This window comes from Alosa sapidissima, chromosome 13 (assembly GCF_018492685.1).
Source record: "Alosa sapidissima isolate fAloSap1 chromosome 13, fAloSap1.pri, whole genome shotgun sequence".
Lineage (NCBI taxonomy): Eukaryota > Metazoa > Chordata > Actinopteri > Clupeiformes > Clupeidae > Alosa > Alosa sapidissima.
In genome coordinates, this window is record NC_055969.1 from 8,930,316 (window position 1) to 9,035,013 (window position 104,698).

The following is a 104,698-nucleotide window of genomic DNA, read 5'->3' on the forward strand; positions in this document are numbered from 1 at the left end:
ATCTTGTGTCAGATAAGGTCTGATCTTCCTAATGTTGTAAAGCATAAACCGACATGATTTTGCAATAGAAGCTATATGCTCAGAGAAGTTAAGTCGGTCATCAATTGCAACGCCCAAGTTTCGTGCCGATCTAGTTGGGGTCAGTGAAGTTGAGTCAAGCTGGATGTTAATCTGTTGGGGAATAGCTTTTTTAGCTGGAAACACCAAAAACTCTGTTTTTGAGAGATTAAGCTGAAGGTGCTGATCTTTCATCCAGGCTGAAATATCCTTAAGGCATGCAGAAATCCGGTGGGAAACACTAGAGTCATCAGGTGGAAAAGACAGGTAAAGTTGAGTGTCGTCTGCATAACAGTGATAGTCAAATCCATGGGAGCGAATGGTATCACCTAAGGAAGTGGTGTAAATAGAGAAAAGCAAGGGTCCTAATACTGATCCCTGAGGCACACCTGTGGTGAGGTCATGAGACTTAGATACCTGTCCCTGCCAAGACACGTTGAAAGAACGCCCTTTAAGGTAAGATTCAAACCAGTCAAGAGCTTTTCCAGAAATGCTTCAGTCACAGACAGAAGAGCAGTTTCAGTAGAATGACCACTCTTGAAACCAGACTGCATAGGGTCTAGTAGATTATTCTGATGAAGAAAGTCACAAACTTGCTTGAAGACCACTTTCTCCAAAACCTTTGACAAGAAAGGAAGAAGGGAGACAGGTCTGTAGTTCTTCACCTCAGTTGGATTAAGTGTACTTTTCTTTAGCAGAGGTGTAACCCTAGCCTGTTTAAAAGAATAAGGAACTATTCCAGAACTGAGTGAAGCATTAAATACATGTATATAAAGAAATAAATATACATCAGGGGCTGTATCCACAAAGCCTTTTATCTTACCACTAGGAGTACTCCTAAATCGCACTAAAAGATTTTAGCTAGGAGTTTTGTCTTAAAAGTTATTCACAAAGCCTTTCAGACCTATTTAGTAAGGAAAAATGGCAACTCCTAAACTAAGAGTGAGTCTTCGTTGCTATGGATGACGTCATTACTCATGCACGAGCTTGACTGAAGTGACCACCTTGATTGGCTGATGATTGCAACGCGGGAATGATTCCAAACACCTCTCTTACGATGATGAGTGACAGGTGACAGGTCTGAGAATGCGTGCGCTACACAAGTAGTGCGAAGGACGGAAGATGATGAATAACTGAATAAAAAGGCCTAGCCTAAATGAATAAAGAGTAAGGCAAAACAAATAGTCTAGCCTAATGAAACATAGGCCTACGGATTGATGCAGTATCTTTGCAACATTATTAAATTAATCTGTCACCATATGCCTATGTTTGCAAAGAGGAGAACATTTTAATTTGACTCACAATGAAACGTTACATTTAATTTACATGTTGACAATGAGTCGTTTTGGTTGTTGTTGGTGGCGTTATTGCATCCCTTTTATGCCTACAATGCAAAATTGTTCCCTCGCGATTGGAAGCTCCTGTTGCCGCATACGCATTTCAAAACATCGCGACGTGAAATGCCGCAAAAAGCTGTTTGTGAATAGGTTTGTGAATTAGTGAGTTAGGAGTCCTCTTGACTTCTTTTAAGCTGTCCCAGACTTAGGTGCTACTTTTAGGTCTAAAATGCTTCGTGAATTACTTTTAGTGAAAAAAATTAGGAGTCCTAAAGTTAGGAGTGACACGCCCATTATTTTTAGGAGTTGCTCCTAAATTCGCCACTTATAGGAGCTACTTTTAGCCTTAAAATTCTTTGTGAATACGGCCCCAGGTCTATGTGTGTTTTGAGTTCAAAGATTTACAAACCTCAGTTGCCTAAAAACAAGCTATAAAGCACAAAGTAGGATACGTTCACAACTCCAGTTTGATTTTCAGTCATCATAAAAAAAAATACTGTCTAAAAATAGCGCTAGTTAGATTTTCTGCTAAATTTTACAACGCCAAAGCTGAGCACATCTCCTCAATTTTGTTTGAGATGGTCTTCCTTCCTTCAGCCTCACGGGGGCTTCAATCTGTGCTCACTGATTGATTTCTGAAGTTTACAGAGATCAAACACCCCCATCTAGTGGAGAATATAATTCACGGCATTTCAATGCTGAACATTGTTGGTGCTTTGATGTGTGTTCAAGGAAGATATTATGCAGAGGATAGATAATAAGCTATGACCGAAATCTTACTAAGACTAAGGCTAAAACTATTCATTATCTTGACCTAGGCCTAAATGTCGAGCAACTTACTATGTGGATATGTTTTATCTGGACTTTGTTGACTAAAACACTACTCTCAAAAGACCACAATCTAAATATGGCTATGACATAAAAAATGTTGCCTGATAGCGACATTACGCGATTACCATAACAAACATCCATAACACTACTGCACAAAGACTGCAGCACCGCCACTCTTTTGGACTCAAAGCACCTCCACTTCTTTGGACTCAAAGTCCAAGTTTGTGAGTTCTCTGACTACAGAGTTCTCTAACTGTACAACTGACATTTATGCCAACGCATTACATTTACTTTACATTTATTAATTTAGCAGGCGCTTTTATCCAAAGCGACTTACAGCAAGATAATAACATTCAAGCTTACAGTGCAGAGCAGACCTTACCTGGGAATTACTGCATCTGTGATACTATTGCCTACATTATAGATAAGTATAGTTAAAGTGTGGTAGGAGGATAAAGTGGTAGACGAATGGAGGTAGATGAGGGAAGTGGAGAGGAAGGAGGTAGAGGAGGGAAGAGAGAGCATGGTGCACATCAGGTGTGCAGGTTGTCAAAAGCGCTAGGGGAGCCTGTAAGCGCTAGGTAACGCATACCGTTGCATCATACTGTTAATTCAGTTGCAGACAACGGTATTATTAATCATGTGATTTTTAATTATTGCTAATTGTAAAAATAAAAAATCATCCTCATTTTTAATCTGAAATCTCTTTCGCAAATATAAACCTTTGCAGAACTACATTCGTCTACACAAATTACACTTCTGAGCAAACATTACTGTGCAAACAAGACTTAGCATCGAAAGACTGGTTTGGTGTGTATTCTCAAAGCTAACATGCTTGTTTAATTTACTTTTTCCTACTGTAAGTATGAAATGGTAAAAGAAGCGTTTGCAGTCTAACTTTTCGATAGTAGGCCAGGCTAGTCTAAATTGAGAGACAACGGCTGTCTTTCTGGAGCATAAGAAACAAAGTTAAACTAAATGTTCAAAACTTCGATTTATTTTTGTGCAATTGCCGTTGTGATAACCATAAAACATGTCAAGAAAAAAAAATAATAAATCGTAAACGAAAGCCTATTCAGCGGGAATCAAATGTCAGCAGTTACCAAGACATTATTTTGCACCCTGTGTTTGTACGCAAATATTCACCCAGCACGCTGCTCTCTCATTGGCTGTCAAACCACTGTCAGATTCCGACAAATTTATCTGATTGAAAATCAGGGAGGGGAGCAACAGGGACTTGGCAAGTGTCAAGCAATGCGCTACATATACCTTTCGAGCCGTTAAGCTTTGCTTCTCACACATTTAGGGAAATATAGCTTATTTCAAGGGCCAACAGGAAATAATCTCCTTAACTGCAGGTATGTTTTGTGTAGCCTAAACTACGCAACTTTTAAACTGTGTTCTTAGCCGTGATAAAAACTTTTAGGCTGCAACACACAATTATACGTTTACAAATCCAAATCTATTTAATTACTAACTCATGTTTAAAAACGTCAGACATAACAGACAAAAACGTTCGCTTTCTTCATTTGTTATTGGCTAATGGTAGGTTTTTTGTTTTGTTTTTGTTTTTTTCAAATTTTAGATTTTAGATTCATATATTCATTAATTTATCTATCTGGTTTGACATCTATAATGTATGCCTATGATATGGCCTTTCAAAATGGTCATTTTTATTACATTACATTTAACTCATCCATGACAGCTGGGCCTTTATGTTCTTTAACAGTGTATTTTTGCATGTTTTCCAAATGGTTGTTTTAAGTCATAGCCTGACATCCAAAAACAAAATTATGTTTTTAACAGATTCACCATGCCTCGCTCATTTCTTGTAAAGAGCAAAAGATGTGCATCGTACAACGTGCACCGTGTTTGTGAGGATGTCCCGGCTGAACCAAGACACCCGTCATACACGGTCCCGGTCTCAAGTAAGTGGTAGATACATTCTTAGGTCTGTTTGTTCAACTTTTGCGATAAAAAATAATAGCGTCGCTTCAATTAATCACCTATTTGATTTCACTCTTTTATGAAAAAGTCACATTTTACAGCGTAAGATGGTCTCCAAACTAACATGTTACTTTTACGCATGTCTCCTGATAGGATATGAATTCCCCTATTTAGCCTATACTATTTGAAACAGACATATTTTGTTGTTCAGGTAACAGAACTGGCATAAAAGCTTAAGATACGGACTAAGAGCGATAGACTATAACGCAAATTCACAGCACTGTAATGGTCTATAATAAAACGCAAGGCATAATCATTTCAACGCCACGTTTCTGCCATCGCCGTTAAAGCGATGGTTAATCTCAAAGTGGCTTCTCTATTATGTCATATCTTGGTCACTAATCAACTTGTTTTCTTATTGAAAAAAAAATAATTTAACAGAAAACAAAGTTATAGATGGTCTGTTGGAGCGGTTTGCAAATATTTGCAAGTAAGGCTAAAACTTTAGATGGCTTACACAGCCCCAGGGTGGTGGTGTGGGCTTGCTTTAGCGACAGTTACAAGTTGGATCCTTGACGCTCAAGTTGAAGTCTCCTCATCATTGATCCTGCCACAGCCAGGCGGTTAGGGTGGATTATACGGATATGCAAATTGAAAGACGCTATAAGAAAAATCCTTCATTGTTTTTATCTTTGAGGGAATTTATCAACTTTTATTGCCTTTGACGGAGAACATGGTAAACAGATTTGACGTGCACCATGTTTGTCGCCAAACAATCAATTAATTTTAAACCACAGTGTAGTGAAAATAGAAGAAATGTTGAATGAATTCCATGTTGCCTAAAGAAAAAAAACTCTAATTAGCAGCTGAGCGTTTTTCAATCACACTTCACTTTCATGAAAAAGTAATTTATCTAACTAAACCCATTCATTTTGAATCAGTCTGAACCTAGTCTGAAACCTCATCAGTATATTTGACAGTGCCTAATATTTGATTCATCATCTACTCTTATAGCACTTGAACCCCTGGAACTTTCCAGGACTTTGTCCCAGGAAGAAGAATCACGGTCAGGTGGTATCCCCTCACACTTGGACTCCTTCAACAACATCAAGTTTGAGCAGGAGCCAGAGTGCCCAGTGCCATCACTCCCAGAGCCCACCCTGCCCCCAGTGACCCCAGGGAGGCCATTTTATATGTCAGGTAAGGACATGCTCTGTGACAATATCTGAGTAAGGCTACTTCCCTTCTTATCTTTCATGAAATATCTTTCAAGGAGAAATCAGGATGACAAATTCATATTCATATTCATATGCCAAGGATGAAAGTCTTCATAACTTGACAGGTGTTTCCTTCATCTTTTTGATATAACAGATCAGATCACTTTATCTATATATTCTATTCCTTGGTACCCGCATAAGGGGTTTGCATTTAGTTTGGTTATGTTGCTGATTGGATCAGAAACGGCCACAGCAATGAAGGGAAATGACTGAAAATGTTGTTGACATTTGTGGGTGTTCGCCTCAGGGTTTTTCTGGTCTAGTTGCTGATCAGATCATAAATGGGCAATAAATAAACTCGCCAAAACACTGACGAAGGAAGGTTGATAACACAAGTGAAATGTTCTCCTTAAATGATAGCAGAAGAATTAAGACTTTTGTATAATTTCTTCCAAATGCATTTTTTTATATAAAGTGTAAAAATGGTTGGTTGTAATCTAAAATCATGACTTGGACAATTATAATGACCACATCTGTCTGTCCCTCCATGTGCAGAACCTCAGCTGGCTGAGTTCCCTCCATACTACAAGCACTCCTATGGCTGGGAGCCTCTGCCCACACCCTTTGACTTCCCCCCGATGGGCTTTCCCTCCTCCCTGCTCCAGCACACTGCCAGCCTGTACGGGGCCCATCTGAAGCAGAGTCCCCCAGACACACCACAGCCCCTGGACTGCAGCACCCACTATTCACCTACCTCTGACACCTACCACTGCATTACCTGTGAGAAGGTCAGGCTTTATTTTGTCAACCCCCACCCCAGACAGACACACACACACACACACACACACACACACACACACACACGCACACACACACACACACACACATTCTCCCACCATCATCATCTGCCTAACGTATCCACAGAGAGATAGGGATTTGAAATATTGTCTCATATGGTCAGACCTGAATGATTTTAGAGACAATGCTGTGATTTAGTTTTTTTATTGTTTTGATATCCTTTGCAGCAGGCAGTTTTTAAGCACCATTTAATTCTGGTCCTTCAACAGACATTGCTTTCATTACAGTACAGTTCAGATATAAATTGTCTCCATCAGTGTGTGGCCTCCTCACCCAGGCATCAAACCCATGACCTGATGTTGTTAGAACGTTTTATTTACTTGTTTATCTATTTAATCCATGCACTGAGAACGGAGTACTCATGTGATGTGTTCTCTCAGGTGTTCTCCACTCCTCACGGACTCGAGGTGCATGTGCGACGCTCACACAGCGGCACCCGGCCATTCGGCTGCAGCATCTGCAGGAAGACCTTCGGCCACGCCGTCAGCCTGGAGCAACACATGAATGTCCACTCCCAGGTACGTATTTCTTGGAGCTCACATACAGTGTAGTGTGCAGACTATCTCCCTCCCAGGTACAGTCAATGACGAGCCAGGCTAGCTATCCGTATTGCCCCCCAGCATATCCAGTTTTCCTATGAAAAACAGGGAGGGAATCCAATTTGAAAATGAGATGAATGACTCTTGTGTTTCACCTGTGTTTGGTTAGGTCATGATTGTTGAAGGGATTTGGGTGGATAATGCACTATGCCACTGAAAAACAGTGATACTACTGTAAACATTTCCTCTTTATAAATCCTGCCTGAGACAAGATAACGAAAGGCCAGCAACAGGGAAAAAGCTAAGCTAGCATACAGTAGCCTGAAAAAGTTGTGGGATCAATACCCAGCTTCCACTGAGCAAGGCACTTAACCCTGAATTGCTCCAGGGACAATGACCCTTATAATATAATTGACATAGCCTATGTAAGTCGTTTTGGATAGAAACGTCTGCTAAATGAATAAATGTTTTCATTTTTGCAACCAGCGTGCACACACACACACACACACACTGTACAGTTAAAGCAGTAGTTGATGTAGTATTTGCACTGAACTGTTGATGCCATGTGTTTTTTTCTATTCTAAGGAGAGGACGTTTGAGTGCAAGATGTGCGGGAAGACGTTCAAGCGCTCCTCCACCCTCTCCACCCATCTGCTCATCCACTCAGACACGCGGCCCTATCCCTGTCAGTACTGCGGCAAGCGCTTCCACCAGAAATCTGACATGAAGAAGCACACCTACATCCACACAGGTCTGTCTGTGTGTGCGTGTGTGTGTGTGTGTGTGCGTGTGTGTGTGCGCTGGTGAACCTGGGAAGAGATGGTGGAAGGGACAGACATGTATCTGATGTGTGGATGTATATTTATTTTTTTCATCTAGGTTCAACCAGCCAAACAAAACAAAAAAAAAACCTGTGACCTAAGTGCTTACATAAGACATTATTGAGGGTGAATAGTTACAGATTATAAAATGAATGTATTCTACCATGTGCCGGGAAAGTTTTGGTTCATCTTATTTACATTTGGCTTTGATGGTGCCAGCATCTTTTGGTGGCAACCAAAGGTGTTTTGGTTTCAAGTCCTTTAAAGTGCTTCCAAGACTATAACGCAAATTCACAGCACTGTAATGGTCTATAATAAAACGCAATAATCATTTCAACGCCACGTTTCTGCCATCGCCGTTAAAGCGATGGTTAATCTCAAAGTGGCTTCTCTATTATGTCATATCTTGGTCACTAATCAACTTGTTTTCTTATTGAAAAAAAAAACTAATTTAACAACTAATTTAACAACATATTATAGATGGTCTGTTGGAGCGATTTGCAAACATTTGCAATTAAGGCTAAAACTTTAGATGGCTTCCACAGCCCCAGGGTGGTGTGTGTGTGTGTGTGTGCGTGTGTGTGTGTGTGTGTGTGTGTGTGTGTGTGTGTGTGTGTGTGCTGGTGAACCTGGGAAGAGATGGATATTTATTTTTTTCATCTAGGTTCAACCAGCCAAACAAAACAAAAATAATAAATATAAAAAAAGTAAAATAATAAAAAAAATTAAACAAATACATGACTGATTTGCATATTTTCCTGGTTGGAGGAGAGCATAGCTTGGTGAGTCAGAGATCACTGGAAATATGCAGACAGTTTTTGTGCAAATCTGTTCGACCTCAGCTCTTTGCCTGGAGACATTGTTGGTGTTTTGTGCTCAGAAGAGTAACTGATCGACAGAATCACTGCCCCTAACATGCAACATGTGTATGCGCTCCCACAGGAGAAAAACCTCACAAGTGCCAGGTGTGCGGCAAAGCCTTCAGCCAGAGCTCCAACCTGATCACACACAGCCGCAAACACACCGGCTTCAAACCGTTCGGCTGCGACATCTGCGCCAAGGGCTTCCAAAGGAAGGTGGACCTTCGCAGGCACCATGAGAGCCAGCATAGCCTGAAGTAGGCTGCAGCCAAGTGGGAGGGACGCAGAACAGACAAACGAAGTCCGGGTGGGACAGCGGGACACACCTGATCCTGGATCAGCCATCACCCTCTCTCCACTCAGGCCAGCGGGAGAGGCACTTTGACTCAGGGGTGGTGCATACAGTGTGGGTGCAATGTAATGATGCCAGTGGTTTACGCCTTCAAACTTTCAGGGACTGGAATCTACTGGGCTGGGCCCATGAGTCAATTTGGAGAAAAAAATTGAGCTAAATTTGTGAATGTAAATATATACACAAATTACTACTTTGTAATTGCTCCCTCCCTTCTTCCCACACAGAGAAGCCTAAAGTACAGATATTTATACATTCTTTGGTTTTGGAAACATTTATAGGGACAACAAAAGGAAGCATGCAACAATGACATCAGCACCCTTTCAAAATCATTTAGGTAATGAAAGTGTACAATCAGTGCTCTATTGTAATGCATATGAGTTTCCAATGAACTTCTGTAGTCTTCAGGAAATTTAGGGAAGATACAGAGAGGCTTCCGGCCACATCCACCTAGTTTCCCAGACCTTATCTTCACCTGAATGGAAGGTCATCACACTACAGTTTTCCAGGAAGAGGATTCCTTTCAACTCATCTAAAATGTCAGCCTCAATTTTATCAAGCCAAGCCAATTGTACAGAAAAAGCCTTGGCATCTGAAATAGAAAAGCTAAGCATATAGGTTACAGAGAATATCCTGGCATGAACCAATATCTCATTGTAGAGCTTTTATAGAATCTACCTGAAGCAAGTATCACAAAGGGCCAAAATCATGGTGTTTTTTATCAGTAATTATGGCTTCAAGTAAAAATCTGAAGTGAGAATGATATTTGTTTGAAGTTGTGGTGTTTGGGCTTATGTTTGCTTTTTTGCCTTTGCTGAGGTGACTTCACAGATGATATTTTTTTTGTGTATTTTGTAAATTGTGCCATATTACAGCAAAACTATTTAAAGTAAGTATTGTATGAATGGATGTCCACCTGCCAGTGGTGTTTATGTGACCACATGAAGAGATTAAGCATTATATTGTTTGTGTGTACACTGAATAAATGTAATTTTTCAAAGTATTTTACTTTTATCTAAGAGTATCCATCCTATTATTTCTTTTCTCCATCTTTCTCTGACCTTTTTCTCGAAAACAAATATATTCAAATGGCACAGTATAACTTTGCCCTGATAAAGTACTTGGAATACATTCTGCTTAACAAATAATCTAGGCTGCATTTAAATAATATAGTCAATACAATCAGAGTTATGCAATGTTCAGAATAACAATACAAGCAATAGCTCTATAGAAACAGGAAATCTATCTTAATCCTACCTGACACTGTCTTTAAAAGCCATGACACACAGAAAAAAACTCAATTCGAACAGGCCTCTGGTCTCAATTATTTTCTGTGTCACGGAACTATATTTGCCTTTCTCTCTCTCTCTCTCTCTCTCTCTCTCTCTCTCTCTGTCTGTGTATTCGTGTGAGTGTTCAAAAGGATCCGGATGCTAAAATTCCTGTCACCTACTGTGAAATGGCTCTCCTGTGAGCTGAGCCAAAGGCTCTGTGAAATCTCTGGTGAAATTGCAGATAGCAGCTCATTCAAATTTTTACCTGGAGCTCCATGCAAATATCCTGTCAACCAAGTTTATGTACTTCAAGGGTCTTTCAGAAGAGTGTATCATACAATACACCATATTATAATTACATTTTGGAAAACTATATGTCATCATAAATTAAATATGCCATCTTCTGGTTTTTAGTAGAAGACATTTTGTAACGCATCACAAAATAATTTTATGACAGACTTCCCAATGTGTAGGCTTGTGTAGTTGTTATGATGTACAACATTTGACTCAGGACTCCTCCACAGTGATATTCCTGGACAATGGGGTGTTGTGGACATATCTGTCCATGTAAATATTCTGCTCTATAGACCAGATTTGCCTACACCTATGATAGAAAAAAAAGATAAATATGTCTGTGCACACATGAGATCCAGAGAAACCATAGTTATTCTGTCCTGTGCATCCTGGTCAAAAGAAAGCAACTCCCATTGTTCTGAGTAGTTATTACCTTGAACATCAGCCACTACACCAGTAACTTAGTTTACTGGGAACAGGACAATTAATGGAGTTTAATTCTCTCTTGAGTTCTTGAACTAAATTTGTTTTGGGTAGGGTGGGTTGTTATGGTTCTACTCCTCAGCATGGCTTTGTGATGTGGTTTAAAAAACACCCTCTACATTTTACCTGCAAAAGACAATAACCACAGAGTGTGTAGTGAACACTGATGCATCCAGGAGCTAAACAGATGCATTCATGCCCGCAGCACTAAGAGATTCCTATTTAACTGTCTCTCGACGTGTTGACTAACTGTAACTTTTTACGCAGGTCATGCACCGCTTCATGCCATCACTTGGAAATAAGCACACAGGGAAATAGGAGAAGTGCACTGTGACAAAGCCGGTTACTGGGAGTTCCAGAGAAGCCCTTAATGCAAACACGGAGAAGGAACTCAGGTACAGATTCCTGGTGGACAGACAAGAGGGCGTTTCACACGAGTGGAGGGATGAGGTTCAAGTGATTCCTGGCAAACAAGTGGATTATTTTGCCCTCTAATGTCAACGACCAGTGTCACACCCGCAAAAACTGCAAACAACAGAGGAAGAGGAGGGGGGAGGAGAAAGGTGGGAGAAAAACATTACTGCCACGTCGCACTTTATGACCGGTGACAGCTGGTGGTGCTCCATGGACCTATCAAGAAATCAATAAAAGCTCTTTAAAAGTTAATATTGTTAAAGTTTATTGTTGTCTCTACTCACTTCCCTCGACTCCCAAGATGAGATTTTTCTCAATGGTATCACAAGAGAAATAAAAAATAGTCTTGATTTCTTTGCATGTAGAATCTCCCACATCACACATAAGCTGATATTTTTAATTGGTAAGCACCATGGTAGTGGTCAGAAGTTACAAGGACCACTTTTAGTCTGCGTGAGAAAGGCTGTACTGTTGCCAGCTGTGACTACTGACAACACATTATTGTTTAAACTTCCGTGTGCCATATGCATGAACATTTTGCACCTGTGGATAATTGTTTTTACAGTTAAAACCTAGAAGTGCGTAACACAACTGAACTAAACAAAGTCAAACTTGTTTAAACTAGGGTCAGCGGGTGGTGGGATTTAAGAGGAAATCAGTGTCCAAACAGAAGGCAAGGCTCCCAGCGCTGTCCTTGCACAGGTACAGTTGGTAAACAAATCTGTGGTGGCAATGCAAATAGCCATGTATATTACGACAGCAATGGGGTCTGCCACGGAACAGTTAGGGCTGCATCCTGTTGTGGGGAAACCGAGCAAATCAGAATCCTGCACAGCCCAGCCAATCAGAGCGAGCAGAGCGGGAAGGGCGATGGCCTTGAACAGGTTTTTGTTCCCGTGGGTTGGCTCTGGGTTAAAGGAAATGGGAATGCGTGTTCATACACACACACACACACACACACAAACACACACACACACACACACACACACACACACACATTTCTGTACCCAACTATCTTCCTCCCCACGTTGTCTATGATGTCTATGAGCACAATTAAGACTGACCTGACATTACAAACCAGCCTAAAATAGCTTTGTGAAACTGGCCCCTGGAAGACAGTGACTGTCTCACTGGGGCCAGTTCCTGTGAACATGCAAAGGGTTGGGAGGTAGAGTTACTATGGCAACATAACTGTAAAAACAACTGAAAGACTGTACAACTTTGATCTCCGATTGACTTTGGCGGAGTCATTTAACTTACAGTTATTGTGCACACAAACAGCGTAATATCAGCCCTCATACACCCATATGCTGATCTTCTTTAGGAAATACACAAACTTTTTATATTAATGTGTAGTGCAACTGAATTTATTATACAACTGCTTACAAACACACACACACACGCACACACACACACACACACACGCACACACACACACACACACACACACAGTTTAGGTGAGGAAGGAGTGAGAGAAGGGAGAAGGGAGATTTGGCTTGCAAATTTTATGTATGCAAAGCAACCTGGCTCAGGTCTGGTGGATGTCTATGCCGGGTGCCAGAGGCTAAATCCTCAGAAAGACCAGCATTAGAGGGGGAGCTGTCTTATCTGTGCAGGGACTCTCCCAGTCTTCTCTCTTCTGTTTATTTTCTTTTCATTTGTTTCCTTTTTATACCAGGTATTTTCACACTGTGTTGTTTTAGGTGGTATTCAAACTGTTGTGAACCAATTGAACTTTCCTTTAACTGTGTTAAGGACCTAATGAATCAAGAAATCATAAGATGAGCTGAGCAGAAGCATAGGCCCTTAACTCAGCCATTTCCTCTTTTTGGCAATACAAACATCAGAAGAAACATCAGGAGAATGAAAATTCAGGAATGTCAAGTTAATTATTGCAACAAATCCATGCTACTGCATGTTCATATATCTTCTCCACCTCAAATGTAAACATAATGGCAAAACAAACAGCCAGCTTAGCCAAGAATTTGCCTAGGCAAGTGTTACTGTGCATAGGAGCCTGACAGACCGAAGGAGTTAGAAATCTGACACAGGATTACGTCTGCCCAAAACAACAGTCATAAGCTTTGTCTGTTACAATAACTTCACAGTTCATTAGTGTTTTTGTTTGTGTAAAAAAAATGACAAATGATTCCTATAAGAGTGCATCTGAAAAAAAAAATTAAAATGCTGAAAACAAACTAAAAGTAGAAAAAATATAAATATTATAAGAGTAAACATGAAATTATATATTAAATCTGTACTGTATATTTGCATGCATAATTATATGTTTTTTCACAACAATGATGGCTTTTAATGCCTGTTTTTAAGTGGACGGTCTAATACGTCTCAATAATACTAGTTTACTGACTCTTACAGATAAGCTCTTATAGTAGACTACACATGATGGCCTATGCTCATGTACCAGGAGGAAAAGATTAGTGTAACTTACAATGGCTTTGTTAGTTCTGCAGGCTTTATTGAGTTCGACACTCTAAACGGCCTGAGATAAGAACAGACGAAGAAGATACAGCAGTTAATTTGACTCAGCACCATCCCAAAGCACACAGATTACTGGAGACAGACAGATAAGAGCCAATCATTATTTAAATCCAAAGGAGGCGAGTATTTACTTGTGCAAAGTTCCTCATAATTAGGAATAGAGAGCCAACCAGAGGTGAGTTGGGCCAAATGATGAGAGGGGAGTGAGAGGGGGAAAAGAGGAAACCGAAGTGTATCACCTCTGATTTCCCTATCAGGATGTGACATCTGCTGTTGAGCCATTGCTGCTTTCCAAGGTGCGGCACGGTGACACATTTCCCACTCAATCAAAGCAGTGTGTTGTGAACTTAAATTATGATCACAGCTGTCCATTCTACTGGTCTCTTTTACTGGGGTCAGCTAAGCTTAATAATGTGAAGGCCCTGTTTACTATTCAGGCTTCAGGCACTGAGCTGCACTAAACTGAAACAGACACAGCCGTATGAAATATGACATGTCAAATGAATTCTGAATTAACGCCCAAGTGAAGGAGAGCACAGAAAATGTCATATTGGCTATAAGTTAGTGGAAAACAGTGCATGCTAAAACAATATGGAGGCCTTAAAGGGCAGCAATAACAACTGGAGAAGTCAGAGAGGGATGATTTGTCTTTTTGCCTGGATACAGGAAACATGTCCCTGGTCACGTGACCTGAGTGGCTGGCAGGAGATACGGAGTGATTGACAGTTACTGGACAGCAGAGTAGGAAGAGCCTTCCCAGCATGTGAGGCATGAAGAGCATTTTTCACAGAGAAGCTTTCTATACAACAACCAAATATGGCATTGTGTGTTATCAGGAAGAGAGACCGGGGAAAAGTGTGTGCGAGACTGAGAGACATATGTCGTTAAGAGAGGGAAGAGGGAGGTGAAGAGAAATAGGATTAGAGCAATAGGGGGAAAAAAGGAAGAAGTGTGTCAAAAAAAAAGATAGTGTCTTGAACGAAAAGGAAACAAATGTTGAGGACCTCACATAGAACGGGAGTGAAATCTGAGGTCAGCAGAGGCCCGAGCAGCAGGCCGGGTTGTGATGCATGGGTGATAGGCGTTATCACATACGGCGCAGGCCATAACGGTCAAAACACGCAAGTGGTGCTGAAGGGAGGATCCAACAGCCGCAGTGCGCAGATAGAGATATACGCACCAGTAATCAGAAACACACAGAAACTACAGCAGCACTATAGTCAGCTAGCAAGACAGACCCCGTTCCACAAGACAAACACATTATGGACCAATGAGCAAATTAATTCATGCACACAAACACAAATTAATTCATGCACACAAACACACACAACATATACAACATAATGATCAACCTGCATGTTGTTTACAGTCCAAGTATACAAATTGCAATAAATGTATAGGATACTGTTTGACGTGTCTCTCCTGTTCTAAATAAAAATCAACAGATATGAAATTGATTGATTGCTTTATTTAGAGCCAAAAGCATTGAGATACTAGCCTGGCTAACGTCAGACCTCATCTCATTGAGATAGGGTCAGGGAACTAGACATTCATTTTCTCGTATTTGAAACGTGGTTTACGAATGCCCAGAGCCATTTATTGGGCGATACGAATGTCTATCAAATGCGTCTGTACGTAGCTCGTAACGGCTTCGGTGTGTCGTCACCGTCTTGCTGCCCTACCTCCGTTCTGTGATTGGTTCCTTCGTTGAGGTGAAAACGAAGTGCATAGAATCCAGGCTGCCTAGCAGCGTGAATAAAATCGCACGCGTAAGGCACCATGGGAAAACCCAGGCTATCGAGATACAGGACTCCCAGGGTGAAGACACTTTCATTTCAATAGACACAGGATAAATAAGATCAATGTTAACCTTACATCAGTGCACTGTTCACAAGTAAACTGAAACACACACACACACACACACACACACACACACAAGTCTGTGTGGCTGTGTGTGTGTGTGTGTGTGTGTGTGTGTGTGTGTGTGTGTGTGTGTGTGTGTAAGCAACATCACTGCCAAACACACACACCCTGACCGATTGTGACTGTCTTGTCTTACCCTCCTCTTCTACAAAGCAGCAATATCACTACACACACAAACACACACACACACCCTGCCAGCCTCCTTTAGCCCTCCTCTTCTACAAAGCTCAGAGTTTCATAAGACAGTATAGGAAGCCTTATCAGAGCGCTGGGAGTGGGTGACTCGGCAGTCAGGCTACAACAGCTGACACACGCCAAAAATAAATCCTTTAGTTGCTTTAGTTTAGTTTCTCTGTATCACACCACCAAAGACACAAACATCTGAAAAAGTTGGTAATTCGATGTGCCATCACTACAGTAGCAAATGTGGGGAAGAAATGAGTTCAGTGCTATTGATGGTTTTGGTCTGGACAGGCCATTTCATGCCACATTGAGTGGATTAGAGGTCCAGTTTAATGGCCTTATAAGAATCCAAATTAGATAGGTAGAGAAGAAATATAACGAGATATAAAGTAAACCTTGACAACCTATGCTCAAACACAGTGATACTAAGCTATATGCACATATTTGATTCAGTGAGCTGTGTGTTTAAACACGGTCACTGACATGGTTTGGTTTAAACATCTGTTATTTGGCAGTAATTCATCATGTCACACAGAACAGAGTAGGGACATGGTTTCATGTTTGGGACAATGGGCACTTTGGCACCAACTTACAAAGCTTCCAACTTCCTGGACCTTGTTGTCATTAATATCTTCTCCCCATATGAGGCCATTTCACTATGAATGCTCCAAGTTAGCATCCAAACATAATTATAAGCTAATCCTGGACTCTTTTCTGTAGCAAATGAGCTCATGCTATTAGTTAGATGCAGCCAGAACAGGAAAATAAGTACTTTAAAAATCAACAGCATGTTCAGAGGGATCATCATTTAGACAAAGACCCATAAAATAAGCTCCTATGCAAATAATTCTGTGGACAAATGTTTTGTAATCATTAAAAATCAAGGTTAGAACTATCAACATTTTCATGACGTATTCTACAAAACATACTACCATGTACACAACAGATACAGTAGGGAAGTGGCAAAAGCCAAATGGTTTGAACCGAGTGTAGCCATTTAGCATTATTAATGCAATATATCTGTGAGTAAGAAGGCAAATGTATGTGAGCAGTGGTTGATATGACTGCTTTAGAAGGCTGCTCTAACTGAAATGTCAGGGTAAAGATTTAAAGAAAGAACCCTGTGGGGAGAAAAGACCTTTGTTTTTTAGGCTTGGAACCTAGGTTATGCAAAATAAAGCAGATACTTCTCCTTTTTCAAATATGCATTAACCTCAACAAAGCACAAATCAAAGTAGTCCTATTATACATTTCCCCTTCCCATCCCTAGCATTCTTGAGGTCAGCTCTAAATGACAAGCTCTCCAACAAACAGACTAGCCTACATTGCATAACTTTATTAAGGGAATGGGTGCTTGCATGGCCATCCGGACATAAATTGTTTTTTTTTTCTGACCTGTGTGTCCTCGCAAATGGAAAGACATAAATATTTGGGTCAAGCATGGATTACCTCTGAAATCCTTGTCCAAACTAGGAGTGGCGAGGTAGGGATTTTGCCTTCAGATTCAACACCTCGGCCACTTTTCAAGCAAGAAAGAAAGAAAGAAAGAAAGAAAGAAAGAAAGAAAGAAAGAAAGAACAAGTGATTGGTTGCTTACAGGATTGAGGGAGCAAAAACAAGCTTCAAGGACAGAACAGGTGTGGCTACCCAGGGACATAAAGCCTAGATAACTTAAGAAGAGCAAACATATACAGTACCCTCCAGAATTATTGGCACCTTTAGTAAAGTTGACTAAAAACAGGTATAAAAATAATCTTTTGGTGATTTATTCTAATGTCACAATGACAAGAATGAGGAAAAATACAACCTTGAGGGGAAGCCAATTTATTCTGAGAAAACTCGTAATATTCTCCAATGAGTTGGAGAAGTTGGAGAATACAAACTAAGGGATTTAAGACCATTCGTCTTTACAAAATATCCCCAGATCGTCCAGATTCACACTTGTGCATTCTACTCTTTGACTCACCCCACTGTTTTTCTATGGATCAGGGGACTGAGATGGCAATGGCAGAAGCTTGATTTTGTGTTCAGTAAACCATTTTTGTTTTAATCTGGACATTTATTTTGGTTCATTGACCTGATGAATGATCCAAACATGATCCATGTTTAGTGTCTTGGCAGACACATTTTCATTGAAAATGTTCAGATTTTTTGGGGGTTCATGATACCACGCACCTTTATAAGGTTCCCAAGGACTTTGGGAACAAAAACTGTCCTACAATATCACAGCCCCTCCACCATAGTTCTCATTAGGCATGATTTTTTTTTTTCAGTATAGTCATTCTTATATGTATGCCAAATTCACCTAAAGTGTTTTTTGCCAAAGAGAACAATTTTCATTTCATCTGACAATACCACAATTCCAGACAAAGTCACGGTACCATTCAATAACTCCTGCCGTTTACATTTGTAATTAAATGACTGAAAAGGCTTTTACCTGGCATGCCCTCTAAATAATCTATAAGCAGAGAGGTCACTTTTGAAGACTTTTTGGGGAATTTGGTTATCCAAGATTATACCTTTTTCTGTAACTCTCTAACAGTGATTCTTATGGAATTTGTTGCCTCTCTTGCCATCCCCCTGTGAGTGGGGGCAAGATAACCATTGGGTCTTTGTACAAGCATGTTTGCCACATTTCCAGTTGATTTGAACCTTTTAATTATTGTTCTAAACATGGGCATTTTCAACAAAGTAATTTGTTTGTTATAGCCATTCCCTGACTTACAAATGCTGACACACTTTCTTTTTATTTAAATTTAGTGTAGGCTTTCCCATGTTGAAAAATGACAAGGCTATTTAGACTCTCTGTCACTTTATTTTCATACCTTAGTGAAAAAGAAAGTCATGAACTACTTCTGAAAGTTAACAGACACTCTGATTAACTTAAAGAAGTTAAATATGAATAGGAAAATGCTTCTGTTACATTTTGGATATAAGATTTTCTAGGGGTGCCAATAATTGTGGGCAACATGTTTTTGTTAAAACTATTTATTTATTTAAGAATTTCCTTTTTTTTAGGATAATTTTACTTCCCTTCAAAGTTGGATATTTCCTCATTGTTTTCATTGTGTGATTACAATAAATCACCAAAATATTATTGTTATACCTGTTTTTAGTCAACTTTACCAAAGGTGCCAATAATTCTGGGGGGGGGGCATTATCAACTAAATGTTACTAACTATTTGGAAAATCCAATGTGAAAACATATAGCCTAGCACACAACAATAAAAAGCAAGACTTAGGCCTAATCTATTTCAATTTTCATAAATGAGTGAGAACTAGATTTTAAGTGGAACAAAATAGCAGTAGGCTACTGTTTCCATCCGGTTCTTCTGGACAGACGGACCTCCTGTGTTTAGGGAAGTGGCATGAAGAGAGCTGCAATGTCTCTCTTTTGTTAATCAGTTCCACCAATATCTCACCTAACAACATTTTTTTGAAGTATGGCTTTTGCCAAGTCTTTACCCACAACGTTAACTCAAGACGACGAACTAAAAGGTGCTAACGTTACGTACACAAATGTTCCTGTTGTACCTGGCAACTCCGCCACTGTCAGTCTCCCACATACCAAATTGGTGTGCGTGGAATATCCAGGAGTTGTTATCAATGTCGACAAAATGTTGGATACAATTGGGGGTGAAAAGGGAGTTTCAAAGGTAAATGTCACGGACACTTGTACCGCACATGTGTTTCTCATGTAGGTACGTTAACGTTAAGCGCCAGACCTTGCTATGACGCACCATTAGGCAATTGTGATAATGTAGCCTAATAAAGGTGCTAAACGTTATTTGATATTTTGGTGTTGTTCTACTATACATCTATACTTAAAGAAATATGCCCATTTTTTTAACAGACATATTCAGACTCAACTAAACGTCTAGAACTTCGGTATCGCCCTAAAGACCCATACTGCCATCCAGTGTATGGAAACCGCTATCCCTCCACCAACCTTCTGCTTCGGATTCGTCGAAGAGTTCGGAAAGGAAACAGTCAAGACGTGCAAATCAGCATGGAAATTCTGGGTGTGATTGAGACGACGTACAAGTTTCAAGGTAGCAATTAAAATCCCAAAGTTGTAATTTGCTGTCTCTAGGTCTCAGATGCGTCATTTATCCCTGATAATTGTAGGCTACTGACATTCTGTTGTGGTCAAAGTGGTAACAATTCCGAGAATGTTAGAAAAAGAATAACATATTTTAGGTGATACTCCGGCTAAAATTAGCTAAATTTAATGTTGGTTATTATACAACTTCTGTATTGTGTTGGTGGTTTTGTTTTTACAGCAATGGCAGACATCCAGTATCTGGCTGCACACTCAGAATCAGACAAGTCATGGACCTCATTGTACAACAAAGTGATTCTGCGCCAACCAGAGAAAAAGGAGTTCTTTGACCAGGATGTGCCTCTCTTTCTCCCCCCACCAATCTTCTCTCGCCTGGACAGCACCGTGGACTACTATTACCGCCCAGACACACAGCACAAGTCAGTGTAGGCCAGGGCTGTACTCATTTTTTTGTTTGTTAGCTTCAGTCTGGAGTACACTGCTTTCACTGTCTTATCATGTTCTGAATGACACTCCCTTATTTACAATGAACGGCGCAGAATGCAAAAGGGTTTTTTGTGTAATGTTGGTCTAATGCAATTGCATTTTACTTTAGTCATCCTTTGCTTTACTGAGAGGTAGAAGTCATTTGAAAGTTTACTACATGAGCATTTTGCAGAGTTAGGCTGGTTTTGGTCACGTGATTGTTACAGTTAAGCCATTCCATAACACCTAACAGGATGTGAAGGCTTGCCTCAGTGCTCAGAACTAGTGTGTTTAGAAGGGTTACGTCAAGATCAGGATAGACTGTTGTTTCTTTCTTTCTTGAGTCTTTTTTGAGTTTCTTCAAATGCTTCAACATGATCTCATAAGCTGCACTGTTTCTTGTGTTTGATTCTGCAGAGAGGGTTATGGTCCTCCTCTGGCCTCCAGCGACAACCTAATTGGCCTGAGTCGGGCGCGGCGGCCACACAATGCCATCTTTGTCAATTTTGATGACAAGGAAGTGCCCTCCGAACCACTGGAGGCAGCCAAGGTCAACTGGAAGAAAGTCAGCATCCATCCCAGTGAGAAAAGGGCAGAAGAAGAGATTCTAAAGGTGTGTGTGTGTGTGTGTGACCGAGAGAGAGAGTGCGAGCGAGCAAGCGAGAGTAGCATACTTATCTTCTACCCCACCTGTTTTCTCTCTCTCTCTCCCTCCCCCTACCACAGTTGTTTGAGAGAAGGCCCATTTGGTCCCGCAATGCGGTCAAGGCCAACATGGACGTGCATCCAGAAAAGCTCAAGTTGCTTCTGCCCTACGTGGCATATTACATGGTGAGTGTGTGAATGGGCCAGGCTATCATCATGCCCAGTTATCATCATGCTACAGTTGGCCTCTGCCTGGGTTTAGGACAAGAGAGAGGTCAACCTCCACCCCTGTCCCTCCCTCACCCAATACATGGTTACGGTAGAATATGTCTGTTTGCATTTCTGACACAAAAAGTGGGAATAAGTCATGGTTGAGTTAGAGTGTGTTTTCACTGTTTATGGTTTTGTCTTGGAACGTAAATGGTGTACACACAGTAAATAAATAGTCTTGTGCATCCGAGTTCTGATGGTTTGTATTATCACATCAGAACTTTGTGTGTGTGTGTGTGTGTGTGTGTGTTCATGTTTGTGCTGTCTCATTCAGTTGACCGGTCCATGGAGAAGCATGTGGGTGAGGTTTGGCTATGACCCGCGGAAGACTCCAGAAGCAAAGATTTATCAAGTGCTGGACTTCCGAATCCGCTGTGGGATGAGGCATGGTGAGGGCTCCAAAGTCCGGTGCTAATCTGAACTAATGCAATTTACAAACACAATATTAAGGGTCACCATCTGGTGAGCATGTGGTATACATATGCTGCCTGCAAACATTAGCCCAAGCGTTTGTTCCTCCTGTCCCCCATAAAGGATATGGTGTTGGTGATATGCCAGTGAAGGCCAAGAGAAGTGCATACCATCACAGTCTGTACACCACACTCAACAAATCAGGTCAGTAAGACAACAATGGCATGTATCCATGAATAACACATTTAATCACATGACTTTACAAGTTTTGCTTCCTTGTCTTGCATGTAGAGAAAATACATGGCTCTTTTGGTAAATGAAACAATGTTCAAGACATCTAATGTGCAATAATGCTGTATTGTCACTTTTATTTTAAATCCTCATTTTACATGCATGTGTGTAGTGTTATGGCATTTTCTCCATCTTGATTATTTCATTTCATTTCATTACTTAATGATACTTTGCCCTATTCATTCTTTACTAGTGTTCTAGTTGCTATGCCAACCTGCTGTTTTTCCTCATCCAACACATTTCATTGTAATGTTGACTTTGTGTTGATGTGCTGGCCATTTATTACTGGTAATAAACTGAAAGTGAACTGAACTGTTTTGTTCTGTTCTGTTCTAGGTCCCCAGCCGGCCAGCCTGAAAGACATCACGGAGGAGAGCAGCCCCAGTGCTTCCCGCCTGCCTGCGGAGCCCCGCTACATGCTCAAGGTACAGCCACCGCATCTCACACAGGGCAGGTCTATATTCATAATATTCAATATGCATTATATTCATCAAGATTCATTCACACACAGAAGTGTCATGGCACTATCTCAATTGTCCAGCTGTTCCACTTGGCCTTGCAAAAGTGTGGTTAAACTATAAACAGAAATTATTGGATTAAAGGACATGGTAGTTGAACCTCTGCGAAATGCTCTCAATTCCATAATAGTACTGAAATGTCCATTAAAGTCAATCAGCTCTGAGGACATGAGCACTAAAAAAGGGGTTATAAATAGATTATTATAGGGTAATTGTTTTTCTTTTGCCTGAGGCTTGGCATGATTGACAGGCCATTAGGAGTCTGTCTTTTTAAAGATGACCCAGTGGGCCTTTCCATCGTTTTGTAATGATGGCCCAGATATCAACAGTAGTACAGTGGCAGTTCTGATGGGTCTTTGTATGGTAGTCCATCAGTTTATATAATGCTCCATCATTTATTATGATACTGTGTACTTCCATTTTCAGGAGTCTGCATACAGGTTTCATGACGGGATGCTACCACCATATAGGCAGATGTTCTACCAACTCTGTGACCTGGAAGTGGAGCAGTAAGCACCCCACTTTCAAACCGTTACAATTGCATTATGTTTTTGTTTCCATTATTATTTATATTGATAGTTTCTGTATGTTCTGCCTTCCTAGATGAAGCTGTACAATAAGAGATGCACACAATGCATTTAGTTTAATCTTTTTGTTTTCTCTAAAGTGGTCATGAATTTATGGTTCAATGTTTGCAAAGAGTTTGGAAATTAAAGGAAGCAATATTTTTTGATTTATAGCATTATTAGTTGTTATACTAGTTATAAATATAGTATGAACACTTGGATGTTTGACATGTGTTTCTTTTCATCAATTTGACATGCTGATAATAATTTTCTATCAGCATTAAGTCTTAGCAGAATCTCTTTATCTCTGGCATTCATATGTAAAGGTCTGTTTTAACATGCACTCCATTACTAGACTATTGGTAAGTTCTGCTTCTCCTCCTCTCTGCACCTCATTCAGATCATTGTGACATCATCAACATGAGCCCCTGCTTCTCTCCCTCCTCATAGGTTACAGAAAATCATCCATCAGAACGATGGACAGGAGGAGGTCTGTGATGAGCGGGACGGCTGGTGTGTGACCCGCACGCCCGACGAGCTCCGAGACATCATGTCCACCATGATCAAGAATACCATCCGAGAGTCCAAATCTGGTAAGGCCACCAACCGGCCGACAGGTCAATGCCAGCTTCTTGCTCAGTTTCCTCCTCGCCTCCCTCTAGGAAATGCCCACTTCTCTTTATCAAACTGCCACCTGTGCCTGTGCCTGTTCATTTTTATTCACTGTGGTGAATTCCACTGTTGACAGGGTTCCCACGGGTCATGGAATTTCTGGAATATCATGGAATTTCAGAAAGTCTATTCCAGACATAGAAAGTCAGGGAATTTTATCATTTTTGGGGGAAAGTCATGGAATATCAGGGATTTTTGTTGTTAGCAGTTTAACATTTACTTGCCAAAATACATTAATACAAATATTTCCACAGAGAATTGGTGTATATGTGGTTATTAGCTTTACTGCTTGCTTGAGTAGCCCAGCTTTGGTTATTTAATGCCCCTTTATTCATCTCCCACTCTACAAAAGTAAAAGATTCCTGAACGCTACACGGCTGCTCTGAAATCATTGGTCGGTATATTGTATTATTCATTATATAGTAAGTCATGGAAATTCAGTTTTTTGTCAGGGGAAAGTCATGGAATTTTACATTTGACTAGAGTGGGAACCCTGTGTTGATTATCTGTTAGTTTGGCCCCTGTCTCATGTTTTCCACACGCAACACAGTCTCTCTGTTTGAGTTGGTGATGTCTTCAGTAGGGATCACAACTCTCACAGGAGGGCCACACCGGGCATGTAACTGAATCGCTCCATTCGCGTTGTGTCTGCTGCAACAGTTAGCTAGCAGTCCTCTAAAACAGTCCTCTTTTTGTGTGTTGCGAACGAAGCGCTTCAGTTATGCGCCTGGTGTAGCCTCCCTGTCATTCACAGTGCACCACCAGAATGGTATGGGAGATGGAAGGTTTGATTGCAAACATGCTTTTGTGTTTATACGATCCATGGTTAATTTGCATTATTGAGTAGTTTTTAGTGCAGTGGTTCTAAAATACCAGGCCCCCCCCTTTGACCATTATAAAAATGTATTTAATGCTGTGAGAATTTGACCAGTAGTTGGTTGTTGCGGGTTCTCGTCTCGTTTTTTCTCACTCAACCAATGTCACCCACAAAAAGTTAGTGGAAAAACACTGGCCAGCTAATGTAGTGGATGCCCCTATTCCAAGAGGTAGCCAAGGCTGATCAGATGAGAAGACTACCCTCCCAGTGAACCAATGCCACCTGTGAGATTTTCAAGGACTACAGTCACACATTAACTAACAGCACAGTGACTGCTGTTCTTTCAATCATGACTGGGCATAAATTTGACTAAAACTTGGTTAAAGCATGAGATGCATGTGATATCGTCCGTAGGATATGGCAAGCATTTACATGAGGAAAGTGGGAGTGTACACACAACATTCCTTTTCATTGGTTATAACAATATTCACTTTGAGCCTCAGCAGATCTCTCATGTTAGTTTCACAACACAGAGTTTCCATGGGGTCGTAAAAAGTCTCAAATTTAATCGTATGAATTTTGGGCCTTAAAAAGACTAAAATACATTACATGAAACACCAGGTCTTAAATGCATCTAGGTCTTAATTACGTTAACAGTCATTTAGCAGAAGTTCTACAGTGGTCATTTGAGTATTTTGGTGGCATAGATTGTAGTTGTTAGGTATTGTAGTTATTTTTCTCTATAGTACAGATGTATCACGTGTAATAAAACTGTATTTGTAACTTTAACAGATTAATGTGCAATTGGTAACTGACACAAGTATTGCAGCCTATATTTATTTACTTTGTGACTTGATAGTAATTCTGTAACTCCAATTTAACATCGTAACATTGAACTTGCATTGAAAAATTAAAACCCTGCCACATGGTTATGGCTATTCTCCATATGACTAGTTTTTTTTTTTTATCTCTAGCTGGACTACACCAAAAAAAGCAAAAAGGAGGCTCCGATCCAAGTGGTACCAGCAAAGGAGATGTAGATGAGGATGAAGAGGATGAAGAGGAGACTGAAGAGTTTCCGCCATCTGATGGCAGTGAGAATGAAATGGAGACAGAGATCCTTGACTACATGTAGACCTAGACCATTGAAAAATACTTTGTTGTTTATGTTTTTTGGTAAGAAATAAATTATGTTTTCTAAAAATGTAAGTGTTTAACTGTGTGTTTGTAAGCACTTGTCAGCACTACTTCTTCTCACAATTGCATAGTAAGATGTGGGCATGACTTTTGATTGTTCGAAAAGGGAGGTTTGAGGTTAAAAGCTTACATCAGAACAGGAATAGGGCTCAGTAGTGTTAATTTTGTCACCTATTTTTAATTTAGTCTTAGTCTTAGTCTTGTGACGAAATGTCCTTTTTAGTCTTTGTCATATTTAGTCATTCAAATATCATTTTTGTTAGTCAAGTTTTAGTTGACTAAAAGTCTCGTCATTTTAGTCTAGTTTTAGTCAAAAGAAAACTAAAAGTATCTTAGTCTTAGTCAGTTTTAGTCAACACATTTTAGTCTTTTTTTTATAACAAATTATTTCTGATTACCATTTGAGTCAAATAGTGTTTCACACATCTCAATTTTCCAACAATATTGTGTGTCCACAGGGCTACTTGTCTGTTATAATTACTCATTCTGATTTTTTGTCAGTCAGTATGTTTACATGCACAGGTAAGTCGAGCTACAGTTATAGCTCGGCTGGGATTTGACCATAGACAGTAAAAGATTTGACTGGACCACTGTCATATTCGTAAACCAGTGTTTCTCAAAGTGTGGTCCGGGGATCACTGGTGGTCCGCAAGGTCTCCCAAGTAGTCCGCGAGCAGACGTGGTAAAATATAATATAGATGAGTTGTTTGCAATATTGAACCAACTTGTATGTAAAAACAGTTCTGCAACTAAGATATGCCAGTTTAAATCATACAGTATGAATCCACACAATAAGCAAAGTACAAAGACAATAAGCAAGGTGGTTCAGTAGGCCTATTGTGTAGACTAATTATAGGCTACTGTTGAAGTAGGTCTAATCTTTTTTTTTTTTTAGATAGGGTTAGTTAAGTGGTCCTGAAACTGAAAAGGTTTGAGAAACACTGTCATAGGCCAAAGTATTAATGTTTTACTCCGCCTCGCTAGATGGCGATATGCGCCCAAACACAACACATTCCCCAAACAGACTCTCCGTCTTAGCCATAGCTAACTTGCTAGCGAACTTTCCATATTAGCTTACTTGCTAGCAAACTTTGCATCATCAGTCTAACTAGTTAAATAGTTGACATTACATGATGAACATTTTTGTATGGACATTCTGGGGGATGTTAATTTGTATGAGAGAAGCTTCAACTTCTGGGTATGTAGCATTGTGGCATAAAGCTTAGGTAGTTAGCTTGCTAACTCTGGCAGAAATCTCCAGTGTTCTTGTTCCATGTAGTTTCGTGTTGCAGCCACAGGGTTGCAGCAACAGCACGTAGACTAGCCTACAGGAAAGCTGCGTATGAACTCATTCGGAAGTTTTTGAAAACGTAACAGCTAGATATTCTGTCTTCTCATTTTGTAGACGAAAATGAAGAGAGATTTTATCTTAGTTTTTATTTCATGCAAAACATTTTAGTCTAGTCTTTTTTCGTCAACAATAATGCATCTTAAGATAGTCTTAGTCAGTGTTTCAGGACATTACTGCCGTCTCGTCATCGTCTCGTCTTAGTCATGAAAAAAAAGGTTGTTGACAAACATATTTCCTCTCGTCTCGTCTGACGAAATTAACACTAGGGCTCAGGTTAGGAGATGATGCTTCAATGGGGCTGCCTCTGCGGTTCCTCGAGTCAGTCGTAGTCTTTAGATTTGAATTAAGAGGTCAAGCTTTAAAGATTAAGTTAGATTTGAGTTAAGACATCAGTCAATATGTTGTCTGTAAGGCAAGTTTTACTGGCAAAATGTATATAATTATGAATATGAATTGAAATTCATAAATTACAACCTGGTGTATATATGAATGACATTGTTTCAGTGCCCTAAGGTCTTTTAAGGTCACCTCCTTACTTAAAGATGAAAAGGAACTAATGCTCTACGAACTAAGCACTCTGGCAATTAATGTGTTCTGATTGTAAGAAATGTGAGTTTGTTGCTATGACATTGTTCAACTGTCACATTTGAACTGACTATTTGAATGTGAATCTCAGAGGGGCTCATTGAGTGAATGGAGAAGGAGCAGTTAACTTGTTACTTTCCCACCATATAGGGAAGGTTTCACATACATAGCCTAGCCCTGGACTCAAAGAACTGCAATGGACATTTTCATAGAGAAAAAGCTTTTAGTCTAGGAGTAAACTACTAGAAACTGACCAGTAGTATTTGTTTATCTCTCTAAGAGATAGAGGGAAATATGGTGTGATTATGCAACACTGACCAAAACAGACTGTGATAGGGAGAGGAGATGGGGAGGTCAGGAGGGGATATATATATTTGTGGCCGGAGAAACAGCCCTTCAGTTCTGCTGGTGTTGGTCACCATGGCTATTCTGGGATTTCTGCTGGCCGCAGCTCTTTGTCTGGGCTCCGTCTCTGGTGCCTCTGTGAGCTTTATTGACTTTGGTTACCTTTACTGAGTAATTTGAAGTAGTAGATGACCATGTACAGTATACACAGGATGCATGCTATTATAGTGTACTAGAAATGACAAACCCATCCGAAGCTTAACAGTTATTGTAACAGGTGTAACACTATTGTTTTCACCTGTTCAGATGAGTTTCACATACGTTCACGATCTGATATACAGTATATATATGTTTTGTTTTGTTTTGAGTTGGGAACTGTGCTGACTGAAGGTGGCATGGTCTCTGGAAACAACTATGCTGTTTCTGGACTCTTCCACTACATCAGTGGTCCCCAAACGTTTTCTTCCGAGGGCCAGCTCACTATGCCTGGCTCTAAGAGAGGGCCAGAGAGTATATTAGTAAACATAAATAGCTTAGTGCTGTGAACAACAGCAGTCTACCTTAGTTGAATATTCCATTACATTTAATCATAGGCTACTGCAATTTAATACCATTAATAGCTGTGTTTATATTGCCATCATGCCATATCAGTGTAAAATGTAGCTCAAATGAAATAATACTAATAAAAAGACTTTAACATTCCCAAAAGTATTAGCAGGGAGTCCCAAAAGTGTATTTTATCCAAAATGTGTGAACTCTGAACTCTGTGTATTTGCATACACAGCTCAAGTTGTGAACAAGCAATATCCTACAAATAATTTGAAGTTCTCAAACTATGAGAGTTTTATGAAGTGCAGGCAAAAACATCTGAAATGACCACTTTCACTCACCTGATGAGAACTTGATGAATTTGTATGAACATTTAAACGAGTGAATAAAAAATAGAAATAATTATCCCAGAAAGTCCCAGAAATATGATTTGACTTAGTTAGTTATTAAAAATTAATTGATACACTTCTAGAATACTTTGAGCACTGATGCAGTCAGCCTCTTGCAGTGTTTGCAGGTACAGTAGGCCTACGTTTCATTCCGTTTTCGATGGCAAACGCAAAACAGCGCCAAAAACAGCGCACACCAGTGGACAAAAAGAGTATTACATGAATGAATGGGGGAAATTACGGAAGTTATAGTTTGACGATGTCGTACTCCCATGCGGGCCAGATGCTATATACCGCGGACATGTTTTGGGGGGCCACCCAAAATGAGGTGGCGGGCCGTAGTTTGGGGACCACTGCACTACATGGACGTCTTCAAGGGAATCCCCTTCGCCGCTCCTCCTGGTCGCTTTGAGAAGCCCAAACCCCACCCTGGCTGGGATGGTGGGTCTCACTAAGATTCATGCAAGAAGCATTATTTAGTGTATATGCATGGTCAGTGTGGTAGCCTCTTTCCTGAGGAGTTTTTCAAGTAATCACAGTGAATGTGAAATGACAGTTACTATTGGTACCATGGCACATTGATAATACTGGACATCAGGAAGTATACAGCACTTGTCTTGACAGGTTTGTTAGGGGTCTAAGCAGAGAGCCTAACCCTAGCTCCCAACTCTATCACACTCATTCCCACCCATTTCTGCCTGCCGCATTTCCTCCATCATTACTTTTAAAAATGTAATATAAGAAAAAACAGTTGGGGGGTCATTCTCATTAGATGTAGTATACCTGGTATACCATGCTAACAAAAAAGTATTTTCAGATTCAAGGTCCAAGTCAATCTAATTTGAAGGTGTGTCCTGTAATCACTCTATGGTCAAAATCTTTTGTTTTAAAGATGGTCATTTGACATAAGATGGACATTTTATACACACCATCACTACAAACATACATTGGACACAGCCCAAATGTATGCTGAAGAACCAATGACTTAAACTTAGTTTTTATACTTTTTTCTATACATTTTAACACATCTCATAAAGTTTATTTGGCCATATTGGCTCACTCAACAAAATTACAGCAGTCAATAGAAGCCTGTGGGGGGGGGGGGGGGGGGGGGGGCAATCTTAATTAAATGTAGGCTAAAATATAATGCCATGTAGAAGCTGTTTACCCAGTTTATAGTTATGGTAAGGTATGACACAAACATAAATAGTCACCAAACAAGCAAGACAACTGTTGCAGGGCTCAGAAGTTAATTTCATTTTAAAAGTGCAATATGCAAGCATGATATTGTAACGTTTGAAGGTTTCAGGACGCCAAGAGTTGTTCAATGCAAGCTTTATTGGCTGAGAACGAGGGCAGGGACACAGACACAGATCAAGATACAGAACACTATACACACGGGGCAGGTCAAGCAGACACACACACTACACATACAGGGGAGGACGCAGCCCCCCACACAAAAAGGATCACACACGAGGGAGAACTAAAAGGGAAACATGTTACACTAAAGCAGTAGTACATGTAAACTTTACACTTATAACTTAAGAGAATAACGACATAAACCCCCCAAATGTTCGCTCTCGTATCCCAGCATGCCTTTCGCGGGAGAACGCTAACACTGTCTTTTTGCGCCGACGCTACAATATATATAATGCATATTTTATGTGCATACTGAAGCAAGAGCATTTAGTTTACATCTATGCATGTGCTTATATGGACAAAATGCTATCATATTTTTTCAAAGAGCTTTTAAGCATTGCAGACTGGTACTCTGATGTAAGAGTGACCCATATAATTATTTACACGACTGTATAAATGTCAACTTTGGTCGAAACCTTTAATTACACAATAACATACTCACAGACATGGACGTGTATTTGCATCACCGGTACTGCCGTTGCTGTCTGCACTCTGCAGGTGTCCTGAAAGCCAAAGACTACAGGAGTAGGTGTCTGCAGCTCAACCTCCTTCAGACAGGCACAATGGGTGATGAGGACTCTGTCTCTACCTCAACATCTGGGTACCCCAGGGACTCAGAGGTACTCCAACCCCCAAACCTTATGCAAAGGCTCATTTTCTCTTGAATACGCACAAAAGAACCCATCACTGAACCCGTCACTCCTGCTCCATAGGCTACCACTTCACATAGAGACTTAACTGTTGGTAAAACCATAATCATGGCCTCAGTATCCTGTGTGTTCACATTCTGATAGGGTACATGTTGCCATTGAACAACCACCACACACAATGTTTAGTTTCTTTACTTCTAACTCCATGGTTCATGCTTATTACATGATTTTAAAGCAGCACGCCTTACCCTGGTAACTTTTTAAAGATTGTATAATGTTGTATATCAGATTTTTTCCCCCAGCCAATTTTAAACATTAAGTGTTTCTTGTCAATGTTAAACATTTCTTCTCCTAACCAACATCTTCACTCCTGCAGCGGTTTCTACCAACCTCCCTGTCATGGTGTGGATCTATGGAGGTGCCTTCCTAGTCGAGGATGCCATGGGAGCCAACTTCCTTGACAACTATCTGTACGATGGAGAGGAGATCGCCAACAGAGGAAATGTCATTGTGGTGACAGTGAACTACCGTGTGGGAACTCTGGGCTTCCTCAGCACTGGAGATGGCGGCGTCCCTGGTAAACAAACAGCAGCAGAAACTCTTCAGGAGCCAAGAGAATCTGTAGCCATTTACTTAGTTACTGAGCTGGATTAAATGATATAAAATTGAACCGAATAGAATGAATTGGATCTGAAAATTACCTGAATTAAACTAAGAAGACACATTATATATAGATTAAATAGAATTCAGACTGACCTGACCTAAAAGTAGTGACCCGTACCACTGATAGGTAACTACGGCTTGTGGGATCAGCATGCTGGGATTGCCTGGGTGCACAGGAACATCAAAGCTTTTGGTGGAGATCCCGACAACATCACCGTCTTCGGAGAGTCTGCTGGAGGCGCCTGTGTCAACTTCCAGGTAAATGTCATCTCTCTCTCTCTTTCTCGTTCTCTCCTTCCCTCTCTCTCGTTCTCTCTCTCCCTCCCTCTCTCTCTCCCTCGTTCTCTCTATCTCCCTCTCTCTCTCCCAATTCAATTCAATTGAGCTTTTTGGCAGGACAAAAAATACAATTTGTAATGCCAAAACATTTCTTATTGTACAGGTAATTAGTAGTAGTATGTAAAGAAAGAAAACAAAACATCATGCATCATGCATCATGCACCATGGTACTGCAATGGTGTGTGTGTGTGTGTGTGTGTGTGTGTGTGTGTGTGTCTTAGTCTCTTACTGGTCAAGGTTTTTCTCTGCCTGGTATCAGTGACTGTGGATAGGTAGTTTGCCACAGTGTACTCTCTGTTTAGGGACAAGTAATATTGAAGCTTATTTTGTCTTTTTGTTGTTTCAGTCAAGTATCAAGTAACACCCCCAATTATCACCACTTTTGTTCGGAAATTCTAAAACAACTATGTTTTTTAACACTTCAAAATAACATTTGCTAAATGAACCTTACATTTTTCAGTAGCCATAGGTGTGTAGATTTAAACAAAATCTGTTTTGGTTATTAACGGGAGCATTTACTGCCTGAAATATCCGATTTTGTTTACCACGCTCAGAGTTATAGTGCTGGCCTGATGGGTCGCTTATTTACATCAGATGACTGATGCTTCTGCTCTGACCCTTGCTGGCACTTTGGAAATGAATGGGTCTGCAGCTGGTAAGTTGAGGCAGCAGGGATTGTTGTGGGTAGTGTAGATGGGTGAGAGTGTTTATCCTTTTTCCTCTCTTCATTGATGCTAACTTCTGATTGGCGTCTCTCTCCCTTAGCTCCCATTGTCAACAACCTGGTCCTCTCTCCTGTCATCGATGGAGACTTCCTGCCGCCGACATGGACTACATTGCTGGTGTCAACGACATGGACGGCCACATCTTCACTGGTTTTGATGTGCCTTCTATCAATCAACCTCTTCAGTCGACACACGCGTAAGTGACTGCCAACTGTTTTAACACTATGGACATAAATTTGATCTGTAACTAAATACGACTACCGTGTTGCAGAAACCATGCAAAAGTACAGGCGGTAATACCAATATCTGCTCATTCATTGACACACGGCATAGCACAATGTAGCAGAGACCATTGTGTTATTTTTTGCATTGTATCTAACATCTATAGATGCCTGATGTAGGTTGACTTTAAATGAGAGTTTGTCATCTATGATTTTCAGAAGCTTCATGGCAACAGTGTCTCTTTCAACAATTTAATGTACTGACATTGTATCTAACATCTATAGATGCCTGATGTAGGTTGACTTTAAATGAGAGTTTGTCATCTATGATTTTCAGAAGCTTCATGGCAACAGTGTCTCTTTCAACAATTTAATGTACTGTTTCTTCATCTGTGTGTTGGCTGCTTGTGTGTAATGTGGTGTTGTGTGGTATTAAATCAACAATATGTTTTGCCCAGTTCCTTAAATAAGCATTAGTTTGTATAGGTCGGTAAAAACACATTGCATTGCACATTGCATGTCATACAAACTAGAGCCTTGTGTTTTTATCTCATGTATGCTTATGATACATCGCCAGGTAGATCATTCATTAAAGTCACTGGATAGCATCAGCATCCAGCACCAACAATTTCATTTCTGTACTTATTCTGTTATTTTTGCTGCCTCTTAGTGAGGATTTGAAGACCCTCCTGACTGCCTTGACCAGAGAGAAGGGACAGCGGGCTGCTGACATGGCCTACAGCGAGTACACCTGCACTTGGGGGGACAAGCCTACCAGGGAGGAGGTGAAGAGGGCTGTTGGGGAGGCAGAGACTGACTACATCTTCCTGGTGCCTACTCAGGCTGCTCTCTACCAACATGCCAGCGTTGCCACGTAAGCCTCTCTGATAGAGATAGACCTGTAAGCCTCTCTGATAGACCCAGTTTAGGAAAGAAAAGGTCAAAGGTCGGGAAGCAAAGGGACACACTAATACTCTCCCTTACACACACACACACACCCACCCACATAAGTACAAGCACAAACTCGATATTTTCCAATTGTCTTGCTATATGAAGAAGATCTTAGACTTGTACAACCTTACTGGTTAATGTATCATCACTGATTTTGATAACTAACCAAAGCAAGCACACACTGATAGAATGGAGTATACTCCACACTGTCTTGGTTGTTGGGTTTGGGCTACTGTCACAACACTTCCTTATTGTGGACTTTATATGAATGCTGCACTCTTATGCATTGCTCTCTCCCTCCCTCTCTCTCTCTTGCTCGCTCTTTCTCTCCTCAGGACTGGCCGTACCTACTCCTACCTGTTCACTCAACCTTCTAGAATGTCCATATACCCCAGCTGGACGGGGGCTGACCATGCTGACGACTTGCAGTATGTCTTCAGCAAGCCCTTCGCCACACCTCTGGGATACTGGCCCAAGTACCGTGATGTCTCTAGATACATGATCAACTACTGGACCAACTTTGCCAAGACCGGGTATGACAGAAAATTAGATCAATATGCCTCCAACTATGATGTTATAATGGGAAAAATTGGTTTATTTAGACTGAATGATAAAAGTCAATATAAATTGAGTCATGTGCATGTTATATTAATTGCTCTGTTTTTCGGCCTCTCTGTCTTTTAATTCTTATCCATCAACAGAGATCCTAACGTAGGTGAGAAGGTTCCTGTCACATGGCCTGCATTTACCATGGATAACCACCAGTATGTGGACATCAACCACAATATGGGCATGATGTCATTTCTTGTTTGTAATATGACATAATATTTTAACCCTTCATCAGCCAGGCAAAAATTTTATTGGTAACAGGGTTGCATGCACATTCGGGGACACAACTTCATGGCACAATAGATAGTATTCAATATATGTTATAAGCAAAGAAATTATTTTTTACAGATACAATAGATGCATATCCACAAAATACTGCAAAAGATAATATATTAAAGACTTATTTTAGCCGTTCAATTTGGTTTAAAAGTTGGTCATCAGGAGCCGGGGACAGGATAAAAACCCCATTTTAAGGGGTGTTCCAGAACTAATCGGTATTTTTAATCATGTAAAGAAACCACTTTTCCCCAGCAGATTATTATGTTTTGCTTTATGACAGTTTCACTTGCAGGTTATCTGAACATTTATGTTATTTTGGACTTGAGTATTTGAAATATCAGGTGGGGGACACCAAATGTCCTCTAATTCTGGAATGTCCCATATAGTATAGCAGTGGCGCCGGCAGGCGTAATCCTGTACGCACTGTGCGTACAATTTTTTCACGGCTTTATTTGTGAAATCGTTCAATATTAGCCCACAACAATAAAAAAAAACTTGTGTGACAACTATCTTATATTTTTTGACTCATGTGCAATCTGAATATTGGCATTATTCCGAATAAAACCGGAATATGGTGTGAATGGAAACAATAGACTATGAAAATGTCATGACATGATAACGTTTGGCTGTGGCAGTTTTCGGGTGTGACTTTGGATGGGTCAATTCTGGCACTTAAAAACACAACGTCCCATTCACTCATAGGATAATAGCCTAAATCATTCAGTCATGAAAAGAAAACAACAGCAGCAGCTTATTATTTTTCAGGCGTTTAACCGTAACGTTAAAAGACGTGCTGTTCTTAGCAGTGATGCTGACACTAACAGCAGTGAGAGATTGTCCTCGGTCACGGTCTACACATGTTTAAAATGTTGAATTGTTTGCTTTCCTCTGTAGGCTTATTTAAAAAAATAAAGCACTGTTTGGAACAGGGATTCAGTTAATGCGTGCAGAGGTGCTCAACCTTTTTGGGGTTAAGGCACGTCATGACGAGTCAAATTGGTGCGCATGTTAAAAGTCCTTGACTGCATAGGCCTATCATCTAAAAGTTTGGGACAACCAAAACACAGTGCAATGTATTTAGATTGTTGTATGCAAATCCTTATTGTTAGTAGGTTACCATAATTGTGTTTTTCTCTATCGAAAATTGCGACATAAACTTGGTTTATTTTTTCTTTTCTTTCCCTTTTTCGCGGGTTGGGCAGTAAAGTTATAATGCGCCTAAGGTATGTTCACCTAATTTGAGCCAGAGCTGCTTGCTCTGTAAAGGTATTCCTGTCCTTCCCAAACTGTGTTAAAATAGTTTGTTTACCAACCAGAATTTTAAAAAATTCCCGGGGGAGATTTCCCTCATCCCAGAACTTTTAAAAAGCTTGAAACACCCCTATAGCCCACATAGCCAGTGTTGTAAAAGTTAGACGCTTCATGTGGTAGGCTATTTGATAAAAGATGACATGGGTAGGTTGACATGATTAAGAGGGGCTTTCTGTTCCAGTTTATGTAAAGGTTTAGCCTACATTTACCATGTAAATAGGGTCGGGTATCTTTTTTTTTGGGGGGGGGGGGGGGAATTTGGTCTCTGCCTTTATCCCAATCCGTGAATTAGTGAAACACACACTGCACACAGTGTAGGCTACACACAGTGAGGTGAAGCACACACTAATCCCAGCGCAGTGAGCTGCCTGCATCAACAGCGGCGCTCGGGGAACAGTGAGGGGTTAGGTGCCAGGTTCCTTGCTCAAGGGCACTTCAGCCATGCCTACTGGTCGGGGTTCGAACCGGCAACCCTCCGGTTACAGGTCCAAAGAGCTAACCAGTAGGCCACGGCTGCCCCTTTCAATAAAAACAGTTTAGAGAGAGGCTAAAACATGAAAGATGTGATCAACATCTCTTGGCCTTGGTTAGAAGCCTGGCATATGACTTCTGTATAGCCTCTGTTCCTTTAAAAGTTACAGTAAGATAGGTCTTATTTATGAAATATCTCTAAGGTAAAAACAGGCTTGCACAAGCTTTGTGGTGTGCTGCTCAACACTTTGGTTCAGTATGATCCAACAGGGAACCAGCAGATAGTTTTCATTGGGACCCAATGACAATGATCTCTGTTTTGTCTTAGTTTTGCTGAGAAAAAATCTTTGAAAGGTAATAATTAAGTAAATTTAACATACTAGGATCTGAGGATATAACGGGTTGTTGAATCTGTACTGTTAACGTGTTTGTGCTGCATATTGTCTGTGTAAAAATGGAAAGTCTATGAATAGTGGGGAAACATGTAAGAAAATAAAATTGGTCCCAAAACCGTCTTTTGTAGCACACCATACCTAACATAAACTGTTAATAATAAAATATAATTCGGTAACACTAATAATAACTAACACTAATAATAACTACACACAATTCATAATTTGTTAAGTGTTTGTATTAGTAAATGGTTTCTATTAGGAAATCTTTCATGTGTCAATGTTGAATATAGAGACAGTGGAAAGATATTTGTACTGGAACCAAGGCTCATATCGCACATGTAATAACTAGACTACCAATGTATCAGTACTATTTGTTTTTCAAGGACTCCAGTTACATATTAAACAGCGGCAGAGTCACTGACAAAGCTGTTCCAGCTTGTCCACCAAAGATTGGGTTAGAACAGGTGTGTCAAACTAATTTTCATCCCGGGCCACATCAGCACTATTCTTGTCCTCAAAGGGCTGGTGGTAACTGAAAGACTATGTAAATGTATCATAAGATTTATAATATTATTGCACAATTTCCTCTCCACTCTATTATTATTGTTTACCAACAAATTAAAGGTGTGATTTGTAGGATTGTTACCGAACGTTCTGTAGGCCAAAATCAAAACACTGGTGAACGTTCTCAAGACTACCAGACGTGAGCCTCTTCTGGGTTGCCAGATGTAATGAAGACTTAGCTAACGTTAGTTGACCTGGGGGATATTCCATCAACCTCGCTAATGAAGGCGGCGCTTATAGTCAGTTTCCTTGTGTAATTTCGTTACATTTTTGGGGGGATTATGAAAACTATATATTTTTGGAAACCTTAGAGTATGAAGAATCAGAAAATGTTTGGTTGACAATTTTCCAAGGTCAATATGGCGGCCATCTTGGATTTTCAAAATGGCCGCCTTCAAATACTAATTTCTCAATCTTACATCTCCAGGATTACCTAGAATTTAATTTCTAGCTGTCAAAATGTCAAGTTAAATGGCAAGAAATCATGTCAAATAGATTTAGATGATCATTGACCCATATTAGAGTTTTTGTTTTATATTTTACTGCCAAATAGCTGCCTTAATGTTATGTTTTTGTTGTTTGTTTTTTTACCCACCACCACCCCCCTCATTGGAGGACATCTTTATTTTATTATATGTTGTGTTTTGTTTTAGTGTGTTCTTTTTATTTATTTATTTATTTTTTCCTATTGTATATGGGATATTGTCATTCTGGACCCCCTTTTGGTAAGTATGCAGCACATACAAACTTAGCCAAAGTAGATAGCTGATCCTCTGTTACTTCACTTTTTGGTGAACGCATATGTAGAGCATTGAGGACACAATCATCTGCTTTCAAGTAGATGTTGAACCAAGTCTATTCCAGACTTTCCTATTCCAGAAAAACGCCCGGTGTTGTCTGCTCCTGTGAATGCATGAAAAGACTTGGAACAATCTGCACCTAAAGCTGTCCAAATTTGTTCCACTTGCAGAATCCCAGATGTCATTGAAATACAAGTATCTTTCAACAGACTCTTATAGTTTGCTATGACTAATAGAACATCAGTGTCAGGACAGAAGAACATCAGCTTTGCATCAGAGGGGTTGCGATGTGATGCCAAAACTGCATGATTAATCAACAAGGTGTCTGCTTCTTCATGGTTGGTTGTTTCAAAGTGCAGTTGGACATTGCTATTTGAGTGTCCTGCAGCAGAGGATATGATGAGCTTGGGGTTGTTATTACTGCATTCAATGGTCTTTGATGCCAGATACTCTGTGACATCTGCCTTTGTCTGGTCATGGGAGAGTAAACGGCTCATCAGAATGTTCTTGATGTTTGTATCATCTCTAATTTTGTACTGGATAGGGATTCCTCGTCTTCTTTTCTGCGTTGTGATATGCTTGAAAGAATCAGCCTTGTATGTTGATTTTCATACAATTTCTGTTCAGTTGCATCAACACTCAAGATTTGTGTTACAAATTCTTGTGGGACATAGGCATGTGTGATCATGTTGTACAACCGGTCACCTTCAGCAGTAACTGGATTGCCATGACTGAGTATGGCAGCCTTTATCTTGTTTATTGCCTGATGCTTTCTATTTATCTCACTAGGTCCTAGTTGAGATGTTTGCATGCATGGTCTGCACCGATTGACACAAACGGAATGCCACTCCTTGTGACTGAGAGACTACCCTCTTGATGTTCCTTCCAGGTCTTAGGATGCTTAGCTTTGAGGTCATGCATGTCAGCAATGTATCTTGGCTACAGTCGCTTGTATCTGATTTTGTCAAATGCAAAGAAAAGTTTGCTAAGTCCTTCTGCAGCCTGAAAATGGAGTGCAAGATCAGCAGTGCGAGAAGCTGCCACAAAATGAGGATTGTCTCCACTCGATGCAAGTAGTTCATGATGGATCTGAAAATTGCATTTTTAGCTTTCTTTGCTTCCCACTCATTTAATGATTTCACAAATTCTGCATTAGTCAAACCTTCAAGGAAGGTACCGTTAGCCTGCATTTGTGCACTCAACCTTGGTGGATTTGTCCTTCTCAGAGCAGGCCGATTCAACTTGCTCTGTTGCCCGCCAGCAAACATCTCTCAGTTGTGGGTTTTCCATTAAGAAATCCTCCAGAACTAATTTGTACAGAGCCACATATGAGTCGATGGGCACACAAAGAATGCTTGTAGTGTGTACACTTGAGGATTTGCCTCGTTGCTGCTGCACCAGACTCCACTTCCGGATATTCGCCCACTGCCTTGCTGAAAACAGTTGGCACAGATGGCCATGTTGACAAATGGCTGCCACGGCCACCATGTTGAAAATTCACGATGGTTCAATACATTTTTGAACATACTTTCTGAACATGCATACTGAAGTACACAATTTTTCAGCTTAGCATCTCCATTATGACAATAAAACAAAATATCCAGGATTCCCGAAGCTAAGTTAAAACTCATGATTGTTAACATTCTAGCATGCTGCCTAACACCTCTATGGCGTTTAGAGGGACCTTCTTTACTTGCTGGCTACTATTATATCATTAAACAGCAATGCTAATTTTTAAGGCTTCATCCAATATGTACCGTATCAAGTTTGGAAATTTGTGCACATTAGTGCATATTTCAGTAGATTAAGCCTTATTTGCACATTTAAACATTACATTTCAGAAAACTTGTAATGCAAAACATACTTGTCTTAATGTAAGTGAAAAACTGGGAAAGTTTTGTGGTGATACATAAAAGTTTAAATTTTTACCCTATACCAGTATTTTCTCGCCTGAGAGCAAGGCATCCATTTTTGAATGAAACTTCAGAGACACTGGGGACCTGATTTAAATGTTATACAGTGGATTTGTATTAAGGACCTATCTAAAAATGCTGTATAACAACTTTTCCTCAATTTTTTTACAGCAGATTTGCTTTAATTTCAACTCTGCAAGATATCAGCAAATTAGCCTATGGCATTGTTAGTGTAATAGTACACCGTTTTCAGGTCCTAAAATGACTGCAGTAATGACTTCTAAAAATTGTCAACCAAAGATTTTCTGATTCTTCAATTTGTAAGGATTCCAAAAATATATAGTTTTACAAATCCCCCAAAAAATTGAACGAACAAATTGGTCTGAACAAAGTGTCCTTCACTATTAACAGAAATAGCCTGGCTTGAACTAGCGTAGACTTTCACTTGGGGCTGAAGCCGTTCCATTAACTCAAGTTAGCGGCATCTTGGCCTCGTTTATTCAAGCGAGGTTTAGTTCAGCTTCATCTCTGCTCGTGCACGAGGTAGAACAGTAGACCAAAACAGTAGATTGACGAAAAGAGGATATATGTCGTAAAATTAAGACAATACTAGACGATTTCTGTTCGATTTGGCAAGCGCCATCTACAGGATTTTCATCGAAAGTCATCAAAGTTAACATCGAGAGAAGAAAATAGATTGCCTACAGAAATTGGAGAATAATGGAAGCATACATTTAAAACAGCAATGGTATGGTTTGAAATCAATTGCGAGTTTGATTGGCTTCACTCTTGAACACATAGACTATACAGTCTATGCTTGAACAAAACGAGTGAATGAATAAATAGTATAAACTCAAAAACAACTTATGGATATGCATATGGCTATTCAAAACTATCTATAGCTTACGTTCTTAGATTAAAAGTGTTCACTCCAAATTATTGTATAGGTGTAGGTGGTCATAAAATAAGTATCAACATAATAGCCTATAGCCACATGAAGCAGTTTTAATTATTAGCTACCTAGGCTACAGAATAATTATCCTTGGGCTTGCATCAGATATAATATAGCCCACTGGCAAAGCTGTCACTGAACAGCCTACCAAATGTGCATGACCCTTTATCAGCAGTAGACATATGTCTTTCATCAAAGATTAAAACTAAAAATGACATTATCAAGGTGATAAACAATGTAGCCTTAATACTTCGTATGGGAAACGAACCAGCGAACACGCAAGAATGTATCCTTTCTTATGCCGTCTAGCTGCACGTTACACCACCACAGAGTAGCACGATTCCTAGACACGGAGTAGCACGATTCCTAGAACCACACGCATGTGAAGTTAAAACATTTTTAATCGCATAATCTTCATACATTCTTTGGAGCTAGTGAATGTGTAAATCCACGCTTGGTGCACTGTCGGAAAAAAACATTTCTAGGCCTACTTCTGTTTTTTAAGTTGTAGGCTACAGGTGACGAGAGCACAGGTTGACGGAATCATCTTTTTGGACTCGTTTTCCGACTGATTGTTTTTTTTTTTTGCAACACAGCTTAATTTAGCTTGAAAGTTAACCTGCTACGGAGCAGGTTAGTTCTGTGGCATACATTCCCATGGTTACCAAGCTGGGATTCACATTAACCTCATTAATGGAACGGAATTCTCACTAAAATTAGCGAGACTTATCGAAATAAGCCAGGGTTGGCCTTTAGCGAGGTTGATGGAATACCCCCCTGCAGCTGCTTTAACGTTTCTCCAACCATGACCCAACTACACATTACGGAAACAGTGAAAACAAAAAAATACCTCTCCAATCAACGTAACATATTTAGCTGAAGTTAGCGATGCAGATGAAGTTTAGCCTAGGCTACCTGTTGTTGAGAAATATGGCCAGCTCTGCGTCAGACTTGATATTCTTCGTTTGACGAAGACGTCACCATCTCAGGAAGCTCCTCCGATGTCCACTTAATTTGTTTCTTGTTTTAATTTTGGAAATTTGCCTGCCTCTTGTAGGCGTTCATGACTACAACTGACAGCTGTTGACAGTTGGCCTTTTCTAATTTGGCAACCCAAATAGGAGGACGCGCTAGCCCATTATTAATACGCTATTCTAGAATTAATCGTTCAAAACATAAACGAAAATTCCAAGAGATTCCGCCCCGTAACTCATTTTTTTCATGGGTTTTACGGTGTTTTACGGGTTAGAGTAATGTCGTCAAATAAGCCATTACTTCAATTCATCGTGTTTCCTTACTCTCTGACAACATATGGTGATCATTGGTTACAGTTTGGTTACATTGGAATGGTTACAGCGAAGCGGCGGTCATATAGGTTTAGTCAGATTTTTCTTTTTTTTCTTTTTCGCATGTCCAAATTTCCGTCAAGGATTCCCGGGACACTGAAAGACCGGGGTAGACGAAACTTGGTGGGCATGTAACCCCATATGGATAGCATGAAACCATCGTTTTTCGTTTTGATCTGTAGGCTAGGGGTGGGGTTGTATAAAATGAATTTTACATGTGAAATCTATGAATTAATCATGTTTTGGTACTTGTTGTCTAGCAGATACCAGTGAGAATTGAGTGTGGATAATGCAATTTAGTGAGACAGTTAGAATCATATAGGCCTTTCAGCATGATTTATTTTTGTGGAAAAAATGTGCTGGACTGGGCAGCGGTCATATTTTGTACCGCTCTGTCTGTTTCCTACAGTACATACTGGACCTTTAACTAGCTTTGAACCATTACCATTATGGTGTAACGTGACTGAAACCCGGACATAGTCATTTCAGTTACGCCAGCTTATTTTTTGTATGTGAGAAAGGAGACTCGGTTTCACTCTGAACTTTTAAATGAATGAATGTATTGAAAGTTCTCAACAGTATTTCAGACCGTGGCATATTAACAACTTCAGGCCTAGCTGTAGGTAAGCCGCGGTCAAGGCGCAGTTGAACAAAGGAATCGCCCCAAACAATAAAAAAAACTCCATTCAAACCAAACTCAAAATGTTCAATACACAGTTGTTCGTTAACCCACTTTCTTACAATAGCATACATATAAATAGCAGTCAGCTTCAACAATCCTCTATTGAGCTCAGGAACATTAAAGAAATGTAGGCTACCAGTTTTCCGACAAGGTCGGTCTTAACATAGGCCGACAACACAAAGTGAATCGTTCTCCTAGAGCATACGATGTCTAATCAAAAGAAAGAAAATGAAAGAAAGAAAATGTATGAAACGAAATCAAAAGTTAGAGTAGGTCAAAATATCAACTGAAGGAGTCAGGGGTGAAAGAAGTGAGATGTTTTGTTGTGTGGGTGCCGCCACGGAAAAGTAGGCTATAGTTTGTTGTAACAAAGAATTTAAATGGGATTGGGGCAGCGGTAGGTATGGAAGGCAGGTGAAAGGGGTTTTGGAGGCTACAAACAGGCTTAGGGAAACCGGTCACAGCAGAAAAAGTTTGGATCAAACCCAGCACCCAGCGCTGTTTGTCGTAGAAAGCTCCAATGTACTCCCTGCTGAATTCTCGGGGTCCAAAAGCGCTCCCAGGGTTTAGAATAATCCACATAGAAGTATCCTCATAGAATCCACACTATCTTTTCCCGTTCTCAGTAAACTTCTCTCTTGCCGCAACTCATCCGCCATCGGCCCACACTCTCTTCACCACAGACTTCATTCAAATAATGACAGGCCTACCCTCAGCTTCATGCAAGGGCGCAGGAGGCATGGGGGACGTGGGGGATATGTCCCTTGCAGTGATGAAGAGACGGCCGTCATCCCACTAACTATGTAAAACTCCCCATTAACAGCATCACATCACTAACCACAGCCATCTACAGTGTAAGACGGCACAATCTCATATTCACTCTGTTGGATATCTGAAGCCAGTTTGTCTACTAACAACCATCATAAAATAATCCAGGCTACTTGCTTAGTGTAAATCCTCAAATTATGGCTGGGGTCTTTTGCAAAGCACAGCATCTTTATTTGAGGCAAGCTGGTAGGCTATTCAAGGGATACAAGGGATACAAGGAAGTTTATTGTCACATGCATATAGTTACTGGAAGTAAGAAATGCAGTGAAATTATGTCTGGTGTTGCACCCAAGAGCAACAGGGGCAAGGAAAAACTCCCTTACCAAGGAAGAAACCTTGGGCAGATCCACAGCTCAAGGGGCTAACCCAACTGCCAGGGGTCTTGGTGTGTGTGTTGGGGGGATGACAGGGGAGATGGGATAGTGTGCTGTGTATGTGGGGAGAGGGCAGTGTGCAATATGTGTGTTGGAGAAGCTTCCTCATGAGACAATGTGCTGTGTATTGGGGGGGGGGGTCAATGTGCTGAAAGTATGTTGGGGATGTGTGTTGGAGAAGCTTCCTGATGAAATAATGTGCGGTGTATGTAGGGGAGGGGGGGGGGGTGGAGTGTACTGCAAGTATGGTGAAGGGACTTACTATTGCAAGCAGAGTACTGTATGATGTATGTGAGTGATGACAGTGAAGATGTGTGTGTGGGCGGGAGGGGAGTGACTTGTGTGTGTAGTGTGTGTGTGGGTAGGTGGGGACAGTGTGCTGTAAGTATGTAGAGGATGTGTGTTGGAGAAGATCCTGAAGACAATGTGCTGTGTATGTAGGGAGGGGGGGGGGGGCAGTGTGCAGCAAGTATGTAGAGGAGGCTTACTGTAGCAAGCAGTGTGCTGTATGTATGTGAGGTGATGACAGTGATGATGTAAGTGTGTGTGTTTTTTGTGTGTGTGTTGGGGATGGGGGTGGGGGCAGAAAGGCTAGGCAATCAAGGACATGGGTAGATAGATGGAGGAGAAATCAAAAATAATAAATTAAAAGTTCTATGGAGATGTGCAAAAGTTGGAGAAAGTCAGATGTGTGTGTGTGTGTGTGTGTGTGTGTGTGTGTGTGTGTGTGTGTGTGTGTGTGTGTTTTGACGTGTGATGAAATAAGAAAATAAATAAAAGGTCTGTAGCATAGGGAGAGGGATGTAAAAGTGCTATGGTCATGTAGGTGTGTGTGTGTGTGGGGGGGGGGGGGGTCATGAGTGCTGAGGAGTGAATGAGTGCAAAGTCAGTATAGTGTGAGTTCAGAGTTGGGAAATGTTTGAGAGTGCTGAGGAGTGAATGTGTGCAAAGTCAGTATAGTGTGAGTTCAGAGTTCAGATGGCCTGGGGATAAAAACTTCTCCTGAGTCTCTCAGTTCTGGCTTTGTGACTACATAGGCGTCTTCTTGATTTCAGCGGTAGGAATAATCCATTGTTAGGATGAGAAGAGTCCTTCAGAATCTTTTGGGCTCTTAGGAGTACTCTTCTGGAATAGATATCTTGTAGAGCAGGGAGTTGAGTTCTTATAGTACGTTCAGCTGATCATTAGTGGGGTGTAACTGTAGTTCTGCTGCTGCCTTCTGTAATCCACTACCATTTCCTTGGTTTTAGTGATATTCAGTGTCAAGCTGTTAGATTGACACCACTGTGCCACCTCATCAACCTGATCCAAGTAGAGCTGTTCATTGTTATACTAATCAGGCCCAAGATCACTGTCATCTGCAAACTTGATGATGGAGGTATGACTACTGTTGGCTTTGCAGTCATGTGTGTAGATGTTGTACAGCAGTGGACTCAAAACACAGCCTTGGGGAGCACCAGTGCTGATGGTTAATGAGTCAGATGTCAGACCCCCCACTCTAAACACTTGTGAACGGTTGGTGAGGAAGTCAAATATCCAGTGACACAGGGTGGTGTTCAGTCCTAAGGCCTTCATCTTTGTGACCAAGGTGAGAGGTACTATCGTGTTGAATGCTGAACTAAAGTCAATGAACAGCATCCTCACATAATTCCCATTCCCCTCCTCCAGGTGAGTTAAGGTGGTGTGCATGAGGTTTGAGATGGCATCCTCTGTAGACCTGTTGGCTCTGTAAGCAAATTGGAGGGGGTCGAAGGAGGCAGGGAGGGATGAGCAGATAATGTTTTTCACAAGCTTCTCAAAACACTTCATCACTGTAGACGTCAGGGCTACTGGGCGGTAGTCATTCAGACATGATGGATATTTGTTTTTCGGTACTGGAACAATAACAGACTGCTTGAGGCAAGTTGGAACTGTCTCTTGAGCCAATGATGTGTTAAAGATATAAGTGAACACAGGAGCTAACTGAGCAGCGCAGGATTTCAAAACCCTGTTAGAAATTCCATCTGGTCCAGCAGCTTTTCTACAATTAACCCTCCTAAAGGCATTGCTCACATCGACCTCAGAGACACAGAAAGGCAGGCTTTTTTTAATTTCTAACCTGCATTTAGACATGCGTTTCGTTTGGAGCGGCATACCGGTAGGCTATCAAAAGCATAACATTTTCAGTTTGGTTTGGGATTTAATTTACTTTTGGACTGTTTGATTATATTGCTAAATGTTAAGACTGATGGGCACTGAAATCTGGGAGATATTTAATGGTTCACTGTTATGTTTCATGCAGTTGAAAAAGTGTCGGGATTGTGACATTGAAGTGAAACAAGCGCCGCTGTTTATTGCGAGACAAGGCAGCCATTCATTGAATAGGGGTTGTGCTGTAGCCTAATAGAAACCTTTTTGCGTAGCCAAGTAGTCTAAATTGAGTTATTGTTTAATTATGCATGATTTATTACTTTTTATTAAATTCGTAAGCGCGAATTACTTTTTATTAAATTCGTAGAAGTCGCGCAACAATTGTGTTTAAATGTAGTAGCCTAGGCTTCAGTCTGGCAACTAGGGAATTACGAGTGCATGAAAATGAAGCTAGGATAGACATAGCATAGCTTAATAAAAAGTTGATAGTTTAGACGTAGACAGTTTAAATGTTGAATGTAGATAGTTTAACAGTTGTTAATAGACAGATAGTTTAAAAGACAGATAATTTAATGAATGTTGAAAGTTTAAAAGTTATATGTAGATAGTTTAAAAGTTGTTGACATACTGATAGTTTAATGCGTGTTGATAGACAAATAGTTTAAAGGCTCTATATAGGTAGATAGTTGATGATAACTGACAGTTGGAATGTCTCTAATGTTTGTTAGCAGTTATGCTAACATAGCTAATTATTTTGACCAAGTTACTTAGTTAATTTAGCTCATGTTTTCTAGTAGTTTTGGAAAAAATGCTAACAATGCTAACCATGTGACTTAGCTAATCATTTTTAGCAGTTTTTACTAAAAATGCTAACTATGCTAACTAGCTAGTGAGGACTTTTATTTTGAAACAGTTGAAGGCAGAGGATACAGTTGATGGGAGTCATAGTTGGCAAACAGTTACAGTAACAGTTGAACAGTTGATAACAGTTGAACAGTTAAAAAGTTGGATAGTTTAAAGGGACTTTTATTTTGAAACAGTTGTGGGCACAGGAAGCAGTTGAACATGATCTGTAGTCTTAATACAGCCATATTGTATGCTTAAAGCCTGAGAAAGTTTCTGCCAGGTGGCCTAAACACCTGGCATAGGGTTCTAATTGCTCTATTGTGTTGTCATAATCTAATGTTAAGTCAATGGGGAAATTTTTGTAGTTTTTAATTAAAGTTACAAAGTTGAAAAATACATAGCTGAAGTCACATAAGTAAGACCTACGCAACGCAGTTTGAATGAAGTTTCTAAGTTAAATGGTTGAAGCTGTATTAAACGCACAAAAAGTGTCAGCGGAGTGTCACGAAGTGCGGTGTAAGTTTAAATGTTACTAACGAAGGTATTATAGCAATATTATAAATGTGGCGACGGAATAGCCTAGAACTTGGGTAGGCCTAGCATTCAGTAGCCTATGCACTTGCGGTGATAGCCAAAACTAATGTGAATCGCGGACTATCCTACAACCAAAGAAAGTAAAGCAGATTATTTGTACCTGCGTTAGCCAAATAAAGGACGGGACTGCACCCTTCACAAACCGTAAAAATGAAGTTTAATAGTTTTACAGTTGACTACAGTTGACAGTTCACTATCAGTCCACACAAACAATTCTGGTTTCCTTGCACTAGCCATTTTCGTCGTAGCCTATTCTGTCTGTTTGTATAGCCTACAGCACGCAAGCTTTGGTCAATTTCTGTAACAGAAACAGTGCCACCTCTAGGCCTGGTATATTAAGTAACGTGTTGAGTCGTGTTGAGATGGATACGTTTGGACGCAAATATTCTTGATACGGTTCCAGGGAAGACGGAGGAAAAAAAGATCGGTTTGGTACGTGTGGACTAGCCCTGAAAGGAGAAAGCAGGCAAAGGCTAGCCTGGAAAATCCACACCCTGATAATCTAGAAAGATTAAGGGTCTGGCCACGAACAATCATGTAATGGCCCAACTCGAGGGGTGGCACCAAGCATGCATTTGAAAATCTCACTTCACGCAATTGGATAACACCAGACCAATGTTTACTCTGAATGATTCCGGACTTCGACGCAATTGGATAACACTACGATCAATGTTTCCAACATTGCAGCGCTGTCGTCATCAGTTTAGCGCGCCTCTGGCCCGCCTATGTCAGATACGATTTGATTGGTTCCACGGGATGCAAGGGGAAAAAGTAACGTGCATCATTGCTCATTGTCAGAGTGTCTCGCAGAGACAATTCCATTGTGCTCTTGTGAGAACTCTGGATTTTTAGGGTAGGCGAAGGCTAGAATGAAGGCTTTTGACACCCCTCCTGAGAGTACTTGTACCCAATTTTATGATCATATTTCAAAAATGAATGTACTCAATCTTCTGAAATCTATCCATGTTGAATGTACCCAGTATTTCATGACATAAATTTGCATTTTAAACTTAATATCAATAAATATGTTTATATATACTTTGGATCTTGCCTTATTACGACATTAACAGTCCACACATATGTCCAGAACTAATCAAATTATTGTTAAATTATGGAAACAAACAAAATTAACCACCCCGTAATTCAATTTATGCATTATGTCTAAATGGAGCGCATCTTGTCCGTTACGGGGTGGTAAAAAAAAAGACACCTGGGCTACAATAAAAAGGAAAATATGAATAGGGATTTAAGCCTGAGGTGGGAAAATGTTTTTTTATGCAGGTCATATATGTCTTATATCATGTGGATGTCTTAAAATATGGCTTGTCCTACATGATTTTTTAAAAAAATGTCAAAGTGAAAAGGCACCGGTTTCGTAGAATGACCCAGTTACTATTTAATTATTATATTATTATCATTTAAGTAGGCAGGCATAGCTAACCGCTACAATGGCAAGCAGATATGTTTATATTTTGTTAACACAATATATGGTTGTTCATCAATATATGCATTTTCATGTGGGTACCCACTCACATTTCTCTGTGTTATTGAAACACATACAGAATGCAGTATTAATTTATCAGATAAAGAAACCCTCATCACTACTTCCATCCATCAAAGACAACACATTTCAAGTGAATAATTGTAGGCTACTCTAAAAAGCAAACTCTAGGCTGCAGGCAAATCTAACTTAAACTGGGATAGAGCTCATGAGCCAAAGGGAACCTAGTGTATTGTGTGTGTGTGTGTGTGTGTGTGAGAGTGAGTTATTTAAAAAATATGTTATGACAACCAAATTTGTAGCTCTTGAAAGTGTTATATCAGGTATAGGAATGTCAGTGAATGCACAACATTCCTGTTTGTGTAACCTGCGCGATTCAGCCCTGCACACGCCCGGACTCTAGCCTGGCTAGCGCCACCACTTCTCAATGAGACGTGGTCTGGGAACCAAACGTTCATTTTCTCGTATTTGAAAAAAATGCCCAGATCCGTTTATTGGGTGCCACGGATGTCTATCAAATGCGTCTGTGCATAGCTCATCATCGTCTTGCTTTCCCCCCTGTTCTGTGATTGGTTCCCTATCTCAGGCGAAAATTTGCTCCATGGTCTCCAGGCTGCCTTAGCAGCGTGAATCAAATCACGCGCAAGGCAGCATGGGAACACCCAGGCTACCCGGACTCGAACCCGCAAACAGCAGCACCTCGGATCGGGAGGCGAGCGCGCTAAAAATTGAGCCAATAGCCCAGGCTACTGGCTTGCATGCCAGCAGCACTCTTGAGGCGTCGGGGAGTGAGGTTTACCAACGTTCCACAAGCAAGTTCTGACCTGAGTCATTGGATGTGTTGTCTGTGAAACACTTTGTGATGGTTTTAATAGCAAAATTACTTCCCATAATTTCAATATTTTACAACAAATGCTTGACTGGTTGAATGGTCATACATGTCATCAGAATATCGCTACCTGTAGCCTAGATGCGACGAGTGTTTAGTCAGTAGGCCTAAGCTTGATGAACTATAAATGAAAAGTTTTCTTAACATTACATTAGGACATTATTGCGATTAAACACTTTTACAAAAGTATAGGCCTAGCCTACAGTTAACACTTAATGACCTATCAAATGTCGGCGACTTAAGTGTGTGATTAGATAAATAGGCACTGGCAGATGCAATAGGTAAATAGATATCTTTGCGTGTTAGCACAAGCAGTAGCCTGTAGACCAATAAAGGCAATCGTGTTTGACACTTCTGACGTCTGATACTTCAAACTGCTGCAAATGCATCATGAAAGGTCCTGCCTTAGACCATGTTAATGTTCCAATCGTAGACTAAGATTTGGGGGTGGCACCTGGGGTGGCCAATCGAATCTCAAGGGTGGCCTGTGCCACCTGGAGCCACCCCTCTGGCTCCGCCCCTGCCAAACTGATCACCAAACTCAGTGAACTGGGCATCAATACCTCCCTCTGTAACTGGATTCTGGACTACTTGTATTGCATTCATTGTGTCTACACTTGAGATAAATAGGTTTGTTTTTTCTTTTATCACATACACATATATTGGTAGATGTTTTTTCTTTACCTTGACATGTTTTGACGTATACTTCCATCTTCATCAGAAGGTCACGCGATGTAGTGTGACGCGTTTTTATCAGCTGATGTTGTTACGGAGGTGTGATCCACCTGTCAGTTTTTTGACAGGTGGACCACACCTCCTGCTGTCAGTCAGCCGCCCACCAGGACGGCACTCCAGGTATGGGAGAGCATATATGCTCCCTCATCTCTGTTATCGTCTTTGGGCTCCGCTTTTATTATTTCAATCGCCTCCTTTATCCAGCGGTGGTATCGGTTGTTCTCCTGCTTAATGACTCTGGCATGCAGGAGGTGTGGTCCACCTGTCAAAAAACTGACAGGTGGATCACACCTCCGTAACAACATCAGCTGATAAAAACGCGTCACACTACTCCACAGTGTGACCTTCTGATGAAGACGGAAGTATACGTCGAAACATGTCAAGGTAAAGAACAAACATCTACCAATATATGTATCTGTGATAAAAGAAAAATCAAACTTATGGATTCTGGACTTCCTAACCAACAGACCTCAGTCTGTTAGGTTAGATAATCGCACCTCCTCAACCATCGAACACCAGTGTACCACAGGGATGTGTGCAGGGATGTGTCTACTCCCTCTTCATCTACGACTGCACACCTGTACATGGCTCTAACACCATTGTCAAGTTTGCAGATGACACTACGGTGATTGGGCTCATCAGCAATAACGATGAGACCGCCTACAGGGAGGAGGTCCAGCACCTAACATCGTGGTGCACTGATAACAACCTGGCTCTCAACACCAAGAAGACCAAAGAGCTCATTGTGGACTTCAGGAAGTCTAAAGCTAGCACACACACACCCATTCTCATCAACAGGACTGAGGTGGAGCATGTCACCAGCTTCAAGTTTCTGGGTGTCCACATCTCTGAGGACCTCTCTTGGACCCTCAACACCTCTACCCTGATCAAAAAGGCTCACCAGCTCCCCTCCGGGGGGCATTACAGGTCTCTCCGCATCCGAACCAGCAGGTTCAGAGGAAGCTTCTTTCCTGCGGCTGTCACCCTACTGAACTCTAGCTCTGCATCCCGGTGACATCCAACAAACTAAGCCCCCATCACCCCCTTCCCCGCCCCCGCCTGGTGCCTCCTTGCCTGTGCCTGTTGAGGTGTCCACGACCATGGAAACCTTGACAGGGACAACAAGGAGGCGGACATCCCCTAGCCCCCCCCCCCCCCCCCACCCCCACCCCACAACTGCACTACCCTATCCCACCCATATAACCCATCCATCTATTTATTTACAAATGTACATACTGTAATTATTCTTATACTGTACATAGCCATATTCTACTGCTTTTCATCCTGCACATACACTTATTATTAATACTATTGTAGTAATGTTACTGTTTCTGCACTACAATGGTACTGTTACCACACTGCACATAGTTGTACATACTGTACATATCTGTCTATATGGTTCATACTAAATATCCATATTTATTCAGTTTTTCTGTAATATATTCTGTTAATACACTGCATATATCTATATTGTTCTTACTACTACTATAATGGTACCGCCATTACATTGCACATACCTGTACATGTTGTTCATACATTGTTCATATTACAGTACATAGCCATATTTATTCTGCTCTAATAAGGTAACTGCTAATATACTGCACATATTTATATTTAATTTATGCTACTAGTATAAGTATAGTAAGTATAAGTATATATACTCTTTTGATCCTGTGAGGGAAATTTGGTCTCTGCATTTATCCCAATCTGTGAATTAGTGAAACACACTCAGCACACAGTGAGGTGAAGCACGCACTAATCCCAGCGCAGTGAGCTGCCTGCATCAACAGCGGCGCTCGGGGAACAGTGAGGGGTTAGGTGCCAGGTTCCTTGCTCAATGGCACGTCAGCCGTGCCTACTGGTCGGGTTCGAACCGGCAACCCTCCGGTTACAAGTCCAAAGCGCTAACCAGTAGGCCACGGCTGCCCCAAACTCTACTCTAAACCACCTTCTGCAAAACAACTGTATACTACTGTCTACTGTGCACTATATTTCTTGTCCTGTCTATGCACCACCTGCCTATACTGTGTATATCACATTGCACTTTTCTGGTTTTTTGCACTTCTGGTTAGACGCAAACTGCATTTCGTTGTCTCTGTCTCTGCACAATGACAATAAAGTTAAATCTAATCTAATTTAATCTAAAAAATGATCTGCCTCTGCTTTCCCTCTTAACGGATCATGCTATGAATAGCAGCAGCAATGTCTGCATAAGTTGAGACATTGTTATTGACCTTCTGGACCAGAGACATTCCATCAATGATTGTTGCTGTATTATATTCATCTGGAAGATTATCTGATAGTGATGCAAGTTTCTGCAAATGCTTTGCAAGTACTGCTTTAGAGGTTTTCCTTGGGGTCCCCTCAGGTGTCGCCAATGACCATGGTTAAGGTCCAAGAGGGTGACAAAAGACTTCTCTCATGTCCAGTCTTTAACATGATGGTCTTGCCATGTGCCTGTGTTTTCTTTTTTGACTCATGCTCGTAAATGTCTTTGTCAATGTATCATGGAATTTGTGCTTAGGTGTATCTGACTCCAGCTTCTATGTCATGATCTTTGCCTGTAGTATGAGCCTGAATCAGATCATCCCTAACCTCTTGTGTTGCTTTGCCTGCTGTAGATATGCAAATGAACTCCTGTTCCTCTGAAAATGGATTGATCCAATTTCAGTTTCTGTCTCATCAGATCTAACTGTGTAGAATTTTTTAAACTGTTGTAAATGTATGTACTTGTAGATCAAGTCTTGGAAAATAGTTATTATTTCTTTTCAATGGAAATTATTTTAACATCAGATGAAAGACAATTTTAAGTATGATAATAATAATAATAATTGTACATAATTATAACTGTGTAAAGTATGAATATTTTCACCAACCAGTTCATCTACATCTCATTCCCACATTCTTACTAGTCAAAAGTACAACTAAAATGTATAATGTAGATCATTTTAGCACCTGTGATGCAATTACCATAATTCCCCAACTATTAGCTGCAGCTTATACATTGATTTTGCAAAATTTCTTCAGCTATGAGGTTAATACACGGGGGCAGTTAATATGGTATATGGTTTTGTTTCTTTTAACTTGCATAAAACACTGTCCTGTGGCTTATACACACTACGGCTAATACACAGGAAATTACTGTATGTATTTCATGTGCCCTGGACATTATAAAATTATAATATTTATGTTAAGCTGGGTACATGTGGTGATGTGAACAATTTTCATATGGTATTCCTTGAATGTAAAGGTAATATGTGATTGGTAATCATGATGTTTTGATCTCTTGGAATATCTCTTATGGGTAGTTTCAATAAAATACTAATTTACTGAATTTTGGGGTGTTTCCGAATAGTACATTTACAAATAGTAAATAGCATAGCAATGCAGACCTATGTAATCATTTGTATTTCAAGTCTCTACTGGGAAGTAGGAAGGTATAAATACATTGAGATAATACATAAATACATTAATGAGGTAGTGGGCATTTCAATTAGTGTTGCAACACATTGTGTCTCTGAAAACGTAGATTTGTTCATTATTACAAATAAATCTTGAATTTTATCAACCAAAATGAAGGGCAAAATCACATAATGATTCAAAATATGTATGCCAACATCAAACACTACATATGCATCAGTAATAATGAGGTTTGGATTATTTTCTGGGCTCTTATGAGCGGTTTAACAAAAAAAAGCCAATAGGCGGAATTTCCTTTTTTCAAATCAGAGGTCAACTTTGAAGGCCTATACAGCCACAAAGCTACAAGATCCAACTTATCATACCATTTTATACTCCAGAGATATGTAGCTTTCAGAAAGATATAGTGAGAATTTGCCCCCCCCCCCCCCCCCCCCCCCCCAAGTGGTAGTGACACGCCCCTTTTTGGGCCTGTGGCTCATGGACTATAAAGCAGGGTCATTTCATTAAATGAAATCTAGGCATTAAAAACTCTTGAATATGTATTCAAATATTGCACTAGATATTTCCTTTACTGTGGATGTCAGTTGAGAAAGGGCCCCTTCACTTGACAACAGTTGACTTCACTTCATGAGAAAGATGTACAAATTCACAGGTTATCTTAAAGCTGAAGGGCAATTATGTAACAGTGGCAAAAATAGACGGCTTTAGAGAGAGGGAGATAGAGATGGGTATATATGGCCTGAGAAAAGGCCCCTCAGTCCAGTCTGTGTTGCTGTTGTGTTCACCATGGCCAGGCTAGGACTTTTGCTGGTAGCAGCCCTTTATCTGGGCTCTGCCTCTGCTGCTTCTGTGAGCTCTACTGATTTTGATTACCTTCGTTTAATACATTTTTAAACAATTGAATCGATTTTAATGTGTACACAGGATGACATTAAAATTCAGCATGTGAAGTATACTATAATTATGAGCCAGACATAGACTTTACAGGCTTTAGAGGCTTTACAGTTATTGTTGTGGTGTAATTGCTCACATGACTGTTTCACCTTTTCTACTTATTTTTTGCTGATTTATACATCTTCAGGACCTGATTTACTTTATTGAGTTTTTGTTTTCAGTTGGGAACTGTGTTGACTGAAGGTGGCATGGTCTCGGGAGACAACTATGGTGTTTCTGGACTCTTCCACTACATGGACGTCTTCAGGGGAATCCCCTTTGCTGCTCCACCTGGTCGCTTCGAGAAGCCCAAACCCCACCCTGGCTGGGATGGTGGGTCTCTCTAAAATGTTCCTATGGGGAATTATTGTTCAGTGAAGCAGTGTGGTCAATGTGACAGCCCCCCTCTTGATGATACTTTCAAGTAGTCATCACAGTCAACATGCAATGACAGTTACTATTATTAGTACCCTAACACATTGATGAAACTGGACAATGAATCAAGAAATGTGATGACAGTCGCTTGCCTTGTCATTTAGGATATGGTTATGTCGATTATGGTTATGAGGTTTTATATCAGGTTGTATCACTGGTGAACATTTTCAAGTGAGACACAACCAGCAAGAAAAGTGAGGCAAAGCTTTAAAAATTAATAATGATTTATTTTTTAAAATGCAGGCAGAAATGTGCAATAGGTAAAGCAAGAACAACTATTTTACAACCACTGACTTATTTATGTTAGGCTGCATTAATGACACCTCCCATTTCTTCTCCTGTCTGCAGGTGTTCTGAAAGCCAAAGACTTCAGGAAGAGATGTATTCAGCTCAACCTCCTCCAGACAGACACTCGTGGTGATGAGGACTGTCTCTACCTCAACATCTGGGTACCCCAGGGACGCAAAGGTATTCCGTCTTTATCCTCATGCAAAGACTAATTTAACTGAACATACATCAAAGAACACCAACACTTGACGACAGTGGGGAAGGAGGTAGAGCAACCGGAAGGTTGCCGGTTCAAGCCTGGCTCCTTCTTACCCTGTCGAAGTGTCCTTGAGCAAGCAACTGAACCCCAAACTGTTCCTGATGCACTGTGTGTGTGTGTGTGTGTGCATGTGCGTGTGTGTGTGTGAATGGGTGAATGTGAGGCGGGAAATTATAAAGTTTTGAGTGCTTGGATCCATCATTTATCATCTCACACTAACTCTACCCTTCTGTGTCATAGGCTACCACTTCACATAGATGCTTTCCTGCTTGCATATCCATAGTAATGGCTTCAGTATCTTCTCTCTGACTCTCTGCAGAGGTTTCTACCAACCTCCCTGTCATGGTCTGGCTCTTTGGGGGTGGCTTCCTTGTTGGTGCTTCCAACGGAGCAAACTTCCTTGACAACTATCTGTACGATGGAGAGGAGATCGCCAACAGGGGAAAGGTCATTGTGGTGACACTGAGCTACCGTGTGGGAACTCTGGGCTTCCTCAGCACTGGAGATGACGGCATCCCTGGTAAACAAACAGCAGCACAAACTCTTCAAGAGTCAAGAGAATCTGTAGTCATTTATTGTAGTTACTGAACTGAATAGAATGACATAGAATTTAACCAAGTAGAATGAACGGGAGCTAAAAATAAACTGAATTTGTATTAAACTAAGAAAAGCCATTATGCTGTATAGAATAATTAATCTAAAGTGCAATTCAGACTGACCTGAACTAAAAGGAGTGACCCACTGATAGGTAACTACGGCTTGTGGGATCAGCATGCTGGGATTGCCTGGGTGCACAGGAACATCAAAGCTTTTGGTGGAGATCCCGACAACATCACCGTCTTCGGAGAGTCTGCTGGAGGCGCCAGTGTCAACTTCCAGGTAGAAATCCCAACTCACCCCTCTCTCTCTCACTCACTCTGTAGCACTGTAGTTTTCTATCACTGGCCTTAGTTATCCAGTTAAAACACACATCTATAGTGTTAACCCTCTCACCCATCTTCTCTATGTTCCCCACAGCTCATTACTCCCATGAATAAGGGGCTCATCCGCAGAGGCATCTCCCAGAGTGGTGTGGCTCTCTGCCCTTGGGGCATCAACAGGAACCCCAGACAGTTTGCTGAGCTGGTAAACACAACACCTGTTGTCAGATTGCTATTACATTATCCTCATGTCTATGTCTTACATATCCAAATATCCATCCCTATTGGACGTATGGAGACGTTCAATCAGTCTTCTTTTTGCCACTAGTTTAATGAGATCAATCCTTCACAGGTTGCCACAAGGGTGGGCTGCCCAACTGATGATAAGATGGTGGCTTGTCTGAAGATGACTGATGCTAGTGCTCTGATTCTTGCTGGCACTTTGGAAATGCATGGGTCTCCAGAAGGTGGGTTCAGAATGTGTTCCATATTACAAAGTGTATTGTGTGTGTGTGTGTGCGTGTGTGCGTGTGTGTGTGTGGTTGGAAAGTTGTGGGTTGTGTAGATGGGGGTGTTTGTTTTTTTCTTTTTTTTTTCCTCTCTTCACTGATGCTAACTTCTGATTGGGGGTCTCTCTCCATCAGCTCCCATTGTCAACAACCTGATCCTCTCTCCTGTCATCGATGGAGACTTCCTGCCTGATGAGCCTGCTAACCTGTTTGTCAATGCTGCAGAGAGGGACTATATTATTGGTGTCAATGACATGGACGGCCACCTCTTCACTGGTATTGACGTGCCGTCCATCAACCGGCCTCTTCCCACTACAGCTGTGTGAGTGGCGAGCTACTGTCCTAACACTGTCCTAACCTCCTGATACATATCCATGAGGACCATTCACTAAACTCCATGCTGTCAGTTTAGACCTAACCACTTATGATTATTCTTTTATCTTAGTGAGGATTTGAAGACCCTCATAGCTGCCTTAACCAAAGAGAAGGGACAACAGGCTGCTGACCTGGCCTACAATGAGTACACCTCCACTTGGGGGAGCAAGCCTAGCAAGGAAGAGGTGAAGAGGGCTATTGTGGAAGTGGAGACCGACTACATCTTCCTGATTCCCACTCAGGCCGCTCTCTACCTGCATAACAGCGTTGCCACGTAAGGCTGTTTATCTATAGGTGACAAAGTCAAAGTCTAGGCAGCAAAGGGCTTCGTTTGCACGGCACCTGTGCTCATAACATTATTCACTGTTATTTGTCATTTAGCTGAAATTCTTATCTTATTAAGTGACATACAGTGAACTAAGAACGTGGACAGTCCCTCTGGACCAACATGGGGTTAAATGGGGAAATCTGTCCCTGTTGCTCAAGGTCACTGAGTACTGTTGGTGGGAAATAAGATTTGCTACATAGCTCAAGTTATCCTGCTAATGGATAGCGCAGCCAGGTGGCAACAAAGCTATGTTATGGGGACAGATTTTAGACTGTGTTTGTGCCTCTTAACAGACTCAAAATGTCATTACAAGTACTGTACAACATGAACAGGATCCTTACAAGACTGACTGTACGTAAACACTGGATTTATACTCTTTCTACAATGAATGCATTATGTTCCTATACCATATTGTCTACTTTCCAACAGTTCAAGGCTTGGACAAATATAATTTATGACCACTGCTGTTAAATCCTTCTCACCTTCTCATTAGAACATTTATGGCATCATCCACTTGGCCTTGTAAAATCAGAACCTGGTAAAAGGGTCTGGCATTGTGACGCCCGTAGACTTTGCGTTAACTTTGAAATCATCGGTCCAGCCTAATCAATCACATTGATCAGGAATTCTTGGCATTACTTCCTACTTCTCCAACTTTACAAACTGACAATGAACAGCATTGGCAGTCAGAAAACAATGTACAGTATGTAGGCCTTCTCTTGCTGTACATAAATACACATTCTATAGCGTGATCCCCTCTCATCACTGATTGGCCTGTCCTCTGTGATGTTTGATGTAAACGTGATGGAAAGGTGGCCGTGACCAAGCGAATCATCACTGACTCAATGCACAGACTATGCAATATATTTTTGAATTCTCTTTACATTTTGGAAGCTATTTCTGGGACCACACAGTCTTTACAATTTTCCAAACCTATAACCAAGAGACAAAGAGAGACATTTCTAACAATCATTTTGTTTACTAACCAAAGCAGTTTGCATATGGGGTGGGTTTTTCAAGGAAACATTTGTACTATTTCAGATTTTGAGCTACTCTCAGTCTCAACACTTACTTACAGTGGAGTAAATATCACTGGTCTTTGAGTCATCATTCTCTCCATCGGCGGAGCGAGGGGGTGGCTTTGGGGGCTCAATCTTTTTTCAAAAGCCCCGAATCTTTTTTTTTTGTATGTGTTTTCAATTTCCAACGATTCTAATTTATAATTTCAGCACATGTTCCAGTACCGGGTCATTTACCCCCCTCCCCCCAACATTCTAAATCAATTGTATGCACCATATTGCTATGTAGCATAGTAATGTTATACACCATTTGAAAGCTTTGACTCTTGGGAATCCAGCTTTTTTCATGTACAATCTGTATAGTGCTTTACATTCTCAGATTAATCTTATTATGTCTCAATTAAATTTGATCCAAAATGCCCCCCTCCCCCTCCTCCGCTTTTGGTGCTACCCTGACCTCTGGCTGCAGTGTAGCTGCAGCACAATTACTACTAGATGCAACATATTGGGCACTGAAATATTCACAAGAATCCATAGAAATTGAATCTTCATGTTGTATTATCCAATATTAGTTAATTAAATTACATGCACAAACAAATTAAATGCAAAAATAGAGACTTTTTTGTAATTATTCCATATTTTATGTAGTCAGTCTATATCAGAACATACAATCTAAATAGTCCACAAGAAACCTCAAAGTGTTACCTTTCATTTGAGACCTTCTACACAAAGGGGTTCAAAGCATTTGATTGTCAGTATGCATTTTGGATAACCAAAGGTCCTATGGGGAGTTTCCATAGGGCATTTTACAAAACGCATGAGCATACCTTGGAAAATAATGGTCTAAAGTAAGTAGTTTTCATTCTATATTGATCTACTTTTGCACACAGCTTCACAAGACCTGATGCTAGGGCTCAGTTGTGTTTCTAGGTCATCTCAAGTGACCTACTGTAGAGGGCTGAAATGTGGTCAGTTCAGAGATGCTTGTTATCCAGGCAGAATGAGAAAATAATATTCTAGCCTCTGTAACTCTGTGTCAGTACATCACACAGTTTTCTCTGAGTGTTGTCCAAGAAACTACAGTGTCTAAGCTTTCCAAAGAGGTCAAGCATTTGATTATAGGCCAAAGTAAGTAGGAGCAATGATCTCCTAAGTAGATGATGTATGTCGGGCAAAATACTCAAAATGGGGCGTATGCATAATTAACTTCCCCTCGGTTTCTCTATAAATGTTACAAAATGTACTATTACTGAGCAAATATTCCTTATTTTCAAAGCCCAATATTGACAGATAGCCTAATCTGATTTCACACACGATGAGTTTAGGCAATGCCAGAGCCGTGTTGAGATGTAGCAATTTACGTCATAAACCTGGCAGGAAACAAGTTCAGAGTGGCGCAGTCAGTTCAAACACCAAGCCGGTAAGAAAAACTATTAGACATTAGGCTATTAGGCTACTGTACCCCGGAATACGAAAATAAACTTCAGAAAGACAAAATTTGTTGTACTGTATTCATAGAGTCTCAATGACCGAATCATTAGATTTACCTGTTGTCAGCTGAGTTCGTTCAATTCATTTATTGTAGGCTAGTAGCCTAGGCAAATATGAAACGGAGATGTAACGTGGCTACCGGCGGGATTTTGAACTTGCATGTTTCATGCATTTTAGGGCAAAAAATACCTTCCTCGACATCAAAAGATGTTACCCAACACCCCACTACTCCACTCCAGCATGAGCCCAGCACATCCAACGTTAATTATTGGCACAGCAGTCAACCAATCAGCAAGATAACTAGGCCTACAGCAAAATAAAATATAGCCTATAGGCCTAGGCCTACTGATTACAGGGTCTACATTTCAGCGGTGGATATGATTTTCCCGCAACTCTAGCCATCATAATGCGAGAAATTCCTGCACACGTTACAGCGCTGTCTGGTAACGTTAATCTATTAATGGAGCGGCGTGAATGCCTGACCGGACGGACCAACTTCTGACTTGAATCGAAAGTAACCCCATGCTGAGACACACACACACGCGCAGAGAACCACCTTGCAGGTGCGCTCTTTTACTAGATCTCGCAGCAGGACTTGTCACCGCTAAATTATTGGCCATAATCTGCCGGGGGTGTGTGCCCCTGGACCCCTCTAGCCTTCCCATGTTCTTCTCTTTCTCCCTCTCTCCTTCATTTTCTTTCTTTGTTTCTCTGTCTTTCTCCAGGACGGGACGTACCTACTCCTACCTGTTCACTCAACCTTCTAGAATGCCCGTTTACCCCAGCTGGATGGGGGCTGACCACGCTGACGACTTGCAATATGTCTTCGGCAAGCCCTTCGCCACTCCTCTGGGATACTGGCCCAAGCACCGTGATGTCTCTAGATACATGATCGCCTACTGGACCAACTTTGCCAGGACAGGGTATGAGAGAGAAATTCATTAAAATCAGATCAATCTGCCAGATCAACTGTAATCCTATAGTGAGACACATTGGTCAAAATAGATATTTATTTTAAGTTCTATTTTATTATTTTAAATGCTCCATTAAATCTCTTCTCTCTCTCTCTCTCTCTCTCTCTCTCTCTCTCTCTCTCTCTCTCTGTCTCTCTTTCCAACAGAGACCCTAACAAAGGTGAGTCTGATGTTCCCGTCAACTGGCCTCCTTTCGACAGTCAGACTCACAAGTATGTGGACATCAACCACAGGATGGGTAGAAACTCTGTCAAGCAGAAGTTGAGGATGCGCTTTGTCAACTACTGGACCAACACTTTCGCCAGCTTGCCCACCATCTCTGAGTAGACTGGCCTAGAATATTTCTGGATTTCCTCAATCCTGTGAAATAGATGATTTTTTTAGACAATGAAACAGAACAATGCAATAAAAATGTTAATAGCTTTAATTATGGTAGTCGTGCTTTTATACAACTCCAAACTATACTTGGAAGTATAATACGGACACAGGCTATTCAACCATTTAACTTTAGATTTTCTAAACCTGTATAGACTGATTTAAGAAATTCTGTCTTACCAAACCCATGATGAGTAATTCAGATACTAGTATATGCTGTTTACTGATAATTGTTGCTCATTTCAAATAAAAATATAACCGCAAGTGGCAGTGGCGATTCTGGACATTTTTAACAAGGGTGGCACTGGTGAGGCACTGATTAATTCAAGGGTGGCATGAGGCAAAACATCCAGATAAACAGAAACAGGCTCAAGATGTGAAAATAGCACAAATACATTAGGGAAACCAGACACAAACACCATACTCATAAATTGAAAGGAAAACAAACACAAATACCTTACTCTTACATAAAATTTCTTTGTATTTGAATAAAATAATACAAACATATTAAAGTTAATTATCTAAGTTGTCTGTCCATGGGCTATGCTGTGCTAAAACAAGTTCCATCATGGGGACATAGAATATAATCCATTTTATTCTATTCTATTAAATGAAGATATACAAATATACTCATCCAAGACGTTTTCCCCCACAATAACTTACAGTATATCTATGCGCATCTATTTTTGTAGCTGTTAAAATAATTTGACCTGCTTTTTTGTCTATTTGTTTATTTTCTTTAAAATTCTCAAAAAACTTGAGGGTGGTATGAAGGAGTGTATTGTGTATGTGAGCAATTTCATCTTCCTAAATCTCAATATTATGATCACAACAAGTGTGGGCAAATTATTAATTAAATTTTCACGTGGGGTAACTTGTTGCAGGGCAACCACATAACCGGTTCCATGTCTTCCGATTGGATGATTAATGATCAGTTTCTTGAGAACTTTAAAGTAGTGCAGTAAAGTGAAGGAGTGTATTGTGTATGTGAGCAAACATTGTTCACGTTGCACATGGGGCAACTTGTTGCAGGTCCAACCACATAACTGGTTCCATGTGTTCGAATTGGATGACTAAAGTTCCCAAGAAACTTGAGGTTGGTATGAGGGAGTGTATTGTGTGTGTGAGCAACCTACATGTTACTTATCTGCCTGAATCTCAATATTCTGATCACAACAACTCTGGGCAAATTACAAGTCAGCACCAGTGCTGCATGCATTGTTTTGCACTTTTATAATCACATCACCAAAAGTAGGTTATTGGTTTTACCAAAAGTATTTGCCAGTATGTTTAAACTGCAAACCTATAAAGTATTTTGATACAAAATATGATGCCATTTTTTTCCAACTAAATAAAATACAAATGACAACAAAGTATTTTGTATTTCAAATACATGTATCAGACATGCCTATCCCTGGCTTTTGGCTGCAGCAACTCAAGCTAGGTAGTACTGATTGTTTTGTGTTTGTTTTGTGTTTATGTTAGTTTTGATCCAATTTGACAGCTTTGCTATGTTGCCCACCCAAAATTTCTACCAGCCCACCCAAATATAGTAGCCTAGCCTAGGTTAGAACCAGCCCTGCCCTGCATGGAGACATATTTTACGATAATAATCGAGAAAATGTTAGCAAAACTTTAGGTTTTTGTTAATGGAATCTCCCTCCCTCATTCATCTATTTGCGCAACAGACCACATTCTGCGTTCAATCCAGCGAGACAAGTGAAATAAATGTTTTTTTTTTTTTATTAAAGCAGAAATCGCCATAGGCACGATATTTAGGCTACCTCTGTTAGGCCTACAAAAAGTTGCGAATTAAGGAGTATTTCCTGATCGGGGAAACCTTTCGGTCCGCGGTTCTATAATATCATTCAATTGTGCCGCAAATTAACAGACAGAAGTGGGGCGTAATTTTAATTAATGGCTCCGTAGACCAGCAATCTACTCGTCGAGGAGGCTCATAATTTGAGAAACGCTGCAGATCATAGACAGAGAAAGCTCTGGGAACAGAATGCAGGCATATGATTTTGTTGTCACACGCTACTATGGAAAATGAACTTTATAAAGCCCGGCTCGGCCAAAAAAAAAAAAAAGGCCGGCAAATTTTCACCTCATTTTCAGACACACGTTGCAGCAAAAAGACGTCTCCTCTTCCCGCAAATTTAAACGTAATCTCTGTGTGAAAAGGCCTTATAATTCAAGAGACTAGTGAAAAGGAAAAATTTCAGAATTTTCATTTAATTGGAAATCAAGTTGAATTACACATGCAACATTAGTCAGAGGGCTAAGTACTTTCTTAGCTAGGGAAAGTAGTTTCTACAACTAACTTAGGGGTGAAGTAAGCAGTGTAGGCTCTACTGTCCACTGCTGGTCTGGACAGACAAAAGCTAACAATATTATTTTCCATTATTCAGTAATGACTTGACCAAAACAAAATTCAAGTGAATGTAAATATTTTAATAAAGGTGTTCCATTCCAGTGTTAACCTGATTCAATTGAATCTGTGTTTAATATGAAATGTATCATTATTAAATGTAAATATAGATCAGCACTTGCCTTGCAGTAACAATGAATTTATCAACATTCTTCTCACATTTGGACTTGAGAATGTATTTTGCTAGTGTTCTGTTTTCTTTCATTTTGGACACCTCATACATTGAGTGACAGAACACCCTAACTTGTCATACTATATTTACATATTTGGTATTGTTGGATTCAGTACAACCCCACCTTTCCCATAAGCCATCATATGTGTTTCTATGATAATCCCTGGTAAAGCAGCTACAAAGTAAATGAAAACATTCTGCATAGATATTCATTTTTTGCATGTCCGCTTATTTTAGGTGTATGTTTACATGTCTCTATTCATTCCATACATCAAGATATTCACATCCAGTCTTTTCTAGTAGGTAAAGCAACTTCCTGACTATAAACATGCCAAGTTTCAAAGCTCTCAGAGCTTGTGTGATTGATCTGCACTAGTTTATATGCCTTAACTCCCATACGGACAGGCTATATTTTAGTCCTTTTTTTGGTTTTTCGGGTGTATAACAATATCTGTTAATTTAACAATCGTAGCAGTAAAATATTTTTAGCTAAGAATCCATTTCATATATGGGAGACCTTAGAGATAAGGAAAAACATTGTTGCGTTTAGTTCTACCTCCGGTAGGGGTATCTGAAAAATGTGGGGCCATTGTCACTAGCCTATTAAAGAATATGATATAGGTAATAGAATTGTTATAGGCCACGTCACACTGGGATCATTGGTTCGTTGGATGTAGGAGATAAATAGAAAGAAGAATTTGTCAGAAAATTCCATACAGTTCTGGAGATATCAGCAAAAATCTAAAATGCTTATTATAGCTCCCCCTATGGAAAGAAATGGGTATTTTCTGTTTTGTGAGATCTGTTTTGTGTGCCTCCAAAGAATGCCTTATTGATTGTATGTATCACTGAGCACCACTGAGCACTGAACATGGGTAATAGAATCATTATAGGCCACATCCTAAAAGTTGATTGATGCATAATTTTCAAATGGAGCGACGAATCAAAAATCAGATAAAGTCAATCTGTTAGGCTTGGTCTGTTGATGAAGTGTACCGAATTCTGTGAGAATCGGATCAACGGTCTAGGAGATTAGTTTCACTTTTGAGATTTTTGAAAATGCCGAGACAATTTACCATGGTCAGTTGGCATTGCTGACTTCATTTGATGCAGGAGGAACAAGAGGAAATAAAAGTTTGCTTTTTCTTCTTGGACCCCTAATAATAATAATAATAATAATAATAATAATAATAATAATAATAATAATAGAATAATCAGAACAAAAACAATAGGATTCCCACAGCTTTTCTGCTTGGACCCCTAACAACAGGAGTCCTACAGCTTTGCTGCTTGGATCTCTAAAAATCTCTCTGGGCTTCACTGGGTCTTAACAGGGTCAAACTGTATTGATTAGTGATTAGTTAAATTCCCGGCTTCCACCATTGAGCAAGGCACTTAACCCCAAGTTGTTTCCGGGGACAATGTCCCTTGTAATTAAATTGACATATGTAAGTCACTTTGGATGAATGAAAAGTGTCTGCTAAATTAATAAATGCAAATATAAATGTGATCATGCAACAAGCACAGGGGAAGTTAAATGGAAAATGTCATAATGACCGTGTTTTTAGCCTGGAAGCCAGCCCGAATTTAACCTGCCCACAAAATTTGAAGTCGGGAAATTCAGTCTAGACTGGCTCTATTGAGAAGTCTCCATGCTTGCACCAGACCGGTTCACATCAATCAAATTGTCTGGACGGGCTTTATACAATGATGGACAGATTAGCAACAGTGCCCAGTCATTCATGTCACCTGAGCACACTTGAGTTGATATTGCATCGCTAGAGAAGCTAAATCTTTATATTCAGCTATCTCATTTGTTGTACAAGATATGGACTGCACAATAACTTGGAAAAAAAAACAGAAAACTGTGATCAAGGCATTTGCCTGTATCAGTTGAAACACACCCCATAATCACATCTCAATGGTGCGGTACCAGACTCAAATTCTGAATAGAAATTAGTCTGGCTACGTCAGGCTAGTGCATTATAGTTTGAAAGCATACAATTTTGCAGACAGTAGATGAAAGGGATTCTAATGAGATTTAGATATGTTGGTCGCAAGAGGCCACTGCAGCCCATTTCATCTAAAAAATGCCTTTGTCCACCAGATGAGATTTTGTCCCATATTATATGCTTTAATTAAATGATTAGGCTGTCTAAAAGTTTCGTTTTGTGTTTTTAAGTATTTGTTTAGCACTAGCAGAGACTAGGAGACAAATCACTAATGGGAAAATGAATGGGGGTTTATGAAGCCACTTTGTAACGCTGAGTTGAGAGTGGGAGCTGCCATGTAATGTAACCAATTGCATTGTTGGAATTGGCCTTATTGAGGCCATGCTGATGCTTGATTATGGCCATGCTGTGAAAGTTGATGCATGGAGTGAGCAAGTTAACACAAAGAATAACATCATTTTTAGCTTAATTTGAGCAACTGGAGGAGCTATTTACAATGTTCAATTCAGATTTAAACAAGGATTCACCTGATGTACTTTTAATGTAGATAAAACATTCCTATTTGGAGTTACAGATTTCCCTATTTGAGTAGAAGCCTGACCTGTTAGTCCAAAAAAAACTTCAGGGAGGGATCACTAAGATGGCCACTGAGATGCAAGACTTGCCTAAACAGACTTTACAGTCCTCATGGATGCATCCTAATGCATTTGCTTATTGTAGTTGCATCATATCATGTGGTGATGAGTTGAGAGTTGAATAGAGTTGAGTAGTATGAGATCATCCTAAAAGAGAGGTTTGAAACTGCAAATTTACATCCGATTGGTTGAGACAGAGATACAGTAACACCATGGTTTGTGAAATTCCAAATTATGATTACAAGAGTAGGGTCGGGTTAAAGGATCACACCACCTTTTTGGAAAATTTGCTTATTTTCCGCCTACCCCAGAGTTAGATAAGAGATTACATTCAACTTTACTGTCATTGTGCAGAGTAAGTACAAAGACAACAAAATACAGTTTGTGTCTAATCTGCAGTGCAAAATATCAGAAAAGTGCAATGTGATATACAAAGTATAGGCAGGTGGTGCATAAACAGTATAAGATATATAGTGCAGTGTAGACAGTAGTATACAGTTAAGAAGGTGGTATGGTTTACAGTAATATAAATTAAAAATAAATATGTGCAATGTATTAGCAGCCTTATAAGAGCAGAATAGATATGGCTACAGTATATAGTATGAACAACATGTACAGATATGTGCAGTGTAGTAGCAGTAACATTATAAGAATACTAAGAACAATATATGCAGTTTATTAACAGTAACATATTATAATAATTGTTGATTGGCAAAATGTTCGCTGTCAAGGTTGCCATGGTTGTGGATACCTCAACACGCACAGGCAAGGAGGGGCGGGGGGTGGGGGGGTGGGGGGTTAGGGGCTTAGTTGGTTGGTTGTCACTAGGATGCAGAGCGCTGCAGGGAAGAAGCTTCCTCTGAACCTGCTGGTTTAGGTGATGAGAGACCTGTAACGCCTCCCGGAGGGGAGTGGGGTGAACAGTCTGTGGTTGGGGTGAGATTAGTCTTTGATGATTCTGCATGCCTTGCGCAAGCATTGCTTGCCCTGGATGGCCTCGATGGAGGGTAGAGCAGAGCAGTTGCCATACCATACTGTGACACAGTTGGTGAGGATGCTGTCGATGGTGCAGCAGTAGAAGTTCACCAGAATCTAAGGGGACAGGTGGACCTTCCTTAGTCTCCTCAGGAAGAAGAAACGCTGGTGAGCCTTCTTGATCAGGGTAGAGGTGTTGAGGGCCCAAGATGTGGACACCCAGAAACTTGAAGCTGGTGACATGCTCCAGAACACAATTTGAATTTGCTCAGCGAGTGAGTCTGGCAATTAGCCTGACGTAGCCATACTCAATTCTAGCCAGAATATGAGTCTGATACTGCTCCATTGGGACGCAATTATGGGGAGTGTTTCAACCGATACAGGGGGGAATGCCTCTGCACTCAATTGGATAGACCTAACCAATCAGAGCAACGAAATAACTTTAACCGTGAGATGTAGGAAGAACACACAATCCATCCTTCTTCTCCACAAATGCCTTAACATTGTTTTCTGGTCTTTTGTAAAACTGCCTATAGCCTATATCCCCTCCGTTTTTAAAAATAATTCTGTTGAACACTGATATGCTACAAACATGTTATAAACAGCTGGGAAAGGCTGTCGCAAATCCCTCGAACAGGTGGTCAATCTGAGATTTCAAACGAACAAGGGAACAACATGTCACAATGCAACTCACTGTTTTCCCTTGATGAAAGTGAAACCATGAGCTAAAAAGTTGTCATGTTCTTCATGTTTATGTGATATCTGGGAATAGCCCCTCAGACTAGCCTAGAAATCTAGACGCACCCTAGTGGCAGCAAATTTAATTTGCTGCCCGGGCTAGTCTAGCAACTCTACGTTGGCTTGCAAGCTGGAAAAATTAAACTTCGATTGGGCCAATCACATTGTGTATAGAGTCGTTAGGCGGGCTTAACATAATGATTGATGGCAGAGTTGAAACGGTTCAGCGTGAATTCACTGCTACTTGAAAACAAAGAAGATGAATTTGCTGTTGGCGAACAGCGTGACACAAGTTAAGCTTTTTTTAAGTTGGCAAAAGTTTGAACTAGCCAACTAGCTCCGCTGGAGGGAAAATGCATGGGACTCATGAGTTGTAGCGCTATCCTATTGCGTGCAGAGGGAATTTGAAAGACAACCGATTATCCCGCCCCTCGGACTGAGCACTGCAAACGGTGAGTCCCCAGACCCTACATTTTAATGTGGGTCTGGCTCGTCAGGCTACCCTCAGACAGTTCTGATGGCAAAACAAATGACATTGAATGAAACAGACTGAATTGAAAAGCAAAAAATAAAATAAAAATACATTATGTACATTTGGATATATTTATTTTTCATTCAAACACAAGAGAACAAAATGAACAACTTGTAGTTTTGTTTGTATTTGTGAGTTGTACTGTAATACATAAATGACAACAAAAAAAACTCAATGATCTTTTGGGATAAATAAATACTAATTACTTGGCTTTGTCTCTTTTTTCAAGGTCAAGTTACCAGTTTTCAAGTTCCAAGACTTTAGGCATAGCCTTTCTAATTTTTTTGTTGAAGAAACTGACCCATACTTTTTCCAGGAATGGAAGACGCTATTAATTCTGTAATCCTAATTCAGTTCCTGTTGCTGATCTCAGTTGTTCTGTAGCTGTTCTCAGTGGTTTGGGTGACATTGCACGGACTTGAACTCCATTGTCTTGTCTCATATACTGTATCTTGAACCTTTGATCCACAACTCAAACCAGAACCTGTGAATGTATTGCTGTGATGTTATTGCTCTACTTTTGCAATTCACACCTGATGTGAATCCAAATTGGAGAAGGGCCCATTCCCTTGATGTCACCTGGCACAGAATGACCTACACATGCTTCCATGAGAGAGAGGCATAGATCCACACATGGTAGTCAAAAACTGGCATGAGATTTTGCAACACTGGCAAAAAATAGACTGCGATAGGGACATGGAGATAGCGGAGGCCAGACGGTATAAAGGGCTGAGAATAAAACACCCCATCTCTGTAGGTGTTGCTGATTGTTCACCATGGCCATGTTGGGACTCCTGCTGGCCGCGGCCCTTTGTCTGGGCTCTGCCTCTGCTGCTTCTGTGAGCTTGGTTGATTTTGATGACCTTTGGTTAAAACATTTCTTTAAAAGATTAAACAGATAATCATGTACAGACAGTATGCCATTAAAGTGTAACCTGTCATGTGTGCTATATAATGTTGTGTTAGACATATTACATTGCTATTTTCATCTGTTCTATTTTCTTTTTTGTTGATGTACATAAAGGTATTCAGGGTCTGATTTATTTATTGCACTTTTGTTTTCAGCTGGGAACTGTGATAACCGAAGGGGGGATGGTCTCTGGAGACAACTATGGTGTTTCTGGACTCTTCCGCTACATGGATGTTTTCAAGGGAATCCCCTTCGCCGCTCCCCCTGGTCGCTTTGAAAAACCTCAACCCCACCCTGGCTGGGATGGTAGGTGACCCAAGACTCCATGAAGCTGTAATGGCTGTGTGGTTACACTTCTCTTGATGAGTCAGACATTAAGTATCCTTACAGTCAATGTGCACTGCTGTGCCATGATGACCCATTGATGAATTTGAACATGAATCTGCCAGGAAGGCCTGTGGAAGTATGCATCACTTGTCATGACAAGTGTATATGGCTAAATGTAAAGCTGCGTCATTCGTGATCATTTTCAATAAGATTTCCAATAATGTCAATAAAAGTTTCTACAATCATTTTCAAGTAAGACTCCAAAATAAATGTATAGCTTCCAAAGCAACAGTAACTTTGATGCAGGGCTCTTAAAGTCTTTAACATATTATATAAAAAATGGGTATAAAAACACTTTATAATAACTACACACAATTTGTCATTTATTAAGCCTTTGTTACTTATTAGTTAATGGTTTGTTCATCATTAGTAATTTATTGTTCATACATAATTTATCATCAGTAAAGCATTTGTTCACACAGTTATAAATGGTTTGTTCATAGTAAAAAAGCCTATATCTAAAATATGTTAATACATTATTGTTAATACTTAATAAATGATGCAATAATATGTTTTTTATGTTAATATTTCCATTATTTAACCAATGTGACATGCACTAATGATTAGTTAGGGTGAGGATATATATTTTATAAACCACTTCCTAATACTATAATTCATGATTAATTCAGGAGTTACAAGTGGTTAGTTAATGATATTTTGTGAGCTCATCTAAAGTCTAAAAGAAATTACTAATGATGAACAAACCATTAACTAATAAGTAACAAAGGCTTAGTAAATTATGAATTGTAGTTATTATAAAGTGTTACCAAAAAATGCAATATGGATACTTGATATGTCTTATACATATGTTATGCATATAAAGCAAGAACAGCTATTTATTATACTATTAAACTCTTGTTGTTTTACATGGCCATCTGTCCCATTTCTTTTCCTGTTTGTAGGTGTTCTGAAAGCCAAAGACTTCAGGAAGAGATGTCTGCAGGTCAACCTTATCCAGACAATGACACGCGGTGATGAGGACTGTCTCTACCTCAACATCTGGGTACCCCAGGGACGTAAAGGTATTCAAACCCCCCCAACCTCATACAAAGGCTCATTTTCTTTTGAATATGCACAAAAGAACCCATCACTGAACCTATCACTCCTGCCCCATAGACTACCACTTCACATAGAGACTTAACTGCTGGGAAAAAAAAAATTATGGCCTCAGTATCCTGTATGTTCGTATTCTGACAGGGTACATGTTGCCATTGAACAATCAGTACACACACAATGTCAGTTTTCTTCATTTAGAACACCATCGTTCATGCTTATGACATGATTACAGAGTGCAACGTTTTGCCCTTGAGTATACACAAAACGTTTTGTCTTATACAATATGACATTTTTATTATATTATATGTAATGATGGTATTAGTATTGAATATTATGTTCTGTGTTTTTGTGATAGTTTTGGGACTGTCGAGAAGTGTTTAAAAACTCATCTGTTCACCTTACGCTTAATTAATGAATTATCTTACAGAACTATGGTATATATATTTATGTTTATGTTTTGTTGATATAAAAAAATATAACATTAAAGTTATTTATATTGTTATTGTTATTAGTATCCATACACACACTTTATTTCCAGCAGTTCTAATCAATGTAAAACATACCCTTATGTCAAATTCTAACCATTTTTTGCAGAGGTCTCTACCAACCTCCCTGTCATGGTCTGGCTCTTTGGGGGTGGCTTCCTTGTCGGTGCTTCCTCCGGAGCAAACTTCCTTGACAACTATCTGTACGATGGAGAGGAGATCGCCAACAGGGGAAATGTCATTGTGGTGACACTGACCTACCGTGTGGGAACTCTGGGCTTCCTCAGTACTGGAGACGACGGCATCCCTGGTAAACAAACAGCAGCACAAACTCTTCAGGAGTCAAGAGAATCTGTAGTCATTTATTGTAGTTACTGAGCTGGATAAAATGATATGAATTGAAACTAATAGAGCGCATTGGATCTGAAAATTAACTGAATTTGGATTAAACTAAGAAGACACATTATGTAGATCTGACTGTAGTTGCTGATCTGACTGGAGAGCTGAACCGAGAAGAATTAACTTTGAAATTTAACTGAACTTGGATTAAACTAAGAAGAAAAGAATTGCAGAGTAATTTATCTGAAGTAGGATTCAGATGGGCCTGACTTAGAAGAAGTGAGAATCTGTACTCATTTACCGTAGTTACTGAGCTAAATTGAATGATATAGAATTGAACCAAGTAAAATGATCTGGAGCTGAAACATTTTTGAATTTGGATTAAACTATGAAAAGGCATTATACTGTATAGAGATGAATTAATCCAAAGTGGAATTCAGACTGACCCATACCTGTCAACATTTAGCTTTCCAAAAACGGGAGATTTTTTTTCGGGGGGGGGGGGGGGTCAGTATTTATACCGGATCTGTGTTTGCATGTTTAATACGTTTCATACATGTGTTTCAACACTGCATTTCGGTCGTTGCTTTTACCTTACCATTACCTTACGCATGCCAGTTATGTATCCACCAGCTGCCTGCCTGCAGCCTACTTCCAAAACTCCAAAGCTGCTTGCTGTCAGATTTGGTTCCGAGGGAACAAGTTCAGTGTATCAACAACACTCAATAACAGTTTATGTGATGTGTTAATCAATTAAATTCCAACAATTTCACAACAGCTAGTTCTGGAGTAGGCCATTCATCTAGCCCGCTTGCTCACGACGAGACTCAGGCTGCGCAGTTGGCATCCGCTTCCTTATTTGGGTTTTGGGTTGCCAGGTTTTAGCCTATGACAAAACGGTTAAAATTGAAACTAAGTGATCGTGTATGTGTAGGGTGTATTTCATACACAATCTGGCAACCTGAATGCATTAATGATTTTAAAATGAAGTTTGATGGCCATGCAAATTACGGGAGTTTTCCGGGAGAAACGGGAGTGTTGACAGGTATGGACTGACCTGAACTAAAAGGAGTGACCCATACCACTGATAGGTAACTACGGCTTGTGGGATCAGCATGCTGGGATTGCCTGGGTGCACAGGAACATCAAGGCTTTTGGTGGAGATCCCGACAACATCACCGTCTTCGGAGAGTCTGCTGGAGGCGCCAGTGTCAACTTCCAGGTAGAAATGTTTCCCTCTCCCTCCCTTTCCCCCTCTCCCTCTCTCTCTCTCCCTCGCTTACTCTTTCTCTAGTACTGGCCTTAGTTATCCAGTTAAACACATCTGTAGTCTCACCCATCTTCTCTATGTTCCCCACAGCTCATTACTCCCATGAATAAGGGGCTCATCCGCAGAGGCATCTCCCAGAGTGGTGTGGCTCTCTGCCCTTGGGCCATCAACAGGAACCCCAGACAGTTTACTGAGCTGGTAAACACAACACCTGTTGTCAGATTGCTATTACATTATCCTCATGTCTATGTCTTACATATCCAAATATCCATCCCTATTGGACGTATGGAGACGTTCAATCAATCTTCTTTTTGCCACTAGTTTAATGAGATCAATCCTTCACAGGTTGCCACAAGGGTGGGCTGCCCAACTGATGATAAGATGGTGGCTTGTCTGAAGATGACTGATGCTGTTGCTCTGACTCTTGCTGGCACTTTGGAAATGCACGGGTCTCCGGAAAGTGAGTTGTGGTTGTGGGTAGTTGTTTTGTTTTACCATAATGTAGACCTACATTTTCAAATTGTAAATAGTGTGTTTCTACTCTTCTGAACATTCAAAGCTCTTTACATTCTTGCATTCACTTACACATTCATACACCGATGGTGGAGACTGCTATGCAAGGCGCCAACCAGCACATCAGGAGTAATTTGGAGACCAGTGTCTTGCTCAAGGACACTTTGACAGGTTCAGGAAGAGTCTGGCTTGAACCAACAAATGCACAGAACCAGTTACTGAACAACTCTTCTACCTACTGAACCACCACCGGCCATACCGTAAATAGAGACAGAGACAATAGGCGCCATGTTGAATAACAATATATCTGTAAAGGCCTTTCACATATTGACAAACGTTGATGATAACATGTTATAACGGTGAAAATAGGCGGTTTATTTCAACATAGCATATTCACCCCTTAGGGCTAGTCATCTGACCTTGGTATCCAACATGGCGGAGTTGGCCAAACTGTGTGTGTGTGTGTGTGTGTGTGTGTGTGTGTGTGTGTGTGTGTGTGTGTGTGTGTGTGTGTGTGTGTGTGTGTGTACTGGTGACTGGTGAAGTGGTGCAGAAGGGTGTTTTCTTTTCCCTTCCATCGCTTATGGTATTTTCTGATTGGGGGTCTCTCTCCCTCAGCTCCCATTGTCAAAGCCCTGGTCCTCTCTCCTGTCATCGATGGAGACTTCCTGCCTGACGATCCTCGCAACCTGTTCGTCAATGCTGCTGACAGGGACTACATTGCCGGTGCCAATGATATGGACGGCCACATCTTCACTGGACTGGATGTGCCTTCTGTCAATCAGCCTATTCAGTCAACACCCGTGTGAGTGTACAATACTGTCTGCCTACAGTATATTTTTTAATCTAACAATTTATAATTATTTTTTGTTTTCTCTCTTTCTCACTCGCTCTTTTACCTTAGGGAGGATTTGCGGGTCCTTGTGGCTTCCTTCACCAAAGAGAAGGGACAACAGGCTGCTGACCTGGCCTACAATGAGTACACCTCCACTTGGGGGAGCAGGCCTAGCAAGGTAGAGGTGAAGAGGGCTATTGTGGAAGTGGAGACCGACTACACCTTCCTGATTCCCACTCAGGCTGCTCTCTACCTGCATAACAGCATTGCCACGTAAGACTTCCTGACTTTTTTGAATGAAATAGTCAAAGCCCATGCAGCAAACGGCTTCACTTGCCAGGCATTCACACACTCTCACTCTCCCTCTCAGACACTCAAATACACACACACACACACAGAGATTGTGCACACAAAATCAAGTTCACCCAGAAATTCCCGCACACTATTTTGAGGATCTAAGTGCAGTGACTGAAGCTCTTACATTATGTTCAAGTGTAGATAGAGAGACACCAACAACACACCAGAACACACCTCACTATAAGATGAACACACCCATGCGCGCTCAGATCGGTGCAAGAGCATTTGCTATTTAAACAACGTGGGTGTGGGACGGGACAGAGACAAATAGGTTGGTCACAAACTTGCAAAGACACTTGTGTTGCATTTGGCACTGGCTATATAATGCACCTAGTGTGAGATAGGGTCCTTCGTCATTATATACTTATTATGACCGCCGCGCAGCGAAGCTGAGGTGTTATAATCGCAGGTATCTGTGACCTAACATAGTCAAAACTGCACGAAATTGGATGTGTAGGATCATTATGACACCCTCTGAATGCACGCCAAGTTTCGTGGAATTCCGTTCATGGGGGGCCACACAATAAATTAATTTATGTTACTATACACCAACTGGCCTGTAGGTGGCCGGAGACAGTTTTCTGTGAATATCTCGAGAACCGTAGGGCCTAGGAGGACCACCATTTTTTTTGTATGTTGGTCTTAAGTGGCCATGTCAACCCATCCCATTACCACTTATTTCATGTATAGCGCCACCTAGTTAAAAATAATTAAAAAGCAAAAAATTAGGTGTTTTCATCACAATATATCTGGCTGACATGGTCAAAACTGTACAAAATTGAAAGTGTAGGATCATTATGACACCCTCCGAATGCATGCCAAGTTTCGTGAACTTTTGTTCATGGGGGGCCAATAAAATAATTTATGTGTACATTTAGTGACTACACCAACAGAGCTTTCTGTGAATATCTTGAGAACCGTTTTGTTTGCGTATGTTTGCCTCCAGGGGTCATGTTAACCCATTCCATATGCACACATGTGCATAAACAGATACACACGCACACACATACATTCACAGTAATCATACGTATGACACATACTCACACAGTAGACATATGTATGCATGCATGCACATGCACACACACACACACACACACACACACACACACACACACACACACACACACATACACACACACACACACACACACACACACACACACAAACATAAACATGTACTCGCACACATGCACACAATTCAAGAATTTCTCAGAATTATGAACAGGCAAGATGGGGGTGGGGTTGTATAAAATAAATTTTACATGTGAAATCTATGAACTAAATATCGTTTTACAAACGGAAGTTCGGGAGGAGCGTGACGGAATTTGCCACGCCTCCTTTTTCAATCAGTCAGGTTATTTATTTGCAGTCTACCTGCCGAAGTTGCAGCATCGGTGTTACTCCGCTCGCAACCCACCACCTCCCCTTACGCCTCCCGTCTTCCATGTTTAAAGGATAAGGGGGTGTATGGCGGAATCCTGCCCGACTCCTGTCTGCGCAGTCGACTCCGGCACGATTCCGCGAAGCCCTTCAGGACCATGGCTAGAGACCTCGCCAAACATGCTTTTCTATTATGCTTTTATGTATTATGCTTTTATGTCTTTATGCAAATTCAGGAATGTGAACTAGTGAATCATGTTTTGGTACTTGTTGTCTAGCAGATACCAGTGAAAATTGAGTGTGCATAGTGCAATTTAGTGAGACAGTTAGAATTATATATGCCTTTCAGCGTGATTTATTTTTGTGGAAAAAATGTGCTGGACTGGGCGGCGGTCATATTTTGTACCGCTCTGTGGTACATCTAGTTTACTTACATTACACCTATGTATTACTCTTTATGTAGTATAACGATTTTAGGCATGCATGACCTGACCCAGCATCATCACTCTTTCAACGCTCACTTACAATGGACTTAATATCAGTGCTACTTTCTGATGTATTACTCTCCCATTCCCTCTCTCTCTCTCTCCCTCCCTCTCCCTCTCCCTCTCTATGTTTCTGTCCCTCTTCAGGACTGGACGTACCTACTCCTACCTGTTCTCCCAGGGTAATAGAAATCCCGGTTTCCCCAGCTGGATGGGGGCTGACCACGCTGATGACTTGCAGTATGTCTTCGGCAAGCCCTTCGCCACTCCTCTGGGATACTGGCCTAAGCACCGTGATGTCTCTAGATACATGATCGCCTACTGGACCAACTTTGCCAAGACCGGGTATGAGAAATTCATTTTAATCCAATCAATACGCCTCTGTAATTTACATGCAAACTGTGATCATACAATGAGAGACTATTAGGGGAAAACTTAACTTTATTTTACCTGCTAAGATTTAACATTTGAGTACATGAATATTCAGAGGAAATACTGTATATTGAATACATTTCGTTAACTGCTCTCTCTCTTTCTCTCTCTCTCTCTCTCTTTCCAACAGAGACCCTAACAAAGGTGAGTCTGATGTTCCCGTCAACTGGCCTCCTTTTAACAATCAGACCCACCAATATGTGGAGATCAACCACAGGATGGGCAGAAACTCTGTCAAGCAGAAGCTGAGGCTGCGCTTCGTCAACTACTGGACCAATACTTTCAGTGCCTTGCCCACCATTTCTGAGTAGAATTGCCTAGAATCATATACAGTCCATGCCAGTTAAATGGTCTAGCTTTAATTAAAGTTTTACTCAAAATCATATCAGCTATTTTTCATTACTCGATTGAAGACAATGAAACAAATGAATGCAATAAAAACACTTAAAACATTTTTATTGGTAGTTGAGCTTCTTTTGCTGTTGCCCAAAACTCCAAGATGTACTCAGGAGTAAAATGCACCTGCACACAGTGGATATTTAAATAAAAGTGAAGAGGAAGTCCTCTGATATGTCTCTATGGTTGGGTAAGTCTGTAATTATTATGGCAGTATGTACTCTCAGGTTTAAGAAATTGAAAGCTAAGTGGGCGAGTAGTCTGCATTTTACTCCTGAGTATATGTGGTTAGCCCTGGATGAGCTATAGGCTTGAGCATCACTTGATCTGAATGCGATGTCTCATGCCTGAGTTGCGAACACTCCAGTCAGTGTTTTCAAAACACTGCTGAAGTGCCGAGTCAGCTCCCTCTGACTACACTTTGACTGTCCTAACTGTTGGTTTCACATGTTTGATGAGTGCATGATCACATGGAACCATGGTAATATAGCCACACAAAGGCAAACCCAGAAAGCACATGCAGATGGTGCACTTATTTTCAATACCAATGCTCAGATTTATGATCATATGATTATGGTAATGATTGTAATTTGTTCAACTCAATAGCACAAGATGTAATAGCACACAGAAAAAACAGCTTTATTGGACATTATTATTTAAAAGAAAACAAATAAACATATCACCTCATGTGTTTGTAAATCTGTACATATAATAATAGAATGGCAGGGACTGATTTTACCCACCATATGTGCCTATACTCACTCTTCTAAAATAACCTCCCTGTTCTCTTTGACTAAAGTAGTTTTATGCAGTCATAGTAAAGTTTATATTCTATCTTTCTGTTCTGCCATCTGCAGAAATCCACCGAGTTGCTGCATTTTCCCCACAGTATTCATTGGCAATACCAATGCCAGCCTAAGAGAATTCAAGGAGTGGAAATCACTAATTTAACTTGGGCACTGCAGCTGATTGAACCCAGATGGAATTTAGATGAATACATACACAATTATTGTAATTAATCTCATTTCATGGAAACAATTCTCAAGCACAAAGAGATTATGTTTCTGTTAATACCAGGATGTTGTAAGGTTGACGATCATATGAGAAGATGTGGTTTCTCCTTTTGTTCCACATTACTTGCATTCCACCATTGCAACTATAACAACATCTACATTACTACTACACCTACAACTACATCTACTTTATTAATGTATTTTTAAACATGAATAGACTGTTTGTCTAAACATGCTAACCTCTCTTGGCTCCTGATCCACCAATGTGATGAGGTGTATTACTGTAACTGAGCCGCCTTTTGTAGCAGCTGCAATACGCCAAAACTCCACTGGAGTGCAATAAATGCCTGCAATGCAGGAGGAGAGTGGTGAGGATGCCATTGGTACTGCACCATTTCCTAAACTTATGACATAAATGTTTAATTCTTTATCGTCATTCACGAAGTTTGAGCCATAGTAATGAGCACAAAAGGCAAAACTATGACTAATTTGCGTGGAAGCATCCTTTCCGTATCTAAATCTATATTTATTTCTTCCCACTTTGTTTACTGTTGGCAAAAACGTGTATGGTACATTAGGCATAATTTCAATACAAAATGTTAATGTTCTAACTAAGAAAGTATAGATGGTCTTTATAAAGCCTGACTAAAAATGTGTCAGACTTATATAGCCAAGCCAATTCAATAGAAATATTAAGTAGCTTTAATTCAGTTTATGGTCAGGTAGGCCTACAGTAGAAAGCAAATGCCAGCAGCGGTTTGCATATCTCTGAATGGGGCTCTCTGTCTTTGTGGAGGCACGATATGCCCTCCCTTCGACCTCTCACCTGAGTGGGGCGTGGCGATCATTACTTCAAATGCTGGCTGTTAACCTACCGATTCACTCTCCACACGTAACACCACATGCCTTGGCGCACATACCCGAGCATCCCCTTCGAATACACGCGACCGTCGAGGGACTGCCAAAGACGCGATCAGGAAGGTCACTGGTCTGGGAAACGTAAGGTCGTCTTCTTATTGACTAGATTTTGATATATTTCTCGTGCAATTTTCTGTCTAGTATCCAGTGTGTTAGTGATGCCATTCCTTTACATAAGAGCTTTACTCGTTAATCCATGTAGTCTACCTGGGGTTATGTGCGACTTGGTCAGTGAATCTATATAGGAAACTGTAATTACCTTCATTGGCACGATGCATCTTGAGTTCAGTCCGGAGCTATCTTGTATGCGTAATATTGACATTTGGCACAGGTTCACAACAGCCTTGTGAAGTTCCATTGTAGTCACATCCATTTAAACGAGTTTAAAGCATATGACGATGGCCTCTGGGGTCACACCATGAAAGTTTTGAAGAAGATCCACCCTCCGAATCCGCTTTACATATAATATTCAGTTGATATCCATGGGTGAAAGATGTGCCAGTAACACATAATCCAAGGTGTTATCTATGGGACGCTGATTGTAGTCAAATGTATTGTATTTGTCATTTCCGCACCATTTCCTAAAATTTAGATAGAAATGCAAAAGAGTGTCGACTTCTCTGTATAATAATAATAATGTTGGGCTACTAATCATTTTTAGCTTACATGTAATGCGTTATGCTACATCTCTATGTTATAATACATCTTAAAGTTTACAATCTTTATTGAAACTGAGATTTTTCCTCTAGTGGAAGTTGCTGTGGTCTTCGGTGGCCCGCTGCTGGTGACAGCATAACACAGGGTGACACACTCTATGAACGGAGGGAACGGAGGACATTGGAGGTTGCCCTGAGCACATAAACACAGACACGCGCACTGATTATCCCGCCATGGAGAACCCCAGTAACACGCTGCTTGGTAAGGTGGCCGCGGTGGTCGTGATCAGCATCACGGCCGCCCTCGTGATGCATGTCCAAGATCCATCTGACACTATCCTCGGAGTCAGCTACCCAGAATTGTGGCGGAGGACAGGACTAGCGGGCGCGCCAGCAAGAGCCGCAACGTGCATCCTGGCAGGAGTCTTACTCCTCACATTGGGATGGCTGTACAGGCTACTATTCGCTCCTCTGGAGCTCCTGCGAACCCCCGATGAGGTGGGCTATATCGCTGAGGACGGGCGTTCCCGTGCTCAAGCCGCTAATGAGGTGAGACGGCGGCGAAAGACCGGAGAGCTGCCGCCCGTTTATCCAAACGGATGGTACAGAGTGCTGGATTCTCACATGCTAGAGAGAGGGGATGTCAAAAACGTGACTGTGCTCGGTAAGTCTTTTAGCTCTAGTACAGATATGTTACACATCCTAGTGTAATATATGTGCTACAAATAAGCATTATCCTGCAGACATTCAGTGAGACAGTGATTCATTGATGTTATTCATAGTAAAAGCATGGCCGAAAATGATGAGTGTGTTAAGACGATCGCATCCCGCTGTGTTGTGCGACTGCCTCCCTCAGCTGAAGCGTTTGGTGCGTACAAGTACACCCAGGATAAAAATAGCATGTTTTGTAACCAGGTCAGCACAATAACGAATACTAGCTACTTTTATTCTGCTGACTCGCAAACCAACCGCAGTTAGCCAGCAGCGGGCTTTCTTGCCACAGTGATACAAGAAATGTTTCATATTCTATTCCATCATGGTTATCCTCAAACTAGGCCTATGTAACTGCACCTGCCACACAGGTGTAGATGTTGCTCCATCTCCTGAAATATTTGAATGCCTCTAATAACTCACAGAAAAAAAGGTTTGAAATATGAGACAAAATAAAGTGAGCCTGTTTCTATGTGAGCATATTTTCCTTTCTGTACGTCTGCTTGGTAAACCACACATATGTATGCATTGCATTGCATTGGTTGGTAATGTTCAAAAGGCTCAAAATGCAACTACAAACTGGACTTAACTTTGATTAAACAGAATACATTCTACGATAGAATGACACATTTAATTGGAAAAACAATAGACATTATTGTTAAAAAGAAAACAAATAAGCATATTATCCCATGTGTTCATTCATTTGTACAGAATAGCAGGAACTGATTTCCCTTCCAATACTGACTCCATGGCTACAGCCTTGGGCATTACAGTCTATTGCACATGCTAGTTCAAATCAATAGGTTTACTTGGGTGTACTAAGGACTAAGGTTCCTCTGTCGGAGTACAGTCATTGCTGTCAATCACAACAGTGAGTTTTCTTCCTCGCTCACCTGCACATTGGTTCTGCTGATAGCGTAACAGAGTAACTTAACTCATGCATCGATACTGTCACAAGACTTGATAATGATAAAGATGAATCTATGATACATCATGAATACACACCAACTTGTCTCACATCATGTGGGTTGTGGCCTGATGGCCTGTGAAACTCCTATGTCAGCCCCATCCCTCATCTGATGCTCCTTCATACACGATACGCATACAGGTCTGAGGGTCAGCTACCCAAGGTCTGAACTATTCCTTGAGTTTATCAAGTATAGTTGCCACTATGTTAGAGCTGTCTACTTGCCAATGATTAGCTTTCCAATGTCACAACCCACAGTAGTTTTTTAGTACTGTATTGTTAGAAGACTACCGGTACTTTTGCTGCACCAGTCAATACAAAAAACCTAATGTTGTATTTAACAAAACATGTTTAACAGACCTATACCAAGATTAGTAAAGCTACAATTAAGTTACCAAATAACAAGATGATTATCTTCCCAACAGCAGAAATAGCGCAACTAAATGTAGATGTTCATGCCTTCAACTTTCTGAGTTGTCACATTCATCCTTGCCACTCTCAACAAGTTCCCCATCTTTAACGTTACCAGGTCAAACGATAGCTTACTCATCTAGCCAACTCATCCAGGGCTGGTAACAGGAGCTTAGAGTGTATGCATATAGGCAAGTTGAGTTGATAAACAGATTTGCAAGGATTTTTTTCTGGGATTTGATGTGTGTAACTGTGTATGGTAGCTGAGTCACTGGCCATTTTTAAAAATATATATTTTAGTTTATTGGAAAGAACAGTCAGTTGTTCTAGGAAAGGAGGAGGATAGTGATATACGCCCTGAAATGATTCATAACACATCAGACATTATGATTTCTAGAAAGTTAGGGTTGTGTCTTAGAAACCATGTGAATCTTACTGAGAGATGAGAAAGGCAGAGGTGGTTGACCAGAATGACACAGTAGTCAGATTTGGCTGTGGTCAACAGATTGGTCAGTTGCAAAACTTTTTGTCAGGATTTCTATTGACTGATGACTGAATCACTGTTCCCTTTTTTACATGTAGTGCTTTCAAAATCTATTTTGTTTTGTTAATAATGTTCATTCAACAGTGTTCTCTATTTCACATTCCAACACACTATACACAGTAACAAACATAGAGATGTAAGGTTTCTGTGCATGTCAAAGAGTGTGGAAAGAGAAAATGTGCATAGTCATTATGAGCTGTCTTCAACATGCACATGAGTGATGACAAAACCAGAACTTTCTCATTCACTCCACTTGGTTCTTGTTGGAATAATTAGCTTTTTGTTGGTGCACTTCATTCCATGTCCATTGTTCGCCTTCACTGTGGCTGTCTGTGGCCAAGTTGCCACAATGCATACGATCACCTTGCAAATCCTGTTGCCTCACTAGTGGAAGTGTCAAATAAAACGTGATTGTTGTTTGGGGAAGGGGGTGACTAGGTGATGGTTTCTTGGAAACTATTCTTTTTGGTATCCAAGACTCAGTCTCCTTGTGGATAGAGGAGTTAATTTGTGTTAGAACACTTTCAAAGCGAAATACATTACTGGTAATAGGTGTTGTGTTTCATGAGTTGTGATTAGGGTAGGGTCAATGTTCTGAATAAAATATGGCAAATTATGTGATGTACACTGATAACAACAGTAAATATGAGTTCTATAAAATAAAGTGTTACATGTTATGATATATATTAAATATATTGTGTATTATTTCATCATTCAAACCCTTGTGCTTTTGCATTTTGATGATGAATATCCAAACTATCAATCAGGGTGATGAAATTTTGCGCAGTTCGTACATTGATGTTTGAATTTACCTGAATGTCTGGGTATAATTTCTTGGATATGATAAATTGCCTTCAGTCACCCAGTTTTTGACCATGTCTTTACAGATTGCATGTTTTCTTCCGAGTCCTTTCATATTATATGTAATGGTAATAGACAGTTCCATTCAAGCTGTCAGCCTCTATACCTTCCATTCAAGCTGTCACACTTCCATTCAAGCTGTCAGCCTCTATACCTTCCATTCAGACTGTCAAGCCTGCCTGTTAGCCAAACTCTTGCCCAGTTTACAGGCTTGTTGTCACAGATTAAGGCTTCTGTCCTGTGCATGCTTAGTTTCACAAAGGTTACTCTCGGTCAGATGTGAGACTTCATAACAAGAGTCACTTTCTATACAATTGGCCGATGTAAGCTCTAGCTGTTTGGCATCGCTCGCAGTGTTCACATTTCGCCCACACGTTTTCTCATATTTCATGCCCATCAGGGATTCGTCTGTGTCGGTAATAGGACCACAGCTTTCTCTGTGCAAAAAAACTGAGCACTCCCACTGTTGTTATCATGGAAGCACAAATTAGCCATGCCTGCCGCTACAATGCAACAACAACTCCGAGGTAATTATCATGGTAATAATGCACTGGCATTGTTTATTTCAGGGGTGCTTTGATGAGATTCACAAACGGGGGAAAATAAGGGCTGTTTTGTTCACCAGAGTTTGAGTAGGTAGGAGAGAAGAGAAGAGGGGAGTAGGTGAAGTGGAAAAGGACAATATTAAGAAGTTTGGAAGTGGGAAAGAGATAGAATAAAGTAGATGATAAAAGGATAGAGGGAGAGGAGGTACCCAAAAGCAGAGGTAGAGGAAGGGAAAGGACACCCACACACACACAGAGGAAGAGGGGCCAAAATTCAGCACCTGCTGTTCTCAGCAATGAGTATTTATTTCCTAGTAGGTTGTGAGCCAGGTTGTAGTGAGCAGTTTATATCACCTGTGTTCAGATCCAGAAGACACATCCCTTCATTCAACGTGGAAAACATTGAACTTCAGCCTTTTTAACAGGAAGACTGTCTTCATTCAGTCCTTTACAGTGCTAACACCTCAGTGCACTTAGCACTAGATTTCACAGACAGCATCCTCGCCTCGCCCTTTTTATAGTTAGGTGCCCCTGTAGCGTGTGATTTGATGATTTCATCATGTTTATTGGGGCTGCATATAATGCAGCAATGATGGCCAGACTTGTCTGCTTCATCCTCATTCATTTCTGTTACCCCCCCCCCCCCCTCCTCCTCCTTCTCCCTGTCTCCTTTCTCTGTCTATGCTTCATTGCCTGATATAAGTGTCTGTCCCAGATTTGCCTCATCCAAATCAAACTCGAGCCCAAGGGACTCAGCTTTCCCTGAAGATGACAAAGCCCAGTGGATTCCTATTGATCATCTTTGTGTGCACGAGAACCCACTCTTCATCCCCTTGACCAAGTGCCACATTAAACCAGCAAGAGCATGAAAGGCCTAATGGTCTAATGACAGAAGTCAAGTATGGAATTGGATCTGAGGGAGTAACGATTGTGTTCCATTCACATTTATGTGCCCATTTCCTGTGCTTGTCCTATTTATAGTGCCAGTGTTATACAGAGGGGTTTTATAGGCCTACTGTAGCCCTACTCTCATGTGTTGTTGCATCCTTGCTAATTTATTTGTTTTTTTCTGTTTTAATTGGAGGGCAATCTCGCTTGCTTGCTTGTTTCTGCAAATGTTGGTGAGCCCAGGCCACGGTTCCTGCTAATCTGAGCCCTAATCTGGGTGTAAGCTGAGGCCTGCCGAGCTCACGACGCTGCCAGTGGCCAGCACAAACTTTGATCCACCTCGATCTCCCACCCGGAGTGCATGCACACCGCACGTCTCACTGCTCGTCTGTTTAATGTCCGCTGGGCAAGGCTTTGCATCGGGAGGACATGCACAAACATTATGTGCCCACACAAAGACATGCATCGATGAACACACACACACACACATGCAGTGGTGAGACACAGGCAACAGATTTGCTTAACAAATTGCCTATGTTTACCATCAGACTTGAATTTAGTTTGAGTGTAGCACTCCACTCACTGTGGCTTCCAGAGTGTCCCATGTACCACATGCTGTGATTGCCTCAAGCCAGGCAATGCAATCGAATTGCATATGAAGTTTTTCATTGTTGCCACAATTATTTAAATTTGTAGGACAACTTGTAGGCTACCATAATGGGAGTATGTCTCTTTAAAATCTATGTGACTCTAAAATCTTTAAAAGATTTTTTTATTTGGATTTTATTTATGTGGATAGAAGCAATTAAATCTGAGTGTCCTCATCTGCACTCCTGCACTTGCAACCCTGAAGTATTATATATTAGAAGGGCAGTTTAGAGGTTCTGTTGCCCACCTGTGTTTTATGACATCAAGCTCGTTCATGTACCTAAAGTGTACTTCAGGAGTGCTTTGGGCAACTGAACTGCGAGGAATTGGACACTTTGGCTGTGTCTCAAACCGCATACTTCCATCAGTACACTGCTAGAGTACACTGAGAGCGTTGTGTCCACTTTTCGATGGTTAGTATTGTCCCAATATCTGCACTATATAGTATTTGAAGTGTGCAAGTAGGTGGTTTGTCGCTTTAAATTAGTGTCTTTAATGAGTGCCGGTGCTGCCACTCGCAGGTGAATAGAGATACTGCATAGATTGCATAAAGACAAACAGGAATGCAAAAAGGAGATGCCTCTGGGCTGACTCCAAGCACACGTCGAGTCAAGTGTCTATTTAAAATGCCTTTATTGCAGCATATCAGACTTTCTCACAAAGAAAATGTGGTTTCACCCCCACTGGGCCTTCTTCAGGAAATGTATGTTATGTTATGTAATGTAATTTATGTTATGAGTCATTAGAAAGGGCCCTACAGACTTTATTATTGTCATACTTGCAGAAAATGTGTTGTTACATGTAGTTGAGTAGTTGAATGTGGAGCAATGGCATATTAATGAGAAATGTACTTTGCCACCCCACCGTCTGGCTCACAGGAGAGCAGGTTGCTGTGTTCCGGGGTCTAGATGGGAAGGCGTATGTGGTGGACGCCTACTGCCCGCACCTGGGTGCCAACTTGGCAGTGGGAGGGCGTGTGGTGGGCGGATGCATCGAGTGCCCCTTCCATGGGTGGCAGTTTCGGGGTGAGGATGGGAAGTGTGTGAGGATCCCGTACGCTGAGAAAGGTGAGCACTAACGCTTCTTCTCATTTCTGTAAAACAAATCCTGCTGTATGATAATATGAAGCAGATAACTTGTTGTGCAGATGTCTATGTCAGTGTGTTTATGTGAGAAAGTACCATATCAATGTCAGCAATCGTATCACCCATTTGTGTCTATTTTATATAGATATCTATTTATATTCCTTTTAAAGTTCTACTCATCCAAGTTTACAAAAATATCACGATTAATTCACTACACGTTGTGCCTACATTATGCATTCAACCCCTCATTAAAACCCTGCTAATGACGATATCTGTGTGCTAATTTATGTGGGTGTGTGGTGCCCTGTGCTGTCCTCAGTGCCAGAGTTTGCTAAGGTGCGCTGCTGGCCCAGCTGTGAGATTAATGGGCAGATCCTGGTGTGGTTCCACTGTGATGGGGATGAGCCCGGCTGGAGAGTGCCGGAACAGAGGGAGATCACCCGGGGCGAATGGGTCTACCGCGGACGCACCGAGCACTTCATCAACGCACACATAGAGGTAGGATGTGTGTGTGTGTGTGTGTGTGTGTGTGTGTGTGTGTGTGTGTGTGTGTGTGTGTGTGTGTGTGTGTGTGTGTGTGTGTGTGTGTGTGCGCGCGCGCGCATGTGAATATGAGTGTGCGTGTCAGTGGTATAGCTCATAGCTTCAAACCAAGTATTCAAAATCACACATGGCCCTTGGACAGATACAACAAATCCTAAAAGAAAGAGAATTGACACGACACAATGGAATAATGAGGAACTGAGAAAATTCATTGATAATCATTGCGAGTCTTGGTTTGTGTCCACTGCAGGAGATCCCAGAGAACGCTGCGGACATTGCCCACCTGGCACACCTGCACACGCCTGGCATTGTGAGCGGGGTGGACCTGCGCTACACCAACAGCAAGACCTGGGAATTTGTACGACATGACTGGAAGGTGAGGGAGCGGTGTGGGAGAGACATGTTCGCTCTGATCTGTGTGATGTATTCATCATATTTAGACTTTGTTTTTAGTTGCATTGCTTTAGTGACATGCAGTTCTGAGAAGAGACTATAGCCCATAGAGTATCACAATGTAAGAATTCCCCCTTTCATCAACTTTCAACATACTTGGTATCTATTTAGCATTAAGGAGGTAGCCAGTTCACCAGGAACAGATGAAAGGGTCACATTCCAAGTCAGAACCACAAAGTTACATGTACAGTACACTGTAGAATACCATACCAGGCATTCTGGGTGCACATTGGCATGAACAGAGATGCAATTCTACCTATTATAAGTCTGCATATCATCAAAATGACCATGGAGCCATTATTTTAAGGTAAAAGAACCATAATGTGTTGCTTTAGCCCTTAGCTCTTTATCAGGGGAGTGAGCACTCAGCAAAAACGTAATAAGGTAGAGCAGTGTGGTGCAGTAGTACAGCAGAGAGCAGTATGGTGCATTACAGAGAGCAGTATGATGCAGTAGTACAGCAGAGAGCAGTATGGTACAGTAGTACAGCAGAGAGCAGTATGGTGCAGTAGTACAGGAGAGAGCAGTATGGCGCATTATAGCAGAGAGCAGTATAGTGCAGTAGTACAGCAGAGAGCAGTATGGTGCAGTAGTACAGCTGAGAGCAGTATAATGCAGTAGTACAGCAGAGAGCAGTATGGTGCATTAACAGCAGAGAGCAGTATGGTGCAGTAGTACAGCAGAGAGCAGTATGGTGCAGTAGTACAGCTGAGAGCAGTATGATGTAGTAGTACAGCAGAGAACAGTATGGTGCATTAACAGCAGAGAGCAGTATGGTGCAGTAGTACAGCAGAGAGCAGTATGATGCAGTAGTACAGCAGAGAGCAGTATGGTGCAGTAGTACAGCAGAGAGCAGTACAGTGCAGTAGTACAGCAGAGAGCAGTACGGTGCAGTAGTACAGCAGAGAGCAGTAGTACAGCAGAGAGCAGTATAGTGCAGTAGTACAGCAGAGAGCAGTATGTTGCAGTAGTACAGCAGAGAGCAGTATGGTGCAGTAGTACAGCAGAGAGCAGTATGGTGCAGTAGTACAGCTGAGAGCAGTATGGTGCAGTAACAGCAGAGAGCAGTATGGTGCAGTAGTACAGCAGAGAGCAGTAGTACAGCAGAGAGCAGTATGGTGCAGTAGTACAGCAGAGAGCAGTATGATGCAGTAGTACAGCAGAGAGCAGTATGGTGCATTACAGAGAGCAGTATGGTGCATTACAGAGAGCAGTATTGTGCAGTAGTACAGCAGAGAGCAGTATGGTGCAGTAGTACAGCAGAGAGCAGTATGGTGCATTACAGAGAGCAGTATGGTGCATTACAGAGAGCAGTATTGTGCAGTAGTACAGCAGAGAGCAGTATGGTGCATTACAGAGAGCAGTATGGTGCATTACAGAGAGCAGTATGGTGCAGTAGTACAGCAGAGCAGTATGGTGCAGTAGTACAGCAGAGAGCAGTATGGTGCATTACAGAGAGCAGTATGGTGCATTACAGAGAGCAGTATTGTGCAGTAGTACAACAGAGAGCAGTATGATGCAGTAGTACAGCAGAGAGCAGTATGGTGCAGTAGTACAGCAGAGAGCAGTATGGTGCATTACAGAGAGCAGTATTGTGCAGTAGTACAGCAGAGAGCAGTATGGTGCATTACAGAGACCAGTATGGTGCATTACAGAGAGCAGTATGGTGCAGTAGTACAGCAGAGAGCAGTATGGTGCAGTAGTACAGCAGAGAGCAGTATGGTGCCGTACAACACAGAGCAGTATGGTGCATTACAGAAGAGTGGCGGTTTGGTTTGTGTCTCTCTCAGGTGGAGTGGAAGCCCGAGCCGGAGCCCAACAAGCACTGCTCCCAGATGCTGGTGAAGCACGCACTGACCGTGTTCGGCCGCCGCTGGCCCCTGCTCGACCTGGATGTGGTGGCGAGACAGGTAAAACAAAGACAACAAACAAAAACAACAATATGGATATCCCCAAGGCCTCTGTACACTCATAGCCTGTACACACATACACACCATACATACGCGCACATACACACACACAAACACACACACACACACACACACACACACACACACTCACACTCACACACACGTACACACAGACACCCATGCACCAGCATACACACATTTATTTCTGGCCAGGTGTATTGTTTTTATTTATTTTGTGTCCACACTTATTTCCACCTCAGAGCACTTTACTTCTGTACTTCACATTTCGTGTCACTGGACTCGTGCCACTTATATAACTGATATAACTTTCTGAAATAAATATAAAAAACCTTTAAAAGTTGAAGTGGTTGGATATTTGATGTGCAGCCATAATGCATGTAAAAGCCAGGGGGAGACAGTGAGCTGCTTCTTGTGGATATCCCAGATTGCTGACAGTCACTGAGGGCTGCTGCAGTTTCTTCTGCCGGTGCAGTTGCTCTGCTGTAATGAGCTGTGATTCGTTTTTGTAAATTAGATATTTCTTCATTGATTGCAAATTCTAACTCTGATTTATTACCTGGAATTATCCATACATTAATATAGTCTATCATGGGAAAATATTGTATATTTTAATCCTATTTATTGCACATATTGGCTGTGAAGTTAATCTGAGGTAACAAAGTGTGAGGTCCAGCACCACCAGTACCATAAGGCCATCTCGTCTCTACACTGAATTACAGTAAACACAGGATAAATACTATCCTGTCCTAAAGGCCAAATCCAGTTGGAATTATCCTTATAACGACGTCTAAGCATCAGAATTTCACACGGAATACAATCTATCCTAACCCAGAAGTTCAAATGTTCTCTGTTAAAGGAACACACCAACTTTTGGGGACTTTAGCTTATTCACCATATTCCCCAGAGTTTTCATTCATTTCATTCAGGCAAAGCTCTGCTCCTTGGGGTTTGAGGAAGTAACACCTGAGCTTTTCAGGTACTGGCTGCAAATCACTCTGCCTAAGTAGCAGTGCTTCGCCTGAATGTGAACATACTGTAGTACCAAGTATACGCTTACAAAATGACTCTGTCTCATTTGACATTGTTATTTGTACATGTTGTAACTATACAAATCACAGCATGTAAATAGGAAAAAGTTGGAATTATTTTGTTCAGGGGAATATGGTGAATAAGCTAAAGTCTCATAAAGTCGGCGTTTTCCTTTAAGGAAACATATAAGTAGAATCAGACAATAAGTCAGACTATAATGTGTATTTATACACGTATATGTGTACCATTTATACACGTATATGTGTATAACTATGGCTGAAGTTCATTGGTTCCTCTTATAGGGTTCTACTTTTGAACCCAGTCATCAACTATACACCCTGCTGTGCCAACCATTTTATACTCATACTTTTCCAGCCCACTGACAGCTGACTACTCAGTTTAGAGCTAGAGGGATGGCAGTGTTGTCACCCCCCCCACACACACACACACACACACACACATACACACACACACACACACACACATACACACACTACCCTCCCTAGTTCCACCTGTCTGCCTCTGATTTAAGCCTGGATTCTTGGTTCAGGATTTGGGAGCTGTGTCTTGCTGCAGCAACAGCAGCTAACAGCATCTTAAAGCAAGTCTACAAATCTACTGCCAAAACTAAACCCCGACACTGTTTAATAGCCATCAACAGTATTTTAAGAGCCTCCTGACAGCTCTCCTGACTCATGGGGGCACACCTCAGCCAAATGTTTCCATCCATCAGCTTAGTGCTGTCAGTACTGTCACATATACCATATGATGGAGGCCAATTTGACCTTGTCATTTCGACAGTCTGATCATATATGTTTGTCCAGTTTAGAAGTATTATGAGTAACTCGTCTACTTTACTGTGCCACTGTGGTCATCATCACCTGAACTGAATAAAAATAACATTCTTAAAAAATCACTCACTGGGCTTCTTTGCCTGTTCTGGTACAAAACAACCCATCTGAGTGGGCTCCACATCCATAACTTCTCATCTGTGCCACCTTTGCTTGTCTCTTACTTGTCTGCCTTTACAGCAGCCATGTTTGCCAAGACCAGATCTACAGTACTACCATGTACCAACCATAAACAATTCTTTATAGTCCTGTCCTAAATGAACTGTTTATGGGCAAACGGCAGCCCAGCATTCGCATCCATCAGCTGAGCGGTACCAGCCCTGTCCCATATATTGTGCCTTTGCTGGCTTTACCGCTTTTGTGCTTAGACATTGCGATCAGGGCCCCTTCTAATACTAGCTTTCCTCTCTATGGTGATGCCAGCCTTTCCCTCTGGTATTCTGAGATTGGCATCACCAACTTACTGGCATATTACTTCCCAGCTGAGGAGGCTAACAAGAGAGCAGGTTACATTGCCATTTTAGTGTTGTGACTTTACTGTAAGTGGACATCCAAATGGCTGTGCTTAGAGAGAACATAACATAAAATGTGTCAACTGAGGAACACAAGTCTCATGCTTTGGTCAGCGTGTATTTTACTCAGTGTTTAAATGTCTAAAAGTAGTGCTGCACTCTTTGTTTTACTCCTGTACTGTTTTTTAGAATAGTCATGCTCAGTTACTTTCATTCTGTGTGAACAAATGTTGCCTAAAGGCACTATGGTCTTCATCACCACATATGCTCAATTTTTTAGCTCAAGCATTTCTTATTTGTTTGTGTGTGTGTGTGTGTATGTGCGTGTGTGTGTTGTGTGTGTGTGTCTGTGTGTGTGTGTGTGTGTGTGTGTGTCTGTGTGTGTGTCTGTGTGTGTGTGTTCATGCCTGTGTGTGTGAGTTGTGTATGTGTGTGTGTGTGTGTGCGTGTGTGCGTGTGTGTGTGTGTGTGTGTGTATGTACATGTATGTGTGTATGTGTGTGTGTGTACTTTCAGGTGGGCCCAGGCATTGTGTTCCTGCTCTTTGACCACAGTTTCCTGGGCCACGGGGTCATCATGCACTGCGTGACCCCCGTGGAGCCGCTCCTCCAGTGTGTGTCCCACACCATCTTCTACCAGAGCAGCATCCCCCCTCTGGTCCCCAAATTCATCCTACGAGCTGAGTGCATACAGGTAAGGCACACATACAGTACACATGCACACACACACACACACACACACACACACACACACACACACACACACATACATACTGAGAGAAACACACACACAAACACATGAGGGAGAGAGAAAGATATATATATGTATATATATATATATATATACAGCAGGGGTCTCAAACTCAAATGAGCTGGGGGCCAATTCTGCCAACGTCATCTGATTGGAGGGCCGGCTTTTTCTGAAAATGCAATGTTCTTTTTTTCAAATACCACACAAAACTTCAAACAGAAAGTGCAAGTGTTTTTATCTAGTTTTAGACACCTGTGCTAGCAACCTTAGCTTATAAATAAAATAATGATAAAATAAATATTAATACAAATTATAAAACTAATGAAAAGCATAAAAACAGGTATGTGTGTGTTTCAAACCAAATAAAAATATTTTCCTCTCATAACTTTTTTAAACCTGGCAAACTATAGGCGTCAGGGTTAAGAAAGCAACACCATTGGATTTTTATATCAAAATTTCACAAGGCCATGGCTTGAAAGTGGTCAGAGATAAAGTCCTACTGTAAATGTAAAAATCTTTGAGTAAAACAAAAGTTAATGAAGGGGGTAAATTTACCCATCTAATTTGCCACTGGATGGCAAGCACCTCAAATTATGCACCTTTCAGTAAATACTGGATGAACATATTTGAGCAGGTTTACTTTCCTTTTTTCATATTACCCACATAACAAATTAACAGGAAAACACCTACGATGTTTACCAACACCTAAGATGTATATGGTTTCTAAACTACAGCCTACAATAAAGTATTCTGGTCAAATCAGTTCCTATCGCGGGTAATCTGAGTACCCAGAAGTTCGCATCATATTGCGGGTGACTTTGTAGTTTAGAGCCCTATTTCTACTAGCCCTGCTGTCTGTACCATGTCCATTACGGACACTATCATCACGATTACCACTGCAACCTCCAAGCTATGTTGGGCAGAGGGTCGAAATAAGCATGGTATGCTTAGTGGACACCGTCGTATACACGCAGACGCACCTCCATTCAATAGACGATCGATCATAATCTCCAAAAGGATATTCTCCTTCAGATTTAAAATAGGTGAATAACATAGCCTACCTAAGACTTCATCACACGTAAACGTTTTTCAACATTTGGTGTAGGCCTATTTCTGCTTAATTTCTGCTTCAATTTATGCAACACTATGGCCTGCATCGCTTCCGTGTCATTACAAATGTACGTCTTTGTGTTTCTCGCTACAAGTATTTCCTGAAAACTTTCCACAGCGATTTTGGGTTTGAATGAAGCTCTGGATGTCTAGCACATAGTGGAGCAGAGTAGGCTACAAATGAGATTTGTCACCGTACTTGGAACTATCGTCTATTTTAATCAGTATCGTTGTTTGTCGCAATTAAAAAGTCTCAAGGGCAAGGGATTACATTATTATTTTGACATACGTCGCGGGCCGGAATTGGACCGGACGCGGGCCGGGTGTTTGAGACCCCTGATATACAGTATAGAGAGAGAGAGAGAGAGAGAGAGAGAGAAACACACACACATACAGACAATTGCACACACAAACCGAACATACATACACTCACATGATAACTCACACAAAGGCTCACAATGCCTACAGAATGCCACAGTCCAGGTCATCCATATCTGACACGCGCACACCGCCCTCACCAAATGAGGAGCCTGGTGCTATGACACCACCTCATTTATAAAGTGTCAAAGGAGGCTCTACAGAGTACACACATTCAAAGGTACATGCAGACTGCAGTGCAGACAATGATAGTTGAAGAGGGATGCTGAAGGGAATCCACAGTCGCACGCTGTTTTAAGAGATCCCCAGAGGTCTTGGGCAGAAATCGAATTTTGTTTTGACAAGAAACCCTCTCCGGTCAGAACATCCATTATTCGACGCCTCATCGGGCCACATGCGCAATCGGCCTCTTGAGAAACAAGTTGCCGTGCCGGCACAAACCGAGCCTGAATCACCCACTTGGAATTGTAAGCTGTGAACGCTAGCAGGTTTTGTTCTTTGGGAATTGAGGTTATAGGTTTTCCTTGAGATAGCATTCCATGAAGGCAGCACCTTTTTGTGTGAAAGAAAAGAATAGCTGAATTAAAGCATGAATGTACGGGAGGTGAATGGGGGTCGCCACGGGGTAAAATGTCCTTTGAAACTCATCCATTGTGCTGTGTCTGGCAGTTTGAACGAGACGTGATGATCTGGAACAATAAGACGTACATCTCCAAGCCCATGCTGGTGAAGGAGGACTCAGCCATTCAGAAGCACCGTCGCTGGTTCAGTCAGTTCTACAGTGACAACAGCCCCCGACTACGCTACCAGCACGACACAATGGACTTCTGAACATGCTCTGGAGGTATTTATGTCGATCTATCTATCTATCTATCAATCTATTGATCTATCTCTCTTTTAATCTATCTGTCTCTCTGACTGTCTGTCCATTCATCCACGTGTAGATACAGTGATGGCCAAAAGTATTGGCACCCATGCTAAAGTTGACTGAAAAGAGGAATATAAAATCATCTTTTGGAAATTGATCTTAATGCCTTAAGTGACAAATGAGGAAATATCTAACCTTTAAGGACACCAATTTTCTTAGTGAATGAATAATGTATCATAAATAAATACATGTTCTTCCTTAAAATACAGGGGTCATAAGTATTCCCACCCCTATGTTAAATTCCCATAGAGACAGGCAGATTTTTATTTTTAAAGGCCAGTTATTTCATGGATCCAGAATACTGTGCATCCTGATAAAGTTACCTTGGCCTTTGGAATTAAAATAGCCCCACATCATCACATACCCATCACCATACCTAGAGATTGGCATGGGTGTTATTTCAGTTAGCCTATTAGCTGGTTTGATTTGCACTGAGCTCATACTGAAGTAGATCAGTAAAAGTTTAGGTGCTTTGCCTTGAGAGACAGGAGATTTTGAATGGAGGCCCCTCAAGCACACTGTGTGGGAGAAAGTGCTTATTCAATTTCCATATGAACTACAGGCCTTAGAAATTCAGTTTCTCATAAAACCTTGTGGAAGACAGTCAATTGCACTACCCATACTGTGTCTATACACTCCCACAGAGAGAGACAGAGCCAGTGGCCAAGACAAATACAATTCTGACAGAAGGTGGAGAGCAGAGAGAACAAGATGAATGACATCCTAAAGAAGGCTAAATGAACTGCAATGAAAGGGGACCGACTGTGAGAATGAAAATGAGTGAAATCCCCGTTTTTATCAGCACAGTTTCTAAACCTACATTGATTCCATCTCACCTAACACCGAGCCCATTAAAGCTAATGGCTAATTATCCGTGGATCGTGTGAATAGGTGCGTTGGGGATTACAAAGAGTCAAGAGTAATAAAGCCAACACACTCATATTCTTAGCTGCCGTAATTAAAGCTTAATTGCAAACCCGAGCTCCACCACTGAGACACGTCTCCAAAGTAAAGTTACTGTTTCTCCCCACTGCTTCCATAGGTGTGTGAAGGAGCCTTCCAGTGGACTCTGCATCCCACTGGATCCAGATGCTGTTTGGATGCATTTTTACAAAAAAAAAAAAGACTTTTGATGACTGAGGGTGAACAAAAATTACTTGTGAAGAGGACGATCAGATATCTCTAAGGGTAGATGAGGTAGGAAAGGGTGTTCACTAGGAGTGTAACAATGTGCCAATGACAAAATGCTCAAATTAGGTGATCTAAAATGAATTATACAATTGAGTTTCCCATCTTAAACATAAGAATGTAACCAAAAAATGTAATTTTAGAATGTTGCATACCAGAGTAAAAGCACCCAGTTGTGATTGCATACTGCATTGAATTGCAAAATCATGAAGTTGTGCAATTATTATATTTCAAACCGTTGCACTCCTAGTATCAGGCATCTCCCATATTTGATACCAAGTGCAAGCTTTCCTCATGGTGGGGATTAGGAGAGGGGGTTAAGGATACTTTGAGAACCTAATAGTCCTTGTTAAAGTGCCTGAGAGGCCTAAGAATCCGTGGACTGCGATAGCATCTTGGCCTGTTTAATACAAGGACGCATCAAAGTCAGGCTCCCTTCAAGCACCATGCTACATGTTCAATCTCGAAAGCCATCCCAAAGAAACAGATGTCATGAATCTGCCTGAGAAAATCGAACAGCTTCAAAGCCAGCAGAAGATATCCGAATGCCAAGATTACCTCAACCTTCTTGCAAGCCTGAAGGACTCATTGCACAAAACTGACACTGACCTCACAAGCTGTTTCAGCAAAAAGTGTGTGTGAGAGAGAGAGAGAGAGAGAGAGAGAGAGAGAGAGAGAAGTGGTTTGACGATGAATTTGTATGTGTACGATGTTACTGTCAATGCTTTTGCTGTAGCTACAGGATCATAGGTCATGTCAGCTATGCATGTCTTGTTTATTTGTTTGATTTTGTTCGAGCCGAAGAGGAAAACAACATGCGTGCGCTTTGATCTGAGCGTGTTCACTGCACTGCTGTCATCACGCTCAGTGACCCACGACGATGGACTCTGTTCCATCCCGGTCCCCTGACGGCCACACCTCAGCACAGATCTGTGAGGGGCGCTGGCACGAAATGGGCACAGATAAGCCTTAAAACACGACGTCAGTCAGTCCTGGGCCATGCCCAGCAGACTGCCCCCCACTCCCCGAGTGCCCCATAAGCCAGCATTCTTTAACCACACCAGGCGTGTTTGTCCTGCAAAGTCAGACGTGTTTGCTGTCCAGCCCCTGGGGGGTATGGCATGGCACTTATCTAGAGTTAGCAGGGCGGCTGATAGCGGATTGCATTAGCCACACAGAAACCTGATAGCGCAGGGCTAGTCCAGCGCTGGAGTGGGCACCTGAATTGAATTTCAGGTTAAACATTAGTAAACTCTATTAGGCATGAGGCCCATTGCTGGTCAAGAACAAAGCCTCTGGGAGACATATTTGCACCATCTTAGATTCAGATAGATTTAGGTATATATAAATTAGATTTAGATATGCATTACATGGATAAAATATATGTATTGTTGTTTGACATAAGACATATAGTAAGTAGGCACATCTTTCATATACAAGAATATTAATCTTTGACAATATGAATATACTGGCTTTCAATCATTACATGTAATAAGAGTTAGTATGCATAATGAAATTATAGCAACAACAAATTTGGAGGATGTAAATTTAACCCCCATATGTTGAAAGAAATACTACTATAAACTAAGAGGTCATCTTGTTGGAAAAAAGATGGCAAAAAGATGCACTAATGATGACCAGGTAATGCTTTTGTCTTTGCTTAGTCGGAACTCTCACGGAATTCTTGTCAGCCACTGAAATAAGTTCAATAAGTTAATGTTACTTATAAAACAATGAATCAATTCATAATGCAAATCTGCTTTCGGTTGAAGTTATAGTAGTGAAAAATGACAGAGCTTTGCATAACACTTCCTATCTCTTGAGTATTAATTCTTCTGTATTTTCTGAGACAACTAAGGCCTCCAAATCTAATGTAGCTTCTTCTAAGACCTGGATCACCTGTCATTTGTCTTCAGCCTACACGCTGGCTGCATCCAAATCCCCAGCATTTGGAGCAGGCTGGGCTAATGGGCTAACATAACTCACTTCGCTGCACAGGCTTCATGCCAATGAATATAATCAAGTGGGTTGAAGAAAGGAGGGAAGAGGGGTGGAAATCTCTTTGCCTGCTCAGCATTCATAGCAATCCTTGAACTGCACTTTTATTTCTGGATGAACACTGGTTGGAAGAGATATAGATGACCATTTACTGTTTTGAGATTTTTAAAAAATGGTGCTCTGTCATCATAATTGTACAGGTGTCTTTGAAATGACTTGAGTCATTATGAAAATGAGTTTCACATAGGATGGGCCAACCTGCTGATCAGGCCTATATAGAGGAGATAGCCATGACGTTTGTCAAAAGCTTATAACATTGTTGTATCTTGCTAAATAGTTCTGTGTCCCACACATTGTCATGTTACAGTCATTTCCAAAGTTTGTCCTTCACCTTTCAGCCACAAAAATAAGTTGTAAGGGTGCCATTGTTTTATTTCTATGAAGTTTCCAGTCATATTGGCTTCTTAGCTGCAATGTTACTCAGAAACGCCAGTGAGTGATTTAGAGATGTTTGAAAGACTAATAGTTGATGGGGAAAACAGTACAAATGCAGCTTGACTGATAAGAAGTTTAAGTCACTGAGGCTGTTTCTTGATTTTTGTGCTTTTGACTGTCTGTTTGATTTTCATCTAATTAAATCTGTGAAAAACTTTGTTCATGTGAAGACTGGGTGATGCTGTACAAATCAATGATCTAAGGCTGTAAGCTGTAACTGCATTTCTGTAAAGTGCATTTCCAATGTATATGTCTGCATGTGTCTCTACCGAAGCAACCAGAGGACAAAACACGACTGCTCAAATTCTCTTTAACAGCAGCCACTATGTAGTGGCTAATTAAGCTTGATGGTGCAACGGGAAGAGCATGTTCAACACAAGTCTACATCATTTATGCCGCCCTCATAGCAATATTTAAAACATTTCTCTGAAAGCCTATTATTATTGCAGATTATTTTTGTAAAAGCCTAGACATAACATACTAATGCTATCATTAAAACAATCTCCTCACAATGTATTCTGTATTTAATATTATATCTGTATTAGGATAATTTATGAATAAAAGTTCCTATGTACATTTCTGTCTAACTGCCAGAAATGCTGCATGCTGCTAACCATTCTAACAAGGCGTGTGTGTTAGAAAGGCTCACATACTCCTGTGCTGTTTCTAACAACCACTGCCATAACTGCTGTTGTTGGTTGCAAGTGCCAGTATGATGATAATGTTGTTAGTGGGAACTGCCAGCTCTTCTCAGTGGCGGGCCTAAGGGCTTATCACACCTTATCACTGTGAGTAGCGGAGGGCCAGGAGGAGGCTTTTAATGAGCGAGGCCCCTCCTTACGGCTGATAAGCCAGAGAGAGTGCCGGCACCCCCGCCAGCTCGCCTGCTTCATTAAGTTTGGGACACGTTTTAATTAAAGCATGCGCTTCGCCGAAGTGCTGGTGCAAAGTGTCCGGAATATTTCCACGCGGGAGGGCCAGCAGTTCGGCGGAAATCTCCTGAGGAGGTGAGAACTTTTTTTTTGCCGTGGTGGTGGAGTTTTAATCGGACACAGGAAATGAGAAACGGAAGTGACCTTGACACAGGTGACCAGGAGAGCGGTATGTCGGAAAAGGAGACTGCTTGTGTCTCAGTGGGAGAGTCACCTGCTGCAGAGGTCTGTCTAACAGGTCACCCCCCACCACCTGATAGGCAATCACACTGCGGACTGCAAGCACCGTGGTTGTCCTCCAGAAGAAGTCTGCCTGACCTGGATAGCCGGCCAAAAGAGGACACCTCTGATCAGGGAAGCATGCGGCAAGAAGCTGGCCCGGAGTGTCCTCTTTCAGTGGGCAAACTGGGACACCCAGACATGAGCTCGAAATCGCTGCAGCGCTTAGTCACGGCCAGCCTACTTCTAGAAGGCCATGTCTTGACAGAAGACGAACCAGTGGACTCAGCAATTAGGCTGACAGATGACGTCCAGCAGAGTCCTACAGCTCTTGTGTCAGACATGTCTGGGAATGAGGATTTGATTGGCGGTTGTGATGATAGTGCCCAGACAGATGAGTGTCCAGTCTGCAACGAGCTGTACAGGTCTGTGGGCACACACCGGGCGGCTTTGCTCAACTGTGACCATACGCTGTGCGAGGACTGCCTCTCCAAGATGGTGCGTCGCACGGCTGACCCGAGCCGCGTCCAGTGCCCACTCTGTCGCCAGCGGACGCCGCTGCTCTGCTGGGAAATCCGCCAGATGCAGGAGGAAACCGTGCCCTGCGGAGCCGTCATGGTCGACATGGACCTCGCTGACCCCTTCCTCGACTCAACAGTGTCGTCGTCGCCATCATTGTCGTCTCGTGCAGCGCCCAGCTCCCGGTTCTGCGTGGCTCTGGAGCGGCGGCTGTGCACCCGCGCTGAGTCGGAGGTGGTATGCGGCTGCTTCCGGCGGCCCGGCTGGCTGGCGCGGGCCTTAGGGCGAGCACGCCGACGCTGCCGCTGCTGCTACGTGGCACTGCTCCTGGCACTGGGGGCTGCCGAGCTCGGCCTTCTCCTGCTGGTCTTCCTCCCGGTCGCCATACTTGTGCTTCTCTTCACACTTGTGGGCAGATAGAGGCCGGCCCAGGTCATGGCCAAAAGGGACATCCAGATGAAAAAAAAAGTTAATGTGGACACACCACAGGCAGAGTGGAGGGAGACATTTTCTATCATTACATATTTTGTTTTGTGAAAACACATAGCTGAATGCAGAAAAGATTAGAATTTCATTATATCTGGGTGACATTCCCAAACTCCCGATTCCCAAATGGTTCCAAAATACACCTACGTCCAAAATGATCCAGACTGAGAATGAATGTAGTTGCTCATCTGTCTTCATTCGTATTAATGTATGGCCATCACATTTACATATGTGCATTTCGTGAGTCTGACACCGTCATGTCACATCAAATGTAAAACATCTAGGGCCATGTTGGGCTATGCAGGGCCAAAATCCCATAAAATAGTCCACAATATTTTGCCCCAGCCAGAGAAAACATGTGAACTGCTTTGGCAGCTGCTTTTATTGTGCCACTCTCATGCATTCTCCTCTTGGTGCAATATTTTGCAGATCCTCAGATCTCTGCCTGCTTTTCTTTTTTTCTCTCTCCTTTTGCTGTGGCCTAGTTTGAGGCAGAGTTGTTGCAGCTTTATAAATATCCAGTGCAACCTTAAGAAATTATCCAGTTATTTCTGTGTGGATGACGTGGGCTTGGGCTGAAAAAAAAAATTGTGAAGCCACTGCCCTCTGAGTCAGTTGGCCTTGTTTGAACACAGTAGTTTCTTTTCTCTCTCCCAGCTTTGAGCTGGCCTGCATGAAACCAACATCCTGTGGTGCCAGTCTGAATTTCACCCCATGGGGGGAAAGAAAATTATCTTTTTTTTTTCATTCAAATGATTATCTCACTTTCTGCCGACTAACTGAGAGATTTGCTGCAGGACTGTTAGCATGCCATCTAAACCACTGACTGTGTTAGTGGTGATGACCAAGGCACTGATGGGATGTACTGTATGGACTGGGCCATCAATAATGCATGTCCACTTCATACACTACATGGGAGACATCAGCCCACACACGCAGCCATGGGAAAGGCTCTCATCCATGCCTTCATTACTTATGTTGCATTGCAATAACTCGTCCCCCTCCCCCGCAATCAGACCCATACTATTTCAGACATGCTTCTAAACTGGCAAATAGTGTAGTGATGGGTCTTCTCTTGCCTTCTTAAGCCTGCCTGCAAGGGAAGGTACACAGGGTACACAGTCTCAGTTTCAGACCACCTCTCGTAGGTTTTTCTATTTTCATACGACACTATTCTCTCATGCCAATAGTTTTGTTATACAGTGAACTGTAGTGTAGGTCGATAGTCATTGTCCTCAGGGGCTTGTGCATGTATTGTGTATCTGTGACCCATCTCTCTCTCTCTCTCTCTCTCTCTCTCTCTCTCTCTCTCTCTCTCTTTCACTCTCTGTGTGTGTGTGTCAGTGTGTGACGGTGTATTAGTGTGTGTGTGTGTGTTAAACTGACTGATTTGCTCTCTATGTATAATTGTGCCTGTGACCATATGTTTATCACCAATCAACATTACTCACTCCCAGTGTGACAGTATTCACTGTTTTGGCTTCTCTCTGCATGTTTTCACCACTTCTACACTTTAAGTGTTTTGTTGTGATGGAGAGCTTCTTCTTGGCCGGGGACTGTGTTACATAATGGCTGCATTGCAGGCAACCCCAGCTATATTGATGTGTGGAGTGTTTGGGGAGGCGGAGTGCAGTTGAAGCAAACGCAACTGAGGCCAGTGAGAGCCTTTATGTGCAGCCAGCCCTTTGTGTGGCTCGCACAACAGGCAGGGCTCTGTCCACTTAGTCACAACAATTAATATGAGCAGTGAGAGAGCCCGCCTCGGCTCAGCAATGACCCTGACCCAGACTCAGCTCAAATGCAGGAGATAGCTCGGTTTGAATGGTCTCTGTGTGGCAGTTTGGGGGTTGTGGAAATGTAACATTGCGTTTAAAATCACAGCCATAACAATCACTGATATTCCATTTGGTCTTTACCGCTACACTTTAAGTGTGGTGGCCTACTGGATAAACATTGACTCGTACAACCCCAAATCAGAAAAAGTTGGGATGTTGTGTAAAATGCAATTAAAAAGTCTTATAAACCCATAGTTAGCAGAAAAAAGGACATAGACAACATATTTTGACTATTTTATGGAAAATATATGATCATTTTGAATTTCATGCCAGCAGCATGTTTTTAAAAAAAGTTGGGACAGGGAATGTCCACTGTGCTGCTTCACCTCTTCATTTAACACAATTCTGTAAATGTTTTGGAACTGAGAAGACCAGTTGCTAGAGTTTTGAGAATTAAATTCCTGCCCGGTATAGGATTTCAGTTGCTCAATAGTATTAGGTATTCTTAATCATGTTTTTCATTTAATGATGCACC

At 41.2% G+C, this 104,698-nt stretch overlaps 5 protein-coding genes and 1 pseudogene across 6 annotated transcripts; all 6 read left to right on the forward strand.

Moving 5' to 3' along the window:
- The first annotated feature begins 3,438 nt into the window (after nt 1-3,438).
- gfi1b (growth factor independent 1B transcription repressor) lies at nt 3,439-9,833 on the forward strand. The gene is made up of 7 exons (XM_042058313.1): nt 3,439-3,583; nt 4,032-4,153; nt 5,187-5,372; nt 5,945-6,177; nt 6,628-6,765; nt 7,372-7,537; nt 8,550-9,833. Exons 2-7 carry the CDS (start codon nt 4,039-4,041, stop codon nt 8,726-8,728), a joined length of 1,017 nt encoding a protein of 338 aa, XP_041914247.1. The 5' UTR covers nt 3,439-3,583; nt 4,032-4,038; the 3' UTR covers nt 8,729-9,833.
- Nucleotides 9,834-19,209: 9,376 nt separating this feature from the next.
- Nucleotides 19,210-25,813, forward strand: gtf3c5 (general transcription factor IIIC, polypeptide 5). 2 transcript variants are annotated; one of them, XM_042058311.1, is made up of 11 exons: nt 19,210-19,545; nt 19,743-19,941; nt 20,173-20,371; nt 20,835-21,030; nt 21,144-21,248; nt 21,607-21,721; nt 21,867-21,947; nt 22,371-22,459; nt 22,979-23,061; nt 23,569-23,711; nt 25,582-25,813. In XM_042058311.1, exons 1-11 carry the CDS (start codon nt 19,333-19,335, stop codon nt 25,740-25,742), a joined length of 1,584 nt encoding a protein of 527 aa, XP_041914245.1. In that variant the 5' UTR covers nt 19,210-19,332; the 3' UTR covers nt 25,743-25,813. The 2 variants fall into 2 exon arrangements, with proteins under 2 accessions (XP_041914245.1, XP_041914246.1); XM_042058312.1 differs by having other exon boundaries at nt 19,503-19,590.
- A 2,347-nt stretch (nt 25,814-28,160) lies between these two features.
- LOC121680476 lies at nt 28,161-35,062 on the forward strand (annotated as a pseudogene).
- Nucleotides 35,063-46,094: 11,032 nt separating this feature from the next.
- Nucleotides 46,095-62,745, forward strand: LOC121680768 (bile salt-activated lipase-like). Its single transcript, XM_042060301.1, has 11 exons — nt 46,095-46,103; nt 55,749-55,899; nt 56,350-56,469; nt 56,868-57,068; nt 57,297-57,427; nt 57,566-57,673; nt 57,821-57,935; nt 58,113-58,299; nt 58,423-58,626; nt 61,916-62,113; nt 62,311-62,745. The coding sequence occupies exons 2-11, from the start codon at nt 55,776-55,778 to the stop codon at nt 62,489-62,491; spliced, it is 1,569 nt and encodes a 522-aa protein (XP_041916235.1). The 5' UTR covers nt 46,095-46,103; nt 55,749-55,775; the 3' UTR covers nt 62,492-62,745.
- An 8,005-nt stretch (nt 62,746-70,750) lies between these two features.
- Nucleotides 70,751-78,877, forward strand: LOC121680478 (bile salt-activated lipase-like). Its single transcript, XM_042059880.1, has 11 exons — nt 70,751-70,813; nt 71,040-71,190; nt 72,174-72,293; nt 72,922-73,122; nt 74,243-74,373; nt 74,512-74,619; nt 74,767-74,881; nt 75,553-75,739; nt 75,839-76,042; nt 78,139-78,336; nt 78,554-78,877. The coding sequence occupies exons 1-11, from the start codon at nt 70,751-70,753 to the stop codon at nt 78,732-78,734; spliced, it is 1,659 nt and encodes a 552-aa protein (XP_041915814.1). The 3' UTR covers nt 78,735-78,877.
- Nucleotides 78,878-80,723: 1,846 nt separating this feature from the next.
- zgc:92275 (cholesterol 7-desaturase nvd) lies at nt 80,724-100,717 on the forward strand. The gene is made up of 9 exons (XM_042060679.1): nt 80,724-80,831; nt 81,500-82,070; nt 87,860-88,048; nt 88,386-88,564; nt 88,860-88,985; nt 90,853-90,972; nt 93,902-94,078; nt 96,293-96,467; nt 97,594-100,717. Exons 2-8 carry the CDS (start codon nt 81,641-81,643, stop codon nt 96,452-96,454), a joined length of 1,383 nt encoding a protein of 460 aa, XP_041916613.1. The 5' UTR covers nt 80,724-80,831; nt 81,500-81,640; the 3' UTR covers nt 96,455-96,467; nt 97,594-100,717.
- The last annotated feature ends 3,981 nt before the right edge of the window (nt 100,718-104,698 follow it).

What these genes read in the sequence shown, in the direction of transcription:
- gfi1b (XM_042058313.1), top strand. Translation starts at nt 4,039, where the DNA reads ATGCCTCGCTCATTTCTTGTAAAGAGCAAAAGATGTGCATCGTACAAC. An exon ending in ATACACGGTCCCGGTCTCAA is followed by an intron (nt 4,154 to 5,186) that starts GTAAGTGGTAGA and finishes CTACTCTTATAG; the next exon opens with CACTTGAACCCCTGGAACTT. An exon ending in ACATGAATGTCCACTCCCAG is followed by an intron (nt 6,766 to 7,371) that starts GTACGTATTTCT and finishes TTCTATTCTAAG; the next exon opens with GAGAGGACGTTTGAGTGCAA.
- gtf3c5 (XM_042058311.1), top strand. Translation starts at nt 19,333, where the DNA reads ATGGCTTTTGCCAAGTCTTTACCCACAACGTTAACTCAAGACGACGAA. An exon ending in GTGAAAAGGGAGTTTCAAAG is followed by an intron (nt 19,546 to 19,742) that starts GTAAATGTCACG and finishes TTTTTTTAACAG; the next exon opens with ACATATTCAGACTCAACTAA. An exon ending in CCTACGTGGCATATTACATG is followed by an intron (nt 21,249 to 21,606) that starts GTGAGTGTGTGA and finishes TGTCTCATTCAG; the next exon opens with TTGACCGGTCCATGGAGAAG.
- LOC121680768 (XM_042060301.1), top strand. Translation starts at nt 55,776, where the DNA reads ATGGTCTCGGGAGACAACTATGGTGTTTCTGGACTCTTCCACTACATG. An exon ending in GGTACCCCAGGGACGCAAAG is followed by an intron (nt 56,470 to 56,867) that starts GTATTCCGTCTT and finishes GACTCTCTGCAG; the next exon opens with AGGTTTCTACCAACCTCCCT. An exon ending in CCTCTTCCCACTACAGCTGT is followed by an intron (nt 58,300 to 58,422) that starts GTGAGTGGCGAG and finishes CTTTTATCTTAG; the next exon opens with TGAGGATTTGAAGACCCTCA.
- LOC121680478 (XM_042059880.1), top strand. Translation starts at nt 70,751, where the DNA reads ATGGCCATGTTGGGACTCCTGCTGGCCGCGGCCCTTTGTCTGGGCTCT. An exon ending in TGGAGACGACGGCATCCCTG is followed by an intron (nt 73,123 to 74,242) that starts GTAAACAAACAG and finishes TACCACTGATAG; the next exon opens with GTAACTACGGCTTGTGGGAT. An exon ending in CCTATTCAGTCAACACCCGT is followed by an intron (nt 75,740 to 75,838) that starts GTGAGTGTACAA and finishes CTTTTACCTTAG; the next exon opens with GGAGGATTTGCGGGTCCTTG.
- zgc:92275 (XM_042060679.1), top strand. Translation starts at nt 81,641, where the DNA reads ATGGAGAACCCCAGTAACACGCTGCTTGGTAAGGTGGCCGCGGTGGTC. An exon ending in CAAAAACGTGACTGTGCTCG is followed by an intron (nt 82,071 to 87,859) that starts GTAAGTCTTTTA and finishes TCTGGCTCACAG; the next exon opens with GAGAGCAGGTTGCTGTGTTC. An exon ending in GATCCCGTACGCTGAGAAAG is followed by an intron (nt 88,049 to 88,385) that starts GTGAGCACTAAC and finishes TGCTGTCCTCAG; the next exon opens with TGCCAGAGTTTGCTAAGGTG.